General features: G+C 42.4%; 5 protein-coding genes across 8 annotated transcripts; 3 read left to right on the top strand and 2 right to left on the bottom strand.

Moving 5' to 3' along the window:
- The first annotated feature begins 34,328 nt into the window (after positions 1-34,328).
- On the top strand, positions 34,329-56,600 carry egfl6 (EGF-like-domain, multiple 6). Its single transcript, XM_039014304.1, has 13 exons — positions 34,329-34,402; positions 38,479-38,585; positions 38,982-39,074; positions 40,622-40,741; positions 40,861-40,980; positions 41,433-41,567; positions 41,655-41,777; positions 43,960-44,028; positions 45,361-45,618; positions 50,927-51,001; positions 51,094-51,189; positions 51,437-51,699; positions 55,799-56,600. The coding sequence occupies exons 1-13, from the start codon at positions 34,329-34,331 to the stop codon at positions 55,904-55,906; spliced, it is 1,641 nt and encodes a 546-aa protein (XP_038870232.1). The 3' UTR covers positions 55,907-56,600.
- Positions 56,601-59,703: 3,103 nt separating this feature from the next.
- On the top strand, positions 59,704-62,372 carry LOC120064356 (ras-related protein Rab-9A-like). The gene is made up of 4 exons (XM_039014881.1): positions 59,704-60,047; positions 60,521-60,654; positions 60,771-60,800; positions 60,905-62,372. Exon 4 carries the CDS (start codon positions 60,948-60,950, stop codon positions 61,551-61,553), a length of 606 nt encoding a protein of 201 aa, XP_038870809.1. The 5' UTR covers positions 59,704-60,047; positions 60,521-60,654; positions 60,771-60,800; positions 60,905-60,947; the 3' UTR covers positions 61,554-62,372.
- A 3,153-nt stretch (positions 62,373-65,525) lies between these two features.
- On the bottom strand, positions 65,526-69,997 carry trappc2 (trafficking protein particle complex 2). 2 transcript variants are annotated; one of them, XM_039014120.1, is made up of 5 exons: positions 69,845-69,997; positions 69,490-69,591; positions 69,028-69,172; positions 66,032-66,117; positions 65,526-65,942 (listed from the first exon to the last, which is right to left on the bottom strand). In XM_039014120.1, the coding sequence occupies exons 2-5, from the start codon at positions 69,526-69,528 to the stop codon at positions 65,844-65,846; spliced, it is 369 nt and encodes a 122-aa protein (XP_038870048.1). In that variant the 5' UTR covers positions 69,529-69,591; positions 69,845-69,997; the 3' UTR covers positions 65,526-65,843. The 2 variants fall into 2 exon arrangements, with proteins under 2 accessions (XP_038870048.1, XP_038870047.1); XM_039014119.1 differs by having other exon boundaries at positions 69,473-69,591; positions 69,845-69,972.
- A 105-nt stretch (positions 69,998-70,102) lies between these two features.
- ofd1 (OFD1 centriole and centriolar satellite protein) lies at positions 70,103-81,345 on the top strand. The gene is made up of 22 exons (XM_039014877.1): positions 70,103-70,399; positions 70,483-70,683; positions 71,263-71,331; positions 71,421-71,448; positions 71,538-71,645; positions 71,728-71,864; positions 71,960-72,133; positions 72,282-72,388; positions 72,495-72,614; positions 73,286-73,359; positions 73,462-73,553; positions 74,729-74,918; positions 75,959-76,089; positions 76,364-76,475; positions 77,003-77,770; positions 78,129-78,291; positions 78,376-78,476; positions 79,817-79,942; positions 80,178-80,335; positions 80,447-80,635; positions 80,758-80,831; positions 81,060-81,345. The coding sequence occupies exons 1-22, from the start codon at positions 70,304-70,306 to the stop codon at positions 81,097-81,099; spliced, it is 3,258 nt and encodes a 1,085-aa protein (XP_038870805.1). The 5' UTR covers positions 70,103-70,303; the 3' UTR covers positions 81,100-81,345.
- A 2,455-nt stretch (positions 81,346-83,800) lies between these two features.
- LOC120064354 (neuronal membrane glycoprotein M6-b) lies at positions 83,801-133,727 on the bottom strand. 3 transcript variants are annotated; one of them, XM_039014880.1, is made up of 7 exons: positions 103,954-104,059; positions 90,820-91,006; positions 88,083-88,239; positions 87,618-87,786; positions 86,990-87,063; positions 86,272-86,337; positions 83,801-84,024 (listed from the first exon to the last, which is right to left on the bottom strand). In XM_039014880.1, exons 1-7 carry the CDS (start codon positions 104,000-104,002, stop codon positions 83,875-83,877), a joined length of 852 nt encoding a protein of 283 aa, XP_038870808.1. In that variant the 5' UTR covers positions 104,003-104,059; the 3' UTR covers positions 83,801-83,874. The 3 variants fall into 3 exon arrangements, with proteins under 3 accessions (XP_038870808.1, XP_038870807.1, XP_038870806.1); XM_039014879.1 differs by lacking the exons at positions 83,801-84,024; positions 103,954-104,059 and adding exons at positions 84,439-85,639; positions 133,615-133,727; XM_039014878.1 differs by lacking the exon at positions 83,801-84,024 and adding an exon at positions 84,439-85,639.
- Positions 133,728-144,179: the final 10,452 nt, after the last annotated feature.

Below are 144,179 nucleotides of genomic sequence, written 5' to 3'. Positions count from 1 at the left end.
GGTCATTGTGATGAATTTGGCCCAGAGCGAGGACCAGGAGGCCATCTGCCAGTGTTTTGACGGGACGGCACTCGCCTCTCTGACTGACTGGACCGGGTGTGGGCTGCAGTTTAGCTGTCTCTCTCTCTCTGGGAGAAACACAGATGTCTTTGAGTCCCTGGCTGCCACAGCCTCAGCCTCATGATGGCCGGAGTGTCAATCTAATCAAGAGCTTGGAGTATCATGCCACATTGATGCTGTGGCTACTGTACTATGGTCTGTCTATACTATCCAGTAATGAAGACATACTATCTTGTCAATGCTCATCTCTACAGAATTATAATTATTTGATGCTTCATACCAGAGCCATATATTTAAATACTTAACAACATTCTCATTGTGAAAAAGTTCAGGAAATAAATAGTACAGTATGATACAAATCCACAACAAACTCTCTAAGCCATCAAATACTGTACCCCCCCCTCAAGCCATAAATAAACGAGAAAAACTGTACTCAAATTCATTAACGGAATGTCATACAGATACTTCACTGCACCAGCAAGTAATTTTCTGAACAGGAAACACTGCAGGGTGAAAGAGACTGGTTCTTACAGGTTAGTATTACTAGTTATACAAGAGGAAGTTGCAAGCGGTGCCAGAATAACTGCAGCTAGCAGCCTCTGTTGTGGCGAAAAATTGTATCTCTGTTTCTGTGTTCAGTCTCAGAGCTTAATGGCCAGGTCCTTCTTTCTCTCTCTGTTTCCATGGTAGCAGACAGGTGCTTACGGCTTTTACTGAGACGGGTGTGGTTCACAATTCGAAATCAATGAGCATTGGTTGATGTATGTGGTTTTGAGGATACATAGAATGAAATATTTCCACATTTCCAAGAGGAACAAATGGAAAGTAGTTCATAATTGTTTTGCTGTCGAATATTGCTGATTCACCCATAGATAAGTGTCGTATAAATTCAGTACTGAGAGACTTGGTCATTTCTTGAAACAATCACCCTTATTTAATATCGATTAATTATTGAAATAATGAAACGGTCGACCCCACACTCTGAAGTGTGTTGCCGAGTGCTTAACTTAAAATGCTTAGTCAGACTCGTTCCAACTCCCATAAGCCACTTTGGTTATCTACACAGGATGGTGTTTAACCCCCAACCCGGCTTAGTTTCCCAGATGCCAGGAAGATGAGATAATGAAGCATTTTTCTAATCTCTTCCAGGCTATCACACACACCACATCTTGTCTATGAAATGCCAACTTTAGGTTTTTATCACCAAGCCATTGTCAGCTCAAGCTATCTCTAGCAAAACCCGTTTTCCTTCACCATATGCCCAGACTATCTGCAGGAAGCTAGAGTGGAAACCATCTTTTTAACAGTTGCCAGCCCAAGCTTCAAAAGACTCCTCTCAGTTAACTCAGAAAGGTAGAGAGAGAGAGTCCTAAGAACCTTACTCTATTTCATAAAACAACCATTTGGTGCATAAACATAACATAATCTTGTAATTATTGTACCACATAAGTTAATAATAATTTTCAGTCCACATTTTCATGTCACTTCTCACCAATCTAACAAAAACCAGCGTTATACACAGTCATATACTGTATATCTTGAACATGTAAGATACATCTACACAGTCAGCTATCATATATACTGTAATCTTAATAGTTGTACTATCACTGGGGGGCTTGAGACACTGCTATTCTATTTCTGGTAGGTCTTGTACACTGTTGCAACTTGCAAGTTGGAAACAATGCGAGTGGATTTAGCTCTATGGACCATTTTCAGTAGTTCAGTTGTCAGAAAGTTAGTTCCTCAGTGCTGATTATAGTTCCTGTTTATAACTATTGCAGTCAGTCAACAGCCTGGAACTATGCTATTGGTCTTCTCACCACAGCCCTTTACAGAAATGTCCAAAATAAACAAAAAAGATTATCAAGAGTGATCATACAGTGTTATACTTCAGTGAGACAATCTGGTTATATTAAAGGCCGAGTACAAGCAAAAACATGATTTCCCTATATTTTATATATACACTGAGCATACAAAACATTAAGATCACCTGCTCTTTCCATGACATAGACTGACCAGCTGAATCGAGGTGAAAGCTATGATCCCTTATGTCACTTAAATCGGTGTATATTAAGTGGGGGAGATGGGTTAAAGAATCATTTTTAAGCATTGAGAATACTGAGACATGGATTGTGTATGTGTGCCAATCATGGGCAAAAAATATATATTTAAGTGCCTTTGAACGGGGTATGGTAGTAGGTGCCAGGCGCACCGGTTTGAGTGTGTCAAGAACTGCAACGCTACAGGGTTTTTCACACTCAACAGTGTCCCGTGTGTATCAAGAATGGTCCACCACCCAAAGGACATCCAGAAAACTTGACACAACTGTGTGAAGCATTGGAGTCAACATGGGCCAGCATCCTTGTGGAATGCTTTCGACACCTTATAGACTCCATGCCCTGAAGAATTGAGCCTGTTCTGAGGGCAAAAAGGGGATGCAACTCAATATTAGGAAGGTGTTCCTGTTTGGTATACTCAGTGTATGTCAACACTATGAGGTTGAAATAATACTGACATAGTGAAAATGATGATAATGCCTTTTTAGTGTAAGAGCTGTTTGAAAAGACTGTCTGAAATGTTTGCCTGTTTATGTGGGATGGAGTTTTGGCCTGCCTGGTGACAACACCAGGTAGTAAATTTGTTATTAGACAAATAAGAAAGAAAGTTACAAACCTCTCTGCCAAACAAAGCACATTTTCAGTTTACCCCTCCCTACTCAGACCACACCCAGACAGTCCTAGCTAAATTTTTGCTTGAGAAATTGGTCCTTGCTAAGAAGCTATTTCTGTTTGAAAACAATCACAGTAAGGTACCTGTTACCCAGAAATTATTTGATACTGAGATAAAAAGGGTTGCATTGGACCTTTAATCTATAACAACTAACAACATTATGAAATCCGGTCCACTTAACTCATCATATTGGGTTGTGAAAAACATTTGTCTCATGATGAATCATTCAAAAGCATATAAAGTAAGTGATTCAATAATAATTCACTATCAGGTAATTAGTGAATTATGATGCCACATAAACATGCAATTTGTCTCTCAACTGGGCTGACTGGATACTTGCCCAGTTAGGAAAAGCCTCCTTTTCATTTGCAAACAAGCAGGTGACAAATCTTGGCATATGGTCAACCTTCATACAAGCCCTCAACTGTTCCACAGCACAAGTTAGCTTACCTTCCAAGAATGGTCGGAACTGGAGAATTAGAACAAGGGGAGGGGGGGAAACTCCCTCTTTTTTTTAAACACGGTGGTGGACTATTTTCTGCCTGAGAAGTTGACAGTGTGTTGAGCGGGTGAGGACTCGAAACCTCCTCCCTGGGGAATGTTAGGGTGAAAGTGGCAATTTACCTGTCCAAGCAGGCAGGCACACAGGTCACATCTCTGCAGGCACAACCCACATCTGGCACGGACAGCATTTACACCCTGGAGGTTGTGTTTAACTGTTAATGAACAACAATTGCGCTGGAGTTGTGGTTTAGGGTGTTGTATTATATAACACAAAATTGTCTCTTCACTAAAGTGACTACAAATCATATAGATAAGCTCTCGAATTCCAAAACTCAGCAGATAAACAATACATTGTCAGTATCAGTACTAGAATGTGCACAGCAGTGTGCTATGGAAAAATCCCCTGACTAAGAAACAAATAAACATACCCACCTAACCTTTGAGGAAATGCCATTGTTGAAATGTCAATGCCTTGTTATACTCTGCTGAACAGATACCAGCAATTTACATGCCTAAAGACATTCATTCATCGATGAGTGAAAATAATGGTTATGAAATAAAACTGAGCAGATAGGTTTAGTGTTGGCTTCAGTAGGCTTAGCTCTATCTAGGCAGAGAACATATTCTTCATAGGAAATCCAGAGAGCCCATGTTTGTTTATGTTAGTGTGGGTTTCCATCTTGACTGTATTTAATGGGAAAAGCACAATTCTCTGGAACAGTGTCAACATCACAAAACTATTCTTGACTCCATTTACTTAATTTGATAATGATCAACATTAGTCGCCCCAAAACAGAGGGCAGATACTCATTGAAATATGCATCACCCCGTATGGAAAAGATATTGAAGAATTTAACAAGATTTGTATATGTTCTACCTGGAACTTGTAAGTAATACATATGGCAGCAAATACATATACAAGATTAATATCGGACTTATACGAGTGGTTAACATTTAGACATAACAGAAATGTTGCGTGTATTATATAAAAAGCAGAGAAGAGATATGTAATCTAAGCCTTCTAAGGTCTCACATACATGGGACATGCAAATTTCAAAGCACTTGCATACCACTGTCTGACGTCATTGACACATGCAATGCGATACTTATTGAAAAATGAAGCAAAGTCTGCCGTGAGGAGGAGGACGAGTGACTTTGATAGCAGCAGTGAATATATTTAGTTATTAAGTGGACATCTCTCAACAATCATTCTCGCAATAGCACATTGGTAGTAGTCAGTAAATGAATATCAAAGCTGGGCTTGGTTAAAACCCTGGATGGGAGACCAAAGGCATAGCTGTAGATAAAACAACTGTGCAGTAGGAGTGTGCAAAGCTGTCATCAAGGCAAAGGGTGGCTACTTTGAAGAATGTCAAATATAAAATATATTTTGATATTTTTTGGTTACTACATGATTCCATATGTGTTATTTCATAGTTATGATGTCTTCACTATTATTCTACAGTGTAGAAAATAGTAAAAAATTAAGAAAAACACTTGAATGAGTATGTGTGTCCAAACCTTTGACTGATACTCTAAGTTAACACATATAGAAATACACCACTGACGTACACTACCGGTCAAAAGTTTTAGATCACCTACTCATTCAAGGGTTTTTATTTATTTTTACTATTTTCTAGATTGTAGAATAATAGTGAAGACATCAAAACTATGAAATAACACATATGGAATCATGTAGTAACCACAAAAGTGTTCAACAAATCTAAATATATTTTAAATTTGAGATTCTTTAAAGTAGTCACCCTTTGCCTTGATGACAGCTTTGCTCACTCTGTGAAGCATTTTTTTTTTTTTATGCTTCAGAGAGTGTCCAAAAATAAATAAAACCCTTGAATGAGTAGGTGTTCTAAAACTTTTGACCGGTAGTATATAAGGAAAACATACAAAATCTTACCAGATCCTTATTAGAGCAGGGACACACACATAGGATTGTCTACCGTTTGCCAGCCAAGAGTAATAGCAGCTCTGAACAGTTGAATTCACTAACCAAAAAACCCCTACTGCCAGTGCCAGCCCATAATCAAATGTTTAGCTAGCTAGCTAATGTTAACATATTCACTAGCTAGCTAAGGACACCTAACTAACTCGGCAGCTAAACAGGCAGCTGTTGCATGGAAACTAATCCAGTGTGATTTAATTATAATGGAAATATTAGCTACAGTGGTTAGCTAGTTTGGATGAAGTATTTAGTGTTGTGTGCATTGCGTCTGTGCACTTAGCTAGCTGAGATCACTTAGCCTACATTGCATAAGTGTGACTGGCTCATGACATTTAACCGTGGCTGTACAGAGAAAATTACCTATTTTTTTCCTTTTTGTTGTCACTCCTGTTGGCTCTCCCAACTGGGGGTTCATGCTCTCTGATTGGCTCAAAGCCACTGACGATCATTGCGATTTTAAATGGCAAGTTTGTCGCTACCGGGTCAGCACGCAGCAGGTACTGCTTTTGTTCTAGCAAGAGAAGGAACGGCCTCCCACTGTGATGAGTACCTATCCGCAGTGAGATTTTCGTTGTGTTTAATGCTTTAGATTACTTATTAGATTTCTTTTTACAAATCATCTTCTTCTGCCATACAAGATTCTTATTTGACTATCATGATTATTTTCCATATGGGACTGATATTCACAGCACAGTCACTGTTATAGTTACTCATGGTGGAGTTGTAGTCATAGTGGGGACATTAGGAGAATTTGTGCAGCATACTCTATTTCTAGTTGTACTACAAATGTAGGATATTAATTTCATCACACTGTTGCAGGAGAATGTTCCTGCAATCCAGGGCACTTTTCACTTGAATTGTATTTGACGTATAGACTCAAATTAAGATCCTACATCTGTAGCCTCACCACTGATTAACCCAATCAATGGGATAAGCAGTCCCTGAGGCTGTGGCCCTGGCCAGACCGGTCTTACTCGTTCTGGCCCTGGGACCATCACTAATTCATTTTGTTTATCAAGGAGCATAGGCCACTCCTCTATGTCCTGCAGAACCCCAGTCATAGAAATAGAAATTACAAGAATGGACCTCCACAAACAAATCAGTGTTCTGTAATTATATTTCTATGCTCCCAGAGAGACACGTTTGGCTCTAATGGAGGTTCTGCTGGAAACATAAAGTGACATGGGATGAATAATTAAACTGTTTAACATCAATCTAAATCTGGATGCAAATCTAATGCTAGGGGCACAAAGTGGAGAATAGCAGAGTGTTTTCTTGAACAGTAGGCATCTCATATAATTAATTATTGGTTAATTGGAATTGCAATCTCATGTATACATTATTCATGGTGTGTGAAGAGGTAGGATTCTCAAAGAATGAGCTCCATCTTTTGTGACACCAGTGGAGCAAGGAAAATGTACTGTAGGTGTGTGGGAACTGGAGAGTTCCTTGTTAGAAACCATTAGCCCCAGAGCTTTCTTAAAGCCTCCCTTTACTGACTGCTGCTCTCCCTGTCTGACTGGTGATGATGACATGTCACGCCCCTCCCTCACACCTCCCCCACGCCCAATGGGCTTTCTCCTACGACTCAAGACCAGTCTGAGCAAGACTAAAATGACACATCTAAAGGTCACAGATCCGCAGCATTCCAATAGAGAATTCTACATTTTCACAAACAAATTACAAAATGCCCACAGTAACCCCTGATCTTTAAAACTTTCTTGAATTTTTTTTGGGGGGGGGGGTGGGAGCTAGCCTAGTGGTTAGAGCGTTGGACTAGTAACCGAAAGGTTGCAAGATTGAATCCCCGAGCTGACAAGGTAAAAATCTGTCGTTCTGCCCCTGAACAAGGCAGTTAACCCACTGTTCCTAGGCCGTCATTGAAAATAAGAATTTGTTCTTAACTGACTTGCCTAGTTAAATAAAGGTAAAATAAAAAAAACATAGAATCACATGGAATGTTTCGTATACAGAATGATCAATCAATAAATCTCACTATTCCTATCTAGACAGACAGTCATAAACAAAACACAAATGCAATCTACCAGTGAAATTTCTTAGCCAGGTGAAGTGGATAACTGGCTGCATGAGAGCCCTCAGCATGGGAGGGTGCTTATGAATCCGTACCAGCAGCCCATCTGATACAACGCTGACTCATACTACTGCTGTGAAACCATCGCTTAACATGGTGATCTCACTCCTTTAGCAGTGTGTCAAGGGTCCTACAACACAAAAGGGCCAGGACAATCCACATATTCATTGACTTTGGCTGTCACATAGAGGATGTTTCAGAGACTATTATACAACGATAGGGCTATTTATTCAGATTTCTGTTCTACCTTCAAATATATTCAAGAGTAATGAATAGAGTAATTTATATGAGATTTGTCATCATTATGTAGTGCGATAGCACCTCTAAGGAAGAGCAGATGTTGTTGGCTAAGGAGGGTGTAAATAGTATTAATGGATCCAGGGAATGCTCAGCCTCTATTTTGTGCTCCCTTTTTGAAAATGCACCAAGGGAATGACTATTCTTTTCTGTCTTCATTATCATATCCTTGGTGGGAAAAAAACGCCCCTGCTATTGTGTGATTGGTAGGCACAATGGTGCAAAACCCTGTAACCGTTGCCATGCATGACAAACTCATTTGCAGATTTTGCTCACCTACATTTGAGGAGAGAAGGAGTGAAAAATGAAGGATTGAAAAATGAAGGAGTGAAAGAGGGAGGGATAGAAATGGTATAAAGCTGTACTGAAAGTGTCCATCTGGATCAATTTAATCCCTGAATCACATGATTCAGTCTAATGACACATAATAAGGCAATGGTAACATAAAAGCAGAGAGAGTTCCCGAACCTGTTTGTTAATTCCCTGTAGGGTGGAAGGTGAAAAAATGATAGACTAATACAGGCTAACAGAGCTTCCTCTCACAGGAAGCTACTTCCACATAGAATGGGAAGAGAAGTCAAACTGTTCCCAAGAACTGGGCCTCCAGCTGACCAAAGAATACTCTGCACATTGATATTCAGTAGGGGACTTGAGAGAGAAAACCAGTTTCATATCTTTCATAAAATATGCAACAGTGCACTTAGACATAATCTAATAAGGTTTACAAAAGCCTACAAAATCACTGGAGGCACTGGAATGACACGTATTTTGAATACTATTTTATAATGTCAAGTGAAGTCATTATGTAAAAGGCTCCATGTATTCCATACTAAGGTCCAAAAATGTGTATTTCCAAGTGATTTCTTTTCAGTGTCAAATAAAGCCTTTTTCCAGAGTATGGGGTGTTATAGGACACAGAGAGTGATGTGACCACATAGCTATCTCACTGAGGACTGAGCCCATGCCCATATTAGGAAGTGGGAAAAAACAGGCCTTTTTCTGCTGAGGGATTTGTCTTTTTCTCTGTGGTGTCTGCACACACGCAAAGGTAACCTGTTTTTGAATGTTTTGGTGACAAACACTTATCCTGTGCACCCAACCAGAAGGAGGAGGAGTGAAAACACCGGGCATGGACTTTTTAAGGATCGGAGAGCTAAATATATACAGTTTAGAATTCCATGTAGTTATTATTTTATCAGCCTTAATCATGTCTGAAATAGCTCCAGTGTTTATTTTTCCGCATTGCTATACGTCAAGAAATGAAATTTGTCCAGCTTACAGTTTTTCATACTGTTCACTTCTAGGACCTATTGCAGAAATCAAACCCAATTACTCACAAAGGCAAAATGCTACGTATCAGACTACAATGGCATCACAATGGCAAAATGCTACGTATCAGACTACAATGGCATCACAATGGCAAAATGCTATGTATCAGACTACAATGGCAACATCTTCTTCTGTGTTTATAACAGAGGACTTTCGGACTGTGTAAGACATCTGTGTCAGACCTGTTTCCTTAGAGCTACTGACCATACCTAGGAAGTGGACTAATCTTTAGTTTGTAACTTGCTAGAAGTCTTGAAAAGTGGGAAGGGAGGGGATAAATTGCTTCTCTATAACGTACAGAAGAATGCTTTCAAACAGTCTCAAAGTCTGCTGTAGATTTCAAGTCCACAGTAAAGGCTCCTGAAGTATGGCACTGTGGAATTTCTATGGGAGAAAAAATCCTTGGAAATCAGCTATTGCCAGTGGAGTCTTAATCAAATTAGCCAATCAGGCTGGGTGCACAGAAAGAGATGCAGCCTTTGCAATGTGACATATGCATGCGACCTTTCATCTGAAAGAGAGTCGCCCTGCAGTGAGGAGTAGCACTCCAGCTGTGAACCTGGCACAGGCCCATACAGGCTCAGGCACACACTCACATTGTTTTTTGTGTGAATTTACTCATGCACAGTCACACCCCTCCCCCAGCCCCTCTGCACATGGCAGGACATGCACACTAAAGACAAACGCAAACATGCATAGATTTCTCAAGACATGAAAACCCCTGCCTGACAGGACAGCCCCAACACAGTGTCTCTGCAACACTAGAGGCTTGAGGACACGGCTATTAGGAAGACAGATTGGCAAACAGGCTATGACACACTGCGATGGCAATCTCCCTCTGTAGCTTTGTAAGAGAGGACAGAGTGAGGTTACGGTCAAGAAATCATCAGCATCTATATAATGACAAAGTCCCAACAACCATGCACAACACCAAAACATAAACACGCTTTCACTGTTGTGACTAAGCCAGTGTCACAGCCTGTATCATATCAAGTTTAGATCCAGTGCATAGTACATGTAAAGGAAAAATAGGGAGATACGATATGCCACTTTATGCATGACAGAAGTGATCAAGTGTGACAGAGAGAGGGGATGGAGAGTGGGGGGAGACAGACAGAGAAAAGTGTGTGTGTGTCTTAACTGGTGATTACATGACTGAAAAGGAGAATCCTGGGACCATGGTCTCTGTGACACCAGCCTCTCTCAGGGCACATCAGACTGGCTCATTATCTTAGACCATATCTCCAACGTTTGTATTTTTATTTTTATTTAACTAGGCAAATCAGTTAAGAACAAATTCTTATTTACAATGACGGCCTACCCCGGCCAAACCCAGACAACGCTGGGCCAATTGTGCGCCACCCTATGGGACTCCCAATCACGGCCGGTTGTGATACAGCCTGGATTCAAACCAGGGTGTCTGTAGTGACGGCTCTAGCACTGACATGCAGTGCCTTAGACCGCTGCGCCACTCGGGAGCCCATCTGCAATGGAGGTGGGGGGGTGTGCGGGGGAGGTTCTATACAGGAAACAGTGGGTTGACTTGACCTATATCTCGGCACAGTGGCAAAGCCAAGGGTGAAATGCAGTGATATAAAGCACAACCTTGTTCTTACATAATTGTATAATTTTCCCTAAATTATAGTAAATGAGTTGAATCGACAGAAAAATGCTAACTTAGGACAGGAAAAACATACCTGAAATTCTTGCCTTGTCGCTAAAGTTGACATTGTTGAGCATATTGAGTTAACAGTCATCTCAGTGGTTGACAATGATGACTCCTGAATGAATGAATGCATCAGATAACATGACCTCTGTCTATAGGGACACTGTCTGTGCAATGGTTACCATGCCGACAGTGAATTAGAAAGAGGAGGGGACAAAAGCCTCTATCTCTGCAGATCTATCTAGGAGGACTCTCAGTTGGTCTTACTTGTGTTTGTTTTGGGCTATGTTTATGTGATTATCCTTGAGTTAGAGTCACATGTTCAGAGAGTGAAATGCTAATGTCTTCTGTATTTTCAAAGTCATATCAGGAAATGAAAGAGCTAGCTTCCCGTTGAGACAAAGTGCTCAGTAGTCTATCTCCCCCATGGTTCAAACAGCAGCAGAGCTGCTCCACAACATCGGCCAGAGTAATCTAAATTTCGGCAGCTCTGTCTGCCTCTCTGAGCACACAAGAGGAAGCATTGACAACTGTGACACAGAATCTATTGGAACCATTTTGAACAATAGTTCGAAACAACAAAACAAAATGACCACTGTTTTTTTTTCATGAAACGGTGTGTTATGTGTGCCCAGCAGTTATATTTGTGAACTATTTTCATGACTGATTTAGGGTCAGCTAAGGCTGTTTTAAGTTGGGTAGGATCTATTGATTCTTTCTAGTGCTTAGAAGGATATTTGGGGATTTTGGCAATTTGGCCCTTTATCTACTTCCCCAGAGTCAGATGAACTTGTGGATGCCCTTTTTATGTCACTGTGTCCAGTATGAAGGACGTTAGAGGTAGTTGCGCTAACTAGCAGCAGACACCCATAGACTTCCAGCCATTGCGCTAATCCTGAATTAGCATTGACTCGCGAAACTACCTCTTCCTTCATGCTGGACACGGAGACATAGAAATGGTATCCACAAGTTAATCTGACTCTGAGGAAGTAGAAAAAGGGCCTCACGGCCAAAATCCCAAAGTATCCCTTTAACATTACAGTCTGAGTTTCAACTTGTCATTGAGCCAGAACAGCACAGGAAGTGCTGTTAACTAACCCTCCGAGGTCCCTTAAGTGCCATAACATCCACTCCCTCCCACTTCAGCAGTCATGCACACTTCCGATGTTCCTATTTCATGCTCGAATCCATCACGTCAGTTATCTTTTACAGTCTACAATGTTAGTCGTCCCACCAAGAGAAGATTCCATTGGCTTAAATGATTTGTATCTCCCATAGCCTTGTGTCTTTACAGCAATCACGTTACTGCTTGTTCAGGTTATGGCTGGATTTTTAGATACTACAGTCTAAACATAAAATGTGCACAGTCAGTCCTCCAAAAGACTACCAACAATAACAATAATGACTACACAGCTAGATTCTTTATCCAATCTTTTGCCAAAAGTTAAGATTTATCTACACATTCTATATTGACCTGACAATGTTGAGTCCTGTGATCTTACTACACTGCCCATTGATCAGACAAAGGAGTGTAAACATTCGCTTGGTGCAAAGAGTAGTTTGACTACTTTAGCTCTACAATACAATTTGAGTGTGCTTGTTGTGTTCACTAATAGCTTGTGAGTAAGAACACCGCCAGGTGAAGTAGACAGGAAGTGGTTAACAGCAGGAGCAGCATGTTGACAGCAAGCCTCCTGCTATAGTAACATCTGGGCCTTGTTCTCTACAAATACATATCCTGTACTGTATGTACCCTGACCTTCTCTGACCTACCCAAGCATCATACATAAGATTACAATGCGTTTACAGGACTACAGGCTATTTATGGCAGTCATGATACTCAATGTAAATTTACTCCCTTGTTCATAAGTAGCTCAGTGCAGAGACTTGAGGATCGACACTCAACAAGCCTCCACTATGTCCTGGGTACTGTACTCTTGGCCCTGAGAGTAATGAAAGAAAACAAACAAGAATTCTGTGCTCATAAGACAAAAAGCCCCAATAGTGATGAGATGTTTATCTTCTCAGGGCATCCACAGTAGAGATTTCATCTTGACTTTACAGATGTAGGATCTTCATTTGAGCCAGTTTGCTGCAGCAGGAAAATAATCCTGCAGCAACAGGAAATGTGAATTATTATGTGGATTATAATTTATGGACATTTTTCTAGTGGTTGATACATTTCTCGTAGGAGGGAATTAAGTCTGAAATTTCAAAGGGGAAATTACAAACTTCAGAAGCCTTTTTAAATCTCAAATACACTACATTTTTTTTATTTCCTGTATTGCAGGAAAGTTATCCTGCAACAGGGTGATCAAATTTAGATTCTACATCTGTACTGTCAGAGACGTATTATAAACCCTGTGGTGGATTGAGCTGGCTTGATGAGAACCATCTGAGGAATGTGCTTATCTGTCACTCCTCTCAGCATCTAGGCCAGTTACAGCTTGCCTGGTAGTATTGGCCCTAACACAGGGATTCTAATAATTGTAGGTATGTTTGTGTTTGGGTTGTGAGGTACTCATACTATCATGCCACCTTTGAGCATGCTGCAGACCAGCGCCAATGGGTATGTTATTAGTGTGAAAGCCTGCCTGTTGTGAAATAAGGTAACTAGTGGACAATGGTGTAAGAAGTAGGCCACTTGGTCCTTCAGCACAGTCTGAAAATGTCTTCATCTTACTACAATTCAACTTCCAATGCAGTGCGTGTGTGTGCGCGTGCGTGCGTGTGTGTGTGTGTTTTATGTTTGGGTATGTAGGTGTATGTTCTTTCTAAGCTATTAACTAAGACAAATGCCTAGTTAGACTCTTTTGCACTTTAACTTCCGTCTTCCACTTTTTGAGACTTTTTCCTTTTCCATTAGTAGCTGGCTGCTTCCTTTCTTCATTGTGCTCCAGTTTAGAGGAACCTGTGGGTGTTTCACACAAGCTCTGTGAAGCAGTCGTCAAATGGAAACTCTCTTTACTGACTTTCAACACAAAATGTTGACAAAGATAAGATAATAATAATATCCTTTAATGCAGTTAAAGCTATCAACAGTCTGTATCTCCTCTATTGTTCAGTTGGCTCTGAGTCCTGTCACATTGTCCAATAGGACATGACCTGGTCAAGGGGTCAAAATGGCCGCAGTCATTTGAGCCATGCGCTCCTGTTGACATGAAAGGGAAAGAAAAGTGAGCTACTGTTAATCTACTCCAATCTGTCTCGTTTTCTGTCTCAGTTTCTTAAGACTTCTGAGAAGTGTTTTCTCTCAATAGAGTGGCATGGTTAGCTAATGCGGCCTACCTTTGATGGTACTGACATGACCCAAAACAAGACGAGACATGACCCAAAAAACCATGAAGAATTTCATGCTCCAGATGTGAGTGGCTAGTTAAAACACATTACTGTATTTCTTGAAACCTTCCCTGATGCATAGGCCTAAGTGCAAAATAGTTCATGTAAGGGGAGTTACCTCTTGTGAAAGCCGTGAGGGAATACAGCTAAAAGAGCTACTTAGCAATCATTCATCCTCACCAGAGGGACTAAGCAGTATGTACTGTGGGATATCTGGAATGTACACTATATCTCCAGAAAATAACAAATCAAAGGATACACTGAAAGGTATTGTCAGATGTGTGTGTTCTATTTCCTGATTAGCTTGAGAACATCTGCTAAGAGGAAAGACACACCTTAATTCAAAGGACACAGCTTTCATTTGAGCCTACGTTGGTTATTTGAGAGGAAAGGGAAATTGCTTGGCAGAGGCCTGCCTTAAGATCCAGGCTCGTGTCACTCTCTTATCATAATGGATGGTGCGGTGGTGAGGTTTGATGATGAAATGTAGAAAACAAATGACACATTCCTCAAATATCTAACTCTGAAACTCATCGCAAATAACTGGATAGCTGCAGGAGAGTAAATAAAACACATTCTAGCTTTGCGGGGGTTACAGAGTAGTCATGTTGGCCTTTGTTGTTGCTTTGCACTCTTGTGGGGCTAGTGAGAGTACATGTCCCTCAGAGAGAAGATTCAATCGGGATCATGGGAAAAGAATGCTGTGAATCACCAGTGAGATTAATTATAAACTCAGTGTTGGCACAGCCAAGGAGAGCTTGACATCCTCACAAAACATTGGCTGGGAAAATGGAGTCTAGTGGATCAAACTGAAGAAGCAGTGAAGAACACATTCAGAAGCAGACATGAGATACCATTGTCTGGTAACTGCAGTCTTGATTTTATTTCAGTTCAGTTCACAGATTATTTCACAATGTGAAACACTGAAACACCCTATGACTTGGTAAAGTATCCAGTCATAAGATTGAAAACTAGAAGACCTCTTTTGCTTCAGTGGACCAGGCTCGTAGGACAAGAGCCTTATAAGCGACTAGTATCAGTTGGCTTGTCTGTGACTATGACAAAGCAAATGTGCCACAATAAACAAATCTCTTTCCAGCCAACCAGATGAATAAGTAATGGCCAGCCATACTGCAAACCTCCAGGGAGAGCCTGTCTGAGCATCTTCATCAAGCACCCGCTAATAACATGGCACAACAGTGTATCCTGCATAATTAATGAGCAGACAATGGCAGGTGTCCAGCAGACGAGACAGGCTGTGTTTAGCCCACCACACCAGACATGTAGAGGAGTGAATGTAGCTGTCTGATCTCAAGGACAGGATGGCTGCTAGCCAATCCCTGGGGTCTGACTCCCTGCTTGACTGAGTTCCAGTGCCTGTTGGAACCATGCATAGGTCTAAAGCCATTATGATGTGAGGACAACCAATGTTAATAAACGACAAACTGGATTAACTTGGTCAATGGCCTTGAAATAACAGGTGTGTTTGGTTGAGGTTCATTACCCTTTGACTTGATGACCTGACTGAAAATGCCAAGAAAGACAAATGTAAAAGACAGTGAAAGCTGATGCAAGACAAATGCAATGGTGACTGAGCTCAACTGACCGGGGACAACCTGAAACCGTAGCCTACAGTATTTATCACCTGGGGCAGAGGTCAGCAAAGAACAGAAGATAACATGTCGTTGGATAATGTTCTTCGAAACCAAACAGCTCTATTTGCAGAGAAACCAAGTGAGTCTATTTTTAGAAACCACTGTATTTTCAGTACGGTCAGAAACTTTTGTTTTCCTGTGTTAACTACTCAAGACTGTCCCTCTTTACTGTCAAAGCTGTACAGTGCCTTGCAAAAGTATTCATCCCCCTTGGCGTTTTTCCTATTTTGTTGTATTACAACCTGTCATTTTAATGGATTTTTATTTGGATGTCATATAATGGACATACACAAAATAGTCAAAATTGGTAAAGTGTAATGAAAAAAATAATTTATTTCAAAAAATTTAAAACGGAAAATTGGTGCGTGCATACGAATTCACCCACTTTGCTATGAAGCCCCTAAATAAGATCTGGTGCAACCAATTACCTTCAGACGTAACATAATTAGTTAGATTGCACACTGGTGGACTTTATTTAAGTGTCACATGATCTCAGTATATATACACCTGTTCTGAAAGGCCCCAGAGTCTGCAACACCACTAAGCAAGGGGCACCACCAAGCAAGCGGTACGATGAAGACCAAGGAGCTCTCCAAACAGGTCAGGGACAAAGTTGTGGAGAAGTACAGATCATGGTTTGGGTTACAAAAAAATATCAGAAACTTTGAACATCCCACGGAGAACCACAGGGGAGATTGGAGCATCTGTCCATAGGACCACTTTAATTAAGCCATACATTCCACAGAGCTGGGCTTTACAGAAGAGTGTCCAGAAAAAAGCCATTGCTTAAAGAAAAAAATAAGCAAACACATTTGGTGTTCGCCAAAAGGCATGTGGGAGACTCCCCAAACATACGGAAGAAGGTACTCTGATCAGATGAGACTAAAATTGAGCTTTTTGGCCATCAAGGAAAAAGATATGTCTGGTGCAAACCCAACACCTCTCATCACCTCGAGAACACCATCCCCACAGTGAAGCATGGTGGTGGCAGTATCATGCTGTGGGGATGTTTTTCATTGTCGGGGACTGGGAACCTGGTCAGAATTGAAGGAATGATGGATGGCTCTAAATTCAGAGAAATTCTTGAGGGAACCTGTTTCAGTCTTCCAGAGATTTGAGACTGGAACGGAGGTTCACCTTCCAGCAGGACAATGACCCTAAGCATACTGCTAAAGCAACACTCGAGTGGTTTAAGGGGAGACATTGAAATGTCTTGAAATGGCCTAGTCAAAGCCCAATCCTCAATCCAATTGATAATCTGTGGTATGACTTAAATATTGCTGTACACCAGCGGAACCCATCCAACTTGAAGGAGCTGGAGCAGTTTTGCCTTGAAGAATGGGCAAAAATCCTAGTGGCTAGACGTGCCAAGCTTATAGAGACATACCCCAAGAAACTTGCAGCTGTAATTGCTGCAAAACGTGGCCCTATAAAGTATTGAATTTGGGGTGAGTTAATAGTTATGCACACTCGAGTTTTCCGTTTTTTTGTCTTATTTCTTGTTTGTTTCACAATAAAACATATTTTGCATCTTCAAAGTGGTAGGCATGTTGTGTAAATCAAATGATACAACCCCCCCCAAAAATCAATTTTATTTCCAGGTTGTAAGGCAACAAAATAGAGAAAATGCCAAGGGGGTGAATACTTTTGCAAGCCACTGTATGTCCACCTCCCATAGAAGTGGGTGAAATGTCCTTCCCAAAGTGTGAAAATGCTATTAAAAATGTGTACATGAAAATGTAATGTCATTAAAATATTTTTCATGACACACTGCAGTGAGGTGGACCTACTCACTGCTCAGACAGAATTATTTCAGGATGATTCCAAGGTTACAGCTGTTACCTGCAGAGTTCAGCCTCTCCCTCCCTATCCCTGCAGCAGCACTACCCTCAGATCAGACCAGCTCACATACCCATCATATGACACTATGATGATAGACACATTTAAAAGACATTAGGCCCAGCTTACAGGATGTCTAATTTGGTAGAGGCTCTTAAAGCAGTATAGCCATTTATCATTGTGAGAGAAAACAGCTTCTTATTTAGGTCTAAGTGTGTCTTTGTTTGGAGGCCCATATTCAGTGGAAATTGCCAGGAAATTGTTGATGGCACACATAATGGTAATTGTGATACCATACTAATTATACTGCACCAGACGGTGATCCTCATACATAACAGAACCAAAAACCTATGCAAATTATGAAGCTGGATGGAAAAAAGTTACTTAGCACTGTTTCATATTGTGTTTGACCCCATCACTTGAGCCATAGCTACCCACTGTCCAACAGTCTCTTTGATCCTGTATGGTATATGGCCTTCAGTCTAACAGCAGTCACTGTCATCGCTACACATGCACAAACACACGCGCACAAACTCACACTACTCATCTTGTCTCCACACAGGGCAGGATGTGGTCGTGTCGACGCCACTTTCAAAATAACTCTTCAACAGTCTTCTTTCTCCTTTTATAGTCAAAGCCATGTTGTTCACCATGCATTGTGTCACAGGCCATGTCACAGTGTGAGACACCTGAGAGAGTGGGTGTCTCCATCCTGATGTCACAGGTAATGAACCCTCCATTCAGTTTAAGCTACTGTCTATGTACAGGAACACCCACACTGATACATGTGACTTACAGCAGTGTTCTTATTCTAGTTCTATAGGAACACCAACCTCTGTATTGTCCTTGCATTATCAAACTCTGCATTATTACCATGTTCCCTGATATATATGTGCTTTAGTCACATAGCTTAACAGAGGCTACTGCATTATCCCTTGATTATCAGACTTGACTTCTTGATATTGATCTATAGGCCTGGGGTTAATTGATGTGAATTCCAGGGCTGCATGTGAATTCCAGGAAGTAGTCTGAAAGACTTCCTGAAAGATGTTGTCAATGACTCCACAGTATTGTAAAGCACCTTAATCGAGTAAAAAGCATCATGCAATATGATACTACTTTAGGCCCCGTAACAGCTCTCATTTCAGAAACGGATATGATCAAAAATGCACTTGCTTAAACAAACAATTACATTAATTTGTTTGTGGGAGCAAGGAGGAGAAAGTAAGAATTGCGAAATGGGTTCACTTTCATCATACTGTACGATCTGACAAATGATCCTCTTACTATGTAAAGCCTGCCAGTATCTGCATCACATAGACAACAAAATGGACGAATGGCCAGCACTTCTCTTTGTGATGTTTCATGCTGTATTCTCATTCAGGATGTGAAAATATGGAACTTCCCCTAGGCAGACTGAAACATAAGCAGACAGAGACCTCTGGTGACAGAAATGTTCAGATGGTTGAATAAGTTAGCTGCTCCTGGTAAAATTCCACTCACAAAGAACTGAGATTTCTGCTCAGGCCAGACACTAGAATAAGACATCAGAGACCATAATATGGCATGGAAATAGAGAAATAGAACTAAACTTAGTGAATGATGAGCATAGACAACTCATTACATAATGTACATACTGTACTTGTGATTACCTCAGAGACATGTGGGCCCACCTCTGTTTGTGTAATTGAAATGCCGTTAGAAAAATACATGTTTTGGTGGAATATCTTCAGCCAAATAAGATTTGAGGTTGTCTTTTTATTAGGTTATCATCAATGGAATTTCAGCCTGTGAGGATAAATCTGTCAATAAACAAACAGATTTAGTCTATGTGGTGAGTCTAAGTTTATGTTTCAGCCTGTACAGTCCTATCATGTGGGAGCAGTGTAACGAGAGGCTCTGAGTTTAAGAAACGCAGAACTCCCCCATGTGGAGAAAACTGTCATTGAAAATAAGAGGAAGCAAGTTTGCACATCCAATTGTTTTGGCCCATACTTTCATCGCATAGCAAAAATATCTGCACATCTTCCCGAAAACATCCGGAAACGTTAAAATTGTTTAAGAGTATCTTAAATAATCCCACATCCCCCCCCCCCCCCCCCCTTTCGTGAACTCACACTTGACTATTTTCCTCCTTCCTAGCTCTGACTTTGCTGATAGTTACTTTATAGAAGAACATTTTACTTACTATTACTGTGATATGTGGTTGTCCCTCCTAGCTTTCTTAAGATGAATACACTAACTGTAAATCGCTCTGGATAAGAACATCTGCTAAATGGCTAAAATGTAAACGCAAATAGAAACAAAACATACTTATTGTTGGTTTGACTCATGTATATATTATATCATATAGACTATAGGGTTAATTAACTCTCTTGTACATCATCTTAATTTGGTATTTCCCGGGTTACATAAAGGATGAGGGGGAAAAACAAAACTAATTTAATGTCAATAGCTAATTTCAATATTTCACTTTTCTGATTCCTACTGCAGCAACACTTCATATAGTCACATAACCTTCAAAATCAAGAACACAGTCCAGCCTACACCATCTGCCTGATGTACGACATACAACAAAGGTCTATAGCACATTCCCTTACCAACCCAAATGACCTTGTACTCCTGTACTTCAACTCGGTACTGTTATCCCGTGTATATAGCCAAGTTATCGTTACTCATTGTGTATTTATTCCTTGTGTTATTACCTGTCTATTATTTTTCTCTCTGTGTTGTTGGGCTGTAAGTAAGCATTTCGCTGTGAGTCTACACGTTGTTTTACGAAGCAGGTGACAAATACAATTTTATTTAAACAGCAGAATGAACCAATAGAGAGGCACCATCTGTCCCAAAGGCTTAAAGCCAATCAGGGGAAACAGGATCCTCTCTGGATCAAAGTCATGGGGCCACTGGTGTTTCCTCAGACTTAACCACAGATTGACTTTAAGGACAGAAGAGGGTGCTGTTGTTGAAGTGGAAATAATCCCTTCATCATAGCCAGCTGGGAGCCAGTTAGCCGTGCAGATAGATCAGTCTCCATCACCTCTCAGCTTGGACTGCCCAGAGCCTTGTGAGTAGGAGCCTGGACATCAGGAAACAGCTCCAGTTTCGACTGCTTGCATGACTGACATGCCTGAGATGAATACCATAAGGTTTCACTGATCAGAAGAAGTAGGGCATACGTGGTGTCGGTAGCAGAGTGTGAATGATTGAGATATTCATACATTCGTGTCATGTGTGAATTTATGATATATATTTATCATGAGGTGAAGTAATCCATTATAATTCCTTGTCTTATTTATCGGCAAAGTGCAATATGTACTGTTGCTGAACTTGAAACAGTGCAGGTTGAGGGCAAATATTTCAATTGAGTTCAGTTGAATTACTGTAATTATATATCATATCTTCTGGGGCAAAAACTTTTAAAATAATAATTTCTAACAGTTCCAGGATATAACAGGGGGATTCCAATATTCTCAAACTGTACTTTTTACTGATTAAATCAACTGTACATCTATGTACTGTTTAACTAACAGTTAGCATGGTGTTCTATCACTTCACTGATAAAAGCTGAACAAAGTAATTTTCTATCACTTCACTGAATAAAGCAGCATACATGGTATTTTGTAATGTGTGGAGTCCCCTTCAAGTATCCTAATTTGATCTATCCCTTAGAATATTATTATGTCATATACCAAATACATGTCATCAGCCAAACATTCCAGAGATAGAGGCAGACTTGTGAAAGATGAGAGTATTTGTAAGACAGGCTAGGAAGAAAGACCTTGGTCAAACAAGGCAGTATCTGCTGAAAGGTGTCAGATTTGCGATCTCACTTTCATCCCATCTCAGCGATGAAAGGAATAAGAGGACGTGTCATAGGAAAATGTAAAAACAAAAGACGCTTGCTAAAATTTCTACTCCCAACAAAGAAACTTCCAATCTTCACATGTACAGAGCATTCGGAAAGTATTCAGTCACCTTGACTTTTTCCACACGTTTACGTTACTGCCTTATTCTAAAATTGATTAAATCGTTTTTTTCCATCATCAATCTACACACAATACCCCATAATGAAGACAAAGGAGATGATAGTGGACTACAGGAAAAGGAGGACCGAGCACGCCCCAATTCTCATCTACGGGGCTGTAGTGGAGCAGGTTGAGAGCATCCATATCACCAACAAACTATGGTCCAAGCACAACAAAACAGTTGTGAAGAGGGCACAACAAAACCTATTCCCACTCAGGAGACTGAAAATATTTGGCATGGGTCCTCAGATCCAGGACCTCTATACCAGGCAGTGTCAGAGGAAGGCCCTAAAAATTGTCAAAGACTCCAGCCACCCTAGTCATAGACTGTTCTTTCTGCTCCCACACGGCAAGCACTACCGGAACGCCAAGTCTAGGTCCAAGTGGCTTCTAAACAGCTTCTACCCACAAGCCATAAGACTCCTGAACATCTAATCAAATGGCTACCCAGACTATTTGCACTTATATGTTGCTGCTACTCTGTTATTATCTATGCATAGTCACTTTAACAACTCTACCTACATGTACATATTACCTCAATAACCTCGACACTGGTGCCCCCGCACATTGACTCTGTACCAGTACCCCCTGTATATAGCCTCGCTATTGTTATTTACTGCTGATATTTAATTATTTGTTATTCTTATCTCTTACTTTAAGGTATTTTCTTAAAACTTCTTATGGCTGGGGGCAGTATTGAGTAGCTTGGATGAATAAGGTGCCCAGAGTAAACGGCCTGCTACTCAGTTCCAGTTGCTAATATATGCATATTATTAGTATATTTGGATAGGAAACACTCTGAAGTTTCTAAAACTGTTTGAATGCTGTCTGTGAGTATAACAGAACTCATATGGCAGGCAAAAACCTGAGAAAAAATCCAACCAGGAAGTGGGAAATCTGAGGTTGGTCGTTTTTCAACTCATTCCCTATTGAAGATACAGTGGGATATTGGTCATGTTGCACTTCCTAAGGCTTCCACTAGATGTCAACAGTATTTAGAAACTTGTTTGAGGCTTCTACTGTAAAGGAGGGGCTCATAAGGGCTCTTTGAGTCAGTGGTCTGGCAGAGTGCCACAGGCTCGTGACGCTCGTTCACGTGAGAGGTAGCTCGCATTGTATTGCTTTTCTACAGACAAAGGAATTCTCCGGTTGGAACATTATTGAAGATTTATGTTAAAAACATCCTAACGATTGATTCTATACATCGTTTGACATGTTTCTACGAACTGTTACGGAACTTTTTGACATTTTGTCTGCTCCTACAGAACGCGCTTCGTGACTTTGGATTTGTTTACAAAACGCGCTAACAAAAGTAGCTATTTGGACATAAATGATGGACATTATCGAACAAAACATTTATTGTGGAACTGGGATTCCTGGGAGTGCATTCTGATGAAGATCATCAAAGGTAAGTGAATATTTATCATGTTATTTCTGACTTCTGTTGACTGCACAATATGGCGGATATCTTTTTGGCTGGTTTGTGCTCTGAGTGCAGTACTCAGATTATTGCATGGTTTGCTTTTTCTGTAAAGCTTTTTTGAAATCTGACACAGCGGTTGCATTAAGGAGAAGTGGATCTAAAATTCCATGTATAAATCTTGTATCTTTGATCAACGTTTATTATGAGTATTTCTGGAAATTGATGTGGCTCTCTGCAAAATCACCGGATGTTTTTGGAACTACTGAAAATGCAGCAATGTATACTGAGATTTTTTTATAGAAATATGAACTTTACCGAACAAAACATACATGTATTGTGTAACATGAAGTCCTATGAGTGTCATCTGATGAAGATCATCAAAGGTTAGTGATTCATTTTATCTCTATTTCTGCTTTTTGTGACTCCTGTCTTTGGCTGTGTTTTTCTGTGACTTGGCGGTGACCTAACATAATCGTTTGTGGTGCTTTCGCTGTAAAGCCTTTTTGAAATGGGACACTGTGGTGGGATTAACAACAAGATTACCTTTAAAATGGTATAAGAATTTTAATCAAGAGATTTCTGTTTGAATTTGGCGCCCTGCACTTTCACTGGCTGTTGTCATATCGATCCCGTTAGCGGGATCTCAGCCATAAGAAGTTTTAAAACTGCATTGTTGGTTAAGGGCTTGTAGGTAAGCATTTCACTGTAAGGTCTACACCTGTTGTATTTGAATTGATTTGATTTGATTTGAATGACAAAGCAAAAATATATTTTTTAATTTTGAAAAAAAATAATAATTAAACTGAAATATCACATTTCCATAAGGATTCAGAACCTTTACTCAGTACTTTGTTGAAGCACCTTTGGCAGCGATTACAGTCTCGAGTCTTCTTGGGTATGACGCTATAAGTTTGGCACACCTGTATTTAGGGAGTTTCTCCCATTCTTCTCTGCAGAGCCTCTCAAGCTCTGTCAAGTTGGATGGGGAGTGGCACTACACAACTGTTTTCAGATCTCTCCAAAGATGTTCGATCAGGTTCAAGTCCGGGCTCTGGCTGGGCAACTCAAGGACATTCAAAGAATTGTCCCGAAGCCACTCCTGCGTTGCCTTGGCTGTGTGCTTAGGGTTGTTGTCCTGTTGAAAGGTGAACCTTCACCCCAGTCTGAGGTCCTGAGTGCTCTTGAGCAGGTTTTCAACAAGGATCTCTCTGTACTTTGCTCCGTTCATATTTCCCTCGATCCTGATTAGTCTCCCAATCCCTGCCACTGAAAAACATCCCCACATGCTGCTGATGCTGCCACCACCATGCTTCACTGTAGGGATGGTGCCAGGTTTCCTCCAGACATGACACTTGGCATTAAGGCCAAAAACTTCAATCTTGGTTTGACTGAGAATCCTTTAGGTGCCTTTTGGCAAACTCCAAGTGGGCTGTCATGTGTCTTTTACTGAGGAGTGGCTTCCGTCTGGCCACTCTACCATAACGCCTGATTGGTGGAGTGCTGCAAAGATGGTTGTCCTTCTGGAAGGTTTTCCCATCTCCACAGAGGAACTCTGGAGCTCTCTCAGAGTGACCATCGGGTTCTTGGTCACCACCCTGACCAGGACCCTTCTCCCCTGATTTTTCAGTTTGGCCAGGAAGCCAGCTCTAGAAAGAGACTTTGTGGTTCCAAACGTCTTCCATTTAAGAATGATGGAGGCCACTTTGTTCCTGGGGACATTCAACGCTGCATAAACGTTTTGGTACCCTTCTGCAGACCTGTGCCTCGACACAATCCTGTCTCAGAGCTCTATGGACAATTCCTTTTGACCTCATGGTTGGTTTTTGCTCTGACATGCACTGTCAACTGTGGGACCTTATATAGACAGGTGTGTGCCTTTCCAAATCATGTCCAATCAATTGAATTTACCACAGGTGGACTCCAATCAAGTTATAGAAATATCTCAAGGACAATAAATGGAAACAGGATGCACCTGAGCTCAATTTCAAGTTTCATAGCAAATGGTCTGAATACTTATGTAAATAAGGTGTTTCTGTTTTTTATTGTTGATAAATTTGCAAATATTTCTAAAAACCTATTTTTGCTTTGTCATTATGGGATATTGTGTGTAGATTGATGAGGACAACATTTCATTTAATCAATTTTAGAATAAGTCTGTAACTTAACAACATGTGAAAAAAAGGGAAGGGGTCTGAATACTTTCCAAATGCACTGTATTGTCTGTCTGCCATAGGTCTACTTGAGGGAAATATTTTTTCTTGGGCTATATTTGACTTCCGTTTCTTTACTTACTGTATTACAACCATGTCTTCTTAGGTTACATACATGTTCAAGACTCCACAGTCAGAGGACAGGCAGTCATAATGAGAGGTCTGATTCGATTATTATTCCTAGTAAAGATCTGGTCTCATCTCGTTTTCCATTTGCAGACTTCTAAGCAATGTCTCTCCATTTAGCAGTGTAGACTGCCCCAGGATTGCTTTTGCAGAATATCTCTGAGACAGAATAAACCTCATTTGCTTTTAACAGACTGAGATTCATGCTCAAGTCAAGTCAAGGTTATGGGCTACATGAAGAACTGTGTCATGTTGATTCATGTTACTGTTTGCCTATGTCACAGAATAAAGTGTGTATTCACTGAGAGTTTCCTTTTAAAAGACGTACACACACTAAAGTGTAAAAAAACATGTTTTGGGTAAAATAGTGTTTTTAGACACAACTGAAAACTTCAATCAGTTGGTCTGATGGGAACCCGTGATGTCATCAGCCTCCCCCTTGCTTGAGGAACAATAGAGGAGCAATAGAGGAAAGGCCCACCCCCAAATTGTGCGATGTCATGACTCACCTGGACCACCTATTGAGATGTGCCGTTTGTGAAGTAAATCAGGTGTTAAATGAAGTGAAAAGGAGACTCGAGCGACTCTTTAAAGGCATGTGATTTTCCTGTGTTTTACACAGTCCTGTGAAAAAGGATTTCTACTTGTGCATATTTTTGATATTGAATGCTATCAGATGTTCAACCAAAACCTAATATTAGATAAAGGGAACCCGAGTGAGCAAATAACACAACAATTACATACTTATTTCATAAACAAAGATATGCAACACCCAATGCCCCGTGTGAAAAAGTAATTGCCCCCTTACACTCAATAACTGGTTGTGCCACATTTAGCTGCAATGACTCCAACCAAATGCTTCCTGTAGTTGTTGATCAGTCTCACGTAGCTGTGGATGAATTTTGGCCCACTCTTCCATACAGAACTGTTTTAACTCAACGACATTTGTGGGTTTTCAAGCATGAACTGCTCGTTTCAAGTCCTGCCACAACATCACAATTGGAATTAGGAATTAGGATTTTTTTTTTTTTAGCTTTCTAGACATTTTCATGTAGTCTTGATTGTGTGGTTTGGATCACGGTCTTGCTGCATGACCCAGCTGTGCTTCAGCTCCAGCTGACAGACGGATGGCCAGACATTCTCCTGTAGAATTCTCGGATGCAGAGCAGAATTCATGGTTCCTTCTATTAAGGCAAATCGTCCACGTCCTGAGGCAGCAAGGCATTACCAAACCATCCCACTACCACCAGATAATGGCGGAGATAATGTTTCCGGAGCAGATCGCTGCCGTTTTACGGTCCCCTAACCAATTCTGCTATTGTGTGTTTTTTCGCTTTCTTTGTAACTTATTTTGTACATAATATTTCTGCCACCGTCTCTTATGACTGAATAGAGCTTCTAGATATCAGGACAGCGATTACTCACCCCGTACTGGAAGAAGATTCTTTCCTTTAACAAGTCGGACGCAAAGGATTTACTCCAAACACCCGACAAGGCCCTCATCCCCGTCATTCTCAGGAGAAAGAGACGGAGATATCGGGGACGTAGGTCTGGGTGCCTTGTAAGGATCCGACGGCGAGTGAGTAATCTGCCTTTACCATCGGCCCTATTAACCAACGTACAATCATTGGATGATAAAATAGACAAACTACGAGCACGTACTGTATATCCTACCAACGGGACATTAAGATGGCGTAGCAGTCGGACGTCTGTTTTGTCTTGTCCCGTGTAGATATCGATTTCTTCGTATATATTTCGTATATATTTTTCATATTTTTAATCTCAATTTCCATCTACAGACTGAACATCCTCTCTTGCAACCTCACCCAATGTGGTACGGATCTGCTATTTTTTATACTTTAGAACCAGAACCCCCATCAGAAGCGAGCCAGCTAACTAGCTATTAGCTAGTAGTCAGTTAGACACTGCTAGCGGTCATCACCGTTAACTCGGACATCAGCCAGCCTCAGCCCGGTAAATTCCTGCCAGTCTGCACAGTATGATATCAACCCAGAGCATATCGGATTGCTTTTTCTCTTCCACGTCTCCGGATTTCTACCGCAAGCTCTGAACCTTTACAACGGACCACCGCAGCTAGCTAGCTGCTATCCGAGTGGCTACTCCTGGCTAATGTCTCTGACCCGAAGCAAGTACCAGTTAGCCTGGAGCTAGGCCCATCTCCCAGCTAGCCGAAGAGATCCATCAGACAATTCCTGGGTTTAAATACCTCTTTTGCCAATTGGCCTGGACCCTTTGCTGCCGACACAGAGCCCCGCCGATCCATCACGACCGGTCTGCCGACGTAACCGTCCGAGGGGGTTTTAACAGGCTCTTCCATTGCGGCGTCGCCCTGAGGCCCATCTGCTAGCCTGCTAGCCCCAGCCTGCTAGCTGTCTGAATTGCCGTGTCTCCAGCTCGCCTAGCTACTCACTGGACCCTATGATCACTCGTCTACACATGCCTCTCCCTAATGTCAATATGCCTTGTCTATTGCTGTTTTGGTTAGTGATTATTGTCTTATTTCACTGTAGAGCCTCCAGCCCTGCTCAATATGCCTTAGCTAGCCCTTTTGTTCTACCCCCCACACATGCGGTGACCTCACCTGGCTTAAATGGTGCCTCTAGAGACAAAACCTCTCTCATTGTCACTCAATGCCTAGGTTTACCTCAACTGTATTCACATCCTACCATACCCTTGTCTGTATATTATGCCTTGAATCTATTCTTCCGCTCCCAGCAATCTGCTCCTTTTACTCTCTGTTCCGATTGCACGAGACGACCAGTTCTTATAGCCTTTAGCCGTACCCTTATCCTACTCCTCCTCTGTTCCTCTGGTGATGTAGAGGTTAACCGAGGTCCTGTAGCCCCCAGCATCACTCCCATTCACCAGGCGCTCTCATATGTTAACTTCAGTAACTGTAAAAGCCTTGGTTTCATGCATGTTAACATCAGAAGCCTCCTCCCTGAATTTGTTTTATTCACTGCTTTAGCACACTCCACCGACCCGAATGTTCTAGCCGTGTCTGAATCCAGGCTTAGGAAGGCCACTAAAAAACCTGAAATGTCCATCTCTAACTATAACATTTTCTGACAAGATAGAACTGCCAAAGAGGGCAGAGTTGCAATCTACTGCAGAGAAAGCATGCAGAATTATGTTAAACTAAACAGGTCTGTGGCCAAACAATTCGAGCTTCTACTTTTAAAAATCCACCTTTCCAGAAACAAATCTCTCACTGTTGCCACTTGTTATAGACCCCTTTCAGCCCCCGGCTGTGCCCTGGACACCATATGTGATTTGATCGCCCCCCATCTATCTTCAGAGTTCGTACTGTTAGGTGACCTAAACTGGGCCATGCTTAACACCCCGGCCGTCCTACAATCTAAGCTAGATGCCCTCAATCTCACACAAATGATCAAGGAACCTACCAGGTACAACCCTAAATCCGTAACCATGCGCACCCTCTTAGATATCATCCTGACCAACCTGCCCTCTAAATACACCTCTGCTGTCTTCAACCAGGATCTCAGCGATCACTGCCTCATTGCCTGTGTGCGTAATGGGTCCACGGTCAAACGACCACCCCTCATCACTGTCAAACGCTCCCTAAAACACTTCAGTGAGCAGGCCTTTCTAATCGACCTGGCCCGGGTATCCTGGAAGGATCTTGACCTCATCCCGTCCGTAGAGGATGCCTGGTTGCTCTTCAAAAGTGTTTTCCTCACCATCTTAAATAAGCATGCCCCGTTAGAAAAATGTAGAACTAAGAACAGAAATAAACCTTGGTTCACCCCAGGTTTTACTGTCCTTGACCAGCACAAAACATCCTGTGGCGTTCTGCATTAGCATTGAATAGCCCCCACGATATGCAACTTTTCAGGGAAGTCAGGAAACAATATACTAAGTCAGCTAGGAGGCTAGCTAGCTAACACACAATCAAGACTACATGAAAATGTCTAGAAAGCTAAAAGAAATAGCCCCTAGCTTGGAGGTCAGCTAGCTAAGGCTAGGTTTTCAAACAGAAATTTGCTTCCTGTAGCACTAATTCCAAAGAGTTTTGGGACACTGTAAAGTCCATGGAGAATAAGAGCACCCCCTCCCAGCTACCCACTGCACTGAGGCTAGGAAAGACTATCACCACCGAAAGATCTACGATAATCGAAAATGTCAGTAAGCATTTTTCTACAGCTGGCCATGCTTTGCACCTGGCTACCCCTACCCCGTCCAACATCTCAGCACCCCCTGCACCAACTTGCCTAAGCCCATCCTGCCCTGCCTTTCTAAAATCTTCGAAAGCCAAGTTAACAAACAGATCACCGACCATTTCGAATCCCACCGTACCTTCTCCACTATGCAATCTGGTTTCCGAGCTGGTCATGGGTGCACCTCAGCCACGCTCAAGGTCCTAAACAATATCATAACCGCCATCGATAAAAGACAGTACTGTGCAGCCGTCTTCATCAACCTGGCCAAGGCTTTCGACTCTGTCAATCACCGTGTTCTTATCGGCAGACTCAATAGCCTTGGCTTCTCAAATGACTGCCTCGTCTGGTTCACCAACTACCTCTCAGATAGTTCAGTGTGTCAAATTCGGAGGGCCTGTTGTCTGGACCTCTGGCAGTCTCTAAGGGGGTGCCACAGGGTTCAATTCTCGGGCCAAATATTTTCTCTGTATATATCAATGATGTCATGGTCATCCCTTTTGGTCATCCCAACACATGGTCATCCCAACACATGGTCATCCCTTTTGCCTCTGATCTGTCAAACTCACTAAACACAAATGTATATTTTGTACATTTTGTTGGAGTGTGGCCCTGGCTATCCATACATTTTAAAAACAAGAAAATGGTGCCTCCTACTTTGCTTAATAGAAGGAATTTGAAATTATTTATACTTTTACTTTTGATACTTAAGTATATTTTAGCAATTACATTTACTTTTGATACTTTTGTATATTTAGAACCAAATACTTTTAGACTTTTACTCAAGTAATATTTTACTGGGTGACTTTTACTTTTACTTGAGTAACTTTCCATTAAGGTATCTATACTTTTACTGAAGAATGACAATTGGGTACTTTTTCCACCACTGCCTCCAACGAACCATCAAGTAGGCAAAGCGTCAATACAGGCCTAAGATTGAATCGTACTACACTGGCTCAGACGCTCGTCAGATAATTCAGGGCTTGCAAACTATTAAAGACTACAAAGGGAAGCACAAATTACAAAGGGAAGCACAGCTCAGCGTTCAACACCATAGTGCCCTCAAAGCTCATCACTAAGCTAAGGACCTTGGGACTAAACACCTCCCTCTGCAACTGGATCCTGGACTTCCTGACGGGCCACCCCCAGGTAGTAAGGGTAGGTAACAACACATCCGACACGCTGATCCTCAATACGGGGGCCCCTCAGGGGTGCGTGCTCAGTCCCCTCCTGTACTCCCTGTTCACTCATGACTGCATGGCCAGGCATGACTCCAACACCATCATCAAGTTTGCAGTTGACACAACAGTGGTAGACGTGATCACCGGCAACGACGAGACAGCCTATAGGGAGTAGGTCAGACATCTGGCCATGTGGTGCCAGGGCAACAACCTCTCCCTCAATGTGATCAAGACAAAAGAGACGATTGTGGACTGACAGGAAAAGGAGGACAGAGCACGCCCCCATTCTCATCAATGGAGCTGTAGTGGAGCAGGTTGAAAACTTTAAGGTCCTTGGTGTCCACATCCCCAACAAACTATCATGGTCCAAGCACACCATGACAGTCGTGGAGAGGGCACGACAAAGCCTATTCCCCTTCAGGAGACTGAAAAGATTTGGCATGGGCCCTCAGATCCTCAAAAAGTTCTGCAGCTGCACCATTGAGAGCACCCTGACGGGTTGCATCACTGCCTGGTATGGCAACTGTTTGGCCTCCGACCGCAAGACACTACAGAGGGTATGGCCCAGTACATCAATGGGGTCAAACTTCCTGCCATCCAGGACCTCTGTACCAGGCGGTGTCAGATGAAGGCCCTAAAAATTGTCTCCAGCCACCCTAGTCATAGACTGTTCTCTCTGCTACCGCACGGCAATCGGTACCGGAGCTCCAAGTCTAGGTCCAAAAGACTTCTTAACAGCTTCTACCCCCAAGCCATAAGACTCCTGAACAGCTAATCAAATGGCTACCCAGACTATTTGCATTGACCCCCCCCCCCCCCCCCCCCCCCCCTCTTTTACGCTGCTGCTACTCTCTGTTTATTATCTATGCATAGTCACTTTAACTCTACCTACATGTACATATTACCTCGACTAACCGGTGCCCCCGCACATTGACTTTGTACGGTAGCCCCTGTAAATAGCCTCACTATTGTTATTTTACTGCTGCTCTTTAATTAATTATTTGTTACTTTTATTTTTTACTTACTTATTTTTTCATGAACACTTATTTTTCTTAAAACTGCATTGTTGGTTAAGGGCTTGTAAGTAAGCATTTCACTGTAAGGTCTACACTTGTTGTGTTCAGAGCATGTGACAAATAAAATTTGATATGATTTGACCATGCTTGACCGTTGGTATAAGGTTCTTACTGTGGAATGCAGTGTTTGGCTTTCGCCAGGAATAATTTCACTTCCTGTGAAATATCATGACATTTGAAGTGTTCCAAAACCACATGATTTTCCATGTTTTCCCCTCCCCACAAAATTCTTGCTTGAGAAATGTATCTTTGCTAAGAAGCCTTTTTTTAATAATTTCAAGTTGAAAACAATCACTGAACTGGTTCTACTCTTTTACGGGCATTTTCTGGTAGAAAACTGAGCGGATCAGGCATAACACATCAACTCTGTTAGCCATAGACAGGCTAGAAATGTTTTAATTATTTTTGTTGTTGGTGAAGCTTGCATTCAACTGCCCCTCCCTGTTGCCCACAACACATTTCCATTGCCCCTGTCACAAGCTGATTTAAGATGTAATCCTCAATCCTGTTACAGTCAACCCTGGTTAGCAACTACTAGGCACTTAATATAGTAATTTTGGTATTTAATAACCTCTTGAGATGGGAAAACATGTTTTTTATGAAGTTGAACAGGTGCTCTTTATGACAGAATGTTGTTTTTTACCAATTTACACTGCTCTAAAGGCACCCAAATGGTGGAATGACCCAGTTATGATCAGGTCAATTTAACATAGAATCTGATTCTATGTTATTACTGTTACCCCTTTCTCCTGAATGAGTCGGGAAACATTAACCACTTTTCCAGCCTTCACTTTCTCAGATTTCCGCAGTTAAAAGGACCTCCCCCCCTCAGCTTTGGTTGTGGTTAGGTACAGTACAGTATATCCTGCCATGGCAGATAAATCACAGGGTCGTATTTTACAGTTTAACTACACTACCTGACTGTGAAAAGGCTTTCTTCTCCTCATGTGAAAGCAATTTCTGTTGTGCCTCCAAAATCATTGTTTGAAAGCTTGGAGGTAGACTGACTCTTTTGAAGGTGTGATATGTGATATATCCGTAATATGGGCAATACCGCACAAAGCTTTCAAACATAAAATGTCACTCTCCATAAATCATAAGTTGAGGGGGAAAGAACAGGAGGGGGATGCAGATGTAATAGTGATAATGCACTTTAAGAAAAAAGGGTTCCCCAGGTAGAACCCTTTTGGGTTCCATGTAGAACCCTTTGTGAAAAGGGTGCTACCTGGAACCCAAAAGGGTTCTCCTAGAGGGACAACTGAATAAACCTTTTAGGTTCTAGAAAACACCTTTTTCTAGAGTGTGTAGTTTTTATTGAATTATTGAAAGAGCACTGAGAAGTATCAAAGGCAACTTATTAACAAGTTCAGACATACAGTATTTAATCTAAACCCCAAATATGTTGCAAAAGTCATTGTAAACTTAAGCAATTGGATCATAGACATCCAATAGGAAAGGGTAATAGCACATTGCCATGTTTCACTGAATTTAAAGCAAAACCTGACACCCAAACATTCCCACAACACTATTGTCTGTTGTGTATACTGGGGGCATAGCCAGATCTAGACCAGATGTTAGAGTTCACTTTGAAAGTATGCTAACTCATTAAGGGCTTTCATGACTTGAGATTAGCTTTGCTTGAACTTGGTATTAGCATGTGTGAGAGTAGGGCTTTATGGGTGCTGGTCATGAGCAGGACATCAAAGGACCGTGCAGCTCCTAATAACAGGCCTGGTCACGATTGGGCCCTACAATTAACACAGGAGATCCACCTAATTACCAACCAGGACAATGTCAGAGCAAGGCATGGCATCAAGAGCCAAGATCGATGGAACATGCAAGATAGGAATTTTATCATCATGAAGCAAAAGATAAACACTGTTTTTAACACCAGGTCAGGGCATATAGGTGAAGTTCACAGACCTCCTGTACCTGTACCTGGTATTTAATACTACACTTCCTTATGTACAAGTATAGTCGCAAAGGTGATCACATATCTGTTCCTGCTGGTGAAATATTGCAGGAAAACTATCATCAATCATATGTCCCTGGATTGGGTTTAACAGTATAGATGTCTGGTGCACCCTCCAACATACAGGCGGACCCCCTTCCACTCCTTTTCCCATCCCCTCTACAACTCCAGACTCCTTACCATGCTCACACCCCACTGTCACTCATTGTAATGAAAACCTACCTCTGGAATTTCAGCAGAGAGAGAGAGAAAGAAAGAGAGAAAGAAAGAAAGAGTAGGAGAGAGAGTGGGAGAGAGAGAGTGGCAGAAGGGGAATCAGAGAGAGAGAGAGAGAGAGAGTGAGAAGAGAGAAGGAAGAGGAGGATACAGATCACAGAGGCTTCTATCAGGAGAGTGAAAAAGAGTGAGAGAAAAAGAGAGAGAGAAAAGTCTACTTACTAGAGGGGAGTGTGTGTGGTGGGGAAACACTAGACTCAATTGGGACTTGTTCCTGGGCTGGGACCCCTGTGTTAGTGCATGGAGCAATAGCAAGCCCCTGGGAGGAGCAGAGCACAACCGAGCAAGAAACAGAGTGAGTGAGAGCTTCTGTGAGAAACACAGAGAGAGATAGTGAGAGAACGTGAGCTGTACCCAGTGAAAAACATGCAGCCCCTCAGCTGGATCGGTGCACTCTTCTTCCTGTTCTATGTTTCCTCTGGAAGTGCAGACGCCAACAGGTAAGTAAGCAATCAATCAATCAATCCTATGTACTGCTGTAGGAAACGATTGTCAGAGAGATATACATGTTCATACAGTATAATGTAGTTCATGCTGCTGTCATTGTATCTGTTCACTCTGATGCCTGCAGCAGGTGTAAAGCTCAGTGTTTATTGGTATGATTCATCTGGATAGTAGAGCATTCAGTATGGACATTCCATTGCAGGGTCAAGGGAACAGCACTGCAAAAGCAATTGTCACATCCCTAGCTAACACTCCTAGCAGCTACTAGCAGACACAGCTGTGTGTTGTAAGTGTTGTAAATGCATTATATTCCATTACTTATACAGTATTATAAACTGGGTGGTTCGAGCCCTTAATGCTGATTGGTTGATAGCTGTGGTATATCAGACCGTACACTACGGGTATGACAAAACATGTATTTTTACTGCTCTAATTACATTGGTAACCAGTTAATAATAGCCAAAAGGTACCTCTGGGGTTTGTGGTATATGGCCAATATACCTGGGCTGAGGGAGGTATCCAGGCACTTCGCGTTGTGTCGTGCATAAGAACAGCCCTTAGCCATGGTATATTGGCCATATACCACACCCCCTCGTGCCTTATTGCTCAAGTAGAAGTTGCCTCTTATTGAACTGCCATTACCAGTTGCCTGATCCTAACTTTAACTAATGAGACATGTGACAAGCTCATTTTAGTAATTTAGCAGACACTTTTATCCAGGGTGACTCAGTTTAGCTAATGACAATCACAGGCATGTCAGTTGGTTTCAATATGTAATAATGGGAAAAGTGGTGTTTTGGTGCAATGCATGTCCTCACTCTCAGGCTGTCTGCGCCTTGGCCAGGGACTATGTGAGGTATGGGGGCTGTGTCAGCTAAATGTTGCTCATGGCACTGTTAATCACCGAAGGACACCTGTCACACATAGGGGCCCCTAGCCCTTTCCTCCTGTAGGCTATTCTGGTTGATTTCTACCAGGTCTCAGATTCTTCCCGTCCCCTTGAGCCAGGGCTGCTTTTAGGAAGCCATGAGGGGAACGCCAGAATGCCAAATATCTGGGCCATTTGAGTTTGGCACTGGGCTAGAGGTTAGAGGGCTCCTCAGATCAGAAGGTTTCCCCATCCAGATGTGTGCTTCAAAAGCTAAAGTTATTTTATGATCCTTGAGGGTACACTTCAAGCAATGAAAGGGGAAGCAGCAGATTGACATCCCATCCCAATTTAATTTACAGTAAAAATATACGTGCAATTCAATCACTATGCATATAATTTCCAAAGTGCTGACTTGATGACGGTCACTTTAAGTGTAATCGGATGAGGGTCATGAAAATGGAGGGAATAGGTTCCTGCTTGAGTTATTCATGTAACTCTGTAAGGACTTTAAGGAGTGACTGATTAAGTGTAAGTAGAGAGCCCACTTTTTCTTCCTATCGGAGGGAGTCGGGGGGAATTTTATTTGGCCTGTTAGTTTTCCAAACCACTGCCACAGTGCTATTAGGGTGACAATTAGCTGGGGTGTCTGCAAGGATGCATTTGAGATACCTATATTAGACTACGTGTTGAAGTCAAATGTCACCAAAAAGTAGCCGGGGATGTGTCCTACAGTGTCTTGCGAAAGTATTCACCCCCCTTGGCATTTCCCTATTTTGTTGCCTTACAACCTGGAATTAAAATAGATTTTTTGAGGGGTTTGTATCATTTTATTTACACAACAATCCTACCACTTTGAAGATGCAAATATTTCTTCTTGTGAAACAAACAAGAAATAAGATAAAAAAACTGAAAACTTGAGCGTGCAAAACTATTCATCCCCCCCAAAGTCAATACTTTGTAGAGACACCTTTTGCAGCAATTACAGCTGCAAGTCTCTATATGTCTCTATAAGCTTGGCACATCTAGCCACTGGGATTTTTGCCCATTCTTCAAGGCAAAACTGCTCCAGCTCCTTCAAGTTGGATGGGTTCCGCTGGCGTACAGCAATACTTAAGTCATACCACAGATTCTCAATTGGATTGAGGTCTGGGCTTTGACTAGGCCATTCCAAGACATTTAAATGTTTCCCCTTAAACCACTCAAGTGTTGCTTTAGCAGTATTCTTAGCTTCATTGTCCTGCTGGAAGGTGAACCTCCGTCCCAATCTCTGGTTTCCCTCCTGTATTTAGTGCCATCCATCATTCCTTCAATTCTGACCAGGTTCCTAGTCCCTGCCGATGAAAAAACATCCCCACAGCATGATACTGCCACCATGGTGTTCTCGAGGTGATGAGAGGTGTTGGGTTTGCACCAAACATAGCTTTTTTTTAATTTATTTTTTTAGCAAAAAAGCTCAATTTTAGTCTCATCTGACCAGATTACCTTCTTCCATATGTTTGGGGAGTCTCCCATATGCCTTTTGGCAAACACCAAATGTGTTTGCTTATTTCTTTCTTTAAGCAATGGCTTTTTTCTGGCCACTCTTCCATAAAGCCCAGCTCTGTGGAGTGTACGGCTTAAATTGGTCCTACGGACAGATACTCCAATCTCCGCTGTGGAGCTTTGCAGCTCTTTCAGGGTTACCTTTGGTCTCTTTGTTGCCTCTGATTAATGCCCTCCTTGCCTGGTCCGTGAGTTTGGTGGGCGGCCCTCTCTTGGCAGGTTTGTTATGATGCCATATTATTTCCATTTTTTAATAACGGATTTAATGATGCTTCGTGGGATGTTGAAAGTTTCTGATATTTTTTTATAACCCAACCCTGATCTGTACTTCTCCACAACTTTGTCCCTGACCTGTTTGGAGAGCTCCTTGGTATTCATGGTGCCGCTTGCTTGGTGGTGCCCCTTGCTTAGTGGTGTTGCAGACTCTGGGGTCTTTCAGAACAGGTGTATATATACTGAGATCATGTGACACTTAGATTGCACACAGGTTGACTTTATATTTATTTCATTAATTATGTGACTTCTGAAGGTAATTGGTTGCACCAGATCTTATTTAGGGGCTTCATAGCAAAGGGGGTGAATACATAATCACGCACCACTTTTCCGTTTTTATTTTTTTGAATTTTTTGAAACAAGTTATTTTTTTCATTTCACTTCACCAATTTGGACTATTTTGTGTATGTCCAGTACATGAAGTCCAAATAGAAATCCATTAAAATTACAGGTTGTAATGCAACAAAATTGGAAAAATGCGAAGGGGGATGAATACTTTTACAAGGCACTGTACTAATCACCCCAAACAACCCCAAACAGGTACCCCAAAGTACCCCAACTCGTGACTCGACCATTGGTGACTCTGACTTGGACTCGACTCGGACTTAGCCATAGGGACTCGTGACTCGATTCGGACTCGAGCACAATGGACTTGGGACTCAACTCGGACTCGAGGTTAAGTGACTAAAACACTGCCCAAAGTAACCCAAAAACTCCAAACAGGTACCCCAAAGTATGCCAAACAAGCCCAAACATGTAACATGTAACCCAAAGTACCCTATACATAAGTGGTCACACAGTCGTGTGTGAACAGGGAGTACAGAAGGGGACTAAGCACACACCCCTGGGGGGGCCCCGTGTGGCACCATATCTAAGCTTTTAAAAATAAACAAGGCATGCATTGTCTGGATGAAGCCTGTGCATTATATTTTATTGGACAATGCACTTGAAATGAAAAAAAGCCTTATTGATCAACATTTGAGCCTCAGGGAATCTGTCAAAGATAATATGTATACTGTAAATAATATAAAAATATGCATTTACGCTTAAATTCTCGCAACTATCTGATTCCCACCTATATTTTCACTACTTGGCTGCATTCTCCTGGGTCAGATCTGTAAAAGTTGGAGGTACTTTCAGGTACTTTGGAGTACCTGTTTAGGGTTGTTTGTCTTTGGGGGAGGGATACACTAATTTAGTGATCCAATTCTCTTCTCTATTTGATGCATATTTACTGCAAGTTGTGCTTATTTGGGTATTTGTTTTTATTCTGCAATCCATTATCAAGTTATGATCATGATTCAACTGCCCCTCAAGGAATGGAACCAAAGATCTAACAGGGTAGAGCTGTGTATCACCTATTTCCCCTGCCCTTTATGTGCACAGGGTCCGCAGACAAGTCCCCGCCGGTGGCCAACCAGGTGTATGTCGCTTTGGCAGGAGGTTAGAGTGTTGCTATGGCTGGAAAAAGAACAGCAAAGGACAATGTGAAGGTAAGCATCTCAACAAAACAAACTGTGGTTACGTTTAGTCAAAATGTACTGTATTTGACCTTGTCATGTTGCTTGTTTGAATGGTGAATAGAAATCTATTTGTATAGCTCTGCTCATCAATTTAACTTTTTTTTTTGTTTCGTTGAATGAAAATATTGTATACTGTAAGTGGATATTCAATGAATGAAAACCTCAAGTTTAAGAACTCAAATTGTTCTCCACAATAATGGGTTTTCACATTTGTTATTCTTTGTGGCTGGGTATTTTCCTGCACCAGAAGAAATGTGGACTAAATTACCTCTGGGATAGTAAACCTGGCATGTTTGAACCTCAGTGAACCTGCATAACCCCTCTTATTGCCGCTGGTGGTATTTCTCTCCTTGAATGCTTTACCAGCTCAGTGTGAACATGGCTGCAAGCACGGAGAGTGTGTTGGCCCCAACAAATGCAAGTGTTACCAAGGATACACCGGAAAGACGTGCAATCAAGGTCAGTGGGGTAACTAGAGTCAATGGAATGAGGGTCAAAGGTCAGAGAAATGTGAGCCAAAGTGGTCTCTTTATGGAGATCAACTTGCAGCTCAGATTTGTAGCCTGTCTCTGTAGTTATCCCTCTCTACTTCACAAGCCCCTGAATCAGTGCCTTGCAAAAGTATTCACCCCCTTGGCATTTTTCCTATTTTGTTGCATTACAACCTGTAATTTTTATTTTTTATGTAACGTAATGGACATAGACAAACTAGTCCAAATTGGAGAAGTGAAATGAAAAATATAACTTGTTAAAAAAATAAAAAAAAAATACGGAAAAGTGGTGCGTGCATATGTATTCACCCCCTTTGCTATGAAGCCCCTAAATAAGATCTGGTGCAACCAATTACCTTGAGAAGTCACATGATTAATTAAATAAAGTCCACCTGTGTGCAATCTAAGTGTCACATGATCTGTCACGTGATCTCAGTATATATACACCTGTTCTGAAAGGCCCCAGAGTCTGCAACACCACTAAGCAAACAGCACAAACGAGCAAGAAGTTGTGGAAAAATACAGATCAGGGTTGGGTTATAAAAAAATATCAGAAACTTTGAACATCCCACGAAGCATGGACTGGGAAACTGGTCCGAATTGAAGGAATGATGGATGGCGCTAAATACAGGGAAATTATTGAGGGAAACCTGTTTCAGTCTTCCAGAGATTTGAGACTGGGACGGAGGTTCACCTTCCAGCAGGACAATGACCCTAAGCATACTGTTAAAGCAACACTTGAGTGGTTTAAGGGGAAACATTTAAATGTCTTGGAATGGCCTAGTCAAAGCCCAGACCTCAATCCATTTGAGAATATGTGGTATGAATAAAGATTGCTGTACACCAGCGGAACCCATCCAACTTGAAGGAGCTGGAGTAGTTTTGCCTTGAAGAATGGGCAAAAATCCCAGTGGCTAGATGTGCCAAGCTTATAGAGACATATCCCAAGAGACTTGCATCTGTAATTGCTGCAAAAGGTGGCTCTACAAAGTATTGACTTTGGGGGGTGAATAGTTATGCACGCTCACGTTTTCAGTTTTTTGTCTTATTTCTTGTTTGTTTCACAAGAAAAAATATTTTGCGTCTTCAAAGTGGTAGGAATGTTGTGTAAATAAAATGATACAAACCCAGACAAAAAACTATTTTAATTCCAGGTTGTAAGGCAACAAAATAGGAAAATGCCAAGGGGGTGAATACTTTCGCAACGCACTGTAAATCACTTGATCATCATGTTGACACCTTTACAGATGCCTCAATATTTCAATACCAAACTATTCATTTTCTGCTATATAGAATACTTAATCTGGAGAAACCTAAAATGTATTCAATATGTTACCCCTGGGACCATGTAAGATATGATGTCCATGGGACAATTTTCAAGTTTGATGTCTCTGGTGAAGCCAACAGACTTATAGAAGCCACAGGTGCATTATTTCTGATTACAAACTAATATAGTATAGCCATAAATATCCCTGAAGTACATAACTGAGGACGACTGTCTGTCTCTCTGTCCAGATCTGAATGAGTGTGGCCTGAAGCCCCGTCCCTGTGAGCATCGCTGCATGAACACCCATGGCAGCTACATGTGCTACTGCCTCAACGGATACACCCTCATGCCTGATGGCTCCTGTACCAGTGAGTGGGCACTGTAACCCCTACTTTACCTGCTGCTATTCACTCAAGAAATGGTGTTAGTTTTATACTGTACCAGTACTGTTTAAGAAGTTCTCTTTCCTGTGTGAGTGTGTGTATAGACTCCAGGACGTGCTCCCTGGCCCACTGTCAGTATGGCTGTGAGGAGGTACAGGGGGAGATCCGTTGTCTCTGCCCGTCTGCAGGTCTGCAGCTGGGGCCGGACGAGAGGTCCTGCGTGGGTGAGTACCACCACCTTGGACCACCAACCCTGACACTGCAGTATATCACTTCATGAGGAGTTTATGCTCGTTCTCACTGGACCACTCCACCTCATGGATTAGCAGCTACTGAACACAACAGAAGGGGTCAACATGTTGGAGCTTTGTAAAGCTCTGTGAAGCCTCCATTATGTGGTTTCACATTCCTGCTCCATCTCAAGGCTTCTCACATAAGAACTTAATCATCTGTAGCAGCCGGTTGGACAAAATGGGGTAGTGTTTCTTCCCACAAAACTACTTGAGTGGATTGGGAGCCATTGTCCCATTGTGGTGCTAAACTAAAGTGTCAGTCAGGGATGGTTGACATTGATCCAAATATTTAACCCTATGCTTCAATGTAGAAAACAGAACTCGGTCATTCCATGTTTATTCAAATCTGTCCGTCTTCCTCCCTTCCTTCCTTGTGCCTTTAGATATTGATGAATGTGTAACTGGGATGAACCTGTGCCCATACAACAGACAGTGTGTCAACACATTTGGTAGCTACTACTGCAAGTGCCAGAATGGCTACGATCTGACGTATGTTAGTGGGAAATATGACTGTGTAGGTAAGGTATACAATCATTTCACATACACAACAATTTACTTTAAAACAATCTGTGAGGAGATATCAAATCAGTAAATGTATTTTTCAGACAATGACGAGTGTGCGGCCAACACACACAAGTGCAGCCACCATGCAGTCTGTCTGAACACTCAGGGATCCTACAAGTGCAAGTGCAAGCAAGGCTTCCGTGGCAGTGGCTTCGAATGCTCGGGTGAGACCTGAACAGATTTACTATTCATCAATCATCAAAACATTCTTAGAGTAAAAACCATTTGATAGAAAAGTTGTTGATGTGCAAGGGGGCCACAATCGAACAATGTTTTTTCCCATATTGCATATACTACAGTTGACGTCGGAAGTTTACATACACCTTAGCCAAATACATTTAAACTCAGTTTTTCAAAACTCCTGACATTTAATCTGTGTAAAAATTCCCTGTCTTAGGTCAGTTAGGATCCCCACTTTATTTTAAGAATGTGAAATGTCAGAATAATAGCAGAGAGAATTATTTATTTCAGCTTTTATTTCTTTCATCACATTCCCAGTGGGTCAGAAGTTTACATACACTCAATTAGTATTTGGTAGCATTGCCTTTAAATAGTTTAACTTGGGTCAAACGTTTCGGGTAGCCTTCCACAAGCTTCCCACAATAAGTTGGGTGAATTTGGCTCATTCCTCCTGACAGAGCTGGTGTAACTGAGTCAGGTTTGTAGGCCTCCTTGCTCGCACACGCTTTTTCAGTTCTGCCCACAGATTTTCAATGGGATTGAGGTCAGGGCTTTGTGATGGCCACTCCAATACCTTGACTTTGTTGTCATTAAGCCATTTTGCCACAACTTTGGAAGTATGATTGGGGTCATTGTCCGTTTGGAAGACCCATTTGCGACCAAGCTTTAACTTCCTGACTGATGTCTTGAGATGTTGCTTCAACGTATCCACATAATTTTCCTTTCTCATGATGCCATCTATTTTGTGAAGTGCACCTGTCCCTTCAGCAGCAAAGCACCCCCACAACAAGATGCTGCCACCCCCGTGCTTCACAGTTGGGATGGTGTTCTTCGGCTTGCAAGCATCCCCCTTTTCCTTCAAACAAAATTATGGTCATTAGGGCCGAACAGTTCTATTTTTGTTTCATCAGACCAGAGGACATTTCTCCGTGTGCAGTTGCAAACCGTAGTCTGCCTTTTTTATGGCGGTTTTGGAGCAGTGGCTTCTCCCTTGCTGAGCGGCCTTCCAGGTTATGTCGATATAGGACTCGTTTTACTGTGGATATAGATACTTTTGTACCTGTTTCCTCCAGCAACTTCACAAGGTCCTTTGCTGTTGTTCTGGGATTGATTTGCACTTTTCGCACCAAAGTACGTTCATCTCTAGGAGACAGAACATGTCTCCTTCCTGAGCCGTATGACGGCTGCGTGGTCCCATGGTGTTTATACTTGCGTACTATTGTTTGTACAGATGAACGTGGTACCTTTCAGGCATTTTGAAATTACTCCCAAGGATGAACCAGACTTGTGGAGGTCTACAGTTGAGCACTGAGTTTGAAGGTAGCCCTTGAAATACATCCACAGGTACACCTCCAATTGACTCAAATGATGCCAATTAGCCTATCAGAAGCTTCTAAAGCCATGACATAATTTTCTGGAATTTTCCAAGCTGTTTAAATGCACAGTCAACTTAGTGTATGTAAACTTCTGACCCACTGAAATTGTGATACAATGAAATAATCTATCTGTAAACAATTGTTGGAAAAATTACTTGTGTCATGCACAAAGTGGATGTCCTAACTGACTTGCGAAAACTATAGTTTGTTAACAAGAAATTTGTGGAGTGGTTGAAAAATGTGTTTTAATGACTTCAACCTAACTGTATGTAAACTTCCGACTTCAACTGTATATTCACCTTTTATATCCGATACAAGAGTGAAAAGTCTCTCAGACAGTTATTTCACTATAGCATATTTTAACTGTGCTCTTAAAACATCAGCACTGCCAAAGCCAGTTTCCTGTTTTCAGACAACCCCTGCACTCTACAGATGTTACTCAGGGAGAGCCCCTGATTCAAATTACACCTGTGTAAATATCTGCTGTTCTACCGAACCCAGCCATCTGAAGGACAGAGGAAAGGAGAGGCATGTCTGTCTGTCTGTCTGTCTGTCTGTCTGTCTGTCTGTCTGTCTGTCTGTCTGTCTGTCTGTCTGTCTGTCTGTCTGTCTGTCTGTCTGTCTGTCTGTCTGTCTGTCTGTCTGTCTGTCTGTCTGTCTGTCTGTGAGTAGCAGAGGGGCCACAGTGCACTCTCTGAACCAGGCAGTTGGCACTAGCTGATGTAGCCTAGGTGACATGATAGGTGCGCCGTGGCTTTGTGTAAACAAAGATGCCTTTATGTTTTTGTAGTCAAACCCTTTTATCAAAGCTCCTGGGACCAGGGAGACAAAGGCAGTGCAGATGATAATTTCCTCAATGGTGAGATGTGTATGGAATGCAACAAGGCTTTCCACTTCCTCTGTTCGCACCTCGCCCTGCAGCGTCCCCCACCCCCCTCCTACCTACCACTGTTGCTTTGTGAACTCCCCCTTCCTTCCCTCTCTCATGGCTCAAGGCTGGCTACGTCCTATCCGCACCACACACAGCTTGATCTGCCATGTAGAAGTCAGCATGAAACCATTTTAGACTTTGCAAGCACATACAGTATATATGGCTGAAGCTGGCTGTCATGCTTCCCATGCATGGAGTATGATATTCCTGTCTGTCGTCCTACTCTATGTGCTCATCTTTCATGTCTATGACAACATGTTTACACAAAAGAAATGCATGTATTTCAATGAACAAGGTAAGTCTAATTAAGTCTTTAGTCATATCCCAGCTTACCAATTTACTTATGGTTATGCCGAACATTTTTTTTTTTTTAATTATGCGATCAAAAACAATACTTAAACATGCTTATTTATATAATGAATATGAGTTTGGAGGGATAAAAATTATTCAAAATTACAGCATTAAACCTCACTTAAAGCATGTCAGACAAAAGTTATACATAAACCTGAACTCGTTCTCCAGTAGATTAGTAAGAATGGCTCACCCCTTGTTAAAACATGGCCTGAAAATTGAACCTTTTTCAAAATATCGCCTTTTTTAAATGATCTTTGTTAATTATATTATGAATAGGAAAGGTGGAGTTATGTCACATGTGCAGCTAACAAAAATATATGTAAATGTTCTATCCAAACTTACAACCAACTGATTACAGCAAAAAATGGAGAAGGTTAGTGGAGGGGGAACTTGTTTGTCTGCCCTTTATTAAAGACAAAAATTGGCACACAAAAAAATTGTCATGAATAGAAAAATAAACCAGTTTTTAAGGACCAAAATGTTGATATCAGTGCCATAGAGGTTGCAAAAAAGTTGGGAAGAGAATTTCGATGTGCCGATTCCATATTGCAACCAACAGAATGTTATGTGTAAGGGGAATACAACCATCTCAGCTCTGCAGATTTAGCATCAATAGATTAATTATTAATTAAAAGATGTAAAAACAACATTATTTTTGTCCATCCATTGGTGGGTGGGTCAATAAAAAATAAATAATAATAATACATAAAAAAAACAAGGTAAGTCATTTAGAAAAATTCCCATGACATACTCTCTGACATGTTTTGGCTTTAAAAAACTATAATGGCTTTATAAACTATAATGGCTGTATAAACACAGGATTTATGCCTAAACTCTTGTATAACTGCATCAGATTCCACCTGTGATTGTAGTTCCAGAGGTCTGAGCTGGTTCTTCTTCCTGCAGCTATCCCAGACTCCCCAGTGAGACCAAGACTGCCAGGAAAGCTGGACAACGAGCAGATCAAGAACGTCATCCCCGAGCCCCAGGTGACCGTCCCCCCTCAGATACGCATGCAGCCCTTCGACTACGATGGTGAGACCTACATCGGTGGCTCAGAGAAGGTGGGCCAGGTGGACTTCACTAATGTAGGGGAGGAGGAAGAAGAGGACGAGGAGGAGGCAGATGTGGACAACCAACTCAATCCAAGAGGAGATGTTTTCAGTAAGCCTCCTTTCCCTAACTCCTCCCCACTAATCCCCGTATTTATTTCCATCGTGGGTGGTCCCAAATCTGATTACACCAACACTGATCATATGGATTTTCACACACCATTACTGCTGTGGTGGTGTGTAGCACTCATAGTTATTCAGAAATACTATCCCCCATTTGCGTCAGCTAAATAGGAATGGCAAGAACTTTGTGATGTATACTCTTCTTTTCACTCAGTTATATTTAGGGTTACACATGTTCTATGGCATCATAGAACACTAAACAGGATGCTCTCAAACACTCAACACTCAGTCAAAGTTAGGTTAGATCACAGGGTTTTTGCTCTATGCCCTGTTCTGTGAGGGTTAGTGTAGCCTACAACGACCCTATGACCCTGCTGCACATCTGTCTACTCTTTCTATTAGCTACCCCCATGCCTTCACAGAGACCCACAGTATATCCTCTCTGGACATATTTTACAGATGTCTCAAGACAGGGGGAATTTATGGAGTCTAAGGTCTGGCCTAATTACAGCCCCCCCCTTCCAAACCTGACTTCACATTTCTCCGGCCGGCTGGCCTCAGGTTTCTTGGCCTTGCTTGAAGGAAGTCTAGTCTTATCTATCTGTCCTATGTATCTCTTGTCAACTGCCAGGGAGTTAAACTCATCGTCGTTGTTTAAATGAAGGGTACTATTTATTAGGTGTCTTTGACATAAACCTGAGGTATACAATAAAACCTATATCGCTTATCAAACACAGTTCTACTTGATATACAAACATATGCATGCACACATGTCTTGGAAACTATGTATAAACAACATCTGAGCTTTTATTTTTATCTATAGGAGTCAGATGATCCACTGTCACTTGACAGTTTTATTCAGAGACACAAGGACTGGGGAGTGCTTTGGATTCCTTTAAAGATCCACGGTTAGCTGGACTAAACGTATGGATTGAGTCCCTTCTGACTCTAACCTTGTTTAAGACATCTCAAAGCTGCAATGTGATGTCAGGCAGTGTAAGCTTGAGGATTACCATTCCACAATAAAAGGTCAGTTCTAAGCCCTGGACCTGAGTGTGTGTCAGGATTCAGCCTGTTGCTTCATGTTCTGGGCACTGAGTAGATCTATGGCTTAGAATGAAAGCTAATTCGGCAGGAGGCAGCAGGGTTGGGCTCAAATTAAATTGAGAATGCCTCAAATTCTAGTTCAATTCTTGAATTTGAATTGAAGTAGTACATTTTGAATTAAAATAAATCAAATTTAATTCAGTGAAATTCAATAAAATTCCAATCCCTTTTCTATTCATTATATAGGTGTAGTCTATACAAATATAAATATTCTACATACTGTAAATCATCAAACATGTCGTTATATACGTGCATATCATTTTTGGGGAAACTGTTGAAATGAATGTTCAAGGAAAACATAACAAAACCTGTATGCAAATATTCTAAGTAATTATATTTCATTAATCACTTCAATTCTGTTAAATATGAGGGAAATACTACATTTCCCAGAATGCATTAGTGTAACCCTCAAGATGCCTTTAAAAAGAAGCCAAATAAATGCAATGGTTGGTGGAAATAAAATTGGCTATTCTAAGCACTAAAGTTGAAGGAGTATATGAACATTGTTTTCAGAGAAATTTGATATATTCTTTGGTATCTGGCAGTGTGACCAGTCAGATTCAATTAAACGGTCATGTTCTATGACTGAGTGGAATTTCTTTGAAATGCACTGAATTAAATTCTACTTCCTGTCACTCAAACTCCAATTCTACATCCTGTGGGGTATGTCCAATTAAATTCGAATTTCAACTCATGAGTTGAATGGGAGTCAAATCCAAAATGTTTAATTGAGCCCAACCCTGGTAAGCAGAGAATGGCCTCTTTCACATATTAGATTCACATGTTGTAAATACAACACATCCTGTGAGGTATAAATAGCTAATGTGGTTGGAGGACAAGACAACAACACATTAGCTTACGCTAGAAGAGATCTTCCAGTGTTATGTGTTACCTCCAACCCTAAATAAGATGTAGCAAGAGAGTGAATATATTCAACCATGAAGTTGAACTAAGTTACTGTTAAATGCATTAGTGTAAAGTACTTAAGTAAAAATACTTTAAAGTACTCCTTAAGTCGTTTTTGGGTGGTATTTATATCTATTTTGAATGCTTAGCAAGACAGGAAAATGGTCAAATTCACGCACTTATCAAGAGAACACATGGTCATCCCTACTGCCTCTGGCCTGCGGACTCACTAAACACAAATTAATATTTTGTAAATAATCTCTGAGTGTTCCCCTGACTATCCATAAATTCTAAAAACAAGAAAATGGTATTAAGCAATCTGCTTTGCTTAGTATAAGGAATTGTAAGTGATTTACATTTTTACTTTTGATACTTAAGTATATTTTAGCAATTACATTTACTTTTGATACTTAAGTATATTTAAAACCAAATACTTTTAGACTTTTACTCAAGTAGTATTTTACTGGCTGACATTCACTTTTACTTGAGTAACTTTCTATAAAGGTATCTATACCTTTACTCAAGAATGACAACGTGGTACTTTTTCCACCACTGGTTAAATGCTGTGTGTTAAATGCTGCGTATAGTTCAGTACATGCTCTACGCATGTTGGTTGATGTAATAAACTAGATCTGGTCCTAGTGTTTGAAAGAGTATTCTGTTTCACCCCTGTCATTTGCCATTGACCATTGAAAGGAGACTAAGGCCAGAAAAACAGCTGTGCTGAATAGCAGTGTGACAATCCCACACAGCCAAGCCTGGGAAAGAGGTGGACGCACTGAGGCCATCAGTCAAACTGTCAAACAGAATAACTTCTCTAACCTTCTCTGGCCATGAGCTGAAACTGAAAGTTGAAAAGCAAGTAGAAACCCTTGAGAGAAGATCATTTCATTTGACTTGTGGGAAATAAATGTATATTTTTCTCTATTTAACTTTTTTGGGATAGGGGGCAGTATTCGGAAGTTTGGATGACTGAGGTGCCCAAAGTAAACCGCCTGCTACTCAGGCCTAGAAGCTAGGATATGCATATAATTGCTAGATTTGGATAGAAAACACTCTAAAGTCTCCAAAACCGTTAAAATAATGTCTGTGAGTATAACAGAACTGATATGACAGGCGAAAACCTGAGGAAAATCCATCCAGGAAGTGCTATTGTTTTGAAATGCCTGTTTTTCCATTGAAAGCCTATCCACCATTCAAAGACTTATGATGCAGTTTGTGATCCCTATGGCTTCCACTATATGTGGCCAGTCTTTAGGCATTGTTTCAGGCTTTTACTCTGAAAAATGAGGGAGAAACACCACTTTCAATGAGAGGCCAGTGGAAATTTCCAGAGATGTGTCCTGCGCGATCCCGAGAGCGCGCCTTTCTTGTTTTTCCTTTTCTATTGACGAAGCTATTGTCCGGTTGAAATATGATCGATTATTTATGACAAAGACAACCTGAGGATTGATTATAAACATCGTTTGACATGTTTCTACAAACTTTTATGGTATTTTTTAGATTTTTCGTCTGCCTGCTGTGACCGCGCTTTGTGCCAATGGACTACTGAACAAAACGCACCAACAAAACTGAGGTTTTTAGACATAAACAGGGACTTTATCGAAGAAAAAACAAACATTTATTGTGTAACATGGAGTCTTGTGAGTGCAAGCATACGAAGATCATCAAAGGTAAGTGATACATTTGAAATCTGACACAGCGGTTGGATTAACAAGACGTTTATCTTTCAGCTGATGTATAACACTTGTATGTTTTAGGAATTTTTATTAGGAGTATTTCTGTTTTTGAATTTGGCACTCTGCAATTTCACTGGCTGTTGTCGAGGTGGGACGCTGCCGTCCCACCTATCCCAAAGAAGTTTTAACTAGGCAAGTCAGTTCAGAACAAACTATTATTTTCAATGACGGCCAAGGAACAGTGGCAGAATGGGGCAGAATGACAGATTTGTACCTTGTCAGCTTGGGGATTCTAACTTGCAACCTTTCGGTTTCTAGTCCAACGCTCTAACCACTGCCGCCCCGTCATATCATGAGGAACACAGGACGTTGGGGGCATCTTAATTGGGGAGGATGAGCTGGTGGTAATTGCTGGAGCGGAATGGGTGGAATGGTTTCAAATACATCAAACACAGGTATTGATGCCATTCTATTCGCTCTGTTCCAGCCATTATTATGAGCCATCCACTGCTGAGGAGATACCGTAGCATAGAGATGAGTATAATGAGGCCAGGATGCATAAAAGCAATGAAATATGCCTTTCATGCCAAATCGATCCTTTTGTGCAGATACAACATAGATACAACAGAGACAGTGGAGTTCATAGCTCTTGGGATAAAACACACATGCCTTTAAGTTGCCTCTGTAGCTATTTGGTTTAGATAGCTAGGATTATTATTATTATTATTGGCTCTTCATCTTAAGATGAGTGTGGGCAAAGGATCACACGTGATGGTATGCCTCTCAGTGAGACAGTAACAAGGCTGCCTTTCACCGCTAATGTTGATCTCTTTAAGGAAACAAGTGAGACAGCAGCCTGAGCCTTCGTCAGGATGACTCAAATAGCAAGAGGAGACAGGCCCCGAGACATTCATCAGCTCCATGGAGGAATTCCACTCTGCCGCCATGTGAGCGCCTTGGGATACACACAGCTCTCCCTGCGCCTCTACTCCCCATCCACTAGGGGGGGGGGGGGGGGGGGGGGGGCAGAGACTCCAAGCCTTTTATTATCATCCCCCAGAACAGCTGTTGAGCAAACAGACCTGACTCCCTGACAGAGAGAGTCTGTCATCAGCTCCTCAAATCCCCTCAAACACCAACCCACTCTGGCTGGGCAGGTTCAATTAGCAAAGCCGCTGTACATCTGGTTGTCTAGAGCAACTCAGTGAAGGGGGAAGTTTGTTGGGAGAGCTTTAAGATGCTTCAGTTATAATATCCTAAATGTCAACAGGGCAGGCTTCCACTTGTAGGCTTCCACTTCCCTGACTGGCTTTTGTTTTATGATGGGAAATCTTTCCACTGCATAATCATCTGGATGATCTCCATGGACCACATATCTTCAGAAGAATGCTTGGATCTGAAATGGCTTGTTTTGATAGAGCAATATTAAGCATTCATAACTGTTTAGACAAGGTTATACATACACACTAATCAAGGTGGTTAATATCCTGTTTCAATATGTCTTGTCTTATGTCTGGTCTTTTTGTGCTTTCAGCAGAAGTGAACTACATTATCTTGACATTTGATGGACCATATCATAACGGAGTTCTCTCTCTCCCAAAGCAGTTCCAGAGGACTTTGAGTCGGTATTTGGTCCTCCAACCGAAGTCAAAGAGATTGAAATAACTCCAGCCCAGGAAGGTAATCCTTGGTTAAATTGTTGACATAAGGTGGGTAATAAATAATACCTTTCTAATTACTGTGAATCGTTGACATCTGACTGTGCCTTCCAGAGTTCTTCATGGACTGCAACTTTGATCAGGGTGCTTGTGAGTGGGTGCAGGACAAGGATGATAACGTCGACTGGAGCGTGTCCTACCATGAAAACGGTACATAGCATAATGCTAATGGGGCATTAATAGTATTTCTACCTCCTATATTTGCCTTGTAGATGCATATATGTTTATACAATGACCGATAAGGTAAATATTTTATTATCCACATGATCATCTGAATCTATCTTCCAGAAGTTGCTCTTTGCTGTGCTTAATCTATGTATTCCCAAATAGCTGTTAGTAATACGTTAACGACTATCACTGATCAGCTTGTGTCCACTCCCTGATCCCTAACCCCCAGGTATGGAGTACTACATGGCTATGAGTGGTCTTCTGGGGGAGAAGAAGGACCAGGCTAGACTAAAACTGCTCCTCAGTGACCGGGCCAAACAGGGAAGCTTCTGCCTCACCTTCAACTACCGCGTCACTGGAAACCAGGTGGGCTCGCTGCGGGTGCTGCTGAACAACAATGCCTATCCGGTGTGGGAGCAGAGCCGCAGCCAAGACCAGGAGTGGCAGACAGAACTGCTCACTGTGGCCTGGAAGAACCAGGCCCCAGAATCTGTAAGTTACCATTCCATTCAAACGCCTAGAATGATAAAGGACACATAGAATGCTGACAATGTCAGCAGATAATGGTACAGTGCATTCAGAAAGTATTCAGACCCCTTCTTACATTACAGCGCTATTCTTGAATTAATTGTTTTCCTCATCTACACCCAATACCCCAAAACGATAAATTGAAAACAGGTGTTTAGGATTTTTGCTAATTTATATATATTTTTTAACAGCAATACCTTTTTTACATACAGTACCAGTCAAAAGTTTGGACACACCTACTTATTCAATGTTTTTTCTTTATTTTTACTATTTTGAAGATTGTAGAATAATAGGGAAGACATCAAAACTATGAAATAACACATGGAATCATGTACTAACCAAAAAAGTATATATATATATTTGAGATTCTTCAAAGTAGCCACCCTTTGCCTTGATGACAGCTTTGCACACTCTTGGCATTCTCTCAACCAGAGAATTCCTAGGCCGTCTTTGTAAATAAGAATTTGTTCTTAACTGACTTGCCTAGTTAAATAAAAATAAATAAATAAAAACTGCTTCATGAGGTAGTCACCTGGAATGCATTTCAATTAACAGGTGTGCCTTGTTAAGTTCATTTGTGGAATTTCTTTCCTTCTTAATGCATTTGAGCCAATCAGTTGTGTTATGACAAGGTAGGGTGGTATATTGAAGATAGCCCTATTTGGTAAAAGACCAAGTCCATATTATGGCAAGAACAGCTCAAATAAGCAAAGAGAAACGACAGTCCATCGTTACTTTAAGACATGAAGGTCAGTCAATCTGGAAAATTTCAAGAATTTTCTTCAAGTGCAGTCGTAAAAACCATCAAGCTCTATGATGAAACTGGCTCTCATGAGGACCGCCACAGGAAAGGAAGACTCAGAGTTACCTCTGCTGCAGAGGATAAGTTCATTAGAGTTAACTGCACCTCAGATTGCAGCCCAAATAAATGCTTCACAGAGTTCAAGTAACAGACACATCTCAACATCAACTGTTCAGAGGAGACTGCGTGAATCAGGCCTTCATGGTCGAATTGCTGCAAAGAAATATGTGGGAACTCCTTCAAGACTGTTGGAAAAGCATTCCTCATTAAGTCGGTTGAGAGAATGCCAAGAGTATGCAAAGCTGTCATCAAGGCAAAGGGTGGTTACTTTGAACACTTATTTTGGTTAATACATGATTCCATATGTGTTATTTCATGGGTTTGATGTCTTCACTATTATTCTACAATGTAGAAAATAGTAAAAATAAAGAAAAACCATTGAATGAGTAGGTGTGTCCAAACTTTTGACTGGTACTGTAAGGATTCAGACCCTTTGCTATGAGACTCGAAATTGAGCTCAGGTGCAGCTTGTTTCCATTGATCAAGCTTGTTTCCATTGACCTTGAGATGTTTCTTGATTGGAGACCTCCTGTGGTAAATTCAATTGATTGGACATGATTTGGAAAGTTCTGCCCACACCTGTCTATAAAAGAACCCAGTTTGAAGGACAACCATCTCTGCACCAATCAGGCCTTTATGGTACAGTGGCCAGACGGCAGCCACTCCTCAGTAAAAGACACATGACAGCCAGCTTGGAGTTTGCCAAAAGGCACCTAAAAGACTCTCAGACCATGAGAAACAAGATTCTCTGGTCTGATGAAACCAAGAACTCTTTGTCCTGAATGCCAAGCGTCACGTCGGGAGGAAACCTAGCACCATCCCTACAGTGAAGAATGGTGGGTGCAGCATCATGCTGTGGGGATGTTTTTCAGCAGCAGGGACTGGGAGACTAGACAGTATCGAGGGAAAGATGAATGGAGCAAAGTACCGGGAGATCTTTGATGAAAACCTGCTCCAGAGCGCTCAGGACCTCCGACTGGGGTGACGGTTCACCTTCCAACAGGACAACGACCCTTAGTACACAGCCAAGACAACTTGAACCCGATTGAACATCTCTGGAGAGAACTGAAAATAGCTGTGCTGAGACGCTCCCCATCCAACCTGACAGAGCTTGAGCGGATCTGCAGAGAAGAACGGGATAAACTCCCTAAATACAGGTGTGCCAAGCGTGTAGCCTCATACCCAAGACGATTTGAGGCTGTAATCACTGCCAAAAGGTGCTTCAACAAAGTACTGAGTAGAGGGTCTGAATACTTATGTACAGTGGAAGTCGTAAGTTTACATACACCTTATCCAAATACATTTAAACTCAGTTTTTCACAATTTCTGACATTTAATCCTAGTCAAAAGTCCCTGTCTTAGGTCAGTTAGGATCATCACTTTATTTTAAGAATGTGAAATGTCAGAATAATAGTAGAGAGAATTATTTATTTCAGCTTTTATTTCTTTCATCACATTTCCAGTGGGTCAGAGGTTTACATACACTCAATTAGTATTTGGTAGCACTGCCTTTTAATTATTTAATTTGGGTCTATCATTTCGGGTAGCCTTCCACAAGCTTCCACAAGAAGTTGGGTGAATTTTGGCCCATTCCTCCTGACAGAGTTGGTGTAACTGAGTCAGGTTTGTAGGCCTCCTTGCTCGCACACGCTTTTTCAGTTCTGCCCACAGATTTTCTAGAGGATTGAGGTCAGGGCTTTGTGATGGCCACTCCAATACCTTGACTTTGTTGTCATTAAGCCATTATACCACAACTTTGGAAGTATGCTTGGGGTCATTGTCCATTTGGAAGACCCATTTGCGACCAAGCTTTAACTTCCTGACTGATGTCTTGATATGTTGCTTCAATATATCCACAAAATTTTCATCCCTCATGAAGCCATCTATTTTGTGAAGTGCACCAGTCCCTCCTGCAGCAAAGCACCCCCCACAACATGCTTCACGGTTGGGATGGTGTTCTTCGGCTTAAGAGCATCCCCCTTTTTCCTCCAAACATAACGATGGTCATTATGGCCAAACAGTTCTATTTTTGTTTCATCAGACCAGACGACATTTCTCCAAAAAGTAAGATCTTTGTCCCCATGTGCAGTTGCAAACCGTAGTCTGGCTTTTTATGGCGGTTTTGGATCAGTGGCTTCTTCCTTGCTGAGCTGCCTTTCAGGTTATGTCGATATAGGACTCGTTTTACTGTGGATATAGATACTTTTGTACCCGTTTCCTCCAGCAACTTCACAAGGTCCTTTGCTGTTAATCCGGGATTGATTTGCACTTTTCGCACCAAAGTACGTTCATCTCTAGAAGACAGAATGCGTCTCCTTCCTGAGCGGTATGATGGCTGCGTGGTCCCATGGTGTTTATGCTTGCGTACTATTGTTTGTACAGATGAACGTGGAACCTTTCAGGCGTTTGGAAATTGCTCCCAAGGATGAAGTAGACTTGTGGAGGTCTACAATTTTGTTTCTGAGGTCTTGGCTGACTTCTTTTGATTTTCCCATGATGTCAAGCAAAGAGGCACTGAGTTTGAAGGTAGGCCTTGAAATACATCCACAGATACACCTCCAATTGACTCAAATGATGTCAATTAGCCTATCAGCAGCTTCTAAAGTCATGACATCATTTTTTGGAATTTTCCAAGCTGTTTAAAGGCACAGTCAACTTAGTGTATGTAAACTTCCGACCCACTGGAATTGTGATACAGTGAGTTATAAGTGAAATAATCTGTCTGTAAACAATTGTTGGAAAAATTACTTGTGTCATGCACAAAGTAAATGTCCTAACCGACTTGCCGAAACTATAGTTCGTTAACAAGACATTTATGGAGTGGTTGAAAAACAGGTTTTAATGACTCCATCCTAAGTGTATGTAAACTTCTGACTTCAACTGAAAATGTAATATTTTGGTTTGTATATTTCTGCTTTGTCATTATGGGGTATTGTGTGAGATTGGTGAGGGAAAAAACAATTCAATCAATTTTAGAATAAGGCTGTGACGTAACAAAATGTGGAAAAGTCAAGGGGTCTGAGTACTTTACCAATACACTGTATGTTCTATGATTGCCGTATTTACTAGCACAATGTTTAGAGAGGTTTTTAATTTAATCACCACACTTGCCAATATGACCACTGTCGAAGCAAACAAGATACACTACACAAGTCCCAATTTCCAAAACATCTCATCAACATCTTTGCTCTCATTCTGCAGATCATCTTTGAAGCTGAGCGTGGGAATCGAGTTAGGGGAGAGATTGGGCTGGACAACGTGGTGCTGACCTCCGGCGCCTGTCAAGAGGAAGACGCTGCCATCTTTTAAACTGCTCAACTCAGTGACACCATCGAATCAGTCCACTGTGTTTAACTCACAGCTCCGAGGCAGAGCAGAAGTCTCTACCTTTAGTCTGCTCTTTTCAGAGAACACGCACACATCTTCATAATCCCAAACTAAGGGTGTATTTTTGCTGTACTGTATGTGCAACAAGTATTGTTCAGCCGTCCACATTGGAAAGTGTTGCATAAGAGTTTGAGCAATGGTATGTGGAGGGATTTCTGCACGTTTACGAGACTCTGCTTTTGAACTTTTCGTTAATTTGAGCCACCAAGACAAAGAGTAATGTCCAGAAATAAATGATCCGACACATATATACAGTGCGGATTTCAATGTTCACAAATACTTTTCATTTATTCAATTATTTTCACATTAAATATCAGATTTTTATATGTGAGAATATGGCATGTCTACAAAAGTCTACAAAAAACAAAATTGTGTTGCTTTTTCATTTTTAAGTGATAGTGAAATACTGCAGGTAGCTGCAATAAAGAAAGAAATAAGATATACTAAGACATGCAACTTGTAGTTATGTGAAATCAAAATATGAATATTAGATTAATCAAGAAGTCTTCACTTGAAGGTTACTCGGTTTTTAAGATCATATGAGTATGTAACAATGAATAAACTGCTGTAAATTGTGCTTTCATATCGTAATACATAAAAAATGTTTTTATAAGGACTCTGTCCATATTTCATTCTAGTGGTCACCAGCTGATTGTCTATGAGGCCATGTATACTAAAAAGGTCACAACCTCTCACACACCAAGCTTGATCTGTCATAACTGCTAGATATTAGTGAGCGATAAACCAAAATGTCTGTTATTTGTAGGTTTTTAAACTACTAATTATTGATGTCGGTTCAATTATTTGAATTCCATTACTTAAAAAAAAAAAATCTGTGAGCTAGATGCACAGTTTCTCGACAGATAAATCAGATTAAACTAGAACTGTGCGATGTAGTAGGGAGTTGTAGTTTCCAACTGGCCAATATTCAATATAGTTTAGCGCAGAAAACATGATATTTAACTACAATGACCATAATCCATTGAGCCCGCCTACTTGTCTCTTCTGTGTGGAGCAGACACAGAGATGGAGAGAAGAGAGAATGTGTGATTGAGAGGGACAGAAAGCAGTTGCTTCACAAGGTATTTCTACCAACTATTAAGTGATTAATAGTTGGTATTCAGCAGTCATAAAAGTATGCCTTATATACTATGAACTACTAAAATAGTGATTTTGTCAGACAGTATAGGCAGCAGCTCTATTCATGGGTTGCATGTTTTTTCACAATATTGTTTTGAACGTTATTGTTTTGGACTGATGCCCGACTGAGTATTCTACTCAATGCATTGTCAATGAGCGCTGATGAAGATTTCATCAAAAGTGCATTACAGTGCTCCCGAGGGGCGCAGCGGTCTACGGCACTGCATCTGGTACAGGAGGCATCACTACAGTCCCTGGTTTGAATCCAGGGTGTATCACATCCTGCCGTGATTGGGAGTCACATAGGGCGGCACACAATTAGCCCAGCGTCGTCCGGTTTTGGCCGGGGTTGACCATCATTGTAAATAAGAATTTGTTCTTAAACTGACTTTGCCTAGTTAAATAAAGGTTACATAAAAATGTTTTTAAAACTGTGGCTTTGAAATACAATGGCATTCAAAAGGAGGCCAATAACTAGTAGGAAAACCTTTTGTCATTATTTTCATGATGCCAGATTGACTTTAGATGCAGTATAACATTAGATTGTTAGCTAAACTGGAGGGTTTTAGCTAGCTAACATTAGCATTGCTAGCTATTTTTGACAAACTGTGCTGTCTAAAGTAAATTTGACAACATGATAATGCTGGAAAAGTTGTTTCATACTAAATATGACTACTTTAGCAATGTCATCGTATTTCCAGGCACTATAGTGTAATTTAGACAAAACAGTAGTTAAACCTAGTCATTCTGGACGGAGTCTATCACCACTTTAGGGCATCACAATGACGCCGCCGGTAGAGGGCGCCTTGAGAACGTTAACTAGGCAAGTCAGTTAAGAACAACTTCTTATTTACAATGACGGCCTACCCCGGCCAAACCATAACCCGGACGACACTGGGCCAATTGTGCGCCCCCCTACGGGACTCCCAATCATAGCCGGTTGTGATACTGCCTGGAATCAAACCAGGGTCTGTAGTGACGGCTCTAACACTGAGATGCAGTGCCTTAGACCGCTGCGCCACTCGGGAGCCCCATGACGTTACAGAGATGACTTGGAATTAAATAATGAAGTCGTCAAATAAAATAAATGTAACATATACAACAACTGAAACATTTTATTAATGTAAAGTAATGTGAATAAATAATAGTTAATAAGCAGTAAGGGCAGTCACTACCATCATGGGACTTTAATCGCTCAGCACTACTGCTATTGAAATGTTGTTTTCCAAACTCATTCTCACAGAAAGCAACACATGTTCACTTAAAACAAATTAGTGGGGTAGTGGAAAAGCCTTAGGGGCAGTAATTCCAAACCTTTTTCAGTTACTGTACCACCAACTGGATTTTGCTCTGCCTGGAGTACCCCTGAAATACCTTGTGTGCATTTTACCAATAGGCCTATATTCAGTAGACCTATGGTCTGTCTCATGAGTCTTCTCAAGTTCCCCCAGGGGTCCTCTGGTTGGCAACCACTGATGTAGTGGAATGTGTTCCATAGACATTGCAAAAGAAAAATGATCTTTAATTGGCCAATTTTTACTCTTTAATAGACAACACCATGAAAATATTAGGCCTACTACAGACATCAAATCAGCTGTCAGACTGTGTAAAATATGGGCCTACAATGTTAGAAATCATAAATAATCGTAACCAATTTACCGGGCTAATGCTTTATCTTTAACTTTGTCTGTCCTCTGGTCAAAAGTTATGAAAAAAGTAGCTTGATTTTGGTACTGATCTAGTCCTGTCTACCGTGTGTTTATCGCCCTCTGGTGGCTCTGTTTCTGTAATTATCAGAAGTGGTGTTGATTGAGTACTGCAGCTAGCTAGCTATTTACTGGCTAAAACCATAGAAAATGATAGAGACCTCTAGTGGCCAAAGGGCAATTTTAGCATGGGCAACGCCATTGGTATAATAAGAACTGGAGGCTGCGTTCAAGATGTCTGACCGTTGTTTTCAAGGTAATCTACTCACGTTTGCAAACACTGATTCATGGACAGTCTATATCCGGGTAGCACTCAGTGTGCACAGTGCGAACAGTGACAATGTCATCACGTCACCAAAAAACATGGCAAACATTGGATGAAAAAACATTTAACATTGTCGGCCTTCGCAACAATTATTTGAGTAATTCAATGGATGTATTGTGAAAAAAGGTGATGACTAAAGTGTCTTATTAGGAATATTCTAATCTGATTTCACTATATGGGAGTGTATAGAAATGGTATTTCTGGGCCGGGCGTCAGTTAAACTGCAGTACCTAAGCAAAACTGTAGCCCCTGAAACTGTGCTTCGAAACAGGAACCCTGGCTCCTTGCATTGAGGGCTTCCACCATTTAATGTAGCCAACTGGGTGGGACTTCCAACTTTATTGGCTGATCCCACCTGGTGACCCTGTTGGAGTCATGTCCAACTGGGTCATCAGGAAAGATCAGCCAATCATAAAGAAGATGTACTACTTTAACGTGGAGATAGCCTCAATACTGGCACAGATGCTATATGGCACAGATGCTATATGGCACAGATGCTATATGGCACAGATGCTATATGGCACAGATGCTATATGGCACAGATGCTATATGGCACAGATACAAAGATGAGTCCTCTATCAATCTCTATGGCTAAAACAGTCACCAGTATAGTTGCATTCGTTTAAAATTGCTTTTTATAATAAATAATCTACTATTGTGAACTGAGTGATGAGACTCGAAAATATTTGACAGTACTGTAAAAAGCTCGAGACTTCTTGGGTCACATGAGTGGAAACAGAGGCTAGCCCGCCAACGCAGCCATCAGTGTTGAGCGAGCGAGAGCCAGCTAGTTAACGTTAGCGAACTCCTATCGAAGCCAAACAATTGACAGCTTGAAAAAAAGCTTTTAACTATCACAGTCCTTGGATGTGTTCTTCAAAACTTGCCAACGGTAAGGTAACTAAGTGTCTGAAGGTTTAGCTAGCTAACGTTTGCTAAATCGTTTTCAGCATGCTTAATAGCTATAGTAGCTAGGCTAACTAGCATAACAAAGCTAGCTAAATATTGATTGTCATCCAACCTCAGCCTGTTGTGAGGGCGGTGCGCCCTATTTTATTATAAGTTCGTTACAAACAATATTTCACCGCGATTTTTTTTCTTCCGTGTCATAATTACCTAGCTATGTAGCTAACGTTAGTTATACAATAATAACTAACATTAGCTAGCTAACTAGTTAGCAATTTAACTTGTTAACTACTGTTAGCAAACAGTAGCTATGACTTGTCAGTTTAACTATGTATCGGTATGTTTTGTAAAAAAGGCTGGTAATACAGACAGCTGTGCAGTCACTGTACTGAATGTTTATGTTATGTAGCTATACTTGAAGGTTCAGTCAACACATTGCTTGCTAATATTTCATTCCAGCTGTTTGAATGTTGACTATGCTTCACATTATAATGACCGACGCGAAACAGACACACGTGACTAAGAACCCGGCCATTGTCTGTAGCACATGATCCGGGCCAGCTGAGACCGAGGGAGGCTTCAATAATTCACGGGTAAGTCAAGTCTCTTTGGTGAAGGTCAACCACATTTCACCTCTCCCTATTTGTGTGATTTGACTAGTGTTTAGTTGTTGTAAGATATAGTGATAACATTCAAGTGTTTTCCATAGGTTTCAGAATATCTACACTGAGCAGTAAAGGTAAGTCTAGCTCCTAGACATATACTTTTTAGGTGGAAAAACAGGTTTGAGAAACTTGAAGGCTATTGTGCTACAGTTGTTAGTTACACATTACTGTCCTCAAGGTCCTATTCTCCAGACGAAGAGTCCACGTGTCGTTTAAGAGCCATGACCGCCAAGTCATCCCTGCTGAAAGTCATCCTGCTGGGAGACGGAGGAGTGGGGAAGAGCTCCCTCATGAACCGCTACGTCACCAACAAGTTTGACACGCACCTCTTCCACACCATCGGCGTGGAGTTCCTCAACAAGGACCTGGAAGTGGACAGCCGTCTGGTCACCATGCAGATCTGGGACACTGCTGGACAGGAGCGTTTCCGCAGCCTCAGGACTCCCTTCTACCGCGGCTCCGACTGCTGCCTGCTCACCTTCAGCGTGGATGACAACCAGAGCTTCCACAACCTGGCCAACTGGAAAAAGGAGTTCATCTACTACGCCGACGTCAAGGAGCCCGAGAAGTTCCCCTTCGTGGTGCTGGGGAACAAGGTGGATGTGACGGAGAGACAGGTGTCTGCTGAGGATGCTCAACAGTGGTGTCGAGATAATGGCAATCACCCTTACTATGAGACCAGTGCCAAGGATTCCACCAACGTAGCTATAGCCTTTGAGGAGGCGGTGCGGAATGTGCTAGCCATGGAGGAGAGGGCAGACCACCTCATCCCCACAGACACAGTTAACCTCCACAGAAAGCCCCGCTCCAGTGCTTCCTGCTGTTGATATAATGTAGGGCCTACAACCTACAAAGAACTGGAGCTAGGAAGACACACAGGCTTACCAACACTCATGCTCTCTCAAATAACATGTGCAAGCACTGGCTAGTGTCTGTGGATGATAATCCACTGGGCTTGTTGGTCTCTGGACTCATTGATGTGAAGAGGGTACTGAAGAATGGTATTATTTGTCAGATTCCAAGAAATGCATTATAATTTCAATCTGCCGTATTTGAATTATATAGTCTTAAAAAGTATTACAACAATGTGGTTGCCAGAAATATATTTCCAAAGTTTAATTTCCAATTCATGTCACACTAAGTTCATTTTTTATTTTTTTGTAGAAAGGGTTTCTTACACTGTGACTGAAACCAAGGTTGAGATGTGCTGCCTTACCAGTGAACATATATTTGATTGCATTCAAATTGTATTGAGGACCTTATCCAGAGATATGACCCCCAAATGTGATACTTTAAAAGCAAGTCACTTTAATCAACTGACCTGAATGGGATTAGGAATATACATAATATATTTATAACAACAAATGTTGATAGAGTAATTTATGCAGTATTTTTATTTGATTAAGTTCAAGGTTTACTGTCACTACTTTATTGTAGAGGGAGAAATGTAAGCAGAAATGAAGGCTTATGATTTATTACTGTTTATTATAGGTGCTGAGAATTCTATACAACTTGCTGGCCTTGCGATATTTGTTCTCAACATACCGTAATTAATGAGTTATTATGTAATGGACTCCATGTTTTAACACCTGCACAGAAGGATAAGAGATGAGGAATGTTCAATAAATAGTTGAGTTGGTATCCTATGTGTATGTACTGCATGACATTTTATGCTCACTACCACATAGTTTGTAAAGAATTGTTTTTTTCATCATACCAGAATTTCAGTGATCCAATATCTTGGATAATTGTAATTAAGATGGGTGATAATTAGGTGGATATGACTGAACAAAGTAATATGCTGCATGTACCTCAAATCAAATTGTATTTGTCACATGCTTTGTAAACAGTGAAATGCTTACTTACGGGCCCTTCCTAACAATGCTGAATAAATCTGAGTAACGATAACTTGGCTATATACACGGGGTACCAGTACTGAGTCTATTTGCAGGGGTACGAGGTAGATATGTACATACAGGTAGGGGTAAAGTGACTAGGCAACAGGATAGATAATAAACATTAGCAGCACTGTATGTAATGAGTCAAGAGTTAGTGCAGCTGTAGAACTGAAGGCCCATGCCAAATCTTTTCAGCTTCTTGAGGGGAATGAGGCACTGTCGTGCTTTCACAACCGGTGTTGGTGTGTGTGGACCATGTTCATTCCTTAGTGATGTGGACACCAAAGAACTTGAAGCTCTCGACCCGCTCCACTACAGCCCCATGGATGGGGGTGTGCTCAGCCCTCCGTTTCCTGTAGTCCACGATCAGATCCTTTGTCTTTCTGACATTGGAGGTTTTTGTGCTGGCACCATACTACCAGGTCACTGACCTCTTTATAGGTAGTCTCATCATCGTCAGTTATCAGGCCTACCACCGTCATGTCATCAGCAAAACCCACTGCCAGTTTTTCTATGGACATCTAATCTTACATGCATTTTATTTACATTTATGGAGATCAATTTCATTTTCTTACTTGCTAGTATAGTTTTGATACTAAGACTTTGGATTTAAACAGTTTATTGATTTTACAGTGTTGTACATTATCACAAATTCCTCATTCATATTTCATCTAATTCAGGTAGAGTGCTGAGAACACTTTCATATTATTTAGCTACAGCAGTGTTGTCCAGAATGATTGGAATGCAAGTTGAATGGAAAATGTTATTTGAATAAACTGTCCATGAATGAATAATTTCCCCTGAAAACATGTTTGTATTTCTTCCCCACTATGAAACAAACCCTACAAATTATGAAAATAAACACTTGATATCAGAGTAAGACTTCAGCAGGAAGTCATTGAAAAATGTTTGGTGTGATTGTTGCATTCATAAAGAGCCCATTACAGGCAGACCATTCCCTCAGTCAATTGTCATGCGATTTCAGTTTAGCAGAAATTGATTGGTGAATCAACATTACTTTGTACGGCACAAACATGTAAACCAGTGAATTATTTGGAACAAGATCACCAGAGGAAATCCCCAAATTATGTTAATGATAGTATTTAATCAGAGAAACTGGACAGTGAGTCAGAGCATTTCACAAACCTCATGAATGAATGGCTTAGTTTACATGGGCAGCCTAATTCTGATATTCTGCCAACAATGGGTCTTTTGACCAATCAGAGCAGATCTCATCAGAATTGGGCTACCTGTGTAAACTCACCCAAATTTACATCGATTTAACTAGCTCTCAAGAACCCAAGGGGGGGTATAACCAGCTTACAGTCGGCCACCCTTTTGGCTTCTCAGCCAATGGTACGGACCACAGCTGCCTCCATGTGAACTACAATCCAGACGCTCTGTTTCAAAGCAAATACGCCTCAATTGTAATGCATTTTTGGAAACCTTTGGAACTTAACTTTCATACAAGCAAGAAAGAATCTTTCAAATACAAAAAGGTACTTACTTTGCGCAGTTTAGCAAAGTTGCAGCCGGCTACAACGGGTGCAACTTTCCTGAACTGCGTACGTTAAGTGTTTTTTGTATTTGAAAAATTATTTCTCGCTTATATGAAAGGTTGCAAATGTTTCCAAAACTATTGTGTGCAGGGCATAGTTGCATTTGCACAGAGCATTTGGGCAGCGCCAGAGAATTCCCCTAAGGCGGCATGCTTTGTGAATGTTTAACATTACCGTCTTTTGAATGGGCTAGTGTCTAACAAGCTCATTCAAGTTCAGAGAAAAGCCTCATACAAACCTTGTCATTATTATCAAACAACATTCTGGTGGCACTCATACATACACTACATTACCAAAAGTAGGTGGACACCTGATCGTCGAACATCTCGTTCCAAAATCATGGTCATTAATATGGAGTTGGTCCCCCCTTTGCTGCTGTAACAGCCTCCAATCTTCTGGGAAGGCTTTCCACTATATGTTGGAACATTGAATGGAAGCAAGTCCCCGCAGCAGCCACAAGAGCATTAGTGAGGTCGGGCACTGATGTTGGGCGATTAGGTCTGGCTCGCCAGTCGGTGTTCCAATTCATCCCAAAGGGATGTCATGGGGTTGAGGTCAGGGCTCTGTGCAGGCCAGTCAAGTTCTTCCACACTGATCTCAAAAATCCATTTCTCTATGGACCTCGCTTTGTGCACAGGGGCATTGTCATGATGAAACAGGAAATGGTCTATCCCAAACTGCTGCCACAAAGTTGGAAGCACAGAATCATCTAGAATGTCATTGTATGCTGTAGCATTAAGATGTATCTTCTCTGGAACTAAGGGACCTGGCCCAAACCATTATTCCTTATCCACCAAACTTTGCAGTTGGCACTATGCATTTTCCTGGCATCCGCGAAACCCAGATTAGTCCGTCTGATTTTGAAGCGCGATTCATCACTCCAGAGAACGCTTTTCCACTGCTCCAGAATCCAATGGCGGCGAGCTTTACACCACTCCAGCCGATGCTTGGCATTGCACATGGTGATCTTAGGCTTGTGTGCAGCTGCTCAGCCATGAAAACCCCTTTCATTAAGCTCCCGACAAACAGTTAGGAACTCGGTAGTGAGTGTTGCAACCTAGGAGACAATTTTTACACGCTTCAGCACTCGGCGGTCCCTTTCAGTGAGCTTGTGTGGCCTACCACTTCACGGCTGAGCCATTGTTGCTCCTAGACTTTCCCACTTCACAATAACAGCACTTGAACAGTTGACCTGCGCAGCTCTAGCAGGGCAGAAATTTGACAAACTGGCTTGTTGGAAAGGTTGCATCCTATGATGGTGCCACATTGAAAGTCACTGAGCTCTTCAGTAAGGCCATTCTACTGCAAATGTTAGCTATGGAGATTGCATGGCTGTGTGCTCGATTTTATACACCTGTCAAAAAATGGGTGTGGCTGAAATTGCCGAATCGACAAATTTGAAGGGGTGTCCACATACTTTTGTAAATATATATATAGTGTACCATCCATTCATTATGCAACAATGTTCCATGCTTACAATAGCTTTTATACAGTGGTTGGGAAGTATCAGTAATACATACTGAATTTATAAGACATACAACAGGTGATCATAGACAAATTATTTTTATATTATGTATGTCTTAAAACATATTTCAACTGGAAACTGCACACAATGAAGACATTAAAAAAGCTACACAACCATGTTGTCCAGGTTAGTTCATCAGCTCAAGAGGTGCTTCTTTCCAAGGAACTGTACTTTCCTGTCAAATGCCGTCGACCGGATTGGAGCATTGGTTTCATAGAAAGGATTCATTGCAAACTGGAAAAGAGCACAGAATAATGAACAAGAAAAAATCATCAGAATATGAATTATACATGAACATACTGTTTATAGAAAGGATAACTCACCTTAATGTATAAATCATACACGTCATTGAAGAAGTTTTTGATTCCATCTTCTTGTCGTACATCATGAAGCATGATGAATCTCATATGTGATGGAGATGGTTAAGGGAAAAATGGAACACACACACACACACGAACACACTAATTATTTGTCTGAGCCCTTTGTAACAATGACGATTTGTTGAATTCAACACTGTAGACATAATATTTATGTTTTGTTGCAATGTTTCCAGAGGGCTATATAGGTCTCTGTGGATTTGTGGTTGGTGTCCGCCCTGAAATTTGTAGGTTGTGGGTTCAATCCCCAGTCAAGTCTTGATTTTATTACGATCCCCATTAGCCGATGCCAATGGCGACAGCTAGTCTTACTGGGGTCCGACACATAGCAAAAAATACATTACAGACAATATTTTTAAATGTATGTAAAGTATTTTAACATGTAGTGTGTGTGTGCAGCTCTCAGTTACATATACATGTCAGTACATACACACAAAAAGTAGGTCACATGAGGGAGAGGCGTTGTGACGTGAGGTGTTGCTTTATTTTTTTAAACCAGGTTTGCTGTTCACTTTCTCTATATGAGATGGAAGGGAGTTCCATGCAATAATGGCTCTGTATAATACTGTATGTTTGCTTGAAATTGTTCTGGACCTGGGGACTATGAAAAGACACCAGGTGGCATGTCTGATGGGGTAAGTGTGTGTGTCAGTGCAGTGTGTAAGTTGACTATGCAAACTATTTGGAACTTCCAACACATTAATATTTCTTATAAAAACAAGAAACGATGCAGTCAGTTTTTCCTCAACTCTTAGTCAAGAGAAACTGGCATGCATACTATTGATATTCGCCCTCAGATTACAATGAAGAGCAAAACATGCCACTGTTCTGGGCCAGCTGCAGCTTAACTAAGTCTTTCTTTGCAGCACTTGACCATATGACTGAACAATAAGATTAAATAAAGATTAAACTAGAGCATACAGGACCTGCTTTGCGGAGTGTGGTGTCAAAAAAGCAGAACATCTCTTTATCACAGACAGACCTCTCCCCATCTTTACAACCATTGAATCAATATGTTTTGACCATGACAGTTTACAATCTAAGGTAACAAGTCTCCTAATTAAGTCTCCTCAACTTGCTCAACAGCCACACCATTCATTACTAGATCCCAAAGACAAAAAAAACAGGACCCAATGGTTCTCTGCCTGGCACTCAATATTGGGAGTATGTCCCTGTGATAGACTAGCATCCTATGTAGAGTTGAATTGTAGCTGTTGAATCAAGCTGCAGAAACAGGAGATATGCTCCTGCACTATGGACTATTCTGGCTCAGACAAGGCTACTTACTTACAGTTGAAGTCAGAAGTTTACACACACCTTAGCCAAATACATTTGAACTCAGTTTCACAATTCCTGACATTTAATCATAGTAAAAATTCCCTGTCTTAGGTCAGTTAGGATCACCACTTTATTTTAAGAATGTGAAATGTCAGAATAATAGTAGAGAGAATGATTTATTTCAGCTTTCATTTCTTTCATCACATTCCCAGTGGGTCAGAAGTTTACATACACTCAATTAGTATTTGGTAGCATTGCCTTTAAATTGTTTAACTTGGGTCAAACGTTTTGGGTAGCCTTCCACAAGCTTCCCACAATAAATTGGGTACATTTTGGCCCATTCCTCCTGACAGAGCTGGTGTAACTGAGTCAGGTTTGTAGGCCTCCTTGCTCGCACACACTTTTTCAGTTCTGCCCACAAATTTTCTATAGGATTGAGGTCAGGGCTTTGTGATGGCCACTCCAATACCTTGACTTTGTTGTCATTAAGCCATTTTGCCACAAATTTGGAAGTATGCTTGGGGTCATTGTCCATTTGGAAGACCCATTTGCGACCAAGCTTTAACTTCCTGACTGATGTCTTGAGATGTTGCTTCAATGTATCCACATAATTTTCCTGCCTCATGATGCCATCTATTTTGTGAAGTGCACCAGTCCCTCCTGCAGCAAAGCACCCCCAAAACATGATGCTGCCACCCCCGTGCTTCACGGTTAGGATGGTGTTCTTCGGCTTACAAGCCTCACCCTTTTTCCTCCAAACATAACGATGGTCATTATGGCCAAACAGTTCTATTTTTGTTTTATCAGAACAGAGGACATTTCTCCAAAAGATACGATCTTTGTCCCCATGTGCATTTGCAAACCGTAGTCTGGCTTTTTTAATGGAGGTTTTGGAGCAGTGGCTTCTTCATTGTGGAGCTGCCTTCAGGTTATGTCGATATAGGACTCGTTTTACTGTGGATATAGATACTTTTGTACCTGTTTCCTCCAGCAACTTCACAAGGTCCTTTGCTATTGTTCTGGGAATGATTTGCACTTTTCGCACCAAAGTATGTTCATCTCTAGGAGACAGAACGCGTCTCCTTCCTGAGTGGTATGACGGATGCGTGGTCCCATGGTGTTTATACTTGCGTACTATTGTTTGTACAGATGAACGTGGTACCTTCAGGCGTTTGGAAATTGCTCCCAAGGATGAACCAGACTTGTGGAGGTCTACAATCTTTTTCTGAGGTCTTGGCTGATTTTTAAAAATTTTCCCATGATGTCAAGCAAAGAGGCACTGAGTTTGAAGGTAAACCTTGAAATACATCCACAGGTACACCTCCAATTGACTCAAATTATGTCAATTAGCATATCAGAAGCTTCTAAAGCCATCACATAATTTTCTGGAATTTTCCAAGCTGTTTAAAGGCACAGTCAACTTAGTGTATGTAAACTTCTGACCCTCTAGAAGTGAAATAATCTGTCTGTAAACAATTGTTGGAAAAATTACTTGTGTCATGCACAAAGTAGATGTCCTAACCGACTTGCCGAAACTATAGTTTGTTAACAAGAAATTTGTGGAGTGGTTGAAAAACGAGTGTTAATGACTCCAACCTAAGTGTATGTAAACTTCCGACTTCAACTGTATCTGTAGGTATTGGGTAAAAGCTAGAAAAAGATATGTCCTGCAGTGACAAAGGCAGAGACGAACCACTCGTTGAACTTGTCCACAGTTTTCAGGTACATGTTGTTAGACAGCCACATGTTTTCATCCACCAAATCGAGGGCTGCATGCGCAATGAACTGGTTCAGATGCCGGTGGTCATCCTGTTTACATATAAGAGACAGAATGGTAATTGAGTGGGCATTACAGTATCCTCTTCTTTTTACTGGATGTAGACCAATATCTCAATACATAGTTATATAGGCTAGCTGCCCCTTTAGACAGTTATCAGGAACACACATATACACGTGTATGTAGGTATGCATGTATGTATGTAGGTATCTAGGTAGGTAGGTAGGTAGGTAGGTAGGTAGGTAGGTAGGTAGGTAGGTAGGTAGGTATGTATGTATTACACACATATATAAATCTATATATTATGTTGAGTATATCATAACGATACATTCCTTTGACTCAGATTTACCAGCAGGCAAGAATTCCATTTCAAAGACAGGATTATCATGATGCCCAACCATGACAAAATAGAAACTCCCAGACATATTTCTTTCCAGCAATCTGCAATTTTCTGTGTGAACAGAAATATATACACATTATTGGATAGTAGTAATATGGACACTGTACTTAAATCCTTAACAAGCTAGCTAAGTTAGCTTGTAGCTAACGTTAACGTAGCTAGCGTGCTGCAAATACGTGATTATCGTCAAGCTAAACACATTGAAGCGAACTACAAAAGTCTTAATTGTCATAAAGATCCAATAGGTATGTGCATTTACCTCTAAAGCAATGGTTTTAATTTGATAAATCAAATGTGTATTTACCTGTTATAAACGAGCCTCTCCTTTCCGTAATAACGTCGCTGTTTGATAACGACTTGAAAAGTTGAATATAAACTAAATTTGCAATGAAAAGGGATTTAGTAATTTTGTATATCTTATATTACATTTTATGTATACATATGTAGTAATATATCTGTTAGTTGACTAATGTATTTGTTTTTATTTCTGATTTCAAAGACATAATTGGTGCATCATAACTGTGCGACCGGAACTAAAACGATAACAGGCCAGTTCGTTGAATTCAAGGCGTTGGGCACTTGGAGAGGACGCCGTTGGTTACTAAGCAGGTCATTTAAACCAGAATACGTTGAAATACGTGCCATAAACACGAGCTATATACATGTTAGTCGCGTTACAGAGAATTTGGTACTTGTCTTCAGCAAGAAAAAACAGCTAGCAAGTATTCATTGATTGATCCTCTGTTCCCCAATTGAAGTCAACATGTCTGTTGGCAAGGAGGAGGCTTTATCCCCAGATGAGCTGAGGAAGAGGCTTTACCAAACTTTTAAGAATCGAGGAGTGCTTGACACACTTAAAGTAATTATTTACATTGGTATTTAGTATTTTACTACCAAAGACCATTGTTTCTCCCTTTGTCAAACGTTATTTCCTTGTTCCAGACGCAGCTTCGTAATCAGTTGATCCATGAATTGAAGCACCCCATCTTGAGTGGAGAAACTGTTCCCAGGCCAGTCCCTATGAAGTCAGACTCTGTCCTGGTCACCGCATCTAATAGTCTGGTGGCAGATCATTTGAGGAACTCTGGGTATGAGTACACCCTGTCTGTGTTCTACCCTGAATGTAGCATGGGCAAAGATAAGGTGAGCACTTGCACTTATGCTTTGGAGCAGTAACACAGTACTAGGGCTGGGAATTTCCAGGGACGTCAACGATAAGATATTATCACGGTACTTAGGTGCTGATACGTATATGTATTACAATTCTCACGATTCTTTATGTATTGTGATTCAATACTGTGATTTTATTGCGATTCGATGTTCCAAACATACTGCTAACTATATGTCTGCTGCAGAGGGACAAGAGAGAGCCATGAAAAAAAGGTTTTGATCAGTCATGGAAATAAAAGTGCTGAAATCAAATTGGCTCCGTATTTAAAAAGAAGAACAAGCTATGATGTTTTGGTGCAGGTACAGCCAACTAGCGCAAATATGATATTGTCAAAATGATAAGATCCTGACATGTAACTATGGATTTCTTCCCAACCCCCCATCACTACACACTACCTTGTGTTTTGTCCTGTACAATGCAATGTATTATGTTGAAGCTCTGAATGACCCCACTCCAGTAATGTGTGGTCAGCTTTGCTTGTGCTGAACTCTCAGCTTCTTCCTTTACGTTATACTCTTTTGTTGACTATGCTCTCATCTACACCCTGCCAGATTTTCACTTCAAGGGACCTTCTTCAACTTATGAAAATCAGCCCGCAGTCACTACTTTACAAATCTCTGGTAATCACATCATCTTGGTAAAATTATACAAAATTATATAATTTGTACCTAATGATGTGAATGATGGTTATTTGTATATTTTTCAACAGGCATCAAGCACACAGAAAGAGAATAAGGGTATGTTGCGTGATGTTTACTTTCATATGCCAAGCCCCCTCTTGTCAGCTCAAGCATACTGGCATGTTCCTTATTGATGTTTCTTCCAGGTTTCCTGATGAGTCTCTTGATAGAGTTAACAGACCATCATCTGCATGGAGAACAACGTGATGCTGATACTCAGACCACCACTACGCCAGCTTATAGAGAATCTCTTGGTAAGCATGAAGCACTCTCAAGTTGACCCAGTATTATAGTAACGTACATTTAATAACAAAATAATGGACCTTTTGTGTGCAGTTGACAAGATGAAAATGATCGATGATGAGTATGAAGCTCTCCGCTACAAAGGGGACAAGTGGGTGTCCTATGAATCTAAGCTTGCTGCATATCGAAAAGAAGTTGAAGCACAGGTTCAAGCAGAAATGAATGCAAAGGTATGACTCTATTTCTCAACGCCTCTTTATGCATTCTGATGTTCTAGTGTTGGAAATGTCTGTATTGAGAAACATGGTGCTTTTTGCTTCTTCAGCTGCAACATTATAAAGATGTGGAAATATCCAAAGTGAAGATGGAGGAAAAAGACAAATCTCGCAAAGAGATTTTGCAGCTGAGGCAGGACATGGAGAGGACTTATGAGATGAAGTCAGGGGCATTGATCAATAGGGAGAAGAATGCCATTGATCGATTACAGAAACAACAAGAGGTAGTTGATTCTCAGCTCTCCAATCATCGAGTCAGTGGCCAATTCATGTTTTACTTGGGTCGTTCTATTTTCTTAAACTTTTTGCATTCGGGTGTTGTGTGGTTATGTGATGTTATGAATTACTTTGTATTTCATTTGTGTTTTTCAGATTGAGGAAAAAGATGTCTATATGCAAAGACAAGCTGTGTTGAAAGAAATAGAAACCGTGCGGAATAGAGAAGCTGAGCTGAGGTTAAGGATGGAGGCTTTTGAAAAGTAAGATGAAATATTGCCATACTCATGCTGAATCTTTGTCACACTGGGCACCATGTTTCTCAGGGTTGGTTTCTCATGTTACTCACAGAATGCTTATTCACCACAGGACTTGCAAAATACAGGAAGACAAGACCAAGACAATGGAGGAGCTGCTGAGAAGAAGAGAGCTTGCAGTGAAGACAACGGAGGACACCCATGACCAAAAGCTGAAGAATGAGCTTTCAAGGTGTTATGATGGCATTTTGCTAAATGTAGCCTACTTGGACTGTTCTGTACTTTTTAAAGATGATAGTTACTTGCTCTATCTGTTTGATTTCCTTTCACCTCCCAGCACAGAGGTCATCATTCCATTACATCTCTTCTCTCTGCATCCAGAAGGTGGCACTCTTGTGTAGAGAAAAAATATGTATATTCTGACATTCACTTTCATATCCTCAATGCATATTTTGTTCATGTCATGGTTTTGGGATAGTTACAGTCTAAGTATAAGAAGGTTGATGTAATACATATACCACGGGTATGATGAAACATTTATTTTTACTGCTCTAATTACGTTGGTAACCAGTTTATAATAGCAATAAGGCACCTCGGGGGTTTGGTATATGCCAATATACCACGGCTAAGGGCTGTGTCAAGGCACTCCGCGTTGCATTGTGCATAAGAACAGCCCTTAGCTGTGGTATTTTGGCCATATACCACACCTCCTCGGGCCTTAATACTGAAATATACCATGGCTGTCAGCCAATCAGGATTCAGGGCCAGTTTATTACATTACTGTCTTATACTGTATTACTAACATTTATGTTACTGTCAGTCATTATTCCATGCTGTTTATGTCAATGCTTTCCTTGTATAAATAATTTGAGTGATTATTTGATATTTCTCTCTGGCTATCAGATATCAGCTTGAGTTGAATGAAGAGTACACCAAAAGGACTGAAAATCTCACAGAGAATGAAAAAAGAAACAAAGGTCTGTATTTTTCCTGTAGGCTGTTGTTATAAACAATGTATTAACTGTTGTGCTTTGTATCATTTTATACAAATGTCTTATCACACATTCATTTTCTCTCAGTGGAGACTATTCGTATGCAGAAGGAATCTGCTGCAATCGATGCCAAGCTAGAGGAACACAGCAGAGCTTGTGCTGAGTTGAGACGATTGCAGGTAAACTTGGCAACCAATGACACTGTAATGCAGAGACTGGCCCTGTTTTGTAGGATTGTCCTGAGACAGATTGTCATCAGATGGTATACAGTTTTAAGCTGAGTAAGTTAATGTGTACAACTGAGATATACAGTGCCTACCACTTTGAAGATGCAACTTTTTTTTTATTGTGGAACAAACAAGAAATAAGACAAAAAACCTGAAAACTTGAGCGTGCATAACTATTCACCCCCCCAAAGTCAATACTTTGTCGAGCCACCTTTTGCAGCAATTACAGCTGCAAGTCTCTTGGGGTTTGTCTCTATAAGCTTGGCACATCTAGCCACTGGGAATTTTGCACATTCTTCAAGGCAAAACTACTCCAGCTCCTTCAAGTTGGATGGGTTCCGCTGGTGTACCGCAATCTTTAAGTCATACCACAGATTCTCAATTGGATTGAGGTCTGGGCTTTGACTAGGCCATTCCAAGACATTTCAATGTTTCCCCTTAAACCACTCGAGTGTTGCTTTAGCAGTATGCTTAGGGTCATTGTCCTGCTGGAAGGTGAACCTCCTTCCCAGTCTCAAATCTCTGGAAGACTGAAACAGGTTTCCCTCAAGAATTTCCATGTATTTAGCGCCATCCATCATTCCTTCAATTCTGACCAGTTTCTCAGCCCCTGCTGATGAAAAACATACCCACGGCATGATTCTGCCACCACCATGCTTCACTGTGGGGATGATGTTCTCGGGGTGATGAGAGGTGTTGGGTTTGCCCCAGACATAGTGTTTTCCTTGCCAAAAAGCAACATTTTAGTCTCATCTGACCAGAGTACCTTCCATATGTTTGGGGAGTCTCCCACATGCCTTTTGGGGAACACCACACGTGTTTGCTTGTTTTTTTCTTTTAAGCAATGGCTTTTTTCTGGCCACTCTTCCGTAAAGCCCAGCTCTGTGGAGTGTACGGCTTAAAGAAGTCATTTCTTTCCATTTTACTTCACCAATTTCGACTATTTTGTCCATTACATGAAATCCAAATAAAAAACAATTTAAATTACAGGTTGTAATGTAATAAAATAGGAAAAACTCCAAGGGGGATGAGTACTTTTGCATGGCACTGTACCATGAGATACACAGACATAACATTTTCACATACTGATTCGGCCCTTACTGTACGCATGCTACTCTGTAATTTAGATGGAGCTGGACACGTCCCAGTCTCAGTACTCTCTGCTAACGCAGCAGAATGAGCTGCTGAGAGAGAGGCTGGAGACCATGAATGACTACCCCACCCTGAGACGAGAGAGGGTGGAGCAGCAGGCCCAGCTCAGGCTGCTGAAGAAACAGCTGGAGGAAGCTCAGGAGGAGAACCAGCGCCTACGGGCAGGTGAGGAATGGTGGCCTTACCATATGAGATATGCTACTGCCTTCTTTCAGTTTTGCATTGGTGGGCTTATTCTGGGCGTGTGGGGAATCAGTGAAATTTCCCTTCACTTTTTGCTTCCATTTTAGCCTCTAGCATCTCTCTCTCTTTGACTAGTCCTTTTCTCTAAGGGGGAAACGTTTGTTTTTTCACTGTCGCTGGTTCAGAGGTTACCTTGTTTAGAGATGCTCTCCATTTTCTGGTCAAACGGAATGTGTTGAGAAACATACAAATAATGCATGAAATTCTTTTCCAACCCAGAGAGGATACAGTATGTCATTTTTGAGGCATTCAAAGGCTTTGTGGTTTGACTGTGTGGAGTCTGTATAGACTCTACTGGGAAGTATTCAGTCTACTCTGCCCAGTTGGTCTTGGCACTGTGGCAGAGTCTTTTTGGATGTGCTCTAGATGACTGTCAATGCGGGACCCTCTCTGCAGTGTTTGTGGCTTTACAGACGTCTCTGTGAAGTGAAAGCAGGGGGGATGTGGGGGTGGAGAGTCCAGGCGACTGCGGAGGAGGAGGGACATAGGGCTCTCTACAGAGGGCAGAGGGCCAATGCTTCATCTCTCTCTGAGGGACACAATGTTCTTCCTGTCAGAGGAGAAGGGTGGATGGGGGACCAATGGGCCGCTCTCTTCCTCCCTAACAGTAGGCTTCATTAACCACCAAGTTAGGCTAGTACCATGTGCTCGATAATGTCAACCTCCCAGCACCATCTCAGCCAAACCAATATACTGTAGCTAGCTGAGGATATTCACTGGAACGTATCACATAATGTCAGGTGAAAATCACAAGTTAACGTTTTTGCCACAAAACCTCTCTTGACATTTCTGGGGCATTGTCACAATGATTTTAAGAAAAGTACCTAACCTAAGCCCATTACAACTTGTCCTTAATTGAAAAGTTAAAGATTGGTATTTGGATATACTGTACAATGAGTGCTCTAATGTGTAAGCTGTTTGCCGGGATGTTGTGACTCTCTTAGCCGATTGTCTCCCCATAGATCTGGGCAGGCCGTCGGTGGAGCAGCTGGCGCTGCAGACGGAGCTGAGGAGGCTGGAGAGTGCCAGGAGGCTGTCAGAGGAGGAGTTTGACAGCCACAGACAGGTGCTGCAGGCCCAGCTCCACAATGAGGTCAGTGACACAATGCTTCTCTGATGGTGTGGGAAACAATGTGGAAAGTAGAGAGACTTCTTCTCTTTAACACACATCTGGCTTGACGTTTAGTTCTTTGTGCTTATGGTTAGGCCTTACATCTGAGTTCTGGTCCAATTGGGAGCCTGCATGTCATCTTGCACCTGTTGCAGGGTCTTCTTCTCTGTCTGTAACCCCTTGTTGGCTCTGTCCACCTGTTGGAGGTGTTCTCTCTCTGTATTAACCCCTTGTTGACTGTGCCTGTGCATACCAGGTGGAGCGCTGTGCCCAGTTGAAGGCCCAGCTCATAGATTGTGAGGAGAGGACTGAGTGGATGACCACCCATGCAGAGGACATCAAGATGCAGCTCCGACAAACACAACTAGGTACACTGAGTGTGCATGGTCCCTTTGGCGTATTATATTTTTTTAGACATGGCTAGTCACCCTGAATCATGTGTGCATATTGTAGTTCCTTTATCTAGCTCTGCTTCACATCTCTGTATTTTGCATGAAGCCTAGCTTCTGTAGCTTAGCTTGTATAGTAGTCTGCATCTCAATGGTGGCCTTTCCTGACTCTCTTCATTCCTGTTCCTTCACCTGCTCTGATCTTCAAAAGTTGAACAGGTGAAAGCAAGTCCTACAGTAGGCTTTCGATACACTACTTTCGCTTAATCTCTGTTCTCAGATCAGTGCAGATGAAGGAATGGAGGCAAGGAGAGGAATCCACTTCATGATATTGACATGCACCCATAGACTTCTCTGAGATCAGTCTACAAATCACTTTCTCCATCTTATCTCCTTATAGTGGTTGGTATTTTGTCTTTGCCCTCATCTTCTCCTCTTTCATTCCCCATTTCTTTCCCCCCTTCGATCTCTTGGTTCTGTGTGTTCTGTGTGATTGCGGTGGGCAGCTCTAGAGAACGAGGTCCTGCGTAACCCTAAGCCCTCCCTAGTGGACCGCTCAGTGCTGGAGCTCAGTCCTGATAAACTAGTGCCCCCTGATATCTATGTGGACAGAGGTGTCCTGAGAGCCTGGGTGGCGGGTTATGATGACGTGTGTGAAGCAGGTGTGATGCCCTCTCGAGGGCGCAGGCCTCGCTGGGGGCGGAACAGCTCCCCAGACTCTGACACTGAGCTGGTGGCTGGGGCCAAGGCCAGGATCAGAGAGCTGGAGAAGGAGGCGGAGACACTGGAGGAAGCTTACAGGAACTACCAGCAGAGGGCGGTGCACGCCACTGTGTCTCACATGCTGCCCCCGCGATGCCTCTCACCCCAACGAGCACCGGTATCACCCCGCTCTCACTCAACTCAGAGGCAGCATATCTCTCACCAACGCCCTCGCTCGCCCCAAAGACAACAAGTCCCCCCCCATCCTTGCCCCCACTCACCCCAGCATCCACAGGTCTCCCACAGACCTCTCTCCCCTCCACGACAAACCCCTCCCCAGCGTACCAGAGCCCCAACCTCTCCCCAACCCAGAGTGACCTTCGCTGAAGACCAGTCGCAGGATCAGTACCCTGGTCCAGGGAGCGGAAGGGACTTCCAGTCTCTGGACTTCAGTGACGCCCGGTTTTCAGGAGACAGACGCCCCCAGGAAGGCAGCTCCTCTCCCCCCAGACGCCTGTCTTCCACACCCCTCTCCCTCTCCAGGAGGCAGCTTCACACAGAGCCTGTGGAAGGTAGGAGCGTGCAATCTGTTTTAGTGGGTTGTTTCACTTCAAATGGATTTAATGTCCCAAGCGCTTTACTGCTAAGACTGTAAATGTGTTTTGGAAATAATTTACTGTCATTGCTCGAAACAATGCTTGTCTTGGTGTATAGTTAGTATTTTATATCCCATTCATAACTTGTGAGTCATTGAGTCAGTCCATACCATTGTGTTCTGAGTTTTAGTCGACATCTTGTCATCTCCATATTTCCCCCCTTTGAGCCCTTCCACTTCAAGCATTTTGAAACCCCATGTGACAGTGCTGAAGCTGTATCTTCTGTCATTTGCTGCATTTTGTAACTAACAGTTTCTCCCCCTCTCATTCTCAGAGGCTGAGGTATCGTCTGTGGCGTTTCCTGTGCTGTCTCCTGAGAGGCAGCTCTCCCCCCTCCCCCTACCCCACGGAGTGGTGGAATGCTCAGGGGACTTTACCTCCGATCTCTCCCCACCTCGCAGCCCTCAGCTCAGGAGCACTGCACGAGGCCAATGCAGGTAGCACCGGGGTTCACCACATGATCGGCATTATAACAATATATTACGATCAGTTCAGTTGTACAGTTGTTTGTTCGTCTGTAGTCCACCACAGGTACAGCAAATCATCTTCTCCAGTTCCGAGTCAGAGTCTTCTCCTCAGCCTGAGAAGATAACCATTGAAGATCTCACGGAGCCTTTGCCAGGTACTCTTAATCCCAGATCAGTTTCGTTATGTTGTGTTGGTGTCCGTCTTGTGTCATCTGCTGCTTCTTAAAAAACAACGGGTTCAGGGTATATTCCTGGGATACTGTGATGGGGGGGTGTGTTCTGTACTGTTTTAATGTACTTGAAATTGGACCAAAATGACTCCTCCGTCTCTCTTTCTTCAACATGGCATTTAGTTTCCATGATGATTTCCACTACTGACGACTCTAGTGTACTTCAATTCACATTATGTCGACTATGTGCTGCTACGTGCATTTTATTCTACATCGTCGCCCTTAACTAGTGGGATTTACTTCATAACCAGTCAGCCTTTCCATTCTGCCGTGAAAAATACAAAGCACTAGAACACCAAGCAGGATTGTGATTGATGTGTCTGTTTCCAGTCGTGTTATTACATTCCACTATATAATCTCTCTTGACCGTAACCATCGAACTGCGGTATGGTTAAAATGTCACCTTAATCCGTGGTCGGCAGTTCGCCATGCTGTAGTCGGTCTATTAATAACTGCTGTGGCTTGGCGATATCTGAGATGGCAGACGCCTTCTCTATAGGACGCCAGGCAGAGATGACACAGCCCTCTGTGCTCCCAGCATGCTTTGCTTCCTAAACAAACAGCACCTGTGCGTTTACCCACTGTACTGCTGTAATACCAGAATCATACCTTGGGAGGGGCAAGGGGGGGAGCAAACACCTTCAGCACTGCAGGAATGGTGTTGGGATATTGGTTTGTGTTGTTGACCAGTGGCATTGAAATTTTCACCTATTTCGTTATCAATGATGCATCCAAGGTTTTCTGCATCTGATGTAGCCGATTGACTGATCCATATTAGATTTGGGAGTGTTTGCAAATCCAGGCATGTTTTCACCTATGACTCTCAGTGCTGAATCAGTACCAGCTAACAGAGGGTATGGGCCATACAGTATGCCATATGTCTGCCCATACCAAATGCCCCTCCTAACCCAATGTGTCGCATTCAGTCCCATACTTTTACTGGGGAATCCCATTTAGAATGACTGCTAGACATCTAGTAATACATATCAGTTTAAGGTGGCCTTAATCAGGAATGACTCTTTCCATATATTTACACAGGTAATCTATAAATCACTGTAACGACAACACCTACTGCTAAATCAGTTATGGCTGCTTTTTAATGTGTGACTGGCCTCCAGAGTGCCCTCTCACTGGCCCGGCACAATGGTAAGGATGAAGGGCAGCTGATTATGTATTCTGTGTTGGTCCTCCTGGCCTGAGCATAAAGGGCCTCATTGTGACTTTTTCTTTCTCTCTATCTCTCCCCCCCCCCCCCCACCCTCTAGAGCCCAGCCACATTCCAGAGCTGCTCCTGGACACGGCGGGCACTGAGGAGGAGGCCCTTGACGGGCCCCTGACTGTCCCCCCGTCTCGGGCCCCTTGGGACCTCACAGAGGCTCAGCTGCAGGGGGGTGAGTAAGCGAGCACATCCCCTCTCCCTAGAAGAGCACACCCAACTTTTAGACTAACTGATCCGTCACCCCACCCACAATGCACTGGCCATACTCTGCCCATGTTTTATCCAAGCTGATGTTTGATAGCTTACCACTATACTGCAATACGGTAGTCCCGTTTTTAAAACCGCTGTGCAGGGAGCACCGATTCCGCTCATTCTTTTAACCCAAGTGAACCCACTTTGATTTGTAGAAGTTCAACAAACGCTGGATGAACCTGCCAGACAGGAGGAAGAAGAGGAGCTGAGGTGGGAGCGAGAGAGGAGAGAGAGAGAAGAAAAACGACAGCGGGAAAAGGAAGAAGCCCAGGAGAGGGAGCTGAGAGAACTGGAGAGATTGGAGAAAGAAAGGGTGGGGATTAACTTCTAGGCTGTTGCATTGACACATTCACTTCCTTCTATAATGACCTTAACATTGATGGATTGACCTTAGCATTGATGGATTGACCTATCTGTTTCTTAGCTATTGGAAGAAGTGCAGCAGTATGGAGAGGAGGTGGGGGGAGATGAAGAGAAGGAGGAGAGAAGAGGGCAGGAAGAACTGAAGGAGGCAGAAGAGCCTGAGGAGGAGAAAGCCCCGTCCTTAGACAAAGATCCACTCGAGAAGTACCTGAAGATGATCATGGAACAAAGACGGAGTCCGCATGTACAGGTGCAACACACTCTCACACACTTTTCTGTCCTCTGAAGTGTGAAGACACGGTTTTCTTGCGGAACGGAAGCAGCAGTCGAGTGTATACAGCGGAGTGTTTGAATTTGTGTCGTTTTTTTTAGAGCCCTGCTGGGAGAGAGGAGCCAGAACACAGAAGCCCCGAGGCAAAGAGTTTGTCTGATGAGAAAGATGATAGGTAAGTCTAAACATTTCACAGTGCTTGTGAGAGAGGAGAAGAGCGGGGCAGATTTTAGATATGGCAGAGAGACTGCCAGTGAGGTTTCCTGACTCACTTCACAAGAAAGGACCTCCTCTCCTCTGATATGCCAGTCTTTTGATTTTTAGACCAATTTATCAAGAACATGTGTTTTTCAATCCTATCCATAGACTACTGTTAATAAACCATTATTCTATTCCTCTTTAGCGTTGCTTTCTCTCATGAAGATGCAGATGAGTTCTGGTGAGGTGGCACAGAGTGTGAGTGTGAAAGGTACAATACTACTGTACGTTTTACTTTGTTGTTTTTAGATGTTTAAGTTGTATAAATGTCAGTCTTGGTTCATTAACACGAATAAACCTTTGATTTATAAATCACACAGTGCCTCAAAATGACTTATCGACACTTGCTTACAACTTTTTGTATGTGTGTGTACCTTGACATTAGGTTCTATGCCCATTTGACATGGAAAATAAATGCAGTACATAATTGAGTGGAGTTCATTTTTGTATTTCTTTATTTTCATAAAAACAGTTAACAGGCTTGTTGAGAGAGAGATGTCAGAGGGGATCCCAGTCAGACAGGATGTTGGATTGGTGTCCTCCTGGTGATTGATCAGTAGCCATTTTGATTTCTATAATTTTTTGGTACGTTATACACAGGAAACACTGTATAATGAGACTGCATGATCAAAGACATTCACTTCACATCAGTCATCTTCCTGCAGGCCGCTTTTGCATCTGTTCTACAATATTTCTGAGACCGCTTTGTTCACAAAACAAGATGTTGTCAATCAAGAGTTACAGTGGCATAAACTTTGGCTGAACCGTATTCCATTCATGGTCAGATTGCCATTTTCAATTATATGGTGATGAGTGATGATTAATATTCATAATACTGTGATGCATTAAGTATCATCTGAAATAAATTCACAAGGAAGCCCTTGACACTCATAGAAAAAAATGGGGTACACTATTAGGTTACAAAATACTATAGAGGATTCACATACGTCAGACTTGGAAACACCTAGGACTACTATGCCATACAATGGACATACAATGGATTAATTGGTTCTCTTGTTAGAAAAAAAAGAAAGGAAACAGGCAAACACTGCCTACGATAGTTGTCAGTACATATGACTACACATCACCTGTATCACTGCAGAAACAGCTTTCTCCTTCATGCAATAATGAATTAACATCAATATCCCTGTGTCTTCTCTACGTAAAGAAAAAGATTACATCAGTACTTGTCAGTATTTTAACAATTGTAGGTCAAAAACAATGCTGAGATGCAATTCAAGAGGTTTTGAAACTTTTTTTCTTTTTTAAGTGGTTATATATTCAATAAAAAAACAAGATTGAAACATCACCAAAAGATTCCTGACTTGTAACATCTTTACATTGTACACATACAAGCACAGATTTTGTTTGTAGATCCACATCCTAAGACTGAGTTAGCCTGGATGTAGAAGGGATAACATTCACACATTTTACTTGCACTGTCTAAGTTGTAAGGTCTGCCATGGTAACAAAGCACATCACATTATATCAAATGTTTCGTTACAGACAGTTTTTTTCTCAACCAAGTATAATGGAAGCATCCTGTATCTTGTAGTTATAGGGATGAACATTTAACAATCGCAAATGGGAATTTCAAGTCACATGGGAATTTGGAATGAACTGTGGGAGATCATACACTATACAATGGGAAGCATTTATTCATCCCAACAATACTTTGGATATACAAGCCCCTCTGTCCAACAGGGTAGTATACCATCCTCATGCTCTATTGTCAAATTTGACATTTTATTTTTCATCTCACAAAGACATTAACCATGACATTTTAAATTGCTGCATTTAAAAAAAATTAAAAAATGATACTAATTATTACCCATGGCATCACACTTTGGTGATGTATTAAGATGAAATATATTTTGGTCAGTCTAACAGTAGAATTGTTATTGGCACCATTCACTTGCCAGAGAAAAAAAACCTTTGCATGTATTTTAGTGTAAGGGATTCCTCCCTTCCAAAAGCACTAAAACTAAAATCTGAAACCACCACGGTTTCGCTTGCAGTCACATGGGCACGTGGTTAAGTAAAATACCTATGTATGTAGATAAAGTGTACCTACGTAGGCCCACTATTGTACACCTGAGGGAATTAGTATTTTGCATCATTATTTATGTACGTGACGAATGTAACTAGAATTAGCATACCTATTTAAACTAAATGTCAGCCCTAAAATAGGAAAACTACTATCAAGAGAAAATGTATCTAAACCTAACATAGTTTCAATGGGCAGAGGGGTAACATAAATTGTCAATGAAGCCAACAAATGCATGTTCTGTTCTACAATGGAATGTTGTTGTGCCTTCATATTTCTCTTCCTTATATTCTCTCCATTCAAAGCCAGGAGGACCAAACTTGTGTGCAATTAAAAACAAGGCGTTTCATGTTGTGCTATGAAGTGTTATCAAAACTGCATCTTTGATTAAAAAAAAATCTGATTCTCTTCTCGCTGACACGAACTTCCTGCTCTCCCTTATTCATAAATGGCCAACAGTCAGGCCAGAATCATAACAGAACACTCTAAAACAAGTTTCACTATTTCTTTACGTTCTTGTGTTAGAATAGTGCAATGTTTCAAGCTTCACCAGCAAAGACTGATTAGGAAGAAAGCAAAAAAAGAACAGATCAAAATAATTTTTCAAAACTGCATATTTTTCTTATTCGACAATTAGAAAAATAAAACAAAAATATATTCACATACAAAACAGAGGTTCCGACACGTCTTGGTTAGTTAGTTGCAGAAAGCGACATTGATGCTTTAGTTTGTTAGGAGCTGTATTACTGCGCTGCGTGAGGGCAGCTGGCAGGTTACAGGAGGTGTGTGTGTGTGTGTGTGTGTGTGTGTGTGTGTGTGTGTGTGTGTGTGTGTGTGTGTGTGTGTGTGTGTGTGTGTGTGTGTGTGTGTGTGTGTGTGTGTGGTGTCATAGAGGTGGACGAGGGCGTAATCCTTATGTGTAGGAATTGAGACATTCCTTTGAGCGAGACGTGATGTCGTGCAGCTCCTGCTCTTCCTTCATTTTGATGTCTTGGTAGGCATGCATGTGACTGGCGTCCTTTAGGTAGGCCCAGTTTGCTGAGAGAATCATGAGGAAGTGGATCTGGAAGAGAAGGGTGAGGGTGGATGGCCGGTGAGCATGTCAAGATGCAAAGCAGGCTACAGGAGTCAGAGCTACGTCACACACACATATAACACAACGTTAAGCTGACAACAGACAAACCTGCACAGTAACGTTATATCATTATCAACGCAGCTAACATTACTATTACACCATGAACAAACCATACTACAGAAGAGACATTTTAAAGGGGAGAGGAAGGGGAGTGGGGTTTGAGGTTTTGCGTGCAAGCTTGATGAGGATGGTGGTTAGTGAAGGTCAGAGGTTAGTGGGAAATTAGATTGAGACATGAGATGGAGTCAACCTTATCTTCCTGTGTTCTGTCACTGGTACTGTTCTTAGTTAGTGTCTGTCTTTCATTTGACAATAACATAGACCAATAGGGATATTTTGTACACAAAGATTGTTTATTTTGTATAGAAAGAGAAAAATAATAACTACAGTCTTCAAAAATCTTAGGAAATAATTAAATATTTATGAAATATGGAATATAAGTAATCATAAACAGATTAAGTAATACAAAAAAACTACAAGTACGCATGCAGGCTCAGTGTTAAAAAAACCCAACAGCGGCTCTTTAAACAACTGATTGGCAGTTTCTGGATGAGTCAAAGAAAAAATAATTAAACAAAACATGAAACTATCAGCTGAAGCTAGGAAGGCATCAGATTGCATAAAAAAATCACATTACTCCTCTAAAATAGGAAAACCTCCTTTATAAAATGTATGAAGTCATAAACTGAGGCTATATACCTTGAGCAAAAATATACCCCTGGTACTGCCCTAACCCTTCAAAATACTAGTTATATGCGCAGTTATTTTTGAAGTACTACTGTACAACATTGTTCATCTTGTCTATGTCATCTTACAGATGAAGTGTCTATATCATGATACGATTTAGGAGCTAGTTTGTGACAGAAGCTTGTAATACTGACAATTCTCTATGTAACACTTTGTGTCTTGCACCAAGAAAATACAAAAGTACACATGATCAAACCGAAAACATGAATGGGGAAAGGGCACTATGCCAAGGCTGGCTGGTCCTCGGACAAATTGACCATTAGTAAAAAACAAATAATTTTTTTCACCCCGAATGTAAGAGCGATAGTCATAGCACTGAATACTGTATTGTCCTCAGATTAAGTGTGTTTTGTCTTCCTGCTCCAAGCCTACTCTACAATAGCTTGAGTGCTATTCATTTAAGGGAGTTATTACTGATTTAATGTCCTTATAAGATCTTAACATGACCTGGAGAAAAGCATAACCCTGCTAACTATACACCACCCCATTCTGAAGACAACTCTCCTCGGGTACCGTTGAACCTTCCGACAGGCCTATCCCTGGATATCAAATGCTAAAGGACGCATACACTCAGCTATTTACGCTTTAGGTGAATACTAATGGGGAAGATGTTTTTGTCTATGTTCTGTTGGTTTTTAGTTCATGTAGTAAGTGGCTGCTGTCTCTACTCAGTGTAGTGTCATAGACTGTGCTGTGCTGTGTCTCTGAACACCAGTTAAAACTTAGTGCAGCAGTCTTCTCGACTCTTAAACTTCAAAACGGCAAAGTTATAAGTGGTAGCCATCATGTAGATCAGCTGGTGGAAGAGAACAGAATACAAGCGGTAAGAGAACACTCCAGGAACGTGCATGGCTGCCATATTGGCAACAACTGATCTTTCAACGTTCACATTTTTACTTGTAAAAAAATAAGTATTAGTCAAATATTATTGTTTATCACTTTCAGATGTGAGTTAAGTAGAAACGTATGAAACTATCTTTGGAAGCAATCAGAGAACAAAATGGTCTCCATGGCCTAGACAGAGAATTTTCCTCTACTATCATACTCATTGTTTTCAAAACACCCAAGATGGGACTCTTTGGAAATGGGGTGCCCTTAGTTCAAAGCACTCTGATTTAGTCTACAAATGTTTATATCCTTACAGAGATTCTCCTTGATACTGTATAAACATTGCCAAGGCAAGTCTCCACCCTGTTTCCTTTTTCCTATAATAAGACTGGGGCCAGGGGCATCTACGGAGATGGTTTACAGCGAATGGGATTGGAGATGTGGAAAAGCCTATGTGTAATCTGCTTTACAGAGGTTACATAAACCATATGGGAAATGAGGAGAGTAGCACTGGATTCATGATCTACAGTCAGATACAAACCGTGCAAGGATAGACTGAGTGGGAGGATGAGAGAGAGATAGCGAGAGAGGTGAGCTTACCAGAGCAATGACGGTGGCCCCGGCTCCAGCGCATGCTACAATGTACAGGTGGTAGGACAGGTAGAACTAAAAAAGACAAGAAAAAACAATGATTTATGTGAATGAACATAGTAACACAGTACAGTAACTTACATTTACATTTGAGTAATTTAGCAGAAGCTCTTATCCAGAACGATTTACAGTTAGTGCATTTATCTTAAGATAGCTAGGTGAGACAACCCCATATCACAGTCATAGTAAGTACATTTGTCCTCAATAAAGTACCTGTCAGCAAGTAAAAAAAGACAAGTACGAGTGTGTTCAAGAAAGGAAGGGGTGTTTTTTTGTTTCGTTTTTTTAACACATTGTGAATACAATTTGTTTGCGCCTTTGTGGCCCCCAAACACTTAATATAGTTGTGAGCGCATGCATCTCAAAGTAATGACACCAAATAATAGACAGTATGTCACCTGTTAATGAATGTCTCCAAATTAGAGGAGAGAAGCCCTACCTCACTAGTATTACAGATGTGAATGAATGTCTCCAAATTAGAGGAGAGAAGCCCTACCTCACTAGTATTACAGATGTGAATGAATGTCTCCAAATTAGAGGAGAGAAGCCCTACCTCACTAGTATTACAGATGTGAATGAATGTCTCCAAATTAGAGGAGAGAAGCCTTACCTCACTAGTATTACAGATGTGAATGAATGTCTCCAAATTAGAGGAGAGAAGCCTTACCTCACTAGTATTACAGATGTCTCCTAGTGTGGACCCACAAGCCTTGCCTGGTGTAGCGTTCCAGGGGATGATACCTGCAGACAGTCGTTAAAGGTTAATATTTACACTGAGCAAATTCTTCACATCATGTCTTCATAAAACGTGTTCATATAAATCAGATAGCCATGCAGTAAACGAATCAGAGTAAACTCGTTAATGGCCCATAGTCACATATCACATTACAATTTACAGAATGGTTGCAACTTCAAATCACCATTAAAATGTCATAATTGGAGAGTTGAGTGTATTAAAGCTGCTAAACGCGACACACTGAACATTATGATGATTATTACTGCTATAAAACTCTGCCTGAGAGGAGACAGGGAGGCAATCGAGCTGTAGAAAAGATGCCACACGTGGTTTGTTATCCTATTCGTTATTTATCCCACTACCATCTTGGCTCTCAGCCACTATGGTGAAATAAGGGTCATATTCAGTAAAGCACACCGTAACAAAACGTTTAAAAGAAAACGAAAATATACGTTTCTTATTGGACAAGTTTAGGTAGTCCCTCCTTAATTTCAGTCTGTTTTCTTTCACATGGTGCCTAATGAAGATGACCCTGACTGTGACTGAGGCATTCTCTTACCGTACTGACGGACGTCCACGCAGATAGAGTCCACGTTGGTGAAGTTGGCGACTGGTGACCTCATGGCGGCACAGGTGGACCACATGTTGTAGAAGAGGAAGACGGGCACGGCGGAGAAACCAAACACTCCCAGCCAGGCAATACCCAGGATGTAGGTCAGGAACACAAACTGAGAGGACACAGACAGACAGACACACACACACACAGACAGACAAAATTACACAGCATCCTATTAGCATTAGGCAGAACGGAATCATAAACATAAACATTTTCGCAGCCTATTTGACGAGTAGGTCATGTGGGAGAGACTGTTTATGTGTCCAATTGTGTCCAATTGCAACAATATTTTCTCATTATGACAAAAGGGTTTGATAGCCAGTCGAGACTGCAGTGAGTTGGTTATTTGTGTTTTGTGTAAGTTCAGTTCATGGCAATCACAGTCCAGTGGTGTTGATAGTGACGTACCATCCCACTAATACAGCGCCCGCAAATGGTGGTCTTGAACTCGCTGTGCAGCTCCTTGACAGCGCTGGTGGTGTAGAAGCCCTCGGCCAGCAGGATGATCCCATAGAGGAAGAAGAAGGAGGCGATGCCATAGATGACGTACTGCATCAGTTGTATTCTGTATAGGAGCAAATCACACATAAACCATCTCAGTGTCCTGTGTGTGATCAAAGGCACAGAGCTGAATTAGTTTACATTAGTCTTGGGTTGGAAAACTGCAACCTATACCATTCATTCTGTGAAAATCTTGAAATCATTAACAACTTTGGCTGATGAACTGTAAACAGATGTCTTCGAGTGGAGGATGACTGTCTCAGTTTCCCAAAAAAAGGAGAAACAGTCCCAAACCCTTAACACAGCCTGGACAGATAACAGGGGATACATGCCTGGGGAAATAATCTGCTAAAAGACCGATCGGCCTGCTAGACATCTTTAATTAAACAGTGCACTCACAGAGACTCCCCTTTCAACCTCAACACAAAACACATGCTCTGTCCTGTCCTCTCTCTCCTCTGTTTTTCTCCTTAGACTAATGGATCCAGATAAGAAGAGCTCCATATTAGGCCTTGTCTACAGGATGAGGTTCAGACAGGGGATATTATCAGTTAAAAATAGTCGCAGTGATGAGCTCATTGAAGAAAGAACATATCTATATAAAAGTACTTGTAATTTATGGATTGGGCTTATCATGCTTACACTAGGAGGCTCAGCTTATTTAGATAAAAGGGGTTGATGTACAAGTCAAAAGTTTGGACACACCTACTCATTAAAGAGTTTTTCTTTATTTTTAATATTTTCTACATTATAGAATAATAGGGAAGACATCAAAACTATGAAATAACACATATGGTATCATGTGGTAACCAAAAAAGTGTTAAACAAATCAAAATATATTTTAGATTCTTCAAAGTAGCCAGCCTTTGCCCTGATGACAGCTTTGCACACTCTTGGCATTCTCTCAACCAGCTTCACCTGGAATGCTTTTACAACAGTCTTGAAAGAGTTCCAACATATGTTGAGCACTTGTTGGCTGCTTTTCCTTCACTCTGCGGTCCAAGTCATCCCAAACCATCTCAATTGGGTTTAGGTCGGGTGATTGTGGAGGCCAGGTCATCTGATGCAGCAATCCATCACTCTCCTTTTTGGCCAAATAGCCCTTCTACAGCCTGGAGGTGTGTTGGGTCATTGTTCTGTTGAAAAACAAATGATAGTCCCACTAAGCGCACACCAGATGGGATGGCGTATCCCTGCAGAATGCTGTGGTAGCCATGCTGGTTAAGTGTGCCTTAAATTCTAAATAAATCACTGACAGTGTCACCAGCAAAGCACCCCCACACCATCACACATCCTCCTCCATAATTCACGGTGGAAACCACACATGCGGAGATCATCCATTCACCTACTCTGCGTGTCACAAAGACATGGCGGTTGGAACCAAAAATCTCAAATTTGGACTCATCAGACCAAAGGACAAATTTCCACCGGTCTAATGTCCATTGCTCGTGTTTCTTGGCTCTTCTTCTTCTTATTGGTGTCCTTTAGTAGTGGTTTCTTTGCAGCAATTTGACCATCAAGGCCTGATTCACGCAGTCTCCTCTGAACAGCTGATGTTGAGATGTGTCTGTTTACTTGAACTCTGTGAAGAATTTAACTTATCCTCTGCAGCAGAGGTAACTCTGAGTCTTCCTTTCCTGTGGCGGTCCTCATGAGAGCCAGTTTCATCATAGAGCTTGATGGTTTTCGCAACTGCACTTAAAGAAACTTTCAAAGTTCTTGAAATTTTCCGGATTGACTGACCTTCATGTTTTAAAGAAATAATGGACTGTCGTTTCACTTAGCTTATTTGAGCTGTCCTTGCCATAATAAGGACTTGGTCTTTTACCAAATAGGGCTATCTTCTGTATACCCTCCCTACCTCGTCACAACACAACTGATTGACTCAAATGCATTAAGAAGGAAAGAAATTCCACAAATTAGCTTTTAACAAGGCACACCTGTTAATTGAAAAGCGTTCCAGGTGACTACGTCATGAAGATGGTTGAGAGAATGCCAAGAGTGTGCAAAGCTGTCATCAAGGCAGCAGGGTAGCCTAGTGGTTAGAGCGTTGGACTAGTAACCGAAAGGTGGCAAGACTGAATCCCCAAGCTGACAAGGTAAAAAACTGTCGTTCTGCTCCTGAACAAGGCAATTAACCCATTGTTCCTAGGCCGTCATTGAAAATAAGAATTTGTTCTTAACTGACTTGCCTAGTAAAATAAAAAAAGGCGGAGGGTGGATACTTTGAAGAATCTTGAATATAACACATTTTTGGTTACTACATGATTCCATATGTGTTATTTCATAGTTTTGATGTCTTCACTATTATTCTACAATGTAGAAAATAGTAAAAAATTAAGAAAAACCCTTCAATAAGTAGGTGTGTCAAAACTTTTGACTGGTACTGTAAGTGGAAAAAAATGTGTTTCGAGATATCGCTGTAGACATATAGTCACTGTGCTACTGCAGATAGCATCAGGATGTATAGGTTTTGGGATGAGGTGGGATCCAATAGTATCTAATTGCTGCTCTACTCTGACCATACAGTAGGATACTTATGGTTAGCCAGACCCTACTTCTAGATCGTGTTTCATGGTCAGGTTATGGTCTACAAATCCTAACCATACTCATGGGGTCAGTATAAAGAGGTGCGGTCACTCACACGTCGGTCAGCATGGCGTGGTCAGAGGTGATCTTGGAGAAGTGGTTCTCCAGGATGCTGATGGTGCCGGTGAGGGCCACATGGCCACAGCCACAGAACAGGGCCACGCCAGAGAAACACAGGATCGTAGCCACCAGTGACGCATACGGCACCCCACCTAAACACTTGATGCAGCACTCAAAGCAACCTACATGGAAACACAGATGGAGAGAAACAGAGTGTGAGATCAGTCAATTTATTGAAATCATCATTCATCACAGACTAGTTAAAGTGAAGTTGTTTTCTTTGACATTCTCTTTAAATTCTTTGGTGAACATTTTACTGTAGGCTGCAGTGTAACAGTGACACGTCCATATAAGGAGGTTGTGTTTCACTCTATAATACACAGACGAGCTGAAGTATTGGTGCACAATGCATTTAAATCATTTACATAGCCATCTTTGCAGTAATGAGTTTAGGGAGACGTTTCAAGTTCAACTCACTGAAACATTTAAATGAGCTGTTGCATAACCAACGACAGTACAGTAGAGGTCAATTAATTATTCATTATTCATCAGAACTCAATAAGAACATGTACTGACTTTCTCAACCTCCTCCAAATGACCCATCATCACGGAATCCTCATCTACCAATACACTACAAAACAATGAACACACACTGCCAACACACACTCCTCATCAGACATAGAGTGGAGAGTGGAGTGGTATTTTGATGACGATTTATGATGAGTGACGGTTGATCATACATTGATTATCATGCTAGAATGAGACTGAACGTTACCGTTGCCACTCAGTAGGGTCATCTAGCTGTGTCTGCATGTGCAGCCAGCGAGAGCAGCCTGTCCTGACTATTCATCGCTAGAATTAAAGTGCACTAATGGGAGGCAGACAGGTCACTACTGGGCTGTGGAAGCCAGCCAAACCCTAATGGAAATCAATGGCAATTCATAATGGCAGAATTAAGTGACCAGATGAGTTGTACTGTAGAATCCATTTCCTCTACTGTATTATGGTACACAGTGCCTTTGGAAAGTATTCAGACACCATGACTATTCCCAAATTTTGTTAAGTTACAGCCTTATTATAAAATGCAATGAATAATTTTTTTCCCTCATCAATCTACCCCATAATGACAAAGCAAAAACACGTTTTTAGAATTTTTTGCGTATTTATTACAAATAAAAAACGGAAATAGCACATTTACTCAGTACTTTGTTGAAGCACCTTTGGCAGCGATTACAGGATCAAGTCTTCTTGGGTATGACACTACAAGCTTGGCACACCTGCATTTGGCCAGTTTCTCCTATTCTTCTCTGCAGATACTCTCAAGCTCTGTCAGGTTGGATGGGGAGCATCGCAGCACAGCTATTTTCAGGTCTCTCCAGAGGTGTTAGATCGGGTTCAAGTCCGGGATCTCGCTGGGCCACTCAAGAATATTCAGAGACTTGTCCCAAAGCCACTCCTGCGTTGTCTTGGCTGTGTGCTTAGGGTCGTTGTCCTGTTGGAAGGTGAGCCTTCGTCCCAGTCTGAGGTCCTGAGCGCTCTGGAGCAGGTTTTCATCAAGGATCTCTCTGTACTTTGCTCTGTTCATCTTTCCCTCGATCCTGACTAGTCTCCCAGGTCCTGCCGCTGAAAAACATCCCCACAGCATGATGCTGCCACCACCATGCTTCACCATAGGGATGGTTCCAAGTTTCCTCCAGACGTGACGCTTAGCATTTGTGCCAAAGAGTTCAATCTTGGTTTCATCAGAACAGAGAATCTTTTTCTCATGGTCCGAGAGGCTTTAGGTGCCTTTTGGCAAACTCCAAGCGGGCTGTCACGTGCCTTTAACTGAGGATTGGCTTCCGTCTGGCCACTACCATAAAGGCCTGATTGGTGTAGTGCTGCAGAGATTTTTGACAGTGCATGTCAGAGTTAAAACCAAACCATGAGGTCAAAGGAATTGTCCGTAGAGCTCCGAGACAGGATTGTGTCGAGGCACAAATCTGGGGAAGGGTACCAAAATATGTCTGCAGTATTGAAGACTAGAGTTCCTCAATAGAGGGTTCTTGGTCACATCCTGACCAAGGCCCTTCTCCCCCGATTGCTCAGTTTGGCCAGGCGGACAGCTCTAGGAAGAGTCTTGGTGGTTCCAAACTTCTTCCATTTAAGAATGATGGAGGCCACTTTGTTCTTGGGGACCTTCAATGCTGCAGACATTTTTTGGTACCCTTCCCCAGATTTGTGCCTCGACACAATCCTGTCTCGGAGCTCTACGGACAATTCCTTCGAACTCATGGCTTGATTCTTGCTCTGACATGCACTGTCAACTGTAGGACCTTATATAGGCAGCTGTGTGCCTTTCCAAATCATGCCCAATCACTTGAATTTACCACAGGTGGACTCCAAGGAAATTGTAGAAACATCTCAAGGGTGATCAATGGAAACAGGATGCACCTGAGCTCAATTTCGAGTATCATAGCAAAGGGTCTGAATACCTATATAAATAAGGTATTTATGTTTTTATTGTTAATAAATTTGGTAAAATGTCTAAAAACCTGTTTGCGCTTTGTCATTATGGGGTATTGTGTTTAGATTGCTGAGTTCTCTTTTTTTATATACCCATTTTAGAATAATGCTGTAACATAACAAGATGTGGGAAAAGTAATGGGTTCTGAATAGTTTCCGAAGGCACTGTAGCCTATTTGGTACAGACGCACCAGCAGAGCAGTGCCTCTTAGACAGACAGTATGTAAACAGACCACAATGTGTTGCCAATAAAATCCACATGTTTGTCTAGAAGGATGTTGTATTTCAAACAGCAGGCTGTAGATTTATAGCATAGCCTGGTCCTGGTTGGAGAGTGAGCTGCATATGTGAAGGCCTTACTAATGTGTGTTCCATAAAACTCTATGGATAGATTCAGAGATTCACATTGATTTGTTCAAGTGTGGAAAATTGTGTTCCAGACAACTGTTTCCTCCATTGGATATGGCCTGAATGGAGGCTTACTAACTGTCAGTGGACATGGCATTCAATAAATGCCCAGCCAGGATTTCAGCACAACATAAAAAGCCCATTGGTGCATGTTCTAGAGACTACTCCAATGCAAAAGTCTGAGATAAGAGAGACAAGGCAGAATATGCCTATCGAAATCCAAACTTCTTCCATGAGGTGGGAATCCTGAAAGTGTGTTTGTGTTTGTCCTCTTTCTCTGGCGACAAAGGAAATGAAACATTAATATATTAGAGCCAGAACAGAGCCACTCAATAGTTGTGTGTTAACAGAAAGTTCATCCTGTAGCCTTTTGTGTCACACAGAGGGATAAAAACATTTTTGTCCCAGGGTTGGTGAATAACAGTTTCCATGGCAGCGCATTAACCACAACCCAGTGAGCGTGCTCGAGGCGAGGCGGAGCACATTTCCCACATAGACACACATGGCAGGCAGGACCAGCAGGATATAGAGCTCAACCACAGTGTTGGTCCTCTATCATCCATTACTGTCAGGTAGGCATATGTCTGATCTTGGGGGAAATAAGTTGGCTTTCACTCCAAGTCATGGAGACCATGTGTCATGAAAACCAACCTACCAACCAACCAACCAATTAACACAATCAACCAGTTGTTGCATTACAACCTGTAATTTAAATGGATTTTTATTTGGATTTCATGTAATGGATATACACAAAATAGTCCAAATTGGTGAAGTGAAATGACAAAAATAACTTATTTAAAAAAATGCAAAAAAAAAAAAAATGACAAGTGGTGCGTGCATATGTATTCACCCCTTTTGCTATGAAGTCCCTAAATAAGATCTGGTGCAACCAATTACCTTCAGAAGTCACATAATTAGTTAAATAAAGTCCACCTGTGTGCAATCTAAGTGTCACATGATCTCAGTATATATACACCTGTTCTGAAAGGCCCCAGATTCTGCAACACCACAAAGCAAGGGGCACCACCAAGCAAGTCAGGGACAAAGTTCAGGAGAAGTACAGATCAGGGTTGTGTTATAAAAAATTATACGTTTCAACATCCCACATAGCAACATTAAATCCATTATTAAAAAATTGAAAGAACCACAACAAACCTGCCAAGAGAGGGCCACCCACCAAAACTCATGGACCAGGCAAGGAGGGCATTAATCAGAGAGGCAACAAAGAGACCAAAGATAACCCTGAAGGAGCTGCAAAGCTCCACAGCTGAGATTGTATCTGTCCATAGGACCACTTTAAGCCGTACACTCCACAGAGCTGGATATTACGGAAGAGTGGCCAGAAAAAAAGCCAATGCTTAAAGATAAAAATAAGCAAACACGTTTGGTGTTCACCAAAAGGCATGTGGGAGACTCCCCAAACATAGGGAAGAAGGTACTCTGGTCAGATGAGACAAAAATGTAGCTTTTTGGCCATCAAGGAAAACGCTATGTCTGGCGCAAACCCAACATCTCTCATCACCACGAGAGCACCATCCCCACAATGAAGCATGGTGGTGGCAGCGTCATGCTGTGGGGATGTTTTTCATCAGCAGGGGCTGAGAAACTGGTCAGAATTGAAGGAATGATGGATGGCGCTAAATACAGGGAAATTCTTGAGGGAAACCTGTTTCAGTCTTCCAGAGATTTGAGACTGGGAAGGAGGATTCACCTTCCAGCAGGATAATGACCCTAAGCATACTCCTAAAGCAACACCTGAGTGGTTTAAGGGGAAACATTGAAATGTCTTGGAATGGCCTAGTCAAAGCCCAGACCTCAATCCAATTGAGAATCTGTGGTATGAATTAAATATTGCTGTACACCAGCGGAACCCATCCAAGCTGAAGTAGCTGGAGCAGTTTTGCTCTGAAGAATGGGAAAAAATCCCAGTGGCTAGATGTGCCAAGCTTATAGAGACATACCCCAAGAGACTTGCAGCTGTAATTACTGCAAAAGGTGGCTCTACAAAGTATTGAGTTTGGGGGGTGAATAGTTATGCACGCTCAAGTTTTCCGTTTTTTTGTCTTATTTCTTGTTTAATTTCACAATAAAAAATATTTTGCATCTTCAAAGTGGTAGGCATGTTGTGTAAATCAAATGATACAAACCCCCCAAAAATCAATTTCAATTCCAGGTTGTATGGGAACAAAATAGGAAAAATGTAAACGTATGTTTCCCATGCCAATAAAGCCCCTTGAATTTAAATTTAATTGAGAGAGACAGAGAGAGAGAGAAAGAGGGAGGGGAGGGGGCATCAGTGATTAAAGGCCACAAATCCAATCAATTTACCATCCATTTGATAAGAGGTCCTTTAACAATGGCCTGACCTGGCCTGCTTTCAATTCCCAGAACACATTAGTTAAACTGGAAAGCTATTGTACTGTACTCTACTGTACTACAGTATGCTGTCATGTGACCTCTCTGTCCCCTCAACACTGACTGTGATGCTATTACACCTTGGAGTGCTGTTAAACACCACTCCTCACACACACAACGCTCCTTTTCTCTCCATGGAGAAGCTTTAGGCCTCTGTCCTAAGGTGTTGTGTTTAATTACTCTATAAATCGGAGGTGGTGTTTTCTCAGCTGGAGTAACATTCGCCATGCTGTTGGCTGGATTGTGTGTTACGTCTAACCCTAACCCTGAAACAACACTGGCACCAAGACAGGCCCACTGACATGGTTTAGCGTTTAACCACCACAATAATACCACTCTATTTACATAGAACCACTATAAAGGACTTATTCTTTGGTGCATGAGTCGGAGGAAATTGAAAAAACATAATCTATCGCCTACGCAGATCCTCAATGGGTCCTTCACAAAGGACCATAGAGCGGGCTGTCTGGCTTGACCATCATGCATCATGTTTGCATTATGTGGTATTAATCTCTTCTTATCTCTTCTCATCTCTGCAGAGACTCATTCAGTACAGAGGAGTAATAATATCCGGTACTGATTATGGATGTGCGATAGTAGGTCCCCTATGGGTAAGTCGTTTAGCACAGTGATGGGCAGTAAGCACAGTCTCTCTCACACACATACATAGTGTGGTAGTCTTTCCATGTCAGTGTAGATAGTACACTATAGGACGAGAGCAGTGTTAGCCCTGTAGCTATTTTTGTCCAAATATCAGACTGTGAGAAACACTGTAGAGTCAGAACAATAACTGAAGTCTCCAGGGCCACTAGACAATATTCAGTCCCTGTTTTTGCCATCGCGGTCTAGGGCTGTATTCAATCAGGGCTCTATTCAATCTGTATTACTGGAGCGTTACAGAAAGCGCGGTAAAATGTATAAGGTACTTTCCTATTGAGCTGACATTGGCAGCATCTAGCGGAAGTTAAGCCTCCACTACCGCGGGAACATTGCCTTTAAATTTCAAGTGCGCTGTAACACAGAATTTCCGCGATACGGATTGAACGGAGCCCTTAGGCTTATTTGCTCTCCCATTCACCACTTGCAAATTAGAACTTTATCAAAGATGATATTGAAACAACGTTTTCACCAGAGAGCTTCTGTACAGGAGTGAGAGTAAATGGGCATACGGTTGTGAGAGGAGTGATGTACAGTGTAAGAACATGTTGACCATCAACAGGTAGTGGCCTGACACCAGGGACTAGATCAGAAACAACACACAAACCCTTCATGCTGGCTAAACCTGACATACAAGTCAGATCAGAGGATTCTCTATAAACCTCTTCTCTATAAATCCAGCCCTTTATGATACACCAAATATTACAGGATATTACAGGTCTTGATTTCTGTAGTAAAGTCCTCCTCAGGGAGAGAGAAGTGGATTTGTTGACTCTCTCTCTCTGGGTGACACACACACGTAATCACACACAAGATGGAGCCTCCTGGCATACTCCGAATAGAAAACTGTTCCAAAGGAAAATCTAATTGGCCCTCTTCTCTTTGATGACTTTCATATGCTCATAGAGCCTGATTGATATCCCGGTTAAACCACTCCCGTGACTCTCCCTCCACTCATCCCCTCCCTCCTGATTGAAAAGACACAGAGAGGGTGAGGGAGGGAGAGACAGAGACAGAAAGACTAAGCAAGAGTGAGAGAGACTGAGAAAGAGAGTGAGAAAGAGGCAGAAACAGACAGAGAGAGAGAGGGAGAGAGAGAGGGAAGGGAGAGAGAGAGAAAGACAGAATCAGCAAGGGAGAGAGAGAGAGGCAGAAAGAGGGACAGAAGCTGAGGTTAAGTAGGCAAGAGAGCGAGAGACAGTAAGTATTCTGAGAGACAGACAAATAGGGAGACCAGGAGGGATGTGAAAAGTGAGTACAGAACAACTGTGACCATCTGCAGTCACACCATGCCAAACTGTTGAGTCTCTCATTACTCTGGTCATGCTATAGAGACTGAGTCAGAAACACAAAGAGAGATTGAGCCAGAGAGACAGAGAGAGAGACTGCCGTATGGACGGCAGTCAAAAGAGCCCTGACACAAAGAGCCAGTGTGTGTAGCCCCAGACTATTCGTCAAGCTGCAGTCTCAATGGAGAAGGCTCATTCAGAGCAGCTCTGGACCAGGGCCCTGCTCTTCCAGCCTCTTAGTTTGGACTGGAGCACAGGGCAGGCCAACCACAGAGCTCCATCCTGTCCACCCAGCATGCATTGCGCCGGCCACAAAGCGCGGCGGAGGAGATGGGTGGCAGCCCACTTCACACTCCAGAAGCATCCTGTTGATCTGGGCATCTGACAAGACAAACAGGACTCATCGCCTGTGTCAGATGGCTCATTAGGAGAGACATGGAGAGAGCAGACTGTCCAGAGAGAGCGAGAGAGAGAGAGAGAGAGAGAGAGAGAGAGAGAGAGAGAGAGAGAGAGAGAGAAGATGAGAAAAAGAGACTAGGATTAGAGATAGAGAGAGAAATAGAAGGAGAGAGACATTATGTGCGTTTGTGTGTAAAAGAGAGCGCGAAAGAGAGAGAAAGTGATATGGAAGGTGGGGGTGGGAGAGGGTGTTGACCTCTAACCCTGCTGCTGTAGCTCATCCCCATGTTTCTAGCTCCAGACCCCTCCATGGACTCCACTTCCTTCCACATCCACAGCTGGGGCTGCTTCCTCATGCCCGTCCATCCCTCAACACCAGCTGTCACGTGACCCACCACAGCCTGTCAACACCCCCACACAGCCCCCACTCAGACCCTCTCAATCCCCAACAGCTGCCTGGGACCCTCTGTGGGAACCGTGGAACCGAGGCTGTCCGAATAAAGCTCACCAGAAAAATCTTGAATCTTTAGGCTGAGCAATGCAGATCATAACAGCTGTTCTCATTATTGTATGGGGATTCTATAACTGCAGACAGGTAGCTATTGCATGAGAAAAAACACTTCCATTGTACACTGAACAAAAATATGAATGCAACATGTAAAGTGTTGGTTCCATGTTTTATGAGCTTAAATAAAAGATCCCAGAAATGTTCTACAAGCTTATTTCTCAGAAATGTTGTGAACAAATTTGTGCTTTGCCAAGATAATCCATCCACCTGACAGATGTGGCATATCAAGAAGCTGATTAAACAGCATGATCATTACACAGGTGCACCTTGTGATAAGGACAAGAAAAGGCCACCCTAAAATGTGTAGTTTTAAGGGAGTGTGCAATTTGCATGCTGACTGCATGAATGTCCACCAGAACTGTTGCCAGAAAATGAAATGTTAATTTCTCTACCATAAGCCGCCTCCAATGTTGTTTTAGAGAATTTGGCAGTACATCAAACTGGCCTCACAACCGCAGACCATGTGTATGGCGTTGTGTGGGCGAGCGGTTTGCTGATGTCAACATTATGAACAGAGTGCCCCATGGTGGTGGTGGGGTTATGGTATGGGCAGGCATAAGCTATGGACAACAAACACAATTGCATTTTATCAATGGCAATTTGAATGCAAAAAGATACCGTGACGAGATCCTCAGGCCCGTTGTCGTTCCTCACCTCATATTTCAGCAATGCACGGCCCTATGTCGCAAGGATCTGTAAACAATTCACGGAAGCTGAAAATGTCCCAGTTATTCCAAGGCCCGCAGACATGTCACCAATTGAGCATGTTTGGGATCCTCTTGATCGACATGTACGACAGAGTGTTCCAGTTCCCACTAATGTCCAGCAACTTTGCACAGCCATTGAAGAGGAGTTGGACAACATTCCATAGACCGCAATCAACAGCCTGATGAACTCTAAATGAGACGGTGTCGTGCTGCATAAGGCAAATGGTGGTCACACCAGATACTGACTGGTTTTCTGATCCACGCACCTACCTTTTTTTTAAGGTATCTGTGACCAACAGATGCATATCTATATTCCCAGTCATGTGAAATCCATAGATTAGGGCCCGATGAATTTATTTAAATTGACTGATTTCCTTATATGAACTGTAACTCAGTAAAATATTTGAAATTGTTGCATGTTGCATTTATATTTTTGTTCCGTATACATGAAATGCTTTGTAGCTTCCTGGCTCCCTATTAATACTATAGAGATGTGATTTACAGTCAGGACAGTTATGCCATTTGACATGTGTTGGGTTGTTTTTCCTACTGCAGTATCAAGGTAGAAGCTGCCAACAGAGAAAACAAACGACAAAATTAAAAACAGAAACACAGCATGTTGGACGTCCTCCCATTTCTCTACTTCTTAAATTAACTTCTGTTCTATATGAGCGCACACACCACAGCCCTCTAGCTAAATACGTAAAGGGGACACAAAGTTCCAGTGTGATTCTTCCATGGAGCCTCCTCCTCACTTTTGTTACTAAACCCAGTCAGCGTGGCAGCACAGAGCAGCACTGAGAAGCTAATAACAACTCTCCGGCCTAATCTGCCATCTATCTTCATTATTAACAGATGTGCCCTGGTTGCTGCTAGGACTAAGTGTTGTTGCTTGTTGTTCCACTCACTGAGGCGCGGCCAAAACACCATTTATGAGACATAAGGATTTTCCACACTCCTAGACACGAGGTAGATCAGCAGTTAGAAAGACAACAGTGATCATTCTCTAGGGATGAAGAGGTCTAACCTCGCTCACACATCAAAGGATCGTATTGTTTACTTGTGTTGCAGAGCAAAGAAATGTTACGCTGGCTAACGCTCGCCCATGACTGGGGTTGCCTATTCAGACTGCTGTTGACTGTAATTCATAATGACATAATGTTAGATTGAGATTTGTGTGTTTGTTTGTTTGTTTGTTTGTGTGTGTGTGTGTGTGTGTGTGTGTGTGTGTGTGTGTGTGTGTGTGTGTGTGTGTGTGTGTGTGTGTGTGTGTGTGTGTGTGTGTGTGATATGACATCTTCAGGTATACAGTGCTTTCGGAAAGTATTCAGACCCCTTCCCTTTTTCCAGATTTTGTTACGTTACAGCCTTATTCTAAAATGGATGAAATAAAACAAATTTCTCAACAATCTACACACAATAACGCATAATGACAAAGCAAAAACAGGTTTTCAGAAATGTTTGCTAATTTATTCGAAATAAAAAACAGAAATAACTTATTTATATAGGTATTCAGACCCTTTGCTATGAGACTTCGAAATTATGCTCAGGTGCATCCTATTTCTTGATTGGAGTTCACCTGTGGTAAATTCAATAGATTGGACATGATTTGGAAAGGCACACACCTGCCTATATAAGGTCCCACAGTTGACAGTGCATGGCAGAGCAAAAACCAAGCCATGAGGTTGAAGGAATTGTCTGTAGAGCTCCAAGACAGAATTGTGTCGAGGCACAGATCTGGGGAAGAGTACCAACAAATATTTGCAGCATTGAAGGTCCCCAAGAACACAGTGGCCTCCATCCTTCTTAAATGGAAGAAGTTTGGAACCACCAAGACTCTTCCTAGAGCTGTCTGCCCGGCCAATATGAGCAATCGGGGGAGAAGGGCCTTGGTCAGGGACGTGACCAGGAACCAGATGATCACTCTGACAGAGCTCCAGAGTTCCTCTATGAAGATGTGAGAATCTTCCAGAAGGACAAACATCTCTGCAGCACTCCACCAATCAGGCCATTATGGTAGAGTGGCCAGACGGAAGCCACTCCTCAGTAAAATGCACATTACAGCCCGCTTGGTGTTTTCCAAAAGGCACCTAAAGGACTCTTAGACCATGAGAAACAAGATTCTCTAGTCTGATGAAACCCAGATTGAACTCTTTGGCCTGAATGCCAAGCGTCACGTCTGGAGGAAACTTGGCACCATCCCTACGGTGAAGCATGGTGGTGGCAGCATCATGCTGCAGGGATGTTTTTCAGCCGCAGGGACAGGGAGATGAAAGATGAACTGAGCAAAGTACAGAGAAATCTTTGATGAAAACCTGCTCCAGAGCGCTCAGGACCTCAGACTGGGGCAAAGGTTCACCTTCCAACAGGACAACGAACCTAAGCACACAGCCAAGACAACGCAGGGATGGCTTTGGGGACAAGTCTCTGAATGTCCTTGAGTAGTCCAGAGCCTGGACTTGAACCCGATCGAACATCTCTGGAGAGACCTGAAAATAGCTGTGCTGCGACGCTCCCCATCGAACTTTACAGAGCTTGAGAGGATCTGCAGAGAAGAATGGGAGAAACTCCCCTAATACAGGTGTGCCAAGCTTGTAGCGTCATACCCAAGAAGACTCGAGGCTCTAATCGCTGATAAAGGTGCTTCAACAAAGTACTGAGTAAACAGTCTGAATACTTATGGAAATGGGATATTTCCGTTTTTGCAAAAACGTCTAAAAAACAGTTTTTTCTTTGTCATTATGGGGTATTGTATTGATGAGGATTTATTTTTATTTTTTATAAATGTTAGAATAAGTCTGTAATGTAACAAAATGTGAAAAAGGCAAGGGGTCTGAATACTTTCCAAAGGCATTGTAAACAAAGGTAGTGACAAACTGAGTGCGTTGGTAAATCCACTCTGGTCTTGTCAAAAGCTTTAACTTTGGAAAACAGCCAATGTTCCAAAGCAACAATCCTGCTAGAACTGTCCACCTGATCAGAGAGAAATGTGAGCTGGTACTAACAAAACATAATCATTTCAATAAATAAAGGTTCCTATAATGACCAATAAATCACCATCCCATCTGCCTTTGTTGTATTTGATTACTGTTCGATACATCTAACATCAATGACATAAAAACACACATCATTTGTGTGCTTTGATATGAAACGGTAGCCTTTTCTCCTGGGGGTGAAACAGAAGAAAGAGGAAACAAATCAATATATCCCTGTCCTGCAACTGATTCCTGAAGACGTGTGTGTGTGTGCATGTGTGAGAATGTCTACCGTTGTGGGCATGCGTGCTTGTGTGTGCATGTGTGTGGTGTCGACAGATCAACCAGCCGCAGAGGAGTGATTAATCTGTAGCGCTGTGTATGGGACTGATGATGTGCTTGTCTCTTTGTCTTGATCCCCACATCTCTCTCTCTCTCTCTCTCTCTCTCTCTCTCTCTCTCTCTCTCTCTCTCTCTCTCTCTCTCTCTCTCTCTCTCTCTCTCTCTCTCTCTCTCTCTCTCTCTCTCTCTCTCTCTCTCTCTCTCTCTCTCTCTCTCTCTCTCTCTCTCTCTCTCTCTCTCTCTCTCTCTCTCTCTCTCTCTCTCTCTCTCTCTCTCTCTCTCTCTCTCTCTCTCTCTCTCTCTCTCTCTCTCTCTCTCTCTCTCTCTCATATCAACCTCATTAACATCGACCCACCAATAACATCCAATTCTCACAGTAGAGTAATACATGTTCACTTATGATGAGGCAATAGGTCCTTCATAAGGGGACAAATAATGCCAATGACAACATAAGATACACCATCCACCACACGTTGAGAGACAGAGACACCGACACAGAAAACCAAGCAGTCAATGCCTTACTAATACACTTGCAACAGCCTCTCACATATTCTTCATACCCTACATACAGCATGGGTCATCTACTGTGGATTGTCCAACAGATGTACACACGGAAATACAACGCCACACACAACCATCACATCATCGACTGTACTGAATGAAGGAAAACGGAGAGATTGCAATTGCTTAAAGCGGAGCGATGAGATATCGAGCGTGTGAATGGAGCCCCCTGCTGAGCAGTCTACCCTGCTATTTTGTGGCAGGGTAGACTGCCACACAAGCAGCCTCAAGTAGGCTAAAGCCCCAGTAAACAAGGTGGTGAGAAGAGTTAAACATCTCTTTTGTTACTGTTCATTCTGGTACCTTTTTTCTCCTGGCTCTGCTCTTGGTTCTCTTCTGATGTAGTTTCCATGGTTGGTTTTATCCCATCCACCAAAAATGCTTCCTTTCAGCAGAATTTTCTCCTCCTATCTCTCCCTCCCTCGCTCGCTCTCCTCCACTCACTCTCGCTCTCTTTTTTTCTCCCTCCCTCCCTCTCTCTCTCTTGCACGTTCCCTCGCTCCTAGTATATCACAGTTCCTTTCCAAGATGCAGAGGTCTTGTCGGATGATATTTGGTTGTAGCTTAGAGGTCCAGAAGCAACGCTGCCAGCTAACCTAATGCTCCACCATACGTCTCGTGAGATTCCACTTTCCCAGGAAGTCTGCTTTATTTACACTGACTGTTTGGGCAATCAGTCTGGGTAGCTATGGAACCACTTGTCGCATCAACCATACACCTCCCTCACACACACCCTCACACACATCGACCCCCCCTGCTCAACCCACATAGACACTCCCTCCTCTGAGGCGTCTCGGGCTCAGGGAGGCGCACCATGAATGACAATTAGGGGGCTGCTTGCCCTGCCTGCCTGGTAAGAATGGACTGGTTACATCACAGGAGTAGATGTGTGTGGGAGAGTAGGGACCCCCTCCCTTGGCTGCTGGGGGGCTCCACTGGATGAAAGCCCCACTCTGTATTTGTGTGCTGCTGGGAGAGAATGGGGGAGAATGCATGTCAGCACACAATCTCCAGCCTCTCTTTCCCATCCGACCACAGTTAAAGGGGGGGGGGGAGGGTGGGAGTTTGGGGGAGAGGGGCATTGCCATTGATTTGCACCATATGCCCCCTGCTCCCGTGGCGTACATTCACAACCTCTGAACGCTGTCTCCTCTCCATCTGGTAACTTTTAACTCCCACATAAAAGCACACAAGAAAAGGTGGATGATCCCTCTCCTCCGAACAAGCAAAAGGAGCATCTCCGATGTTTGTACGGGTGAAAGAGGAAAGACAGGGAGAAAAAGGGCGAAAGAGAAAGAAAAAAACATGAGAACTGTAGAGGCATTAGGAAATAGAAGGAGAGAGAGAGAAGTGAAGAAGAGGCTGAGAAAGGATGCCTGAAATTATGATAGGGAGATTGAGAGAGGGAAAGAAAAGACTCAGCTAGAGATAGAAACAGAGAGACAGAGAGATAGAAACAGAGAGACAGATAGAGATAGAAACAGAGAGACAGACAGAGATAGAAACATAGACAGATAGAGATAGAGATAGAAACAGAGACAGATAGAGATAGAAACAGAGAGACAGATAGAGATAGAAACAGAGAGACAGATAGAGATAGAAACTGTGAGACAGAGAGATAGAAACAGAGAGACAGAGATAGAAACAGAGAGCCAGACAGAGATAGAAACAGAGAGACAGATAGAGATAGAAACAGAGACAGACGGAGATAGAAACAGAGAGACCGATCGAGATAGAAACAGAAACAGATAGAGATAGAAACAGAGAGACAGATAGAGATAGAAACAGAAAGACATAGAGATAGAAACAGAGAGACAGATAGATAGAAACAGAAAGACATAGAGATAGAAACAGAGAGACAGATAGAGATAGAAACAGAGATAGAAACAGAGAAACAGATAGAGATAGAAACAGAGAGACAGAGAGATAGACAGATAGAGATAGAAACAGAGAGACAGACAGAGATAGAAACAGAGAGACAGATAGAGATAGAAACAGAAAGACATAGAGATAGAAACAGAGAGACAGATAGAGATAGAAACAGAAAGACATAGAGATAGAAACAGAGAGACAGATAGAGATAGAAACAGAAAGACATAGAGATAGAAACAGAGAGACAGATAGAGATAGAAACAGAAAGACATAGAGATAGAAACAGAGAGACAGATAGAGATAGAAACAGAAAGACATAGAGATAGAAACAGAGAGACAGATAGAGATAGAAACAGAGATAGAAACAGAGAGACAGAGATATAGAAACAGAGTAACAGATAGAGATAGAAACATAAAGACAGAGAGATAGACAGATAGAGATAGAAACAGAGAGACAGACAGAGATAGAAACAGAGAGACAGATAGATAGAAACAGAGAAACAGATAGAGATAGAAACAGAGAGACAGATAGAGATAGAAACAGTGTGACAGATAGAGATAGAAACAGTGAGACAGATATAGATAGAGACAGAGATAGAAACAGAGACAGAGATAGAAACAGAGAGACAGATAGAGATAGAAACAGAGAGACAGAGAGATAGAAACAGAGAGACAGAGATAGAAACAGAGACAGATAGAGATAGAAACAGAGATAGAAACAGAGAGACAGAGATATAGAAACAGAGAGACAGATAGAGATAGAAACAGAGAGACAGATAGAGATAGAAACAGAAAGACATAGAGATAGAAACAGAGAGACAGATAGAGATAGAAACAGAGAGACAGAGAGATAGACAGATAGAGATAGAAACAGAGAGACAGACAGAGATAGAAACAGAGAAACAGATAGATAGATAGAAACAGAGAGACAGATAGAGATAGAAACAGAGAGACATATAGAGATAGAAACAGAAAGACATAGAGATAGAAACAGAGAGACAGATAGAGATAGAAACAGAGAGACAGAGATATAGAAACAGAAAGACAGATAGAGATAGAAACAGAGACAGATAGAGATAGAAACAGAAAGACAGATAGAGATAGGAACAGAGAGACAGAGAGATAACAGAGTGACAGCAGCCAGACACACAGATAGAGAGACAAGGAGACAACAAGAGAGATGGCCAGAGACAGACAGGGACAGAGATAGAGAAACAAGGAGACAACAAGAGAGATGACCAGAGACAGACAGGGACAGAGATAGAGAGACAAGGAGACAACAAGAGAGATGACCGGAGACAGAGTAGGGACATATAGAGACATCCAGACACAGACAGAGAGAGACAGAGAGAGGAGTCTTGGAGAGAGGCTGTGTTTGTTTATCTGAATCGGTCTGGGTCTGGGGAGAGTCCTGAGGCATGCTAATGAGAGAGTCATCTTTGAGTGTGGAGCCCTGCTGTTGGAGTGCTGGTAAAGTGGGGTCTTCTCATGGATTCCACAACACAGAGAGGAGGGGGAGCAGCGGGAGAGAAAAGGAGAGGGGAGCCTCAGGGGTCAGGGAAGTGAACTTAGCAGGGGTCTCACAACAACAAACGCTAGGCTGCACAGATCTGCAAGCTTTTCCATTTATCTCCCCTATAAAACCTAAAGAGTTTACATCATCGTTTGAAGAAGAAAAAAAACTGTCAGAACATGAGTATGGCTAACTACATCTAAAGCTAATTCTTCATGAGCAAAATCTCATAAGATAGAAATGCAGGTTTGCATTTTACATGTGAGGATGACACAGATTTAGCTCTGTTGTGATTTGGATGTGATTGATGCTAATTGATATAAGTGGTTCATTTGAGGCTTGGCATTATGGCGAACCTTGTAATTATCAAATTAAATAGATTGTGAGAACTGCCGAGCGAACAAATGAATGATGATGACAATCATGTCCCTCCCAATCCACAGTCAGCTCTCCTTTCTCTGGCCAAGAGATAGAGTTCAGTTCTCTCTTTTGGAGATACAGTAGAACTCCCCATGAGAATTCTTCTCCTTCACTCTCTCTTATACCTTTCATACCAAGACGTTTTTTCCGCCAACTTTACCATGCCACCAACGTTTTGATGCCTTTTCTTTATATCTGAAAGGAATTGCCAGCAACAAAGCCTGTACTTTTATTTCCGCCAACCGACACAGTCATGATTGAGGTAATGTATTTAAAAGTCCCGCCAACCCCTCAGCATAAATGTCGCCTTTCATCTTACCGTCTTTGGCACACATTGAATTATGAACATTCTACTTGTCCTTGTCAACCACAAAGCTTCACAGAAACGCTTTAAATGCATTTTTTTCCGCACCATTTAAATGCATGTTCAGTTCTGTCCTTGAGATGTTCGTGTCAATTGTCACAGAAATGCTTTGGCATTTAGCCTGGCATTTAGCCTGGGGAAATGCACTGCCATTGCATTCGTTTTTTTACTTTGACAGGTAAATATCTAAAGACCCTTATATTACATGATACATGATGGGTTAATATGCATACATTTCTAACATAAACTACAAATCGCTCAGTAGGCTGTCTTCAGCCAAAATAACTGTTGGGGAGTTTCAAAGATGAGACAGTGTGCGATGTGATCACATCCAACGTGGATTAAAAAAGCAACTTTCTGAAATAATCCTACAAATGAGGACATGGGCCAAAATATGTGGACATGGGCTCTCTTTCAAAATTATACTTTTTTGTCACATGACCACGGTTCCACATGTTCTTGACGTTCAAGTTAGAATGTGTTCAATAAATATTATTTCCAATTTATTCTGTTATATTCCTTTATATTAATTCTTACAATAAAATATAAGCCATATGTGTGTTGGTTGTGATCAGGGCAGTGGAATGTAGGCTAAGTGTGTCTCTTGTCTGTTTTAAAAAATAACTATTGATTTCATTTGCATGTTGCAGCAGACCAGTAACATAATAAACTCAAAATATGCTATTCTGTTCTTTTGAAAATACATTTGATTAGTCTTATAATGTTTCTTAAGACCTGCATAGTGTTTAAACAAATTAATAATGGATTTATTTGCCTAACCAGCTCATATAATTACCATAACATAGGCTATCCGACAACTTTTTGAGTAGCCAACAGGAAAAAACAAGGTCATTATTTACAAATATTTACAAGTAGACTATGGCAAGCTGCTAGCTTTCAGGTTATCGTGACAACAGTTGCAACCACAGGGTCCAAGTTGAATGCCTCTTGCTCCTTCCCGGCACAAGAATGAGGTAAAAATAGGTCTGTGTGAAATAAAGGCAACATACTGGCCGTGTCTAAATACCCATACTTACGTCCTAAATAGTAGGCCATTTGAGAATGCGAAAAAATTATAGTTTTATAGTATTTTATTTGAACATATGGATTGTTTTAGTTTTGTAGGCTAAGCTACCTTTTTAATTATTTAATTTATGGATCAAGCCTTAGCAGTCATTCTGATCTCGTTCCCAATGATCAGTTCTTTAGTTTATTATGTTGCTATCCAGCGGTTCTGAAGTTGCGATTCCCCCGACTGTGCAATAGCCTTTTGATTTGAACTTTTGAAACGTTTTGGTGTGTATACTAGGCTACTTAATTGAATTGATATATGTTACAGCACTTTCTCTACCCTTAGCCTTGTTCTGAACACCTCCAAAACAAAGGTCATGTGGTTTGGTAAGAAGAATGCCCCTCTACCCACAGATGTGATTACTACCTCTGAGGGTTTAGAGCTTGAGGTAGTCACTTCATACAAGTACTTGGGAGAATGGCTAGATGGTACACTGTCCTTCCTCAGCACATGTCAAAGCTGCAGGCTAAATTTAAATTTAGACTTGGTTTCCTCTATCGTAATCGCTCCTCTTTCACCCCAGGTGCCAAACTAACCCTGATTCAGATGACCATCCTACCCATGCTAGATTACGGAGGCATAATTTATAGATCGGCAGGTAAGGGTGCTATCGAGGAGCTAGATGTTCTTTACCATTCGGACATCAGATTTGCCTGCACTCTATACTCCTCTGTAAACTGGTAATCTCTTTATACCCGTCACAAGACCCACTGGTTGATGCTTATTTATAAAACTCTCTTAGGCCTCACTCCCCCATTTCTGAGATATCTACTGCAGCCCTCATCCTCCACATACAAGACCCATTCTGCCAGTCACATTCTGTTAAAGGTCCGCAAAGCACACACATCCCTGGGTCGCTCCTCTTTTCAGTTCGCTGCAGCTAGCGACTGGAACGAGCTGCAACAAACACTCAAACTGGACAATTTTATCTCAATCTCTTTATTCAAAGACTCAATCATGGACACTCTTACTGACAGTTGTGGCTGCTTTGCATGATGTATTGTTGTGTCTACCTTCTTGCCCTTTGTGCTGTTGTCTGTGCCCAATACCATATTTTGTGCTGCTACAATGTTGTGTTGCTACCATGCTGTGTTCTCATGTGTTGCTGCCTTGCTATGTTGTTGTCTTAGGTCTCTCTTTATGTAGTGTTGTGTTGTCTCTCTTGTCGTCCGGGTTTGGCTGGTGTAGGCCGTCATGGTAAATAAGAATTTGTTCTTAACTGCCTAGTTAAATAAAGGTTAAATAAATAAATAAAGTAAAATACTGCGTTGCAGCTGTGGCATACAGCATACCTTTTACTAAACGGTACATGTTAAATAGTATGCGATGATGAGTACATAGTATGCAGTTTAATATGTAGTACACTAGTATGGTTTTTCGGACACAGCCACCGTAAATCCTATGTGAAAGCAGTCTCTCTCTCTCTCCCTCTCTCTCTCTCTCTGTGTTTCTCCCCCTGGCCAAATAGGGCTTTGTTTAATCAGGTCATCAGCAGTTGACTGTTGTTTTAACATAAATCATCCTAAATATGTAATGTTATGCCGCAAAGGTCGTCATTGTTTTATTACTTTTGCATTGCACAAACGCTACATCTCTGGCCACTGTTCAAAACTATCGCATTCTAAAGTGTCTAAATGACATTTCAGAATGCTATTTTTCGAAGAACTGCCAATTTCACTCAAGACAAGATCAGAACAAGGAAACATAATTTGCTCAAGTTGACGTTTATTGTCCTAGGGTATGCTGCAGCAAATCACTTCCTATTTCCACCAGAGAAAACATTAGCGGGAAAAGAGGCCAGATCTTGGAAGAGAAAAAAACTAAAGAATGGCCTGTGTAACCCTGCCTGTGAGGATATTGCACTTTCCTGTAAGTACCAGCTTCCAAACATTAACTCCCTCCCTTTTACGTTCCACATTCAAACCACATGTCTCTATCCTTATTGTATTCTAACACCGCAAACATGTTTGTGGACTTCAGGACATTTCAGAGGCAGAAAATGAACAGTAGTAATTAGGGTCCAAACTATTGCGGTGCACAAGTTGATATGATATAAATATAACATCAGCCTGAAATGTTAATGTGTGTTTATCTTCATAAAGCACCAGTGGGCCTTTCAGACTACATGGATAGCTTTCCATGAGAACAATCTCAACACTACCAAATGTGTATCTCTGCCTGAAACATGATAGCCATTGAGGTCCCCAAACACTACTTTGACTGCCTAAATGACTGTGAGAAGATCAGTCTGTCATACTTGACAAAGCAGGGCGTCACTGCGTACTCAGTACCAGTGTTAAGAGTGTGTACCAGCCCCCTTGTCAAGGGCACAATCTGAACGCTGATGAAGCACAGTAGAATGCAGGGAGCTGCATTATGGCTTAGTCATTATGGCTCAGTCATTATGGCTCAGTCATTGTGGCTCAGTCATTATGGCGTGAGACTGGCCCTGAATGCTCCCTGAGTGCTCACTCACCCGTGAAGACCTGCGCCCTGCTTGGCCCATACAGAGGAAGGCGTTCTCATGGACCAAGGAGTTCCCAAGCCTTAAGCCTATGGCCTCAGCCCCGACACCATTCATTCATACACACTAACAACAGAACAGGCTCAGACTCAACATACTATCTCCTTTTACTGGGACTGATGACTGGGTCAAGGAGGGTGGGGTGGGGCACAGGGAGTTGTGAACATCCTGTCCCTTGTCTATGACAGAAAGGACAGAGAAAAATCAAGTTTGATGAGTTGTGAGTTATGTGGTGTAGCAGGCCAGGGTGGAAATATTCAAACATTTTGGTAGACTTTTATGCCAGGAAACCATGAAGCAGGATTCGATTGGCGATAACCCCAGATAACTTCACGCCACAGTAGACTGTGTTGACCCACTTTTTGGGAGAACTTCATAAGTCAACATGCTCTATATTTCTGACATCATGGTTGGCATGCTGCACCATCCATTATGTCATTGATTTGTTATGCATATCCATTCTGTTGTTTGTTGACCCATTTAATGTAAGTGGCTCCACAAGAACAAAGGCAGTTGAAATGCAACACATATAACATTGAGCCCTGTAGTTTATCTAGCTGAACAAGTCTCAACCTACCACTTATAGTTAGCCTAGTGTGCAGCGCACACCTACATTGAGTCTACAAAACATTAAAAACACATGCTCTTTCCATGACATAGACTGACCAGGTGAAAGCTATGATCCCTTACTGATGTCACTTGTTAAATTCAATAATTTAACTAGGCAAGTCAGTTAAGAACAAATTCTTATTTTCAATGACAGCCTAGGAACAGTGGGTTAACTGCCTTGTTCAGGGGTAGAACAACAGATTTTTACCTTGTCAGCTCAGGGAGTCGATCGTGCAACCTTTCGGTTACTAGTCCAAAGCTCTAACCACTAGGCTACCTGCCGCCCACTACAGTCAACGTAGATGAAGGGGAGACAGGTTAAAGATGGATTTTTAAGCCTTGAGACAATTGAGACATGGATTGTGGATATGTGCAATTCAGAGAGTGAATGGCCAATACATAATATGTAAGTTCCTTTGAACAAGGTATTGGTAGTAGGTGCCAGGCGCATAGGTTTGTGTCAAGAACTGCAACACTGCTGGGTTTTTCATGCTCAACATTTTCCTGTGTGTATCAAGAATAGTCCACCACCCAAAGGACATCCACCCAACTTGACACAACTGTGGGAAATATTGGAGTCGACATGGGCCAGCATCCCTGTGGAACGCTTTTGACTCCTTGCAGAGTCTATGCCCCGACAAATTGAGGCTGTTCTGAGGACAAAAGGGGGGAAAAAAATCACTCAATATCAGGAAGGTGTTCCTAATGTTTGGTATACTCAGTGTATGTACCAAACCCATAACAAAATGCAGTCCACATGTCCATGTAAAGGAGACCTTGCTAAGGTCTTTAAGAAAGCATTATTCAACGTGTATGCTTCCAATTAACCCCAGGAGTGTAGCTAATGTTGCCCAGTCATTGTTCTAATGCTCTGATGTACCGTCTGAGGCCCTTGAACCTACCTCCTCTGGGAAATACCTCTCTTTTATTGCTGAGAAACTGCTGTTTAAGAATAACTGTCCTCATTCATTACAGAGAGATTCATGTAGGGAGGAGGATACAACAACAGGCTTTCTGTCAGTAATGAGCCTCAGTAAGGCAACGGGCTAGGACAAATGTAGGACTCGCTACTGAATGGTCATTATAGAAATACAATCATAGTTTGAAAGCATTGTTTACCTCTTCACTTATGAAAATATTTGAGCTTACAGTAAAACTGACATGCTAGCTATAACAACTGATTTGATAAAGTCAACTTTGTAAACTAAAAGTATTGCATACAAGGATTTGCAAAGAAAACCTCACAGAGTGAATTTAGAATCAAGTGATGCTAAATGGGAAGACAAGATTTAAACGAGGGTCTCTAAATTTTCAAATTTACACAAATCCACAACTAAAGGACTGGGGAAATAAATTCCCTTCACACAACACCATGTTGTTTACACCTCAAGCTGGTAGCCTTTGAATGCTGATCAAAAACACATGGAATATGTCCAAACTCCTTCAACTGCTTGAGGGGCCACAGTTTGATATATTGTTAACCTCTTGCAAACAAACCACAGGGTCATTGTGTGGTGCATCACAAGTCTCTTCATGCATACCAACACATTAGGCATTTGTGCTTTAAAACGTTGTTTACACCATGTCAACATGTTGGCTGTGTTTGAAAGTTCATCACCTTAGCTAACCTTAGCTATCTTCTTCATAGATACTATGCTTCTCTTTAGAAACCCATATCTGCTGAAGTCAGTTTGATGTTTGACACACTACTCATTGTGTTGTTCTCTCTGGTCTAGGAGACATTCTCTGCCTGTGGTGTAATTGCGAGCTAGTGTTAGACTAAATAATCCCCCGGACCTCTGACTCAGTGCTTCTCAAATTGCATGTTTGTGTTGCTGTCGTTTTAGGTCTGGAAGAAGGAAGAAGAGAAGGGGAGAAGCCACACTGGGGGATGCCTGGCAGCCATGTTTCGCCTCTCATGTGACTTTACACTCCCAGAGCTGGCACCTCCAGCGGGCCTTTGGGAATGGCTGTGGTGAGCAGCACCAGATGTTTCATATTACCCGTGCTTCCTGTCTGTTCCACCTTGGAAACTGCCATCAGGCTTGAAGAGCCATTGGCTGGGCAGAATGCAGATAGCGACGAGGATGAAAGCCTCAGGACCCTGTCGTCATTTTAATGCTGCCACCAGGACAAGGCTGGGTTATTATAACTGTATACATATACAGTTGAAGTCGGAAGTTTACATACACCTTAGCCAAATACATTTAAACTCAGTTTTTCACAAATCCTGACATTTAATTCATGTACAAATGTCCTGTCTTAGGTCAGTGAGGATCACCATTTTATTTTAAGAATGTGAAATGTCAGAATAATAGTGAGAGAATGATTTATTTCAGCTTTTATTTCTTTCATCCCATTCCCAGTGGGTCAGCAGTTTACATACACGCAATTAGTATTTGGTAGCATTGCCTTTAAATTGTTTAACTTGGGTCACGTTTCGGGTAGCCTTCCACAAGCTTCCCACAATAAGTTGGGTGAATTTTGTCCCATTCCTCCTTACAGAGCTGGTGTAACTGAGTTAGGTTTGTAGGCCTCCTTGCTCGCACACGCTTTTTCAATTTTCTATAGGATTGAGGTCAGGGGTTATTGTCCATTTGGAAGACCCATTTGCGACCAAGCTTTAACTTCCTGACTGATGTCTTGAGATGTTGCTTCAATATATCCACATAATTTTCCTCCTCATGATGCCATCAATTTTGTGAAGTGCACCAGTCCCTCATGCAGCAAAGCACCCCCACAACATGATGCTGCCACCCCCGTGCTTCACGATTGGGATGGTGTTCTTTGGGTTGCATGCCTCCCCCTTTTCCTTCCAAACATAACGATGGTCATTATGGCCAAACAGGTCTATTTTTGTTTCATCAGACCAGAGGACATTTCTCCAAAAAGTACAAACTTTGTCCCCATGTGCAGTTGCAAACCGTAGTCTGGCTTTTTTATGGCGGTTTTGGAGCAGTGGCTTCTTCCTTGCTGAGCGGCCTTTCAGGTTATGTCGATATAGGACTTGTTTTACTATGGATATAGATACTTTTGTACCTGTTTCCTCCAGCATCTTCACAAGGTCCTTTGCTGTTGTTCTGGGATCGATTTGCACTTTTCGCACCAAAGTACGTTCATCTCTAGGAGACAGAACGCGTCTCCTTCCTGAGTGGTATGACGGCTGCGTGGTCCCATGGTGTTTATACTTGCGTACTATTGTTTGTACAGATAAATGTGGTACCTTCAGGCATTTGGAAATTGCTCCCAAGGATGAACCAGACTTGTGGAGGTCTACAATTTTTTTTCTGAGGTCTTGGCTGATTTCTTTTGATTTTCCCATGATGTCAAGCAAAGAGGCACTGAGTTTGAAGGTAGGCCTTGATCCACAGGTACACCTCCAATTGACTCAAATTATGTCAATTAGCCTATCAGAATCTTCTAAAGCCATGACATCATTTTCTGGAATTTTCCAAACTGTTTATAGGCACAGTCAATTTAGAGTATGTAAACTTCTGACCCACTGAAATTGTGATACAGTGAATTATAAGTGAAATAATCTGTCTGTAAACAATTGTTGGAAAAATTACTTGTGTCATGCACAAAGTAGATGTCCTAACCGACTTGCCAAAACTATAGTTCGTTAACAAGAAATGTGTGAAGTGGTTGAAAAACGAGTTGTAATGACTCCAACCTAAGTGTATGTAAACTTCTGACTTCAACTGTATATATATTTAAAAAAACTTTATGAGAGGCGGTTTACAGCGCTTTGGTAATGCAGTTGTTTCCAGGTAGAATGAAACCATCTCGTTTGGCTCCTTTTCTAAGTAAATGGGCCTGTTGACATTCTTCAATGGAGTATAGAAGACTGTTCTCTACTCAAAGTGAAAAGACGAGGGATCCTTGACTTGTGCCTCTGGCCTGGACAAGGCTCTTTGTGGTAAAAGCGACGCTTATCAAGTCAATTAGCAAGTAGCAAGGTATACATGTAGCTCTCCAAGATCCGGTCCAGATGACATGGACGGACCATACTACTTATAGATAGATCCTGTTGGCCTATATGTACTGTACCAGTAAGACTCTCCCGTTACCCCAGAAAATATGGGCCACTAGAAAAATGTGGGTTGTAATTCAAAACAAAACACATCACTGTGGCTCACAGGGGTAAATGCAGCTCATTCAATAATTATTCTGGAATAAAAGAAGCCACAAATAGCAGCATTTGGAATGACATTTTCCACTCCACAGGCGAGCCATGGGTTCCTTTCTCTGCTCAGCAACCATTCCATCTTCTCCAGAAAGGTCTGGGAGTTATTTAAACTGGAGAGGGAGGGAGGCTCTTCTCAGAGAAAAGGTCATGAACAGAACTCTTAAAAAGCAATTGGCACAACCCTCTTTGTTCCCAAGCGACAATAACAAACTGTATTTGACATTGAGCAATACAGAAAAAAAATTGGTGCTACAATTCTGCTGTACAGTAGCCAAGTCTTCTATCATTGTCTTTGACTAAAGTACAAACAGGCTGATCACCAGGCTTGATCTACCCTTTCAGAGAAACTGTTGCCAGGTGTATGCTCTCTGTGTGTCTGAAGACTCATTTGGTAAAGGCATTAGTCAGGCAGCCGCACGGGTGGATGAAATCCCTCTAATCTGAGTCAATCTGTCCCCTCCGTTCCTCACTGTATCTATCTATCTATCTATTATCTATCTATCTATCTATCTCTCAGGGGAAGAGAGGGGCACATTGACACATCACAGCCCTGCTAATAAAGCTCTAAGTCTCCGTGATGACAAACGATAACGGAACTGAAATTGCACCCACTTGTTCTGCTGATCTATAATTTCAAAGAAGACAGAGAAGACTCAATAAGCTCAGATCTGAAGTGTGTACTGTTCATTGGAGCTGGACCGTATACAGCATGAAACAGAACCTCACCTCAGTGATCTTAATCTCCTAAATACAATGTTCATCATCATAAGCCTTTTATATTTAACCCAGCAAAAGGTTCATGGTACTGCTACTTGTATCATAAATAATTCAAAAAGTCATTGCTGTAATTACTCAGCAGTAAACACTAATATTACCAGCCATCTGCTGTATCTCCATCGTGAGAATACTGTGTTACTTGACTCTTGAATACTGTTTTATTGCCCTCTTTATGCTACTTTCTCACGTCTCAGTACATCTGAACATGTCCTTCAGGCAACGAGAGGCACACACACTTGACATTGTTAGCCAGCCATGTGAATAACCTCAGACTTGAGAAATCAACTGTGTACATGAATATTCATTAGTAACAACAGCTGCTCCTATAGAATTCAATATTCAAGTGCTGGAATTGAATGGATAAGTAGGCCTACCTCGCTATCTATGAGAAGGTTAGTATGGATCATACAGTTTGGCCATTGCCTGTGGCCAAGGAATTATAATGCATTTAATATTCCTTGCATGTATGAAAGCATGAGGTTGCTCATGCTCTAAATTTCATATAAGCCTGTATTCTATTAAGGGCAAAAATACGCTTATTGTTCAGATAGTATCTCAAAGAAAAGTGCTTTACTTGTGTCCCAACGGTTTCTGATGAGCCTATAATCACTTTCTAGAAGTTCCCATGCTGCAGCTGCTATGATTGTGCATAACATTATCTCTGATCAGGTCTTTAATTTTGCTACTTGTCACACAGGGGGTAGGGACACACACACACACACACACACACACACACACACACACACACACACACACACACACACACACACACACACACACACACACACACACACACACACACACACACACACACACACACACACACACACACACACACACACACACACACAATGGAGACATAATGAAACACAGACACAAAACTCCCAGGCTAATCTTTGGGGTTTCCCATGACCACCCCCTACTCCCTCCTCCTCCCTCCTTCTCTCACAGCTGCTGGGAGCTCTTTCTCTTCCAGCGGTCTCCGTATCGGCATACCTATTGTCTCCAGCATCACGCTGCCAACCTCTCACCCCTGACCCAACAGTTTACCCTACTCTAACTCCGGGGCTCGAGGCTCCCAGACATCTTTAACACGGGGACCTCCTTCTCCATTCAGCCCAGCCAGAGCTCCCCCCTCTCTCTCTCGCTCTCTCTCTCTATCTCCACAGGCCAGGCATCTAAAGGAGTGTCAGGATTCATCAGCAGCGCTATGACAACAGAGGAATGGATGGGGCAGCTCACTTTAATGCCTTTGTTCTGCCACGCAGCACTCCTAACCCTCCCAACCCGGCTATGTGAGCTATGATCTGCATCCTGGAGCTGGATCCTGGAAGGACAAAGACCTGCTGCAACCTGAACTTGGCATTTCCACCCCGCTGCTGGCCCCAGGCACCAACCAGGAGATGTGTTGACCAGTTATCCTTTATTCAATTCTGACTAAGTGAATATAGGGTCACAAGTGTTGTAAGATGAAGATGGAAACTAATCTATTTTAGTAAGTGGGTCATTCCATTACTCTACACAGAAAATTCTCCAGTGTTATTTTTTCAAAGAAATCAACACTGAAAGTGTTGAGTATGTGGACCCATATACTCAGTGTTAAGTGAACACACTGCTTAGAGTAAAGCCTTATTCAAATATTTCCCGGAGTGCCCTGCCTTTCGAGTAAATTGTAGAGTTAACACCTATGACTGTATTTGTTAGTGACAGAGACATGGTTGTTGCATTCATCCATTCACTTGTCCCTGTAGTGGTACCCTGTAAGGTCATCCTATGTACCTTTAGTTATAAGTGCATAATTGTACCCCAGTTCATACAGGACTGCAAGTAGGGTCCCAAAATTCCCACATTTTATTTTGTTTTCACACTGGATAATTTCCCGGTCTATTGGTATGTCTAAGGAGAGGTAGAGTAGAGGGAGCAATGAAAACACAGACGGTGGATGACCCATTTATGCCAACATCAGCCTCTGTACTGTACTTCTAAATGTCTCCTGCTCTCAGCTGTAGCTGAATGTGTACATTAAACCATCCTGAAGGACACAACACAGTTTTAACCAACTGTTTGGTATATCTGAATATGAAAAATAACAGACATCATTTCATAAACACTATAGACTGCAAGCTGAATTCCAATTTCCAACTGCTTGGCTCATGCATCTGACAGTGCATACTTTAATATGTCCTGAAGCCATGTTATTCCTCATTAGATTCACCCGTCCAATTGTGAACCACAGACGAAAAACACAGACATCCCTCAATTCTAGTGCCAATAGCCAAACATCAGATCTAAAAACATAGCAAATGATCATCCCATTTTTTATGTTCAGAAAAAAACTGACCATAGCTGAAAAGCCAGCCAGGCGACTTAAACAGCTTTCGTTAAGCCTAAATGAAACCAGCAGCTTTGAACTTAGGCAAGTCAAATAGATGACGCACACACACACACACACACACACACACACACACACACACACACACACACACACACACACACACACACACACACACACACACACACACACACACACACACACACACACACTCTCACACACACACACACACACACACACACACACACACACACACTGAATCCTACTTCTCATGTACATCTGGTTAATAAGGTCCACTATCCCCAATACGGTTCTACAAAGCTCTTTAATTGGTCCCAACCCTGTTTGGGTAACAGTAAACCAGGAAGCTGGTCGCTCCATATGTTCCAGATGTTCTCTCTCCTTCACTGCATTATTTTTTCATCTCAGCTGTGGCCTCTCTATTGTTACAGCATTAGTTTCTTATAGAGCAGATGTCCAACATTGAAATGAATTATGAGACATAGCAGCAGTTTAAATATCACACACCACCGCTAACTCCTCTCCCCTGGTCTCCCTTGGTCTGTGTTGCTCACTGAACACAGTTTCGGGGTCAAGTTGTTTTTCAGACAGGAACATCTGGGATTTCCTCTTCCAGGCCCTGAAGCTTCATTCTCATTGACATTCTCTTAGTCCATGGCTTTGCAGCTCTCACACTGTTCTCAATGTTTTCACTTCTCATTTCCTCATAAATGAACTAGAAGGATACAAAATCCTCTCAGCTTAAATACTGTCCCATTAACCAAAGAACCATAGTGATGCTAGCTAGACACCAGAAAAAATGCTTCCGGTATAGTTTGGTCAAGATATAAATGTTACCAATAACATTGATAATTCTTTACCAGCCAACACACCAGATATCTTTCTACATCTCTCATATTTGTGTTGAGAGAATATGAGGCTCAGTCATGCGTCTAGATACTGTAAACTACATTCTTTATTCCAATGTTTCAATCCCCAAACAGTCTTAGCGGCAAATGTGATCCCTGGATACACAAGCTAATGGGTTTCCTGCAGCTGTCGCTTTATCCAGACAGAATGCTCAGCTATTACGGATATTTTCATCTGCTGGGCAGAGGTGTCTTCTATGTCTATCAAGATAATCCTAGGAGGATAACAGGTGGACAATGTGAGCTTGACTCAGAGCCTTCATTCATTCCACAGGAAAAGCATTCCTAGCGGAACAATTCGGCTAACACGGTCAAAGCTCTGAGACACTGGTTCCATAGTCACATGCATTAGAATCACAGTGAGCTGACTGGGGGGGGAATCATCATGTGTACATTCTGTAACATCGAAGATGTGCTAAGAATATTCTTCAATTAAAAGGAGTTAGGCAATGTGTGTACATGATGACCTTTGGAACAGTTCAACTGATTTATCTCTTAAATGTATCTTTGAATAGCAGTGATCAATTATGACTTGCTTATAAGGACGCTGGTCTAATTAGTGTCTTTTCATTTGACATCTTTTCGTAAACATTGAACACTTGTACAGTATTTGGGGGTTTGAATTTGCTTGATTGGATTTGATAAATATTAAACGGAGTTCTCTTTATTCACATAAAACGAGTCAAAAGAATAAGTTATCACTGTATTGGGCCATTAGCAAATTCCATCAGAATGCCAGAAGCAGTATCCATCCACAGCTATGCAACAGGTAAACACCACCAGATACTTGGCTGTTAAACCAGATCTCACAAAAGTATTATTTTTCATGTTGTCCTGAAGAGGCCCAGAGGAAGTATGAGAGGGTTACTTTAGTTTGCATTTAAAAGTCTGCTCGATACAGCGTACCCTTTTGGCTGCATGTGAATGGCCCGGGGCAGGCCAGCATGCCTCTTCATATGGTGAACACTTCTTAGCGCTTCACTGGGGGAACCCCAGATGCCTTTGTCTTACGGTTGTTTAGCAGCAGTGCTAAAGGAGCCGAGCACAAAGAGCTATCTGTGAAGTTGTTGAATATTCTCCATGGGCACCTGGCCAACAGGCTGGTCCTACAGCCTCCTTCTGTAATTTTGCTTTCACATAGGATTCACAGTATGTTGCTTGTAAAAACAATTGGTCAATGTTTCTTTTAAACAGCCCTATTTTTTACCTCTTTCTTGTGGGCATTCTCTCTCTATCTAGCCATTGCTTTTGCCGGGAAAGAGCAAGAGACATTCAACTTTGACCCTGTTGTTGTGATCGTTGTCCCGGTAACCTGACAGCTGTAGTTTCTATTCCCCTATTTAAATTCTGACGTTCCACTGCTTTCATTTCTTCACATTCACAACGGTAGGTTAGCAGCTTGTCATAGCCTACTTGTAAATAATTAGTAATTAATGACCTTGCATTTTCCTGTTATGGTGAATAAAAAGTTGGCTACTCAAAACATTCTATGTTCTGGTAATTATATGAGCAGGCTAGACAAAGAAATCCATTATTAATTTGTTCATGCAGGTCCTAAAAAACATTATAAGACTAATCAAATGTATTTTCGAAAGAACAGAATAGCATTGCATTTGAGTTTATTATGTTACTGGTCTGCTGCAACATGCAAATGAAATCAATAGTTATTTTTTTAAACAGACAAGAGACACACTTAGCCTACATTCCACTGCCCTGATCACAACCAACACACATATGGCCTATATTTTATTGTAAGAATTCACATAAAGGAATATAACAGAATAAAATTGAAATAATATTTGGAACGGCATTAGAATCTGCTCTGTTCGATCATGTACAGAATAAAAACCTCTGACCTGGATGAAACTCTGTAGGATGATTTCAGAAAGCACCTTTATTGATCCACATTGGATGTAATCACAAAATCGCACACCTTCTTTCCTTTCAAACTCCCCAACAGCTATTTTGGCTGATGACAGATAGCCTACTAGCGATTTGTAGTTTAAATGAGAAACTTATGCATATTAAGTATTTAAGCTGCAATATGTAACTTTTTGGGCGACCCAATCAAATTTGCATAGAAATGTGTGCTATAGATCTGTCTTTCTCTGTGAAAGCAAGTCTAAGAAGTGGTAGATCTGTTCTATGTGCGCTATTTCTATGCTTCCTGTTCTTAAGTTTAGTTTTTGCGTCTTTTACTTCCAGTTTTGTACATCAGCCTCAAACTTGAAAATACTAGATTTTTGGTTATGGAAAATATATTTCACAGCAGTTTAGATGGCACAATGATTCTACACTATACTTGCTTGTTTTGTCACATAAACTGAAATTAGGCGACTTATTAGAATTTTTGCAACCAGGAAATGGCGGAGTGACTTTAATCCAGAATTTATTAGCTAAATATAAGGGCCTTCAAAGGGAAATTTCATATTCATCATGTCCAGTACCACCCCAACATCAATGTGAAAATGGTGCGCTTCTATGTTTTGTAGCAATTTTTTTTTGAGAAAGATAAGTGTTTCCAATAATATCATTGGTGTGCATCGTATGATTTTAACCAATTATGAGTAGGCATTGCCTACTAATTGGTTGATGATGTCATTGGAAACATTTATCTTTCGCTATGTTTTTTTACTACAGAACATAGCAACGAGCCATTTTCACAACAGTATGTTGATGTTGGGGTGGTGCTGGAGATGAAGACTTTAAATACCTGACGATGTAACGATTCTCTAGCTCTTCCTCCTCCTCGGACGAGGAGAGGCGAGACGGATCAGATGACCAATATGCAGCGTGGTAGTTTGACATTATATTCGTTTAACAAGACAAAAAAACGAACTATACTTGATACTAAACAAAATAACAAAACGAATGTAGACTGACCTGAACGTAAGAACTTACATGTAACGAAGAACGCACAAACAGGAAAAACAGACTACACAAAACGAACGAACGAACGAACGAACAAACAAACCGAAACAGTCCCGTGTGGCGCAACATACACAGACACAGGAGACAACCACCCACAACAATCAATGTGAAAACACCTACCTTAATATGGCTCTCAATCAGAGGAAATGAAAACCACCTGCCTCTAATTGAGAACCATATCAGGTCACCCTTTAACAAACATAGAAACACATAACATAGACTACCCACCCAAACTCACGCCCTGACCGTCAAACACATACAAAATAACAGAAAACCGGTCAGGAACGTGACATAACCCCCCCCTCAAGGTGCGTACTCCGAACGCACCACCAAAAGTCTAGGGGAGGGTCTGGGTGGGCGTCTGACCACGGTGGTGGCTCAGGCTCTGGGCGAGGTCCCCACCCCACCATAGTCAATCCCAGCTTACGTCTCCCCCTTAGAATGACCACCCTCATATTACACCCACTTAATTTAAATGGTAACCTTAAGATAAGGGGCAGCACCGGGACAAGGGGCAGCACCGGGATAAGGTAGCTCAGGACAGAGAGATAGCTCAGGACAGAGAGGTAGGTCAGGATAGAGAGGTAGCTCAGGATAGAGGGGCAACTCCGGACTGAAGGGCAGCTCCGGACAGAGAGACAGCTCTGGACTGAGGGGCAGTTCTGGATAAATGGCAGCTCTGGGCTGAGGGGCAGCTCATGACTGGCTGACGGCTCTGGACGCTCATGGCTGGCTGACGGCTCTGGACGCTCATGGCTGGCTGACGGCTCTGGACGCTCATGGCTGGCTGACGGCTCTGGACGCTCATGGCTGGCTGACGGCTCTGGACGCTCATGGCTCGCTGACGGCTCTGGACGCTCATGGCTGGCTGACGGCTCTGGACGCTCATGGCTGGCTGACGGCTCTGGACGCTCATGGCTGGCTGACGGCTCTGGACGCTCATGGCTGGCTGACGGATCTGGCAGATCCTGTCTGGCTGACGGCTCTGGCAGATCCTGTCTGGTTGGCGGCTCTGGCAGATCCTGTCTGGTTGGCGGCTCTGGCAGATCCTGTCTGGTTGGCGGCTCTGGCAGATCCTGTCTGGTTGGCAGCTCTGGCAGATCCTGTCTGGTTGGCGGCTCTGGCAGATCCTGTCTGGTTGGCGGCTCTGGCAGATCCTGACTGACGAATGGCTCTAGCGGCTCCTGACTGACTAACGGCTCTGACGGCTCGGGACAGACGGGCGGCTCTAATGGCTCGGGGCAGACGGATGGCTCAGACGGCGCTGGGGAGACGGATGGCTCAGATGGCGCTGGGGAGACGGATGGCTCAGATGGCGCTGGGGAGACGGATGGCTCAGATGGCACTGGGCAGACGGATGGCTCTGGCCGGATGAGGCGCACTGTAGGCCTGATGCGTGGTGCCGGAACTGGAGGCACCGGGCTAAGGGCACGCACCTTCAGGCTAGTGCGGGGAGAAGGAACAGCGCATACTGGACCCTGGGGACGCACATTAGGCCTAGTGCGTGGTGCCGGAACTGGTGGTACCGGGCTGGGGACACGCACCATAGGACGAGTGCGTGGAGGAGGAACAGGGCTCTGGAGACACACTGGAAGCCTGTTACGTGGTGTAGGCACTGGTGGAACTGGACTGGGAGGTGGCGCCGGAAATACCGGACCGTACAGGCGTACTGGTTCCCTTGAACACCGAGCCTGCCCAACCTTACCTGGTTGAATGCTCCCCGTCGCCCGACCAGTGCGGGGAGGTGGAATAACCCGCACCGGGCTATGTAGGCGAACCGGGGACACCATGCGTAAGGCTGGTGCCATGTAAGCCGGCCCGAGGAGACGCACTGGAGACCAGACGCGTTGAGCCGGCATCATGGCACCTGGCTCAATGCCCAATCTAGCCCTACCAGTGGGGGAGGTGGAATAACCCGCACCGGGCTATGAACACGTACAGGAGACACCGTGCGCTCTACTGCGTAACACGGTGTTCGCCCGTACTCTCGCTCTCTACGGTTAGCCTGTGAAGTGGGCGCAGGTCTCCTACCTGCCCTCGGCCCACTACCTCTAAGCCCCCCCCCAAGAAATTTTTTGGGCTGACTCACAGGCTTCCTACCGCGTCGTCGTGCTGCCTCCATTCGCCGTATCCCTCCTCGCACTGCGCCAGAGAATCCCATGCTGGCTCCGGCACTCGTCCTGGGTCGATTGCCCACCTGTCGATCTCCTCCCACGTTGTGTAGTCCAGATTACGCTCCCATTGCCATTCCTCCTTGCGCTGCTCCTGTTGCCGCTTATCACGCTGCTTGATCCTGGATTGGTGGGTAATTCTGTCACGATCGTCGAAGGGAGAGAGATTGGACCAAGGCGCAGCGCGTGAAAAATACATCTTCTCTTTATTTTAAGAAGAAAAATGAAACAAAACAACAAACAGACGACCGTGAAGCTATAAATCCAGATAGTGCTGACACAACCACTACACATAGGCACTAGGTTTTTGTGGGTAATTGTCTGTGTCTATGTGTAGTGGTTGTGTCAGCACTATCTGGATTTATAGCTTCACGGTCGTCTGTTTGTTGTTTTGTTTCATTTTTCTTCTTAAAATAAAGAGAAGATGTATTTTTCACGCGCTGCGCCTTGGTCCAATCTCTCTCCCTTCGACGATCGTGACAGACGAAGATCCGTTTCGAATCGAAAAGCGGTGAATTGGGAGCTTTAACAGTGTGTGGGCCTTCTTGTTCTGTACTAGTATTCTTTATTAGCCCAGCACCTATGTTTTTAAGGATGTGTGTATGACCACAAACTTGCCTTTAAACATTTACCCATCAAAGTCAAGAAAAAAAAGATGAAATGGCAGTGTGCATTCCCCCAGGCTAAATTACAAAGCATTTCTGTGACAATAGACAAGAACAACTCAAGGACAGAACTACATACATTTAAATGGAGAGAAAAAAATGCATTAAAAGCATTTCTGTGGTCGACAAGGACAAGTTTGATGTCGGACAACAATAGAATGTTCATAATTCAATGTGTGCCAAAGACGGTAAGATGAAAGGCGAGGGGTTGGCGGGACTTTTAAATACATTACCGCAATCATGGCTTGGTTGGTTGGCAGTAATAAAAGTACAGGTTTTGTTGCAATACCTTTTAGATATAAAGAAAAGGTGTCAAAAAGTTGGTGGCATGATAAAGTAAGCGGAAAAACGTCTAGGTATGAAAGGTATATAACAGTACTCCACCACCACAATACATTCCCAGTCTCCCACAGCGTAATGTATTCTGGGGGTATTTTCTCTCTGGCTCTCTGCAGATGACCCTGGAGGGCATTAGCTGGAAGCTCCAAATCATTTGGACTCACTTTAACTCTGTTGCTGCTACCCTAACTGCCATCCACAGTCAAACAGTTCTTTTTTTTTTTTTTACGGTTCCATAAAAAGCAAAGACTGAACTGAACTAAAAGACAAACAAAACAGATCAAGGCTACAACATGAGAAGTTCAAGCGGTGGCTTTGAACAAGGTCAGAAGACAATGAGAGATACTGACCGCAGTATGTTGAAGTGTGTTGAATGGCTCCAATATTTCACTTGAGCTATCACTGTTGACAGCGAAATCACTGCAAAAGGGTCTGCCAGTTGTCTATTTCAGGCACATTATAAAATGGAAGGTGAAAGATTATTGGGGCTCCTTCGGTCCAATTGGATTTTATTTAATTATTTTGCTTTCTCTGCAGAGATACAGTAAGATTTTGTACTCGTATCATTAAAATACTATTGCTCCCACAAAATTAAGATACAAATCCAAAGGAAGTAGTCTGTCTTGTTAATTGCATCAGCCCCATCTTTGACGACACTATCATTAACCCCCATCTTGCCCTCTGACCTACTAGCTAATTCACTGGCCCAGATCCTGATCTAGTACTGAAGGGTTGGGGCCTCTGGGTTACTAGTATAGGAAATGATGTCACAACCTACAGATACCTCTGCCCCCTGGTATCAGTAGCTAGGCATGATGCTGTCTATCACTATATACCAATTATGTCAAGCCACTATTCCTGACCCTGAAACAAAGTGACTGTTATGCCCTAACCTATATACTTTATGATCTGTGTAGGCTATTTGTTTAACCGAAGCTTGGCAATAGTTCTGGGTCATGTTGGAAATGGTTATTGATTTCCGTCGCATCAATACAGTCCCCAAGCGTAGGCTGGACAGATGATAGAGTGTATCAGAAAGTAAATGGTGTGTTGGTGTCATCTCTCTCTCTCTCTCTCCAGTGTTGTGTAATTTGATTTGGGCAGCATGCAGCAGTGCATGATGCACTACAGTGGCCTGTTCAATGAGGGTGTGAATGCACATCAGCACTGTGTCGGTCTGTGGCCCACTGTCTGCTTTTGTGTCGTTCTGTGGCCCACTGTCTGCTTTTAGGTCAGTCTGTGGCCCACTGTCTGCTTTTGTGTCAGTCTGTGGCCCACTGTCTGCTTTGTGTCGGTCTGTGGCCCACTGTCTGCTTTTGTGTCGGTCTGTGGCCACTGTCTGCTTTTATGTCGGTCTGTGGCTACTGTCTGCTTTTGTGTCGGTCTGTGGCCGACTGTCTGCTTTTGTGTCGTTCTGTGGCCCACTGTCTGCTTTTGTGTCGGTCTGTGGCCCACTGTCTGCTTTGTGTCGGTCTGTGGCCCACTGTCTGCTTTTGTGTCGGTCTGTGGCTACTGTCTGCTTTTGTGTCGGTCTGTGGCCGACTGTCTGCTTTGTGTCGGTCTGTGGCCCACTGTCTGCTTTTGTGTCGGTCTGTGGCCCACTGTCTGCTTTTGTGTCGGTCTGTGGCCCACGGTCTGCTTTTATGTCGGTCTGTGGCCCACTGTCTGCTTTTGTGTCGGTCTGTGGCCGACTGTCTGCTTTGTGTCGGTCTGTGGCCCACTGTCTGCTTTTGTGTCGGTCTGTGGCCCACTGTCTGCTTTGTGTCGGTCTGTGGCCACTGTCTGCTTTTGTGTCGGTCTGTGGCTACTGTCTGCTTTTGTGTCGGTCTGTGGCCGACTGTCTGCTTTTGTGTCGGTCTGTGGCCCACTGTCTGCTTTTGTGTCGGTCTGTGGCTACTATCTGCTTTGTGTCGGTCTGTGGCCCACTGTCTGCTTTTGTGTCGGTCTGTGGCTACTGTCTGCTTTGTGTCGGTCCGTGGCAACTGTCTGCTTTTGTGTCGGTCTGTGGTCCACTGTCGGCTTTCACCCAGGCCTTCTGGAAATGTTTGTGTGGACCACACATTCTGTGCTGTACAAAAAACACTGATACAGACTGTTTGTCCACAGACAGGGATGACAAATATCCCCTCAGCTAGGCTCGGGCCACTGCCAGCATACAGAGTATCTGAAGACACTTTGTCCATCATGGGTTTGTTCATGTTATAAGGTACTTCATACTATCAGGATGCATTTTTAAAATTATTAATAAAAAGGCTATTGTAGAAAACGTTTTTGTTACTCTGGAGGTAATGTTCAATAACAAAAACTCACAGTTACATTTTTTTTAAACAAGCTCAACAAACAATCGCACAGTCAATGTCTATATTATGACCGACCATGTCAAACGGAACAAGTGTTCTGGAGGAGGCAGGATGTACTCATTTACATATCCTGGATATTTTTAGGCATTGAGATTCCATCCTGTTTCCAGCACCAATGTGACAACTCTCTAACAAGGGTGAACTCTGGAGGTTAGCACAGTGAATTCCCCCCCCCCTCGCCCCCACACATCACTGTGGAGCAGTGAATAGCCCCTTAATAAAAGTGAGGGGGACGGGCCATGCTTGAGCAAGCATTCCCACTCAGGAACTTATATTCCTATCATTTCATATCACAATACACAATGGCCCTCTTTGTGACAGGAGGAGGACTTATTAAGCTCAACAAATTAACATGAGCGCTTGGACGGAGCCGCAATGTTGGTGCCGGGCAATCAACCATCCACAGTGAAGACAGAGAAGAGAGGATAAGAGGTGTGGACGAGTGGAGAGAATGAGAAGTGAAGAGGGGAGAAGGAAATGAAGAGAAGGAGGAGAGACAGCAGGAGAGGTGGGAAGGTGGAACAGGAGAAGAAAGAGGAGGGGAGAGAAAGAGAAAGGGATTAAATAGCAGAGTTTATTTGGTTGGACTAAGTGGTTTCACATCAGAGCAGCTCAGATTGTCTGAGAGGATATGTGGGCCTCATCTGCTGCTTAATTGCCAAAGATGCTCGGTAAGATCCTCTGCCAAATGGAAAGAAGCCCAGAAATCATTAAATTATTACAACAAATACCTCATTAACATGGATATTAAGCATATTTGATGCCCGCAAACCCATAATAAAGAGTAATGAAAAATCGTGAATGCTGAAAATGAAATTGTCTACATAATAACAACAAAAACATACAGTATGTGGAGAGAGGGGGGGGGTGAAATTGTGGTTGATGAAACATAATAAACAAATGGTTGCATCAGTGGCTGAGTAAATGTGTTATAATGTCATCCTTTCTAACTTCATCATTCCTACACAGGTGGTAAAATGACAGCGGTCACATGTGAGAATACCAGGTATTTGAACAGAAAACAGGCCAAACTGGGTCTCTGCAGACTTCACAAAAATATGGATGTAAAAGTTATTCATGAGCTGTCCCCTGTTCCAGTATCCATTATCTGGAGTGGGCCTGGCCTGGACCAGCTGTGCTCCCACACACAGAGATAACCTTGAATCACCTCAGAGCATGAGAAAAATAATCTCACCCTCTGTTATTGCTCAGGCATCGGTTGACAAGCCGCTGATTCTGAGAGCAAAAAACACTCGCCCAGTGGCATGACATTCAAAGATGTGGAACATTTCCTCTCCTTTCCTCTCGTCCCTCTCAGGATGCAGGGTCACTGCACAGTCGTGTGCACGGTGTATATAACCCTGTCACAGTAACCCTGTTTGGTGTGACAAAAACAATCTGACACCTTCCAGACATCCCAGATGGTTGCACAAACACCAGGCAGACAGGCAGTTCAAAAAAGTCCCAAGGAGGGACAACATCTAAGATAGATAATTTCCATGAAGCAGAAATAAACAATATGTCTGTTTTCTCAATTGGTGTGTCAATGTAGTCAACAATGACGTTCTGAAATTACAGTCAATGGAGACATTGACTTTGGGATTGAGGGAGATTAACAACATTTGGCACAAAACTTATGTCACCACTAAACTCTACCCGTAAACCATGAGTAATAGAGATAAGCCAATCGTATGACAGACAACAGCACCCATGAGATGTTTAATCAAATGAGTCTTTCAAAATTACATTATTGATTTGGGTTAGCAATCAAGTGATTTTTTCTCTCTTTCTCCGATTACAGTCATAAACAATGGTGCAATGTTTAAATCTTGAGGTTTGACGCCAGTGGTGAATCACTCTTTCCAGAGAACAATTATGTTAAGTACAGATCAAAACAGTTTTTGGGGTTTGAGAGTTTCCATGCAGGAAAAACTATTTTTATTTTTTTGGCTATCAAGGTCTGGCTCAGAGAGGAATTGTTCAGAGTCAAGTAAGTCCATAATTCGCTGTATTTGATTAGCCTTAACTCCTGCAGTCACAAGACAGCCCCAAATGTGAACGAGCATATAATTAAATTGTCTCTATAAAATGGAAAATGACAGGCTTTTAAGTTTCCCCTTTTCGCATCTGCCCCTTCTCTCCTTTCAGAGTATCTATAAACCGGCAGTAGATCAAGAAATGGCAGAGACATATTGATCCCATCTGTAAAGTACTTTGACTAATGAAACAGCCAGAAGCCACTCCTAGGCCCCTGTATTGCAAACAAAAACGTAAGTTCTTAGCTGCTGTACTGCATAAACATGCATGATCCTCACAAGCACTATAAAACAGTTATCCTTCCTCAATTATATCATGGTAATTTCCCAAGGGGTGATAGTTTAGATCCCATAATAGTGTTGCATGCGTCCACAATCTCTACTCTGGGCTGTTGGCATGGAGGAGATGCATAGCAACAGAGGCCGATGCTGAGTAAACAGGTGAGAGTCACATGACTATAGAGCTGAGTAGAAGTTGGCAAAACATCTGGAACATCTAACTCCATGCTGCTTACTCACTGAATTAAGTCTTGGACTTCGGAGGTCCCAGTCAGAGCCAAGCATCCTCCCACATTGTCCATATATCCACTGTTATAAAACCTCTTTAACACCATAGAGGCATCGGAGAAACAGTGGGGAATGTTTTAAATGTGACACCACCTCCATGAGAAAGTCACCAGGGAATCCATTTAGACAGTGCCAGTAACCTACAGGCTAATGTCTAAAGGGCATCATCTGTTCTCCATGTCTTCAAGGCATCCTGTATTTTTTGGGATGAAGTCACCAGTCCATGCCTGCATTCCTGATTTAATCTACAGCAGAGTCTTCTCTGTGTATTCCTATGAAGCACGGAGAACAAAACATATCCCTAAACAGCTGTAAGACATTAATTTCATTATGCAAAACAGGTCAACCATCAGAACCACTGGAAAGATCCTCGTGCTTGTTTTCCACTTTTCCACAGTGATAATATAGTCATCAACACATTACATGCTGTTAGATCACGTCTTATTAGTCTTTCTCGTGCGTTACGGATAACATCTTAGGGAAAAATTCAACAACACCGCCAGCCAATACCTCATTATAAGAAGCTCACCAGCACTACTATACTCAATGATAGGTTGAAGTGAATACACAACTAACTTCTCATTCCTATCCTTCCTAGGGGACCTATTGTCTTAATGTCCTACTGAGAGACATATGAATGTGAACAGAGCCTTGGGGCAGTGGACAATGGTCAATTGCAATGCAAGGCAATATCCTCTGAGAGAGAGAGAGAGAGAGAAAGAGAGAGAGAAAGAGAGAGATACAGGATGAGGGGCCTCAATGTGTTATTTCACAGGGAGTCCGTCTACTCTGCAACTTGCAATTCAGTGAACTTCCCTCGGCATCAACAGCCACTAAAGTCGCACACAAAGGAGCAGGGCCAAATTAGGAACACAAAGAGGCCACTGTGGGAGCTTCATAGGGAATTAATGAATGCTGATACACATTCTCACACTGACAGTGTTCTCTCCTCCCAGTCCTCCCATAGCCTCAGCTGCTCCATTGCAAATCAACAGGCTTATGTGAGAGCGCTATTCCATTTGTTTTCTTAGAATCCATCTATCCTGTAAGAGGGAAGGCTCAGTTCCCCCAATAAAAAAAGCAACATTTAGGCCTGCCTTGGAGAGCATCAACAATCTATTTTTGCATTAATGAGAATGATTCTGCTCCTATTAATGAAGGACCGTGTGATATGATATTAAGAACATAAAAGACACTGACTATAGCTTAACAGTCTCATAGACAATTTGGGGGTAAATGAGAGTGCTCTTTCTCAATCTATACTGTCTGTCCCATCTGGCCGACAGCCTCTTAGAGCCCCAAAGCCCATAAGTCCGCTGGGAGCCTTTAAGAAGTTGCTGAATATCCATAGCATTGGCGCCTAGCTCCCTATTGCCAGGCAGGCATCCCCTGGGTCGAAACACAGATGGTCAACACTTGGGACTGAGTCAGAGAGTCAAGTAGGACACAGGAATTACACCCCAGTACAACTCCCAGCCCCTCACAGGCACGGCACTGCATCACTTGCCTAGCCTGCCTGAGACAGTGCGAAACTTGATGGAGGGTGTATAGTCTAGTGTATAGTCTACGTTGGTTTTGATACCCAAATGATATAGCATAATATAGGTTTTTGTTTATAAACTAAAACTCATCCACTGTCCGCCCACACAACTCTCAAACTCGTTAGTAACAGCTCAATATGTTGCATACCCAGATGTAGCTGCAACTAAAGCTCCACGGATATTACACCACCAATTATTCAATAACAATCTGAAACATCTCTATAAAAGCTATTGGAGAATGCATTTCCAAGCCATCAACTAAATTATATAGTCAAAACATTATGATCTCTTCAATCAAAACCAATCTATACTGGAAAATGACTCATACAAGATGGCATTATAAACATGTATTTGTGATCAATAACTCATTGAGTTAGTGGTTGAGAAACCAAAGAGCAATATGAGGAATGTACTTCCTCAGACAGCTGATAATGATGTGGGTTATCAACTCCAGTTGGAACTTCTCAGCCCATGCCGAGTTGCGCCTGGTAGTAGGGAAATCCTTTCAGACTTATCTCCCTATAATCGTCTTGTGTCGAGTTGGTCAACTACTCTAATGCTGATAGCCTACTAAACCGGGTCAGATAAAAATAAATTGGGTGGAAAGTATTGTAAACAAGACACCTTTAGATGTGGTTTGCGCGGAGAGATCTCATTGGAGGACCAAAAAGAATCAACAATCACGGAAAAAGTGGTCAATCTTAAACGTTAAGTCAAACATAAACATGTATTTATATTTAATTTTAAACCTACCCATTTTTAGTTTCCCAGAGTTTCCGAAGTTGAGGAGTCTGTTAAAAGTTCAGCTAACGGGTGATGTTGCGTCCGGAGATGCACAACGAACGCCTAACTAGTCCACAAAGTTGTTGCTGCACCGCGTCCCGCTTGGAGACAGGCTGAGTGACGTCACCACCGGAGGATTAGTGTGTAGGTCTGGGTAGGACAGGACAGCGTAGTGCTTAGGCCCCTTAACTCGCCCCTCTTCAGATGACAACTGTGACAAGTTTGTTGCTCATTCAACACCAGATACTTTATCTTTGTTCAGCCCAGTTATGCAGCATGCACAACATTCTTATGGGGGTCCAGATAAAAGACCACTGGTCTAAATTTAGATCAATGAAAATGTGCCATTGCTTGGGTAAAGGCGATACCTGGGTTAAATTATCCACATAATGCCTTAGCTGAGATGTTTTGAGGGAATGTAATAAACGTGTAATTCAAGTGAAATGACACATCAAGTTATACCCCCAAAATTATATTTGTCTGGAGAGACAGGTTTCGCATTGCAGGGTAAGCCAAGGCTTATTCTCAATGCTGCAGTGTCCTGTGATGTACCCCTGAAGCTCCCAGTAATCCAATGTTTTGGATAAGGTGTTAAGTTGTCAGGTCAGCTGGGCTGTCCTGTCCAAGAAAGACAACAAGGACAAGGAACCAATGACAGATCAGAGGTTAGCCCCAGACCACCCTTAGCGGAATTGCCACCAACCGGATCGTTCCGGTTTTCAGTGATACAGCTATCTTCAACCTAGCTTCCTTTTCCGTGGGAACTCCGCTCATGCTTTTCTTTTACGCCTGCTAAATTAGGTTAGCCCTAGACTTGCAGTGTCAGTGAATCCAACCTGCTGTCCACTGGCATAAATTCCAGTCCCTCTGTTTCTGGAGCCCGTAGCACGCGCTACAGCAGGTATATTTCACTGGTCATCCCCAAAGCCAACTCCTCCCTTGGCTGCCTTTCCTTCCAGTTCTCTGCTGCCAATGACTGGAATGAATAGCAAAAATCACTGAAGCTGGAGTCTTATATCTCCCTCACTAACTTCAATCTTTTTTTCCCCCAAGATGGCGTAGCAGTGCAGACGTGGTTTGTCGTCCTCTCGTTTACTTTTTGTATTTTTCGTCTTTTTTGTATATATTTCCATTTATTTTCAGTCTCTTTTCTATTTTTAAATTAAATATACCTTCCGGTAACCCGCCTCACTCAATGTGACACAGATCCGCATTTTTTTTTTTAGACCTTATAGCCAGAACCTCCATCAGAAGCTAACCATCAGAGGCTAACCAGCTAATTAGCTACTAGCTATTTAGTTATTGTTAGCCACTGCTAGCGGCCTTTACCTTCTGCACAGCACCAACCATTTTTTTTTAACCTGGATAATACCTACCAGCCTCAGGCAGTTTTTCTCCACTACAACGCCGGATTCCTGCCGTAAACCCTGGACCATTACTCCTGATCATCACAGCTAGCTAGCTGCCACCGAGTGACCCAGCCCCGAAGCTAGCCCTGAGCCAGCCCCACCTCCCGGCCTACTCTGTGATCACCCGGCTACCCAGCCGATGCCTCCCGGACACGGATAGAATCCACTACTCCACCGGATACTTGCCGTAAGCTCTGGACCTTTGCAGCGGATCATCGCTGCTAGCTAGCTGCTACCGAGTGGCTATAGTGGCTAACGCCCCTGCCCCGAGGCTAGCACCAGTTAGCCGTGAGCCAGGCGCATCTCCCGGCTAGCAAATTACTACAACTACAATACCTCTTTCGCCATCTGGCCCGGACCCTTTGTCGACACGGCTTCTACTTATCCCGGCCTGCTAACTTTAAACGCTGTGTCTCCCGCGTGCTAGCGTAGTAATGACTGTTCCATCTATTGCTGTTCACTGGACCCTATGATCACTTGGCTACATAGCTGATGCCTGCTGGACTGTTCATTTATCACGGTTCTCCATTTTGTTTATTTTTTTTGTTAATCTGTCGGCCCTAGCCTCAAACTCAGGCCCTGTGTGTAGTTAACCGACCCTCTCTGCCCATTCATCACCATTTTGCCTGTTGTTGTTGTCTTAGCTGATTAGCTGTTGTTGTCTTACCCATTGTTGTCTTAGCTAGCTCTCCCAATCAACACCTGTGATTGGTTTATGCCTCGCTTTATGTCTCTCTCAAATGTCAATATGCCTTGTATACTGTTGTTTAAGATAGTTATCAATGTTTAAGTTTACAGTGGAGCCCCTAGTCCCACTCTACATGCCTCAGATTCCTCCTTTGTCCCACCCCCCACACATGCGGTGACCTCCCCCAGTATAACCAGCACGTCCAGAGATGCAACCTCTCTTATCATCACTCAGCGCCTGGGTTTACCTCCACTGTACCCGCACTCCACCATACCCCTGTCTGCACATTATGCCCTGAATCTATTCTACCACGCCCAGAAATCTGCTCCTTTTATTCTCTGCCCCAACGCACTACACGACCAGTTTTGATAGCCTTTAGCCGTACCCTCATCCTACTCCTCCTCTGTTCCTCTGGTGATGTGGAGATGAACCCAGGCACTGCGTGTCCCCAGGCAGTCTCATTTGTTGACTTCTGTAATTGTAAAAGCCTTGGTTTCATGCATGTTAACATTAGAAGCCTCCTCCCTAAGTTTGTTTTATTCACTGCTTTAGCACACTCCGCCAACCCTGATGTCCTTGCCGTGTCTGAATCCTGGCTTAGGTAGGCCACCAAAAGTTCTGAGATTTCCATCCCCAACTACAACATTTTCCGTCAAGATAGAACTGCGAAAGGGGGAGGAGTTGCAATCTACTGCAGAGATAGCTTGCAGAGTTCTGTCATACTTTCCAGGTCTATGCCCAAACATTTCGAGCTTCTAATTTTAAAAATGAATCTCTCCAGAAATAAGTCTCTCACTGTTGCCGCCTGTTATAGACCCCCCTCAGCTCCCAGCTGTGCCCTGGACACCATATGTGAATTGATTGCCCCCAATCTATCTTCAGAGTTCGTTCTGTTAGGTGACCTAAACTGGGATATGCTTAACAACCCCAGCAGTCCTACAATCTAAGCTAGATGCCCTCAATCTCACACAAATAATCAAGGAACCCACCAGGTACAACCCTAAATCCGTAAACACGGGCACCCTCATAGATATTATCCTGACCAACTTGCCCTCCAAATACACCTCTGCTGTTTTCAATCAGGATCACAGCGATCACTGCCTCATTGCCTGCATCCGCTATGGGTCCACGGTTAAACGACCACCCCTCATCACTGTCAAACACTCCCTAAAACACTTCTGCACACAGGCCTTTCTAATCGACCTGGCCTGGGTATCCTGGAAGGATATTGACCTCATCCCGTCAGTCGAGGATGCCTGGTCGTTCTTTGAAAGTAATTTCCTCACCATCTTAAATAAGCATGGCCCTTTCAAAAAATGTAGAACTAAGAACAGATATAGCCCTTGGTTCACTCCAGACCTGACTGCCCTTGACCAGCACAAAAACATCCTGTGGCGGACTGCAATAGCATCGAATAGACCCCGCGATATGCAACTGTTCGGGGAATTCAGGAACCAATACACAGTCAGTCAGGAAAGCAAAGGCTAGCTTTTTCAAACAGAAATTTGCATCCTGGAGCTCTAACTCCCCAAAAATTTGGGACACTGTAAAGTCCATAGAGAACAAAAGCACCTCCTCCCAGCTGCCCACTGCACTGAGGCTAGGTGACACGGTCACCACCGATAAATCCATGGTAATCGAAAATTTCAATAAGCATTTCTTTACGTCTGGCCATGCTTTCCTCCTTGCTACCCCAACCCCGGCCAACAGCTCTGCCCCCCCCCCCCCCCCTGCAGCTACTTGCCCAAGCCTCCCCAGCATCTCCTTCACCGAAATAGCAGATGTTCTGAAAGAGCTGCAAAACCTGGACCCGTACAAATCAGCTGGGCTAGACAATCTGGACCCTCTCTTTCTAAAATTATGCGCCGCCATTGTTGCAACCCCTATTACCAGTCTGTTCAACCTCTCTATCATATCGTCCGAGATTCCTAAAGATTGGAAAGCTGCCGCGGTCATCCCCCTCTTCAAAGGGGGTGACATTCTAGACCCAAACTGTTATAGACCTATATCCATCCGGCCCTGCCTCTCTAAAGTCTTCGAAAGCCAAGTTAACAAACAGATCACTGACCATTTAGAATCCCACCATACCTTCTCCGCTGTGCAATCCGGTTTCCGAGCTGGCCATGGGTGCACCTCAGCCACACTCAAGGTACTAAATGATATCATAACCACCATCGATAAAATACAGTACTGTGCAGCCGTCTTCATCGACCTGGCCAAGGCTTTCGACTCTGTCAATCACCTCATTCTTATCGGCAGACTCAATAGCCTTGGTTTCTCAAATGACTGCCTCGCCTGGTTCACCAACTACTTCGCAGACAGAGTTCAGTGTGTCAAATCAGAGGGCCTGTTGTACGGACCTCTGGCAGTCTCTATGGTGATACCATAGTGTTCAATTTTCCTGCCGACTCTTTTTTCTGTATATATCAATGATGTCGCTCTTGCTGCGGGTGATTCCCTGATCCACCTCTACGCAGACGACACCATTCTGTATACATCTGGCCCTTCTTTGGACACTGTGTTAACTAACCTCCATACGAGCTTCAATGCCATTCAACACTCCTTCCGTGCAACACTCCCTCCAACTGCTCTTAAACGCTAGTAAAACCAAATGCATGTTTTCAACCGTTTGCTGCCCGCACCCGCTCGCCCGACGAGCATCACTACCCTGGACGGTTCTGACCTAGAATATGTGGACAACTACAAATACCTAGGTGTCTGGCTAGACTGTAAGCTCTCCTTCCAGACTCATATTAAACATCTCCAATCCAAAATCAAATCTAGAATCGGCTTCCTATTTCGCAACAAATCCTCCTTCACTCACGCCGCCAAACTTACCCTCGTAAAACTGACTATCCTACGGCGATGTCATCTACAAAATAGCTTCCAATACTCTATTCAGCAAACTGGATGCAGTCTATCACAGTGCCATCCATTTTGTTACCAAAGCCCCATATACCACCCACCACTGCGACCTGTATGCTCTAGTCGGCTGGCCCTCGCTACATATTCGTCGCCAGACCCACTGGCTCCAGGTCATCTATAAGTGTATGCTAGGTAAAGCTCCGCCTTATCTCAGCTCATTGGTGACAATAACAACACCCACCCGTAGCATGCGCTCCAGCAGGTATATCTTACTGGTCATCACCAAAGCCAACACCCCCTTTGGCCGCCTTTCCTTCCAGTTCTTTGCTGCCAGTGACTGGAACAAATTGCAAAAATCGCTGAAGCTGGAGACTTATATTTCCCTCACAAACTTTAAACCTCAGCTATCTGAGCAGCTAACCGTTTGCTGCAGCTGTACATAGTCCATCTGAAAATAGCCCACCCAATCTACCTACCTCATCCCCATATTGTTTTTATTTGCTTTTCTGCTCTTTTGCACACCAGTATCTCTACTTGCACATCATCATCTGCTCATTTATCACTCCAGTGTTAATCTGCTAAATTGTATTTACTTCGCTACTATGGCCTATTTATTGCCTACCCCCTCACGCCATTTGCACACACTGTATATAGACAAAAAAATTATATTGTGTTATTGACTGTATGCTTGTTTATTCTATGTGTAACTCTGTGTTGTTGTTTGTGTCGCACTGCTTTGCTTTATCTTGGCCAGGTCGCAGTTGTAAATGAGAACTTGTTCTCAACTAGCTTACCTGGTTAAATAAAGGTGAAATAAAAAAAATATAAAAAATAAAGAGGGGCCGCTGTGGGGAAACACACAATGCCATTCACCATCGATCCAGTGCATTGCTATCTGGTATCCAAGGAGGCCACAGTGCTCTCCAGGCCCAGTCTATTCATTGTCGGCCAAATGGCCAACTCTCAATGCACCGCTTAATGGTCAAGCAGGGCTTCCGCCCAACAGGTCAAGGACAACCAATAGAAAAGGGAATTTCTTGGTATCACTGAGAGCGAGGGGATATCTACTGTTTACTTTATTTAATGAAAACAGGAATTGATATTGTGTTTTGGAGTAGTTGAGTAAAGGATTGTCATCAGGCTCAGTCATATATTTGCCATCAATATCAACAAGAATATCTACAATATCTATCTAGTTCATGAATCGTGAGCCAACCTTCTAGAACACACTAGTATGTGAGTAACACCCTGATTCTGTATGTCTGTATACATTACTACATGTGTCTAAGTCAATAAGGAGAGCATTCCAGCACTGTGCCTGCTGGTACAGTAGAACAGCAGCTGACAGACAGCAGACAGATAGACAGCTTTTAAAGCAGTGGACACACACACACATCAAATTCATCTGGTGATGTCTATAGACAGCTAGGCAACACTTATGTTAAATCAATCCCAGACCTTTGAGGTAATATTTCCTTTTACAGATGTCCATTTTTGGCCAGCATAAGAGGTTCACCACTGAGTAGAGGTAGCAGGGTGCCCCATTTCACAGGTACAGACACATTTAATTGTTCAGAATTATTTCCTTTGCTCAACAGTGGCAGCTTAGACCTTCACTTCCTGTGGAATTGTTTGTTAAAACCCATTTGTTGACTGTGGTGTTATTGGGGAATCTGTGTGACTTGTAAGACTACAATCAGCCGCTTGTTGAGAATAAGGAGAGAGCGAGGGAGCTAAGGGAGCCAGTTTGCATGGCAGGATAGTTGACTAGCTCTTCAATGTCACTATGGGGATGAGAAGAGTCTTTTTCAATTAGCTTCCCTTAGCTGAAGGTCTTCTGTTAAGGTATATTACAAATCTGATGTTCCATTTTAAATGCATATGTTACCATGGAAAAAATACACTTTGGTAAAAATCTATTCATATCAAAAATCTGTATTTAGATCATAGAACATTCATAAATAATAGTTCAACACCATGCTCCAAATTTCTCCCAACATAATCGTACATTTACCCAATGGAACTATTGTTGTTGGCCGTGGTTCCCCTAACCTGGAGTAACGAGGAAGGAGTCAACTCTGCCAAACATTCCTTTCACAACTGCACAGATCTCAAGAATCTAGGCATTTGCCAAATGAGCACTTGATCACTGTAAACCTCAATGTGCTGTCATTATTGAAAACTTTTGAGAAAACCTGTTGCACTTAATATATCTGAGTACAGTTACTTAAAGTGATTTTGTAATCACTACTCAAACCGATAGAGTCACTGTGACCCTGTATGGAGTCCAGTTTTAAGTTGTATCAGCTTGACATTTTTGACTAACGCCACCACAAAGCTACGCCTCAAATATCATTTCCCAGTGTGCTATGCCTTTTCAAGTGAACTGCAGTTACCACCCATGATTGTATTAGTTAGTGACAGAGATATGGTTGTTGAATTTGTTCAGGACTGGGATCTTCACCAAGTGAGTTCCTAGGTGAATATTATCATTATATTTAAACTCTATACAACACTATATATCTTTTAGTCCTTATTTTGAGGCCACGCTTTACCCTTACAGTGGCCTGAAACACATGGTTTACAGGCCACATCAGGCCTACAAATAGGGTGGCACAATTCTATAACTTTCCAGTAAAACAAATCCTGTTAGGAGGTTCCAGGGATCTTCCATCCAGGAGTTCTGAAAAACCTGGGAAATTTACCAGAATTTTACAACCCTACCTGCAAGTCACATTATACTGGCTTGCAAAGCAATGTGTAATTCCTATTGGAATTATGATATCCAACAGTTAGACTTTTAATTTACCCACAACCTGCATTCATAATAACTGCCAGGGTTTGGAATAGTGTGAGGAGACTACCTAACCCATTTAAACCATTTAAACTGGAAATTCAGTAAGAGGTTAAAAAAAATCTAGTTTAGAAAAATGTATGTTATTTATATTTTTGTTGCGTAAGATTAATCAATAAATCACTCAATGTGGCAGGTAGCCTAGTGTTCAGAGGGGCCAGTCACCTTTATTTAACCAGGTAGGCCAGTTGAGAACAAGTTCTCATTTACAACTGCGACCTGGCCAAGATAAAGCAAAGCAGTGCGACACAAACATCAACACAGAGTTAAACACGGGGAATAAACAAACATACAGTCAATAACACAATAGAAAAGTCTATATACAGTGTGTGCAAATGGCGTAAGGGTATGGCAATAAATAGGCCATAGTAGCGAAGTAATTACAATTTAGCAAATTAACACTGGAGTGATAGATGTGCAGATGATGTGCAAGTATAAATAGTGGTGTGCAAAAGAGCAAAAAAAGTAAATAAAAACAATATGGGGATGAGGTAGGTAGTTGGATGGGCTATTTACAGATGGGCTGTGCACATCTGCAGCGAACGGTAAGCTGCTCATCTAGCTGATGCTTAAAGTTAGTGAGGGAGATATAAGTCTCCAACTTCAGTGATTTTTGCAATTTGTTCCAGTCATTGGCAGCAGAGAACTGGAAGGAAAGGCGGCCAAATGAGGTGTTGGCTTTGGGGATGACCAGTGAGATATACCTGCTGGAGCGCGTGCTACGGGTGGGTGTTGTTATGGTGACCAGTGAGCTGAGATAAGGCGGAGCTTTACCTAGCAAAGACTTATAGATGACCTGGAGCCAGTGGGTCTGGCGACGAATATGTAGCGAGGGCCACAGGTCGCAGTGGTGGGTGGTATATGGGGCTTTGGTGACAAAACGGATGGCACTGTGATAGACTGAATCCAGTTTGCTGAGTAGAGTTTTGGAGGCTATTTTGTAAATGACATCGCCAAAGTCGAGGACCGGTAGGATAGTCAGTTTTACGAGGGTATGTTTGGCAGCGTGAGTGAAGGAGGCTTTGTTGCGAAATAGGAAGCCGATTCTAGATTTCATTTTGGATTGGAGATGTTTAATATGAGTCTGGAAGGAGTGTTTACAGTCTAGCCAGACACCTAGGTATTTGTAGTTGTCCACATATTCTAAGTCAGAACCGTCCAGAGTAGTGATGCTAGTCGGGCGGGCAGGTGCGGGCAGCGATCGGTTGAAGAGCATGCATTTAGTTTTACTAGCGTGAAGCTCATTTGGAGGTTTGTTAACACAGTGTCCAAATTAGGGCCATATGTATACAGAATTATGTCTTCTGCGTAGAGGTGGATCAAGGCAAGAGCGAAATCGTTGATATACAGAGAAAAGAGTCGGCCCGAGAATTGAACCCTGTGATACCCCCATAGAGACTGTCAGAGGTCCGGACAACAGGCCCTCCGATTTGACACACTGAACTCTATCTGAGAAGTATCTACTTGTTAACTTGGCTTTCGAAGACTTTAGAAAGGCAGGGCAGGATGGATATACAGTAGGTCTGTAACAGTTTGGGTCTAGAGTGTCACCCCCTTTGAAGAGGGGGATGACCGCGGCAGCCTTCCAATCTTTAGGAATCTCGGACGATACGAAAGATAAGTTGAACAGACTGGTAATAGGGGTTGCAACAATGGCGGCGGATAATTTCAGAAAGAGAGGGTCCAGATTGTCTAGCCCAGCTGATTTGTACGGGTCCAGGTTTTGCAGCTTTTTCAGAACATCTGCTATCTGGATATGGGTGAAGGAGAAGCTGGCGAGGCTTGGGCAAGTAGCTGCAGGGGGTGCGGAGCTGTTGGGTGTGGTTGGGGTAGGCTGGAGGAAAGCATGGCCAGCTGTAGAGAAATGCTTATTGAAATTCTCAATTATCGTGGATTTATCGGTGGTGCCAGTGTTTCCTAGCCTCAGTGCAGTGGGCAGCTGGGAGGAGGTGCTTTTATTCTCCATGGACTTTATAGTGTCCCAAAACATTTTGGTGTTCAAGCTACAGGATGCAAATATCTGTTTGAAAAAGCCTGCCTTTGCTTTCCTAACTGACTGCGTGTATTGGTTATTCGATGCTATTGCAGTCCGCCACAGGATGTTTTTGTGCTGGTCAAGGGCAGTCAGGTCTGGAGTGAACCAAGGGCTATATCTGTTCTTAGTTCTACATTTTTTGAAAGGGCCATGCTTATTTAAGATGGCGAGGAAATTACTTTCAAAGAACGACCAGGCATCCTCGACTGACGGGATGAGGTCAATATCCTTCCAGGATATCCAGGCCAGGTCGATTAGAAAGGCCTGTGTGCAGAAGTGTTTTAGGGAGTGTTTGACAGTGATGAGGGGTGGTCGTTTGACCGTGGACCCATAGCGGATGCAGGCAATGAGGCAGTGATCGCTGTGATCCTGATTGAAAACAGCAGAGGTGTATTTGGAGGGCAAGTTGGTCAGGATAATATCTATGAGGGTGCCCATGTTTACGGATTTAGGGTTGTACCTGGTGGGTTCCTTGATTATTTGTGTGAGATTGAGGGCATCTAGCTTAGATTGTAGGACTGCTGGGTTGTTAAGCATATCCCAGTTTAGGTCACCTAACAGAATGAACTCTGAAGATAGATTGGGGGCAATCAATTCACATATGGTGTCCAGAGCACAGTTGGGAGCTGAAGGGGTTCTATAACAGGCGGCAACAGTGAGAGACTTATTTCTGGACAGATTAAT

Source organism: Salvelinus namaycush, chromosome 19 (assembly GCF_016432855.1).
Source record: "Salvelinus namaycush isolate Seneca chromosome 19, SaNama_1.0, whole genome shotgun sequence".
NCBI lineage: Eukaryota > Metazoa > Chordata > Actinopteri > Salmoniformes > Salmonidae > Salvelinus > Salvelinus namaycush.
This window is presented reverse-complemented; position numbering and strand designations above follow the sequence as displayed.

What these genes read in the sequence shown, in the direction of transcription:
- LOC120064354 (XM_039014880.1), bottom strand. Translation starts at nt 104,002, where the DNA reads ATGGAAACTACATCAGAAGAGAACCAAGAGCAGAGCCAGGAGAAAAAA. An exon ending in CACGCCATGCTGACCGACGT is followed by an intron (nt 88,240 to 90,819) that starts GTGAGTGACCGC and finishes GCTCCTATACAG; the next exon opens with AATACAACTGATGCAGTACG. An exon ending in GGCGCTGTATTAGTGGGATG is followed by an intron (nt 87,787 to 88,082) that starts GTACGTCACTAT and finishes GTGTCCTCTCAG; the next exon opens with TTTGTGTTCCTGACCTACAT.
- egfl6 (XM_039014304.1), top strand. Translation starts at nt 34,329, where the DNA reads ATGCAGCCCCTCAGCTGGATCGGTGCACTCTTCTTCCTGTTCTATGTT. An exon ending in CAGCAAAGGACAATGTGAAG is followed by an intron (nt 38,586 to 38,981) that starts GTAAGCATCTCA and finishes ATGCTTTACCAG; the next exon opens with CTCAGTGTGAACATGGCTGC. An exon ending in CGTGTCCTACCATGAAAACG is followed by an intron (nt 51,190 to 51,436) that starts GTACATAGCATA and finishes CCTAACCCCCAG; the next exon opens with GTATGGAGTACTACATGGCT.
- trappc2 (XM_039014119.1), bottom strand. Translation starts at nt 69,565, where the DNA reads ATGTCTGGGAGTTTCTATTTTGTCATGGTTGGGCATCATGATAATCCT. An exon ending in CTGGTAAATCTGAGTCAAAG is followed by an intron (nt 69,173 to 69,472) that starts GAATGTATCGTT and finishes ATATGTAAACAG; the next exon opens with GATGACCACCGGCATCTGAA. An exon ending in TGTATGATTTATACATTAAG is followed by an intron (nt 65,943 to 66,031) that starts GTGAGTTATCCT and finishes GCTCTTTTCCAG; the next exon opens with TTTGCAATGAATCCTTTCTA.
- LOC120064356 (XM_039014881.1), top strand. Translation starts at nt 60,948, where the DNA reads ATGACCGCCAAGTCATCCCTGCTGAAAGTCATCCTGCTGGGAGACGGA.
- ofd1 (XM_039014877.1), top strand. Translation starts at nt 70,304, where the DNA reads ATGTCTGTTGGCAAGGAGGAGGCTTTATCCCCAGATGAGCTGAGGAAG. An exon ending in CTGAGTTGAGACGATTGCAG is followed by an intron (nt 73,554 to 74,728) that starts GTAAACTTGGCA and finishes TCTGTAATTTAG; the next exon opens with ATGGAGCTGGACACGTCCCA. An exon ending in AGGCCCAGCTCCACAATGAG is followed by an intron (nt 76,090 to 76,363) that starts GTCAGTGACACA and finishes TGTGCATACCAG; the next exon opens with GTGGAGCGCTGTGCCCAGTT.